Raw genomic sequence first — 144179 nt, forward strand, 5'->3', positions numbered from 1 at the left:
CCAGCTGATCCTCTCCCTCACCAGCGACCCAGACGCCGCCAGAGCCAGCCTACACGAAGGGATGAAAGACGTCGCCGAATGGATGAAGAACAGCCGCCTGAAACTGAACTCAGACAAGACGGAGGTCCTCATCCTGGAATCATCACCCTCCGCCTGGGACGACTCCTGGTGGCCCCCCGCCCTGGGAGCCACCCCCAAGCCAACGGACCACGCACGCAACCTAGGCTTCATCCTGGCCTCCTCCCTCTCGATGACCAGACAAGTCAAAGCCATCTCGTCTTCATGCTTCAACACCCTGCGCATGCTTCGAAAGATCTTACGGTGGATCCCCACCGAGTCCAGGAAGACTGTCACCCAGGCCCTCGTCACCAGTCGGCTGGACTACGGGAACGCCCTCTACGCCGGCACCGCCGCCAAACTCCAGAAGAAACTCCAACGGATCCAGAACGCCTCAGCACGACTCATCCTGGACATCCCGACACAGCTACATCTCCGGACACCTGAGACCTGCACTGGCTCCCCGTCAACAAAAGAATCACGTTCCGACTCCTCACCCACGCACACAAGGCCCTCCACGACCTGGGCCCCAAGTTCAACAGCCGCCTCACCTTCCACAAGCCCACCCGCCAGCTCCGCTCCGCCAGCCTCGCTCTCGCCACCGTCCCCCGCATCCGCAGAGCCACCGCCGGAGGAAGATCCTTCTCCTACCTGGCAGCCAAGACATGGAACTCCCTCCCCATCCACCTCCGGACAACGCAAGACCATCTCGCCTTCAGGAAGCAACTCAAGACCTGGCTGTTCGAGCAGTAGCGTTCCCCCCCCCCCCCCCAGCGCCTTGAGACCCTCCGGGTGAGCAGTGCGCTATACAAATGCCTATGATTGATTGATAATACTGAAAATCCGACATTGAATTCACAGGTGCAGAAAGAGGTGAGTGGTCAACTGCAGCAACAGCGGCTGGTGGTTACTTCACAGAATAAGGTGCCAACACCACCTTTTCCGCAGAACAGAAACTCACAGAAGTATAGTAATGAATCGGGATTCTACAATGAAGAACAGGTAAATAAACCATCACACGCTTGCGCTGTTACGCAGTATTGGATGCAAAACGATGAGTGATTCAGAAGCAGGCTATTGACGGTGCCGAAGGGAGGAAGAAGAGTGCGTACTTGGCGCAACTCTAAAAGTAGACCAGACAGGACCATTTGTAGATGGGAAGGTTAACGATGAGAATATTACTTTCCTAGTGGATACTGGTGCTACTCAATCAACTGTTAGATCAGCTGGGGCAACTCTCCCTGCCTTGATCCCCCCGCCAGCCGCCGCCCCCCTCCCACATTTGGCGCGTGGGTCCCTTCTCCGTCTGCGAGACTTCGCACATAAGGGTCAGTTATCACTTCTTGATACCGCCTTCCCCCTGCACGAGTTCACCAGTCAGGGCCTTCTAACTTGCGGCCTTCTCAATGTCAGGTCATTACCAAAACATGCCAATGAAATCCAACTGCTCATTGACGCCCATCACCTGGACGCGCTATTTCTCACTGAGACCTGGACGCATGCAGATTGCAACGTCGACCTCGGTCTCGCGTGCCCTCAAGATTTTAAAATACTGCATCTCCCCAGGCCAAAGGGCCGTGGCGGGGGAGTGGGGGTCATCTTCCGAGCATCCTGGTCGATTGCCATCCTTGACATAGACCCGGTTGCCGGAACGGAACTCCTTGGCGTTTCGATTAACTGTCACCATGGAGACACCGTGACAGCTATTATCTGCTACCGCCCCCCTGGGGTTTTCAACGCCCAGCAGCAACAATCTTTAATCACTACTCTCACTAATCTGGCCACTTCCCACCACAAACTTATCATTTTAGGAGACTTTAATCTCTGGCCCAACGGCAGCCTGGATAATGCACTGCACAACTTAGTACTTTCCTGCGATGGAGTCGGCCTCTCACAATTGGTTAACAAACCCACCCACACTGCCGGGCACCAACTGGATTTAATTTTTGCCTCTCCCCAGTTGGTACACCTGGGTGACATCCTGCCCATGTGTTGGACCGACCACGCACTTATTAAATTTCACATCTTATGTGATAAAGCTAAAAGGCCCCCACGTAGCACTACTTCAGATTTTCTGTATAGAGATTGGAAAGCCCTTGACAAACTAAGAGCGGCGGGCACTGTATTCAATGTTGAAGACAGTTTCTCCCCCACCAACTCGGTTGAGAACAACTTCAAAGCCTTCTGTCTAGCAATCACCTCCACCGTAGACTCTCTTGCCTCCCAGAAGAAAGGCAAAGCAAAAAGCAGAGCTCCTGCCCCCTGGTTTAACGACTCTCTGAAATCCCTTAAACTAGCCTGCAGACAATCAGAGCGGAAATGGAGACAAGGCTACTCCGATTCGAATAAAGTAATCTGGAAAAACCATCTCCAAGCATATAAAACTGCCATTAATCAGAGCAAAGCCAACTATTTCTGCACTACAATCAGCAATGCCCCCAACAGTTCTAAAAGCATTTTTCAGATTCTCAAAAACCTTACCCACCCTGATTGTGCCATAACATCTACCCTTCCTACACAAGCCCTCTGCGATAACCTTGCACTTTTTTTTAAAAACAAAATCGACACCATTATTCTTAATCTGAACTCCTCCCCTCCCCTAGGTGGTCTCATTACACCTAGAGCCTGTACTAGTGATCCTGTTTCGGTGCACTCTGATTTTCCTCTTATGGAAAAGCTGCGGGAGTTTCCCCCCATCCCAGAACCTGAATTTGAAAGGCTGGCGCTTGGGATCACCTCCGGATCCCCTCTTGACCCGGTGCCTCCAAAAGTCTGGAAGAGTTTTGGTTCTGACCTCTTTGTCACCCTCTGCAGGATCTGCAATCAATCCTTACACTGCGGGCTTGTGCCATCCTCCTGGAAGGAGGCCCTCATCACCACACTGTTAAAAAAAACGTCCTTGAACCCCGACTGTTTGTCCAATTACCGGCCTATATCCCTCCTGCCTTTTCCAGCAAAAATTGTAGAGCGCTGGGTTAGCACCTGTCTCTCCATTCATCTGGAGAAAAATCAGATTCTGGACGATTTTCAGTTTGGCTTTCGTCCTGCTCACGGGACTGAAACAGCTGTCCTGACAGCTCTGGAGGACCTTCGTATGCGGGCAGACAGGGGCCAGGCAGTAGCCTTGATCCTGTTGGACCTGTCTGCCGCTTTCGATACGGTCAACCATGGGGTCCTGTTGGAGCGACTCCGGACGGCTGGGGTAGACGGCACTGCCCTACTTTGGTTCCACTCCTTCCTACGGGACAGGAGACAGGCGTGGTCTCTCCCCCTTATCAATCTATCTTCTCTTCTGTCCCCCACGGGGTGCCCCAGGGCTCCTCCATCAGCCCCATTCTCTTTAACGTGTACCTTAGACCTCTGATCACGTTGATAAAGGCACACAGGTTAAAAACAATCAACTATGCGGATGACACCCAGCTCATTCTCTCTTGGGAGGGAGAAGACTCTACCCCCCTTGCAGCCTTTCACGACTGCTTAAGGGAGACGGCTGGGTGGCTACACAATAACTCGCTGCAATTTAATTCCTCCAAAACGGAGGTTTTGTATTGTGCAGGAAGTCGCATTCCTCGGCAATTCCCCTGCGACTTTTGGCCCCCGGAAACAGCAGATAAACCTCGGCCAGTTACATCGGTTCGCAACCTTGGGGCCACACTGAATGATAACATGAACACTGAAACCCAAGTTGCTAAAACGGTGGGAATGTGCACAGCTCTCCTGCGCTCCCTGCGCAAAGTTATGCCATTGCTACCCGCACAAGCTCGGGAGCAGATAGTCAGGTGCACCATCCTCAGTCGCCTGGACTATTGCAACGCGCTGTTACTTGAGTCCCCAGTTGTCCTGCTTGACCGACTTCAAAGAGTTCAGTCGGCCGCAGCCAAATTAGTTCTGGGTTGGACTAGGAGATCTTCAGCCTCAGCGGCCCTAGCTGAACTACACTGGCTCCCGCTTAAACTACGTGTGGCCTTCAAGTCCCTCTGCCTTGTTTTTAAAGCGCTCCATGGAGCTGGACCTAAACCTCTGCAGGCCATGTTCACATGGTATACCCCTTCCAGAGCTCTACGCTCAGCCTCAGCCCGTCTGGTGACTGTTCCTAAATATAGCAAAGTCAGGACGGGGGGCAGATCTTTCAGAGTCGCAGCGGCTAAACTGTGGAACAGTCTGCCTCCTGATATCCGTCAAATCTCACAGCTCCTCCCTTTCAGGAAACGCATCAAGACGTGGTTATTCCCTTAGAAACAACCCCTTCTTCCTGCTCCTCGCTATCTGTTCCCCTGAGTTAAGAGTATTCACCAGCGCCAGGAAACCTGCAAGGTGTCAGCCGCGCTTTATAAATGTTTAAAATAAATAAAATAAATAATGTTAAGAATCTTCCTCTCTCGGATGAATCAATCCAAGTAGTTGGTGTATCCAACAGACAGTTAAAAACATCTTACAGAACCAGTAAAAGTTAGTATAGGGACATTTTCCGAAATGCACCGCTTTGTGGTGTGTGACACCAGTCCTGTAAATTTGCTAGGAAGGGACCTCTTGTGCAAAATTAATTGCACTATATTTTGTACTCCAGATGGGATAGCTTTTGAAACACCAGATGAGGATGTATTGTATAAAATGACCATAGCTAACGGAGAATGTGAGAGTATCGGAACATATGCAGTATTCAATCCAGATGAACTGCCTAAAGAATTGAAACAATCTGTAAAAGCAGAGGTTTGGGATTTCACTGGAGAAGATGTAGGGCTGATGAGAAACGTAGACCCAGTAACAATAACTGTAAAAGAAGGAATAAGTTATCCAAATATTCCTCAGTATAAATTGACACCTGAAATAATTGAAGGAGTAACTCCAATAATTGAGAAAATGATCAAGCAAGGAATTCTAAGAGTAATAATGAGCAGCCCATGTAACTCACCCATAATGGGCCTGAAAAAGCCAAATGGGAAATTCAGAATAGTGCAAGATTTGAGAAAAGTGAACAAAATTGTGGTACCATGTAGTCCCATCGTACCAAATCCATCAGTGATTTTGTATCAGATTCTCCATGATGCAGAATGGTATACAGTAATTGATTTGTGCCATGCGTTCTTTTCTATTCCATTGCATCACGACAGTCAGCAAATTTTTGCATTTCGGTTTGGAGACCGTATTTAGGCATGGTGCCGAATCCCACAGGGGCATACAGAAAGCCCCTCAATATTTAATCAATTGTTGAAAAAGTCATTGGAAAATTTGCAAATGCCAGAAAATTCAGTACTAGTTCAATATATCGACGACCTTGTGGCGTCAAAAACACGTGAAGCTTGTGAAGTAGACACTATAGCCTTACTAAATCATTTGGCAGATGGAGGACTAAAAGTGTCACCAGCCAAATTGCAGTTTTGCAAGAAGGAAGTACAGTATTTGGGACACAATATTGAAAGGATTGAGGAAAATGACAATAGACAGAATCAGAATCATAAAAGGTATGAGAGCCCCCATGACCCAAAGAGGTGAGAATGTTTCTGGGAATGGTAGGGTACTGCCGCCAGTGGATCAGCAAATTTTCGCTGATTGCAAAACCTCTGGTAGGGCTGACAAGAAGTGATGTAAAAGACCCCTGGAACTGAACAAGGAAGAATTGGCAGCATTCAAACGATTGAAAGATGGATTGTGCGAAGCCCCAGCATTGGGTATGCCCGATTATGAAAAAGAGTTTGAGTTGTATTGCAGTGAGAGAAATGGATGCACACTTTGTGTTGATTCAGAAGCATGGAAGATTGAGAAGACAGATTGCATATTATTCATCAATGCTTGACCCAGTAGCTGTAGGCTTACCTGGCTGTTTGAAAGCAGTAGCTGCAACATGTCGAAGTTTGGAGCAGAGTGAAGGAATTGTGATGGGATATCCTTTGAAAGTGTTTGTACCACATGATGTGGCGATTCTTTTAACAAGGAGTCGTACTCAGTATATGACACAGTCGACTTACTAAGTATGAAAAGGTTATCCTAGGTGCAACTAATGTGAGCCTTGCTAGGTGTGTGAATGTGAATCCTGCAACTTTGTTGCCTGATGCTGAGAATGTGGAAGTCCGAGATGAAGCAGATCATGATTGTTTGTATGTACTTGAGTATTGCACAAAACCACAACCAGACAAAGATGTACCTTTGCCAGAAAATGATTTTTGTGATGTTAGTTTATGGGTCATGTTTAAGAACCGAAGAAGGAGTGCTAAGAGCAGCATATGCGGTGTGCACGGTTGCAGCAGTGTTGGAAGCATCTTACCTAAAAGGGTAAAATCTGCACAAATAGCAGAATTAGCGGCTCTGACTCGAGCATGTAAAATAGGGAAAAGTGTGAGAGTGACTGTGATAACTGACAGCCAGTATGGCTTCGGAGTTGTCCACGATTTTGGCCAACTGTGGCTACAAAGAGGTTTCCTGACCTCAAGTGGAACTCCTATAAAGAATGCTGAAGTGGTTGGAAAGTTACTTGAGGCGATACAGCTGCCTAGACAATTGGCTGTGGTGAAATGTGCTGCCCATAATCAAGGTAGTGATTACGTTACTGTTGGCAACAGATATGCCAATGATATGGCACAATATTGTGCCCGAAATCAGAATTCAGTCAATCGGGAAAAGGAAAAAGAAATGACTTCTTGTTCCTTAATGTTTACTAACGTTGTAGGGACATGGGAAGAAGTGAGAATTGCAGGAGGAAGCAGGAGAGGAAGAGACAAGGCAGTGGGTAAAAGCAGGATGTGCACCAAGAGAGAAGGACCACGTGTGGGTCTATCAAGATGGAAGACCAGTCATGCCCGATAGCATGAGGTCTACCATGGCACGGATGTATCATGGCCAGGGACACATAGGGAGAGATGCTATGATCAGGTCATTTAAGCAGACCTGGTATAATGTAAATGTGTTTGTACTTTTATAGCGCACTGCCACCCCCAACGAGGGTATCCTGGCACTTTTACTCATACCGCTGTGGAACGCTTCCTGGCCAATCCCTGTGAAATGTCCACTCCTGGGCACCCCCATGGTGAAGACAGGCATCCCAGCGCTGCTGGGGCTGTTGTGGAGATTAAGCAAGCTATTGCCCAGAGTTGCAGCGTGGGACCCATGATTAGAATAGGCACCGAGGCGAGAATTAACAGGTCCGAGGAAACTGAATCCAAGACCCGCCGAGGCGGGGGATTGAACTCTGGTCCCAGGCCAGAACTCTGCATCAGGGTCTGCCGCTCTAACCATTGAGCCACACTTCCACAAAGTTCAGACTTGTAGCAGAAAGTCTATGTCAAAGATGTCTAATTTGTCAGCAATACAATCCTGGGAGAAAGACAGTGGTGAGTCTAGGAACAATAGGCCGAGCAGGAGGGCCTTTTACCAGAATGCAAGTGGATTTCATTGAAATGCCTCCTTGTAACAGACCGAGGTATGTTCTGGTTATAGTTTGCCTATTTTACCGGTGGGTGGAAGCATTCCCAACAAGAAGAAATGATGGATTGACAGTAGCAAAGCAGCTTTCGAGAGAATTCATCCCCAGGTTCGGGTTCCCAGTGACCCTTGAATCAGACAGAGGAGGGCATTTCCATAATGAGATTGTAAAATTGATTAGTGAAGCATTGAATGTACAACAGAAACTACATTGTGCCTACCGACCAGAGGCTTCTGGTGTGGTTGAGCAAATGAATGGTACAATCAAAAACAGAATTGGGAAAATGTGTTTAGCCACAGGAATGAAATGGCCTGATGTCTTGCCTCTAGTATTGATGACGATCCGTACAACCCCAGACAGAACTACAAGGTTAAGTCCTCTTGAAATAATCGTGGTACGTGCGATGAGGCATGTTTTTATTCCAGTCAACAAGCTGATGACTTTCTGATGACATGGTATTGGAGTACTGTAAAGGCCTGGCTGACGCAGTTCATTCTGTTTCATCAGGTTGGAGCGGATGCCACCACCCTTGAAAAGAAGCCAGCCCATGATCTGAGCCCAGGAGATTGGGTAAGGATAAAATGTCCACAGAAGAAGAAACTGTTTGGTTCCCAGGTGGGGAAAACCAAGACAAGTCATTCTGACCACGACAACAGCTGTGAAGTGTGCTGGATTGAAAAACTGGATCCATGCCAGCCATACTTTAAGGATACCAAATCCAGTGGACAGCCAAGAGAAAGAGTATTATGACGAATCAGAGTCCAGTACTAAATCAGATAACGAAGAACCAAAAACACGAGAAAATCCTGTAAGGGGGGAAAAGGAACCAAATCAGATATTGGTCCCCAGAAGTATCTGAGGAAAAGATTACAGATTTCTGACAGTTCAGATTCTGAAGACGAGCAAAGAAAGAAAGGTCCCAGAAAAGAACCCAAAAAGAAAGAAGGAGTAAAAAGAATTCAAGGGAAAGAAGTCCCAGATGAAAGACAGAGAAATTCCACCTGAAATTATAGAACTAAGTGAAGGGACAGGTACAGAGAGAGGGACAGATTGCGGAAGACCCCCGAGGAGGTATAGGGAACTGCAACATCCAGCTAGGTGAAGGGACAAGTAGCCAGCAGGAAGATTGCGTGTCGGAGGGACAGAAGTAGGGAAACCAGAACACGTGGTGGAAAAAGAGACTACTGGAAAGGAAAAGCAAGGTGGGACAGAGTCAGAAGAGAGGGAGAACGAAGTACCTGAAGGTCGAGTTCTAAGAAAGAGCTTGGAGAAATGAAAAGAATGTCAGAGAAAGTAAATTGAAGAGAACTGTTAAACCCGAAGTTTGGCCGAACAAAATAAAGAGACTGAGATATTGGTTGACTCGAGTGAAATCACCAAGAGCTGAACAGGTGAATGAAGTCTCAAGTCAGGAGAAATCAAAGGAAGAAGAACCAATTGTAACCAAAGAGTCCGGAAGAACAAGAAAACCTAACCAAAAGTATAAGTCACCGGAATGGACGTATGTAGCCCTGCCGGAAGACACTCAAGAGGCAGACAGTCAATGAAATCCAGAAGGAGACTTTATTGAAAGTGGTTAAAGGGGAAGGAGAATCAGAAATCCTGAGAGTTCTCTTGTCCGACATTGGAGAAGAAGAAACGAAAGTTCAGGAAATTCTGTATCCTGATTGGGAGAAGGAGGCAAAGGACGATGAAATGCCAAACTGAATAAAACAAAGAAGTTGATGTGGAAACAGTAAAATCAATGAAAAGTAGAAACTAGTAGAACCACGTAGAAGCTTAGAAGTCTTGGGTTAGAAACTAGTCGTGAAGTAGAAGAGGCCAAGTCAAAAGACAGTCCATTTTGGTAAAAATGGCTAACATAGAAAGTAGTAAAGGTAAATGTAACTACATGAAAAGATGGTGTAAAACATGTTGCTGTTGTACAGGATTATTAATGCTTTTATGGAGCATATTAGCTCTTGTGATCTCATTTAAAGTCACAATAGATACAATAGAAGGACATGGTGAAAACAAAACTAACATAGGTAAAATTTCAAAGGTATCTCAGACTGTAGAAGCCAACATTCATTTGCATAAAGACAGGTCTATTAATGGTTTTCCTAATAATGTTTTTTCAAAGTTATTGTATGAATATGTGAAGACTATGGATGTAAGGGACTGCTACGTATGCATGCAGTTACCTGCTTCTGTGGCAGAGGGAGTGACTTATCACCTTCCAGCAACTTATGGAATAACATGTAGTGTAATAGCTAGTTTGTTTTATCAGACAGGGAATTTAGAATATTATTTTTCAGATGTAGATAACATTTTTGCATTAGTACTTGCTAATAATAAATTAAATAAGGTAAAACCTGCCAAGGTATTAGGTGAATTTTTCTTTGAGACTAGTGAACTAACATTAGAAGCTATATTTAAAAATAATTTGACTTGTAGTCTGCAGAAAGAGAAGACATTTTTAGATATGGTGGAAGAAAGAAGACATACAATGCATAGAAAGGCCTCTGAAGGAAGAGTTGAGAAAACAACTTGGGATATAGAAATGGAAAAACATCTGATGAAGGGAGAGTCAACTCCGACAATAGCTTTAGATAGGCCTCAGAAAGGGAAATTTTGCATAAGAAGGAATCAGACTGCATATGACAATTATTTACTAGGTAATAGTGAGTGCCATGATACATATCGAATCATGGGTGGATGGGGATTCAAAGGTGGAAGAGATCCAGTATTTCCTGGACTATATTTTATCTGTGGGAACAGGGCATATTATCGTTTGCCAGACCATTGGTATGGCAGGTTACGTAGGCCTGGTATTTCCAAAGATCTTTCACATGGACAGAGAAAATTGTGTACACAGCTTAAATAATCATAGTGCGTAGAAGGAGAGAATCTTGGGCAGAAATTGTAGGTGACATCTTTGGAACATTGATACCAGCAGTGGGAATATCTGAATGCAAACAAAATAAGAAAATTATTATACAGTAGTGGATCGCTTGTCAACAAACACCGCTGGTGGATTTTTATTGGTTAATACTGAAATGGTTGCTATGGTAATGCAAAATCGACTTGCCCTTGATATATTATTAGCAAAAGAGGGTGGAGTCTGTGGAATGCTGAAAGTTCAACATTGTTACACTTACATTCCAGAAGAAAGTAAAGACCTGAAAGTTTACATTAGAAATATTACTGAATTGCATGATAAAATTGTACCACTGGAGGTTGATAATGTATGGACAAGAATGGGAAAGAATATAGCTGCTATTAAGAATGTTAGTTAAAATAGGCAGTACAATTCTAGGTAAAATTTTGTTTCCATTAACATGTGTGATTTTTGCACTGTTAATTCTAAAATTAGGGTGTAAGTGTTGTACAAATAAGAAAACAAAAGATGATAAAAAGAGGAAAATTGAAAAAGGTCAAGATATAGAAATGGAAGAGATAACATTAGATGAGTGGAAAGAGTATGTATAAAAAAGGCAAAAAGAGAAGATAAAGAAGAAACTGAATTCTAAACTATGAGTAAGAAGTCATTTCGAAATTTCCATAAAAAGGGTAAAAACTTTGGGTGTTATGTGGTGATAATATCACCAAAGTGGGGATTGCTGGAGTGCGGTTTTTCTTAAAAATGTATACCCCCTCCATTCTATAAGGTTTGAATTAAAAAGAAGAACGGATTAATATTAATTGTACTAATAGTTTGCTGTGGATGACTGACCAATATTATTAATATAAGAAATACACGTGGGAACTGCTTTTGCATGGCCTAATTAAAGTTTGTACGCATATTAATGATAGATATTTAGAATCAGCATGATATATGTTGCTTTTGTGATGTATTTGTAGTTCGTGCCTTATAAAATAAGTTTTATTTGCATTAAGTGATGCTTATTGCTAGATACATACACGCACATAAAGGGTTTAGTGAGGGAATAACATTTTAATAGTCATTTCTATGTATTAATTACGTTTTGTGTTTCCTTTGCTTAAGTTGGCCTTTTCGGAGTGGCCACAAAATGGCTGCCATCCCTATTTGACAGACTGACGCTATGATGAAATCTCTGGGTGAAGTGCGCATGCGTTGCTACAGGCAACAGTGGCCTTTGAACGACCCTAACCCGACTGTGGCACCCAAGGACGCACCGGGCTGAGAGCCAGATGCCCTGAATGGACAATTATAGATACAATTTATCAGTCAATATATGAACTATACCTAAAGAAACATCTTGCGCTTGGGAATCAAGAAGGATGATTGAGTTTCCACCAATCAAAAGTGTTTAAAACATATGTTTGTAACATTTTGTCGGTGAATTTACTATAAAAGATGTAGAATAGAGAGGGTAAAAAACTCCAATCATTTGATTGTCGACTCGATTTCCTGACGTTATGCTGACGGAGAGGACGGTGACACTGCAGGACAGCTGTTATCCAGAAACTCTGACGGACTGATCAGATGCCCAATTACCAAACGAACTGATTAATCGCTTATAGGCAAAGAGACAAAAGATCTGAATTTGACTTAGAGGACGACATTTAGCCAGAATAGGTAAATATGATAACAAGAAATGAAATGAGTAATGATTTTTCTATGCAATTAATCTAGATAAAAAGTTCTTTATTAATTATAAGAATTGTGTCGGGTTGTTATTTGAGAAATGTATTGATGTAAAGTGTTTAGAGATTTAGGTGTTACTTCACTCAACAACTAGCTGATCCATGGCCTATCCATGGGAGGAATACTAGGATAATGTTTGGAGTCCTGGTGAGGTAGGAAAGAATAGGTGAACTTATCGCTCATTAGGGATTTGTGCATTTCCTCTCATTACAGCGTATGGAGTGAAAATCACCTCTTTAGCATCATAGATCAATAGGGAATGAATGTTGGTGTTATGGGCCCCACCAGTGAATGGAATGAATGAATGCGTTTGTAAAGATCTATGGTCTGTAACGGAGAGAGGGATTTAGTATTCCACGCTGCAACAGTGGTCATGTGGGGGAGTGGCTTTGGAGCGATGAGGTGCCATGGTGGAGGGTGATAGGGAGGGAGTATGAGGGGGAGGTCATGATGGGAAGTGGCTACGGAGAGATGAAGGGCAGTGTTGGAGGATGGCAATGAGGGAATCCGAGGAGGAGGTCATGAGGGGAGGTGCTTTGGAGCGATGAGGGGCACTGGTGTCATGGCTTTCGTTTAGTAATAGGGACTTGCTTAATCTTGAACGCTTTGAGCTGTACTGCAGTGAGAGGAATGGATGTGCACTCTCTGTATTAATACAGAAACATGGAAAGTTGAGAAGACCAATTGCATATTTTTCAGCTATGCTAGACCCTGTAGCTGTAGCGTTGCCAGGTTGTTTGAAAGCAGTAGCTGCTACTTGTAAGAGTCTGGAACAGAGTGAGGGAATTGTGATGGGATATCCTGTGCGAGTGTTTGTACCTCATGATGTGGCAATCCTTTTAACAAGGAGTTGCACTCAGTTCAATGCATATAGTCGGCTGACTAAGTATGAGAAGGTCATATTAGGTGCAACAAATGTGAGCCTTGTGAGAGGTCTGAACGTGAATCCTTCAACGCTATTGCCTGATGCTGAGAATGTTGAAGTCAGGGACGAAGTGGATCAGGATTGTTTGGATGTATTGGATTTCTGTACCAAACCACGTCCTGATATAAAAGATGTACCTTTGCCAGAAAGTGACTTTGTGATGTTTGTGGACGGATCATGTTTGAGAACAGACGAAGGAATGCTAAGTGCAGCAGATGCAGTATGCACACTTGCAGCAGTAATGGAAGCATCTTACCTGAAGGGAGTAAAATCAGACGAGGTTGCTGAACTTGTAGCCTTAACTAGAGCATGCAAGATCGGAAAGAATGTGAGAGTGACTGTGATAACCGATAGTCAGTATGGTTTTGGTGTTGTGCATGATTTTGTCTGGATATGGCTGCAGAGAAGATTTGACTTCAAGTGGAACTCCTATAAAGAATGCTGAAGTGGTCGGAAAGTTGCTTGAGGCAATACAGCTGCCTAAGCAATTGGCTATTGTAAAGTGTACTGCTCATGTGCAAACTGCTGATTATATCGCGGTCGGAAACAAATATGCCAATGATATGGCCCAATATTGTGCTCGAAACCAGAACTCTATTAACAGGGCTAAAGAGAGGGAAATTAATTCTTGCCCCGTACTGTTTACTAACACTGTGGATACCTTGGAAGAAGTGAGGCAATTGCAGGAAGAAGCAGGAGATGAGGAAATGAGACAGTGGGTAAAAGCAGGATGTGCACCAAGGGAAACCGATCATGTGTGGGTTTATTGAGACGGAAGACCAGTCATGCCTGATAGCATGGTGTCTGCCATGGCATGGATGTATCATGGACAGGGACACATAGGGAGGGACGCGATGATTCGGTCCTTCAAGCAAACGTGGTACAATGCAAAATTTAGACTTGTAGCCGAGAGCCTTTGTCAAAGATGCCTTATATGTCAGCAGTTCAATCCTGGAAGGAAAACAGTAGTAAGTCTAGGAACGATAGGTCGAGAAGGAGGGCCTTTCACCAGAATGCAGATTGATTTCATTGAGATGCCGCTCTAATAGGTTGAGGTATGTTCTAGTAATGGTCTGCTTGTTTTCTAGATTGGTAGAAGCATATCCCACGAGAAGAAGTGATGGAATTACAGTAGCAAAACTACTTTTGAGGGAATTCATCCCTAGATTCGGGTTCCCAGTCACAATTGAATCAGATAGAGGAAAGCATTTCCATAATGAGATCATGAAGTTGATTTGTGAAGCATTGAATGTACAACAGAAACTACATTGTGCCCATCGCCCAGAGGCTTCTAGTGTGGTGGAACAAATGAATGGCACCATTAAAAACCGATTGGGATAAATGTGTTTAGCTACAGGTTTGAAATGGCCTGATGTCTTGCCTCTAGTACTCATGACTATTAGATCTATTCCACATAGGAACACAGGTTTGAGTCTACATGAAATTATCATGGGAAGAGCAATGCGCCATGTATTCATACCAGTCAACAAGCTGTTGCCTATAACTGATGACTTGGTGTTGGATTACTGTAAGGGACTCGCTGACGCAGTTCATTCTGTTTCATCAGGTTGGATCAGATGCCACCACCCTTGAAAAGAAGCAAGCTCATGATCTGAGCCCAGGAGACTGGGTGAGAATCAAAGTACACAGAAGAATGAACTGTCTGGTCCCACGTTGTGGAAAACCACGACAAGTGATTTTGACTACAACAACAGCTGTGAAGTGTGCTGGGATCAAGAACTGGATCCATGCTAGTCACACATTGAGAATCCCAAATCCAGTGGATAACAAAGAACGAGTATTATTTAGAGTCAGAAAGTAGTTCTGAATCAGATGCTGAAGATGTAAGAACAAGAGAAAATCTTGAAAGGGGGGAGACAGAGTCAAACTTGACATTTGCCCCAGAAGGAGATTGCAGATTTCTGATACCAGCTCAGACTCCGACTGAACAGATACCGGTATGCTCCGGAAAAGAGAAAAGCAGTGAAGAGACAATCAGAGAAGTTCTTGATAAAGAAATTCCTGATAAAAAAAACAGAGAAATTCCACCTGAAATACCAAAAATAGATGAACAGGTGCCAGATACAGAAAGTGAGGGAAAGATTCTTGTGGAAGACCCGAGGAGTTGTAGGGAATTCCAACATCCAGTTAGAAGAAGGGACAGTTAGTCAGCAGGAAGATATTGTGCAAGAAACACGAGGGACAGAAGTAGGGAAAATAAAAGAAGTGGTGGAAAGAAGAACAGCTGAAAACAAAAAGCAAGTTGAAACAGAATCGGAGGAAAGTGATGAGGAAGTACCAGAGGTCGAGTCCTGAGAAAAAGAACATGGAGAGCTGAAAAGAACGATAAAGGAAATAAATCAAAAAGACTAGCACAAGATGAAATCTGGCCTAACAAGATAAAGAGATTAAGATCGACTGACACAAGTGAATTCCCTAAGAGCAGAGCAGGTGAATGAAGTATCAAGTAAAGAAAAATCGAAAAATGAGAAAATAACTACAGCAGACAAAAACAAAACAAGAAAGCCCAACCAGAAGTATAAGTCACAGAATGATCGTTTGTGGCCCTGCCTGAAATAAAAGAGGCGGATAGCCAAGAAAATCCAGAGGTGACTGTACCGGAAGTGGTTGAGGAAGACGAAGAATCGGAAATTCTGAGTTATCTTGTCCGATATTGGAGAAGAGACGGATGTTCAGGAAGTTCTGTATCAAGATTATGAGAGAAAAGTGAAAGACTATCAAATGCTAACAAAACGAAAGTGCTGCTAAGGGAAAGAAAATAGAATACAGGAAAATACATAACTGATAGAACCAAGTAGGTGCTTAGAGCCTTGGGTTAGACAAAACTAGTTGTGAAGTAGAAGAGGCCAAGTCAAAAGACACTGATCATTTTGCAAAAATGGCAAACACAAAGTAGAAAAGCTAAATGTGTATTTCTAAAACTATGGTTTAAAATGTGTTGATGTACAGGATTACTAATGATTCTATGGAGTGTGTTAGCATTACTGATTTCATTTAAAGTTACAATAGACAATAGAAGGACATAGTGAGAATAAAACTAATCGAGAAGATTCAGAGAGTATATCCGACTAGAATAGATAGAAACTATCTACATAATGACATGTCTATATATGATTTCTCTAACTGTGTTCTCGAAACTTTTGAATGAATATGTAAAGACAATGGACGTAAGGGACCTACCATCACCTCCCATTAACATATGGAATAACATGTAGTGCAATAGCTAGTCTGTTTTACCAAATAGGGAAATTAGAATATTATTTCAGATGTAGATAACATATTTTCACAAGTATCTGCGATTAACAAATTAAATAAAGTAAAGCCTGCAAAGGTGTCAGGTGAATTCTTCTTAGAAACTAAGGAACTAACAGAATATATATTTAGAAATAATTTGACTTGTAGTTTAAAGAAAGAAGAAAAGACGTTCTTGGATATGGTTGAAGAAAGGAGATTGAAAATGCAAAAGAATGCATCTGAGAGAAAAGAGGAAAAGACAGTATGGGATGTTGAAATGGAAAAACACTTGAAGGGAGAAGCTAGTCCAACTATGGCTTTAGATTGGCCTCAGAAAGGAAAATTATGTATTAGAAGTAATCAAACTGCATATGATAATTACTTTGTAGGTAACAGTGAATGCCATGATACATACCGAATCATGGGTGGATGGGGATTTAAAGGAGGAAATGATCCAGTTTTTCCTGGGTTATATTTTATCTGTGGGAACAAGGCATATTATCGGTTGCCAGACCATTGGTATGGCACATGTTATGTAGGTCTGGTTTTTCCAAAGATATTCCACATGGGAAGAGGAGAAGATGGTGTACATAAGTTAGGTAGTCTATTAGCTCGTAGGAAGAGAGAATCTTGGTCAGAAATTGTAGGAGACATTTTGGGAGCATTGATACCAGCAGTGGGAATATCTCTGAATGCACACAAAATTAGAAAACTATCAACAGTAGTGGATCGCTTGTCAACAAGCACCGCTGGAGGATTTTTATTAGTAAATACTGAAGTGGTTGCCATGCGTGCTATGGTAATGCAAAATAGACTTGCCCTTGATATATTATTGGCAAAAGAGGGTGAAGTCTGTGGAATGCTGAAAGTTCAACATTGTTGTACTTACATTCCCGACGAAAGTAAAGATCTGAAAATCTACATTAAAAATATAACTGAATTGCATGAGGAAATTACACCACTGGAGGTTGAAAGTGTTTAGGAAAAGATTGGGAAGAAACTTTCTTCTATTAAAGATTTCCGGTTACACTTAGGTGGTACCTTTAGAGGTAGGATCTTATTTCCATTAACATGTGTGATTTTTATAGTATTAATTTTAAGATTAGGATGCTTGTGTCATAAAAGAAAGAAAATACAGAAAAAGTTAAAAAGAGAAAATTTGAAAAGAAGACAGAATTTGAAGAAGTAGAATTAGAAGAAATGAAAGAATGTATAAAACAGCTAGAAGAGAAGAAATTGGGGAAACGGATGTAAACTAACACTTTGACAAATTATGTTTATATATTTCTAAAGCGCTTGAATGCCGAGGCGTCTTGGCGCTGAAAGGTGCTTTAGCAGGGGAAGGCGAAAGTATAGCGGCCTATGTCATTGCAAAGAGCCTGGTTTTTAAATGTTTTCTGAAACTCTGAAGATTGGGTTGGAGCCTCATAGATGGGGGCAGCTTATTCCAGAGTCTGGCTGCTGTAATTGTGCGGCCACCCCAGCCTTCTCTTTTAATCTTTGGTACTCTGACCAAGCCTTGAGTGGCTGATCTTGGGTCTCGCAAAGGAGCATATGATATAAAAAAAACTTTCAAGACCTTCAGCTGCTCCACCGTAGATTGCCTTATACACATATGTAAGTGCTTTGAAATCTATGCGTTGTTTTATGGGCAGCCAATGTAGGGAGCGTATCCCGTTCGAAGTGGATTGTCCTTTGTGTAGGCCCAGAATAAGCCTGGCAGCTGCATTTTGCAGGGACTGTAGCTTCAACAATTGAAACTTATTTATCCCTAAAAAAAGGGCATTAGAGTAATCTAGCTTGGAGAGAAAAAGAGCCACCATTACCGTTTTTGGGAGTTCCTGGGATGTGTAAGGAAAAAATTCTCTTAGCGTCTTCAGTAAAAAGAAACATTAAGACGTCAAGCTGTTTACTTGTGCAGCAAAATTAAGTTTGCTGTCAAAGAGGACCCCCAGGTTTCTGACTTTCTCTACAGGAGACGGGCATTCTCCCGCCTCTCTCGGCCACCATGCTTGATTCCACAACGGCAGGCCAGGTCCAAACTCCATCACCTCTGTTTTATCAGTGTTTATTTTTAGATAATTTTGACCCATCCAGGACATGATTTCCGAAAGGCATGCATGGAATCTGCATGCAACCGATTCAGGCTGATTGATAGTGGATATAATATGTTGAGAATCATCAGCGTACGACACTAATGTGAAACCATGTTTCCTGACGAGGTTAGCCAGAGGTGTGACGTAAAGATTGAAAAGAGTAGGGTAGAGGGCCGATCCCTGTGGCACTCCACAGGGGAGATGGAAGCGGTCAGATCTCATGCCCTCCAAGAATAGTCTGTGCTCTCTATTTTCCAAGAAGGAGGCTAATAGGGCCAAGGCGGTTCCTCCCACTCCCAGGTCCCTCAGCCGTTGTACCAGTACGGTGTGATTCACAGTGTCAAACGCTGCAGAGAAATCCAAAAGCACCAGGACCGCCCTCCCCCCGCCATCCACAATCTTGCAGATTTGTTCAGCAGTTTTAACAAGTGCAGATTCAGTTGAATGTCGTGGCCGAAAGCTGTGCTGGGAAGAGTCGAGCAAGCCGTGTATGTCTGGGTAAGCGGTAAGGGATGTGTTCAGATGTTTTTCTAAAACCTTGGCTGCAAATGGCAGTACTGCAAAGGGACGATAGTTGTTAGGATTGCAACAAAATTGATACAAAATTTTAATGGTGTGGTAATAAAAATCACCAAAGGGGGGATTGATGGAGCGGGTAGTACAACATTTTGTATACCTCCCCCATTCTACATGAAAATACCAATTATATAATCTTATTAATTATAATATTATTAAATGAGTTTGCATTAATATTAAACCAACATTACGAATATCCAAATTGCACGTGGGATTGCATATTGCACGACTAAAATAACCTTTATGACTACAATCCGTACGCATACTAACAGTAGTAAATAGAATACTGCATGAATATGTTGCTTTTGTAAGGTCTCTGTAATGTTGCTCGAGAAGAGGACCGAAAGGGTGAATATAATTGCTTTAAATGTTGCTATACGCTAGATAAATACAAACACAGAGGGATTAGTAAGGGGTTAACAATAGATTTATTATTTCTTTGCATTAATTACTCTTTTGTGTTTGTTTTGCTTAAGTTGGCGTTTGGGCCTAAATCCAAAATGGCAGCCGACGCGACACAAGTGGCCACTGTCCCACGAGGCATGGAGTGAAATGCGCAGAAGCGACAAAGTGTTCCAGACCCCGTCATGAACTGTGATCTCCGTGTACCCAAGCAAGGACACTGTGGGAAGACGGCCAAGACTGAAGATAATTGATTTTCAGTAAAACCGGAACAAACTGACTTTTCACTGACTTGATGACCTCACCCCTCGAACTATACTAATGTCCCAAATCCTAGCATCGGACGATCGCAACCAGCCAATCAGAACCGTGCTGAAATTACAAAATGTATCTTCTGGATTTGATTTTCTTATAAAAGTACATGGTAGAATAGTGAGGGTTAATCGAGCTCTCGACCGCTCCCAACATCGATTTCATAGACCACGCTACTCGTGACGTTACTTAGGCGACTGGCTGCATTTTCCTGAATCCTAGATGGTCCAGATGCTGCCCAATTATCGGATGATTGTGAACTTTTCCTAATTCTATGGGCACTGATAGATGCTTGCACGTCTCTGGTCTTTTGCCGATCTTTGAGACTGTCGCGTGCTGAGCAAAGAACTTTGATCTGCTTAGACGAATGATGACAGATTTGAGTATGCAGACCCAATGACCTAGAGAACTCCAGATAGCCAGATTAGGTGAATATGATGTTCTGCGATTTACTTGAAATTTGATCTAAACTTTCTAAATGCGAACTTAAACTCTTCAAGAAATTTTAGATAAACAGATATTGATTAACAAGAAATGAGTTTGTGGTTTATTAAGAAAGGTAGATCTAAATCTTGAAATGTGTTTTAGCTGGTTCTAATTAAATCACCATCAACCAATCCAACTATTTGGTCCATTGACCACGTGGGAGGAGTGCCTCGATGTTTAGGATTCAGATCTGTAGGCGAAAAGGGTGTTGATGTACATTTTGTAAAATAACTTTTCTTTCCCTATAGGTTATAAGGTGTTCCCCTCATGTCGAGCTCATGTAGACCGGTGAATGTGTAAGTGTTGATGTTATGGGCCCCACCAATGTCTGCATGTGTGAATGAGTTAGTGCGACGTCGGGTCTGTAACGCAGGGAGGATAACGGTACAGGTTTGCTTTCCCCGTTACCAGGGGGTTTTTTTTGCACTCCATCACATGCTCAAACATGTAAATGCACTAAAACTAGCAAAAATGGAAAACATCAAGAGCTTATTTCAAAAGATCATTGGCTGTATAGGGTTAATCACCGAGCACATAAATCAGAAAGAATTGCAAACAGGAACATTCTCCCAAAATGATGACCTTGCTTTTATCCTGAACTAGATTTTCAGTAAAAAATGTGTAATTATCTTGTGTGACATTATTAAGAACTCAATAGTTCAACCAAATATCACAAATTGAAGCCACTTCCTTTGCCACTCTTTTATGTGTTGGTGCATTATCATAAAACAGACTTCCACCCTTGATTGGGCACAGATGTCATGCTTTAATGGATTCATTGTTTTAGCGTGGAATAATCTTACATAGTAATAGTATCTCTGAAGAGCAGGAAAACAAAAGGCCTCATTTAGAGTTTAGTGTGCAGGATAATTCGTCTGAAATGTGGCGGATGTCATGTATGTCGTACTGTTTCATTATAGCCCGGGCCACTGGAATATGTGCGGAATCCTGATTTTTGTGAATATTTATCATTTGTGCGTTGCTAAGTGTTTTGATTTGTATTGATCCTATTAAATCTGTTTACAGCACACTTCAGAGTTACAAAAAAAATGTTTTATTTTTGCTTTACTAACTGCTGAACGAATACAGTTCATTTAAAAGGTATTTACATTTAGCTGTGTGTTGCAAAAATACGCAGCCACGACCCGTGCAGGTGAGCGCGGTGGGGCTATGGGGTGGAAGTGACAGACGACGGAATAGGTCAAATTAAATAAATAAAACCACTTACCTTGCGATCACCGCATCGCCGAGTTGTTTGTAAGTAGTTTTATTCATTTATTTTACCTATTCTGTCATTTGTCACTTCCACCCCCCCTGCCACTGCCCCACTTCCACCGCGCTTACCTGCACGGGCCACCACTGCAAATATGACATCCTACTGCCTTTCCTGTCAAACTCTGTCCACTCGACCAAGATTGTCACCTAATTCACTTTAAAAACTTCCCTCACTTCACAGTCTGAGAAAGAAAAGTAAATACCAGTCCATAGGTTAAAAGAATAAGCAGCAATTTGTCAAAAGACCTGGCTGACATTTGGCCTCCTCCTTTGAAAATCCCCTAAATGTGACAAGATCAGCACCAAATCTTTAAGCATCTTTATTTATTGCTCGGACTTTAGCAGCCCACCAAAAATGGGCTCATGACCCAGTGTTTGGGAAACGCTTCAGTAGAGAATTGGTGCAACCTTTCCATCGTTAATCGTTTGTTTCACCGAGTGATCTCAATGTATGCAGCAGTCATGCACAAGTCAACGGTTCACACACTAAATGAACACAAGAATAAGCTGCACCTAGAACAGCACAGGTTTGTCCTGACGAAGGAACAGCTGCCTGGTCCGGGAGTGCCTGCAGCAGCTACTCATCCAAAGTCCTTTCTATGTCACTTGTAGGGGAATCCAAAGGTTAGCCTCCCAAACTACAAGCCATAGGCCCTGCTCACCGTCAGGTCCCAGTAAAGGAGCGGCCAGGGTCCTTAACTGGAGATGGGCGGACGCATGGTATCTGCCAACACGTGGCAGGTGAGTTGTCCCCTGCATGAAGAGGGCATCGATATCACTGACACTTTAAGTATGAGGACGAGTCATGCGACAATGTTTAGCGGATATCCTACTTCACTAAACTCAAATAAAGGCTTCACGTCCTCGAGAGTGCAAGGTTTGGTCCCTACCTCCTCCTGATGAGGCCTCTGTGCCCTGATCATTGCCAGGCTTTCTTGGCAGTGTGTTAGGAGCGATGTCCCCGCCAGCAGGGACATTTTACGGATCTGGGGGGCCCTGGGACAATTGTATTTAGGAGGTTCTGTTCACGTTTCAGCTCTTTCATGCCCTCTTTGGCCAGGGCACTGGCAGTGCACAAGCACATTCGTCCAAATTCTGAATGCGTTTACATCTAATATTCAGGGATAGCGATGTGCGTTTTCAATATTGTTACACAGCAGCAGCTCGAGAATATTACTGCAAATAATCTCCATGACACCCTCCCATTTCACCTATGGAAGGTCCTGTTTCCTTCAAAAAACAAACTTTTTCATGAATATTACACGAAACATGAAAACATTCCTTTACAAAATGTCTGTAATAAAGTCACACACATCAACTACATTAAAATAAATTAACGCTAACGGTATTCAAAACAATAGGTTTAGGAATTATTCCAGGTCACCAGGGCAAGACTGCGGATCACAGCTGGCTCTTTGAGGGGGCGGGCCTGAAAGGAGGGGGCATCCACCAGAGCCACTGTGCCCAGGCATTTCAACGCCTCTGCCTGCCAGGGATGCAGAGGTAGTGACAGAAGTGTCCCACCCTCTTCATCTGGTTTCTGGTCACTATCAGAAGTTGGAATTTACCAACAAACCATATGAGATGTTTTCCAGTATCAATATTGTCTACGAAATTAACTTGTTTCATGAGTTATTTCCCAGATTCAAGATTCAGCCTGACGTCAGGGGATAATTCATCCCAGCAGACCTAGAAGAGACAGCGATCTATGGCAAAGCCAAAGGTTGATGGACTCTCCACTCTTACCCCGTCCATTCCATGGGACACCCAGCCACTATTGCTAGATACTCCAGTGCGGCCCTAAGAGGCACAAGGGCTTCGGGCACCACCCTGCTTCACTCCAGCCAGTGGAGACCGGAAGGACTGTTGTCACGCCGGGACACTGGCACCACGCTGAACATGGACTTTCAACACTTTTGTGATTTTCCTCCTTCTCCTGTGTCCTCATTACCTTCAAGGAACTCCTTGAGCTTGTTTATAAGAGGGTACGGGCCCTCATTGCAGAAAGTCCCCGCAAAGTAATCCTGGTCGATGGTACACACCATGCCGCCTCCAAATCCTTGCTCCCTCACAAACTGGACCTGAAAATACATAGAGAAAAGTTGTGAAAAGACCCATCCATTTATTTTGTTGTATTCTTAAATCGGTGCGTGTTCAAAGTTACATAACCAGGCAGAGTTAAACCTCAAATCTAATATGGCCAGGGTAGGAATTGGCAATTGGGCCATATTTTTTTTTTAATGAAAAATGTGCGCTTCCTAGCTGATAGTGATCTAGGCAACTGCCTAGAATTGCCTTGCACCGGCCCTATAATTTTTTTCATTTACTCGTTTTTTTTGTATTACTGTGTAGTATGAAAGGGCAATCAATATTAACATAGTATCAAAACACAGTAAGGAAAGCAGAATACTTTCTTTGCACCAGTGACGGAACAATTCTGTATTGATGACAGGCTCATTTTGCACCTGCATTTCCATTGTCTGACCTGTCTAAAGTGACATTTGAGTAGACCAATGAGCGCAAGAATGACATTTACATAGGTGGCTCCTCCATTTGAGAAGAAGAGAGTTGACTAACAATCCCCAGAGTTCAAAAATAAAATGGTAAAGTTAATTTAGTACCTTTTTATTTTTTCTGCAACCTGTCGTGAAATAAGTATCAGGACAGGGTAGTGCCAGCACTGCAGATTGGCAGCAGCAGAGAGCTATGCGCTTTAAAAAGTGCACGTTTCTTTGGCCGGCCGTCTTGTGCTGGCCAGCCAGACATGCGCATTTTAAAGGTCTCTAACCTAGCGGTCTTAGACAGCTGGGTTAGAGAAAGCGCAGGCCACCATTGCTCTTAGGTGCGCTTACTCTATCCAATCCTGGTGTTGCGTTCAGGTTGTGAAAGAAACCCTGGGATTGGGCAGTGTAGTTTCCTGCATCAGGAGCTTCCTGAAGACACCCGAGGGAGGAGGTGGTCACGCTGCGAAGAAAGAAAGGTACTTTTATTTAGTTTGTTTTTTGTTGTTGTTTTGCCCCCCGGATGCCAATTGCCACAGCATTTGCTAAAAATACACTTTTGCAGTAGTTGGCCAGTGCAAACGGGGGTTCAAAAAATTGTTCAGTCACAGGTCTACTACAGGGAGGCAAGTTTGTAGTGCAGTATGTGACACACGGTGTCCTGTGCCTACTCATGGGAAATTGCTGCTCATGTTAGGCTACATCTGTACTTCCGGACCAAAACTACCTAATGGATTTTTTTAGCAACTCCACATTTATGTGTGCAACGTGTTTTTATAATTGTTAATCTGAGGTTTGCTTCTCAATCGATATTTTGGGCAGTTTGCATCCCGATTAGACGAAGGGTCTATAGTGCTATTAGTAGCATCAACATTGCTAGGGAGCGTGCAAAGTTAGTCACATTCAGGAAGTTTATTTATTTTTAAAGTGTTTAAAAATGTTCTAACTTTGATTACTTCATTTAGTTTGTGAGAAATAGAAAAAAATCATGTACAAAATAGCTAATATAATTGCATTTATATAGCCCTGAAGAGGCATCGGAGGCCTTTTTTTTGATACAGTATTCAAACCAGCGCCCATCAGCTTGTATCTGCATCATGGTTCGGGGCAGATGTATGAACGCATTTACTAGTCGTAAACGTACATTTCAGGGTACAAAATCGAGACATTTAGTGAAGATAGCCAAAGCATTGTGGGCGTCAAGAGCAAGAAACATCTTTTGGAGCAGAATATCTTCCGAATCAGATGGATGAGATGGCAGACTGGTATTTATAGATCCTTTATGTTAGATTTGAGGGCCTCTAGTTAGCAGAGGTAGGTACCTTTGTCCAAGTAGGAGCCCTTGCGTCTAGACAGGGTAAGGGGGCACAGTCCTAAAATAACCCCTGCTCACCCCCTTGGTAGCTTGGCACAAGCAGACAGGTTTATCTCAGAGGCACTGTGTAAAGCATTTGTGAACACATACAGTAACCAAGTGACAACACTACAGATGGACACCACACAAGTTGTAGTTTAAAAATAAGTATTCTTTATATAGACTTTATCACAAGATCACAAAACGAATAAAAAATTCACAATATTGTACTTACAATGGTAGAAATAGCTTAATTTTCTTTAGATGTTAAAATGCGACTGAGTTCAATGTACCTTAAGATGCGTAACGCTATACAACTAAAGTGTTGTAGGGAAGGTGATGCGTCGGTTCCTTACACGCAACGGTGATGCATCAGGTCCCTACTGCTGCGTAGGGGATGCGTCGGTTCTTCTCTGCGAGGGGAGGTGATGCGTCGGTTTCTTACTGCGATGAAGATCAGGTGCAATGAAACAAAGATGGCGTCTTTTCTTGATGTGACATGATGCGAGCTGCGACAGGCCCTGCGACACGCTTCCCGGTGATGCGGCGGCATCAGATGCGAAGTCGATCCTCTTCTCCAGCGATGCGAGTTGCTTCGACAACGATGCGAGCCGCAACAGGCCCTGCGAAAATGCTTCCCAGTGATGCAGCGGCATCAGATGCGACGTCAATCCTCTTCTCCGGCGAGGCGCTTCGGGGACCCTGCGATGACTCAACGGTTCTTCTGGTTCGCGACAGGCCCTACGACACGCTTCCTGGTGACTCAGCGGCATCTGCTGTGACCTCGAGTGAAATGTCCAACTAACTATAACGTCCCTGATACATATGCTTTTTTTCAGTGAATATAAAAAAAATATAATATATATTATATATATATTCACTGAAAAAACCATAGGTTTCAGGGGTGTTATAGTTAGCTGGACTTTTCACTTGTACAAAACCATTGAAATTCCCCCGTTATAGTTAGTTCAGCTAACTATAACTCGCGCGCCCGCAATCCACTGCTGATGACGTCACATATTACATCACTCATGACATGGTCAGTGACATCACTCATGACATCACTGATGACATCTCAAATGACATCACTGATGACATCATCCAGTGAATGTGTGTTTTTCTGAAAATTAAATATGTTTTATATATGTATATCTCAAGGTCGATGGAAGAATAAATGGGTATATAAGTGTCTAAATGGATGATTTGTTTTTGAAAAATTGATTGTGTAACTGACTAAGTGTATCATAGTGAATATATGGCTTAGTGAGTAATGTTTAAATATGTAAATATCTGTATCAGTCTCTCACTTTGTGTATAAGTGGCTGCATGGGTTGGTGAGTAGCTACATGGGTGTCTATATAGGTTATTAGTTGTTTTTTTGAGTATCAGTCTGAGTGTCTGCATGGTTCGGTGGGGGGTATTACGTAGAGCATAGGTGCATGAATGAGTGACTCACTGTTTGTATGTGTTGAACACAGCATGTGTGCAGGACTGTATGGGTGGATGAGTGTGTGTATGGGTGTGTTAGTGAGTGAACGACTGTCTCAATAGTGTCTTTATGAGTAACTACATATGTTTTAAACTAGTATATGTGACTATTGGTGTATATATGTGAGTATATGTGAGAGTGAGAGATTGAAAGAGTTCCTGTATGAATAAGTATGTGTTTCTATAAGTGATTGTTTAAAAGACTAAGTATGTGTAAGTTTCCGTAGAAGTAAGTGTGGTGGTGTGTGTATAACTGTATATGCAAGTAAATGTATGTTTGATTCTTTATTAGCATGAGTGACTATGTGTGTGAGTAACTATGGATGAGTGGCATTGTGTAACAGGATGTATAGGTGTATGAGTACATATGATGAGTGAGTACATGTATGAGTGACTGTATAGGACTGTTGGTGAATGAGTGGATGTGTATGTGGATCTTAGAATTACTGAAGAGGTTGTTGTAACTGGTATTGGTATGTCCATTGTTTTGAAAATTTGAGTCTCTATTTTTGAATGTGTGTATCAAAGGTTATATTAGGGTGAGAGGAGGTCTGCCACTCTATCACAAGGATGTTGTCATCAGTGATGTTATGAGTGATGTCATTTGAGATGTCATCAGTGATGTCATGAGTGATGTAACTGACCATGTCATGAGTGATGTAATATGTGACATCATCAGCAGTGCATTGCGGGCGCGCGAGTTATAGTTAGCTGAACTAACTATAACGGGGGAATTTCAATGGTTTTGTACAAGTGAAAAGTCCAGCTAACTATAACACCCCTGAAACTTATGGTTTTTTCTGTGAATTTGAGGTTTTTTAAATGCTAATTCCTAACTATAATGTGCCTGAAACCTATGGTTTTTTCTGTGAATTTCAAAGGTTTAAATGCTAATTTCTAACTATGCCTACAGAGATAGGACATGTGAAGAAAGAAGAAAAAATGCACAGAAAGAAACAAAAGAAGTGCAGAAAGAAGCAACAGAAGTCCTCAAATACGAAGATAAGTGCAGGAAGAAGGATAACGTGCAGAAAGAACAAAAAGAAGAGCAGAAAGAAGCCTTGTTGCAAAATCATCCTGTACCCTCAACTTTTTCAGACGGATACTGGTGGTAACTGAGTCTGACTAACCAGTCCTAGAGCCAGTGCTATGTTAAAAGACACTTAGAATACAGTGAAAACACCTACATACACTAGGGAACATTATGCGTTGGGGTCCCCCTGTGATTAGCATGACCTCCTCTGTAAGCCCCTAGTATATAATAGGGCATAGGGATTAAAACTACCTCTTAGAACAGGCCACAGGGCGTTTTTGCACACGTTAACTCAGGTCCCGTCCCCTCCCTTCACCACTGTGTAAACACACCCTGTGTCCATTTTTAGTTGGGAGATTAAGTTCATTGGAATCCTGAGGGTCCCTAGGTTCCAACTAGCCCACTAGGTACCTCCAGTAAGTGCCACAGAGCTGCGTTGCAGAGAGGTGTAAAAAGTGGCACGGCCTGGACCACCTCCTTGCAATGCAGCTCAGTGGCGCTTACTGGAAGCACTTGGTGGGCTAGTTAGCCCCCAGGGGCCCTCAGTATTGAAGGGAAATTATATCCCCAATTTAAAACGTGCCATAGTGCGTGTTTGCACACGTCACCTCAGGCCCCGTCCCCTCCCTTCACCACTGTGTAAACGCGCCCTGTGGCTGTTCTAAGTTGAGAGATTAAATCCCCTTGAATCCTAAGGGTCCCTAGGGTCAAACTAGACCACTAGGTACCTCCAGTAAGCGCCACAGAGCTGCGTTGCAGAGAGGTGTAAAAAGGGGCTTGGCCTCAGAACACCTGTCTGCAGCGCAGCTCCCTGGCGCATACTGGAGATGCCTGTTGGGGGCGCGTTTGCAGAGTGCTGCACGGAGGGGGCATGGCCTCCGGCACGATGCCAGTCTTATTTATTTTAATTTTTTAAGAAGGGGGCTGTGTGGTTCTTATTCTAATTTATTGGCCCTGATGACCCCATCCCCCAGGGCCTGTCTCCTAATTATATTTTTTTGACCCCAATCCCCAGAGCCGGCCACTGTTTTTTATTATTTTTAAAAAATATATATTTATAGACACCTAGGACATGCTGGACAAACCGTACGTACCTATCACCATGACGATTTGTGTGATATTCATTAAAAGGCGACTATGCATGCAATGAATCCACGTGGATTGTATTTACACCACTAGTGAAGCTCTGACATGTCTGATGCCCTACCGTGCCTAATCCCGGTAGACACCCTTGTCGTTTATTTATACAAACATGGGTAGCTATTGACGGGCACATTTAATACACATGCACACCAAGCCATTCAAAGGGGATTCGACAAAAATTCGACCAAAACTATGTAAGAAACCCCCCTCACGGTTAATAAAACACACATCCACTGCCGGATGTGTACTACTTTTTATTTTACTCTGGAAAGGGGACGAACATCACTTGAGAGTCACAGAGCGCTCCTGACAGAGCCCAATGCTGTGTTACACCCACCATTGCCTACCGAGTGCCACACACACCTGTGTTGTATTCCACTAGCTAGTGCATATGCTATGACACTCTCTAGCCCATGTGCACTGTAACACCACCCCGTGAATATGTCATGCCACACTTGTCTTCGCACGGGTTATATTGCCCCATCTAACGTGCCTTCCTCGATGCCTATGTTATAACGCACAGTGCTATGCCATACATATTACAATCTGGGATCCATATCTTTGTCACAGTGCATATGCAACGTTACACTCCCCAGCACATATTTTATATTACGACTTTAGAGACTAGTTAGGTTAAACAACACTGCCCTGTGCATATTACACTCCAAGGCGCATATCGCATAGCACGCGCTAGTGCCTGTGCTATCTCGCGCTCTCCAATGAATCTGTCATTCCGCACAATGTATTGCATATTATATTTCATGCCCGGTTCATCATATCACACTTTTTGGTGCATAGTTTATACCATACACTATATCTAGTTTTCATTTTCAATCGTGCTCTCAGGACTATGTTCTATGTAACACTGTTCACCTACCCTTTTCACAGGCATTACATTTTGCGATAGGGGGTGGAGGGTCAGGGGGTGTTTCTGCCAAGTGAGCCCGGAGTCAGTCACAAACGTCCTCTTCTTCCTGAATAAAAGTGAGATTATGCTGCATACTTGTTCATATTTTAAGTAGTTCGCACAGACACAATGTTTTAAAAACAATAAAGTTCCTAATACCCGCCTTCTCTGAACAGTTAGCTTGCTGCCCCATCCCCCTCCTCCCTATCCTCTGTTGTGTGAATCCATGGACTAGCCTCCTCCCTCCTGCCATGCATGGTCTGATGTGCTGCCATTGCCCTCAATTTAGTATGATGTACCAGTCCACTCCTCCTGCCCTCCATTGCCCAATTCTATGCCCCATCATTGACCTCCTGCTTAAACTCTGTGCTTAGCTTGCTGCCCCTATTCTCCTTCCCCCTGCCCTCCGATGTCTTTGTGCATGCCCCTGCTCCATCCTTTTTGCCCACCATGTTCCATGGACCTGCCACTCCTATCTACTCTGAGTGTTCTGTTGAGCTGCCACTCCCCTCCCACCTGCCTAGCATTGTCAGACGACTGTAACCTGTCCCTGCCACCTCCACCCTGCCTGTCCACATGCCATGCCCCTATCCTCTTCCTCCTGTCCTACATGGTCCATTGTACTGCCACACCCTTCTGCCCTCCCTGGTCTGTTGTGCTGCAACTGCTCCTCCTGCCTGCCCCATGTGGTCTGTTGTGAGGTCCCTTCCCCTGAACTTTCTGGTCTGTGCACAGGTCCTGACCCTCCCTTCTATCCTCCATCGCCCTTTGTGCATGCCCCTGCACCCTCCTTCTTGCCCATCATAGCCATTGTGCTGCCACTAACCCTCCCACTTGCCATGCATGGTCTTCTGTGCTGACATGGCCTCTCCCACCTTCCCTGTGTGGTCAGTTAGCTGCCCCTGACCCCCTCCCCTCCATGGTTTGTGTGTATGCCATCACAGTCTCACTGTTGCTCTCCATGGTGTGTCTTGCTTCTAGTGCCCATCCTGCCTGACCTCCATGGCTATCTTGCTGCTCCTGCCCTGCCCCCTTGCCCCCAGCCCTCTGTTTACATGTGCAGACCCCTACTCCCTCCCTCCTGGCTTGGCTGTTCCATTGTAATGCCCCTGATCCGTCCCTCCTGCCCTTTATGGTCTGTTATGCTGCAGCTTTCTCTCCTGTCTGTCCATTATGGTCAGCTAGCTACCATTGCCTCTTGCCCCTCTGTTCTCTGTTGTCCATGTGCATGGTCCTGTCCCCTCCCTCTTGCTTTCTATGGATTGTTGTGCTGCACTCCCGTCCTTCATGCCCTGTGTGGGGTATTGTGCTGCTGCAAACCCTAATGCCTGCCCTGCAGGGTCAGTTTGGTGCACCTCTCCATGTCCCTCCTGTCCTCTGTTATCCAAGTCCATGTCCCTATCCCATTTCCTTCCATGATCCAATGTAACATACTTGCGAACATTTTGAACTTGGTAAGAGGGAGATTTTGAAAAACAACTGGGGTATTGATTTTCCCCTTTGAGTTACATTGAAAAAGAGGATATTGTAGACCGGAGACAGATCAAATAAAGCCCATTTGAGCTTAAAAACATTGGACGTTTCCTGGCTGAAACGGGTCTGTTGGCATGTATGGTTGTATGACCACTGCCTCTTCCTTCTGCCCACAATGGTCTATAACATTGCCACAGCCTTGAAGGAGGGTAGATTTTGTATCACAGGGGGCCCCTGGCCCGTTCTGTCCACACCTGAAGTATGAGACCCTTGTCCTTGCCCTGCCAGCTGCATTTGTAGGCCGTATTAAATTGACCAGCGGGTCCTGTGTTGCTATATAATTATCCTGAGACATCCTTACCACTCAGCCAGCATAAAACCCCTGTGTAGGCCCTTCTGTTCAATATGTAGGCCTCTTTGTTAAATTGACCATAGCTCTGCAATTTTAGTGTATAGCAGTCTGAAGGCAGGTCTGCGAGGCCTTCTGCTCCAAACTAGTAGCCCCCACCCTACCAGAGTGCTCCGTGCTCGGTATCAAAGTTCAACATCCCCCTGAAGCGGTCGACATACAGTAGGCTGCATCCTGGACTGGTACTTGCTTCCTGGGCAGGTTTCCCGCTTTTACGGAAGTGGCAACCGCAGAGCGTCAAGTTAGGAGAACTGAGGAGATTTTATACATGAATATATTGAATTCCCGTACAATACCCATTATTTTCTGCTTGCTCTATGGAACTTACGATAAGCGATTGACCTGAGAGACTGACCTTTTCACCCAGTCCATTGTCGGCATTAAGTGGGTAAATGACGAAATGTCTGGAAAATCTGCAGACGAAGCTTTTGGGTAGCATACGTAGGTAGATGTAGCGTGCAAAGTAGCCCACAAAATGATATAAAAAGGGAGCATCCACAGATATCGACGGACTACCTCGCCGTCTGTATGTAGGTTAACAGGCTGTGCAGGTTTTCCCCAAGAGCTGGGAGCTCTTGTCTTCCTTTGCTTAAAATGTCTTGCTCTGCTTTGCTTGAAGTATCTTATTCTATTTTACCTATATGAAATGTCATGTTATGTTTAACCATTGTTCTCTTTACTTTTGCATTTAAAAGATTTTGTATTGTATTTGCAGGAATGCTTGCTCTAAGAGTAAACGTGAGTGTTCCTAGGTAACATTTTCCTTGGTGTAACTGGTTTCTCATGATGCATTTATAGATGTGTTTTCTCTCTCTCCGTCAGTACATTAATTGATACAGAGAATATCATGACAGCTGTATGATTATCTGGATTCTGTATTTTGTACTTTGTCTCTATTCTGCGGTTTCTTTGAAGTTGCATCTTCTCATTAAACTGCCATTGTATTCTGCCTCCAATTCCATGTCTCATATGTCTGTTTTCTTCATTTTTGGAGCAAGCGTTCCGAGGCACCCCGGCTCAAATTAAGGTGCCCCTTTTGTCCCCGACTCACTCTCCTGCTCAGTTCTGTGGTGGCTCCCGGGGCTCTGGGGACCGCCCCTAGCTTCCTTGACCCGTAATAGATCTTCCCTCCAACAGCCTCTCTTGCAAGTCCTGTATTGTTGGTTTGTTGCCCCTGCCCCCCTTTCCACTGCCCTCCATAGTCTTGTGCTTCCACTGCCCTTCCTGCCTGCTCAGTGTGGTTAAATTGTTGCCTTTGCACCCTCCTACCTGCCTTCAATTTTCAGAGTCCGTGCCCCTGGCCTCTGCCTCTCAACAGTATCCTAATGAACAACTAGATTGCTAACATTCTATATTTATTACAAAAGTGTGGAACGCCTGACATCATCTTGATGTAATCAAAACTAATACCTAGAGCATTTCCTTTAGAAATTACATATATGAGAGGGTCTTATTGGCATCAAAATTATGGTTAGTGCTCTAAAAGACTAAAATAAGGACATATTTTCTGAGTTTTCTAATAGCGACAAAGCACTTTTAAATTATTTGTTATCTATGTTTTTTTATCCAGTTGACCACTTGATTAAATGTTGCACTTAGGGGAGAGGATGTGGTGTTACTTCCAGAACTGCAGACTTTGCAACTGGGGAACCAGGTTGAAGTTTCTGCTTCAGCTCGACATTCTGTGATTCTGGTCAAATCACTTAGTCTCCCCATGTCTACAACCAAAATGAATTTGTTCTTGTGTGATGTAACCAATGCTCATGTAAAGCACTCCAATACCTGACAAGTCTGCACTATATAACACTGCAAAAACACAAAATAATAAGTGTTTTGCACACTTCTGTCATTGGGCTATATTTGGGCTACATCTGGGTGATTTTGGGCTACATTTGGGCTCTTTTGTCTCCGGTGGCCATCTTGGGAGATTTATTTGTTATGAAGTTTCCTAATTTCCTCATTTACTGCACTCTCCTCAGTAGGAAATACTTTCAGTTTTTTACTTTGATTCCATCAAGAAGGCATTCAGATGTGTCACACATTTGCCATAAATTCAGAATGTTAGCACTCTTTTTGCTCATTGGATCACTGTAGTAAAGCTACTGCTCACCAGGGAAAACTGCTGCTGGTATTGAAAGTGCATGTTTCAGTCTGCATGTCAGAATTTTTTAATGACATAGAAGAGGATTTGAGAAGTCACTCAAAATGTGCCCTAATTTTTTTCTGCAGCACTAATCATACTTTTTATGGAAAAATGAACCCCCTCATTTTGTTCTTTTAAATTAAATGTTTTAAGAGTTACCAATTTAATCCAAGCAAGATGGCTTCAGGTGTGCCATACGTTTATCATACGTAGGACTGTTAGAACTCTAGTAGTTCTTTGGGACACTCTGGGAAGCTGCAGTAGAACACAAAGGAATCAACTGACAGTCTCTGCCCTTGTTGGATGTACATGTTTTACTGAGAATGTCAGACTTCATTCTCACATGACTGAGAAAGATAATGTGAATTTACAGAAAATAAGCTCTCAGTTTAGCTTATAGTTAACCTTCCAAACCTCTGTGGTAAAAGCATGAGAAAATATTTTTCTCTCAATCATGATATCCCAGCAGAAGGCTTTTTCACATGGTGAAATCACCTTAGAACATACCACAATTCCTAAAATGAGTATGGTACCATCAACAAATGATTTATAATGTAACTAAAGTCTTAAAACCTTCTATTAACTGCAATGCTTTTTAATGAGGTGCCATCATGTATATTGGTCCCAAGATGGCTGCCAACACTTCTTGGATGAAGTGCTGACAGCCAATCAGATCTCAGGATGAGGTGTGGTTAGGCTCCGCCCACATATATATGCTTTTAAATGCTATTTTCTCAGGAAATACTGAACAGATTTACACCAGACCTGCAAAAGGCACTTCCTTGACCTTATGGCTACCTCTCTGCCAAATTTCAAGTAATTCTGTTCAGCCGTTCGGGCTGTAGCTGTGTCTAAAGGTCCTATGGAAAAATGCATGGGGAAAACGCGTTTCGGGACCCCCCTTTTTTCTCGGCCCCTGCTTGACGAATCACCCCGAGACTTTCAGGGTATGAGCTGAACGGAGCGCCCCATTAGTTTTGAAAATTTCGCGAGGATTAGTCAACCGGCGCCAAAGTTATTCAAAATAGAATTTTGAGATTTCCTATGGAAACTAGGTTGTAACTATAACTATCTACTGGCGACCGCCAGTAGATAATATATATATATTATCTACTGGCGGTCGCCAGTAGATAGTTATAGTTAGGACCGAGTTTCCATAGGAAATCTGAAAATTCTATTTTGAATAACTTTGGCGCCGGTTGACTAATCCTCGCGAAATTTTCAAAACTAATGGAGCGATCCGCTCAGCTCCTACCCTGAAAGTCTCGGGGTGATTCGTCAAGCGGGGGCTGAGAAAAAAGGGGGGTCCCAAAACACGTTTTCCCCATGCATTTTCCCATAGGACCTTTAGCCGAAGGTACAGCCTGAACGGCTGAACAGAATTACTTGAAATTTGGCAGAGAGGTAGTCCTCAGGTCAGGCATGTGCCTTTTGCATATATGGTGTCAATCTGTTCAGTAGTTCCTGAGAAAATTGCAGTTAAAAGTACATAAATATCTATAAGCGCGCACCTTGAGCGCACGGTGCGCGCACCCTAACGTGCGCAAGCGCAAATCTGATTGGTGGTTACATGTCAGTCAACGTTCGAAATCAGGAAGTGTCGGCCGCCATTTTCTGTGTTGCAGTGAAAAAGAAAGGTGGAGAATGTGAAAAGGGGGCAGGGTAGAGAGTTCCTGACCCCCTAGCCTTTGTCAGGGGGTCCCTGACGGACCCCGAAGGATGAAAAAAACATTTCATTTTTTTTTCAAAAAATTGCGGGGTGCACGTACCGTGCGTGCACGGTGAAAAACCTTAAAAAAAAAAAAACATTTTAAACGAGCCATTCCATATTACAGGATATAGTCAAACTATAACTATATACATAGGTAGTTTATTGTAAAATAAATATATAAAAAATATAATACATACATAACTTAGCATTTTATAAACCTTACAAATTCACTTAAAAACCATAGGTTTCACACATGTTATAGTTAGCTGGACATTTCACTCTTAAAAAACCATTGAAATTCCCCCGTTCTAGTTAGTTCAGGTAACTATAACTCGAGCGACCGCCACTCTATCACAAGGATGATGTCATCAGTGATGTCATGAGTGATGCCACTGACCATGTCATGAGTGATGTAATATGTGACGTCATGAGCAGTGGATTGCGGGCGCGCGAGTTATACAACTTTAGGCCTATTTCCAGGCTCCAGTTTCTTGACAAAATCGCGGAAAAAATCATGAATACCCAACTTAGCAATTTTCTGGAGGCAGGTCGGGCACTGGATCCTACTCAATATGGCTTTCGAGCAGGACACAGCACCGAAACGGCTCTCCTTAAATCGACGGAAGAGATCAGAGCCACCCTTGATCATGGAGGAAAAGCGGCACTGATCATGTTGGATCTATCAGCGGCCTTTGATACGGTCCATCATGGGTTGCTGATGGACCGATTAAAGGAAATTGGAGTCCGAGGCATGGCCTGGAACCTGATCAACTCCTTCTTGAAAGATAGAGTACAAACGGTTACTCTAGGCGACTTCTCTGCCAAATCCTTCTCCTTCCCCTGTGGGGTCCCGCAGGGCTCCTCCATCAGTCCAACACTCTTTAACGTTTATGTCAAACAGCTAGCCCCTCAGGTAGAATCCTTTGGGTTCCATCTTACCTCCTATGCCGATGATACCCAGATTGTGGTGCTCTGCTTCCGGGAAGACAACAGAACATCTGCTCTGGATTCAATGACTGTATGACAGAGGTTGGCAAGTGGATGGTTTAAAACTGACTCAAGTTGAACTCCAGTAAAACAGAGGTCGTTCTTTTTGGGAATGATCTTAACTTTTGGACTCCAGAATGGTGGCCAGATTCTTTAGGACAACTCCCGCCACCTAGCCGGAAATTTAAAAACCTAGGGATAATGCTAGATAACCAGCTATCCTACAAAGATCAAGTTAATGCGGTGGTGTCTGCCACCTCATTTACTTTAAAGTCCTGCAAAAAAATTCTACCCCTACTTCCCAAAGAGAGTTTAAGAACAGTGGTATCCGCTCTTGCCCTCTCAAAACTGGACTACTGCAATAGCCTTTACCTAAATATTCGGGAAGGGCTATTTGAATAAGCTCCAGTTACTTCAAAATGCAGCCGCTCGACTCATCTCTGGGATTCCAAAGTACGCTGCCATCTCACCTGAAATCAAAAAGTTACACTGGCTTCCAGTAAAAAAACGTATTTTGTTTAAAGCCATGTGCATTGTGCACAGGTCACTTCAGGGTGAGGGACCCTCATACCTGCAAGCACATTCGCTGGTACACACCCAGAAGAATATTACGCTCTGCTGAGGCCAAACTGGCAACAACCGTACTAGCAAAAAAAACGAATTGGGTGGCCGGAGCTTTTTGGTTGGAGCTACTAAGGCCTGGAACGCGTTACCATGACACCTTAGAGGCACTTCTAACCATCTCAGTTTCAGGAGGGCACTAAAAACATGGCTATTTGCGCACTAATAGGCATCTACGACAACCTACTCAGCTGAAGGAGGTCCATACCCTAGCGCCAGGACACCCACGGGTAACAGATAAGCTTTATAAGTTTTATAACATATCTAGGGCCGCGGATCCTTCCGAGCACGAGCTTTATGCTAATTGGCTGTCAACACTCCAAACCAGAAAGTGTTGGCAGACATCTTGTGCCTCGGTGGAACCTAGGCACAAGAAAACAGAAAAAGTAATGCGCAAAATGCAAAAGGGGGCAGGGTAGAAACACGGTGAGATTTGCGCAACCAGCACGAATTTAGGCCGCAATTAAAAAATTTTTTTTAAAAACCTTAATATTTAGCTCCAGGGTGGACCAAATCCCAGAGGCAATATTTGTATTGGGATGGGGGGCCACCACCCCCGGGGCTTTTCAAACATAATTGCGGGAGGGGGGGCTCACTGCCCCCCCGCAGTCCCGGGGACCGCCACTCCCGGGGGAGTCTTAGTTTAATGTTGGGGGGGCCTCCAAGGCCCCCCAAGCCACGGGGACCACCACCCCCGGGGCTCTACTTAATTGTTATTGCAGGGGGGCACAGTGCCATCCCCCGGGGCTTTAAATTTAAAAAAAAAAAAAAAAAAGAGTGTGGGTAGCTCAAGCCGCCCCACACACCCCGGCACCCACCACCTCCCCGGGTCTCTAAATATTAAAATTGGGGGGTCCATGACGGAAACCACTACCACCCGGGGCTTTGTAAATTGTGGGAGGGGTGCCATGCGGCCCCCTTCCTCGAGCCTGGTCATGGCCCTGGGGGACCACCGTTCCCCAGGGCCGGCTCCTGCAGTGTCCCGGGGTGCCCACCCAGGGACCCTCAGGATTGAGAAGGAATTAATTCTCCAACTTAAAACGCGCCACAGGGCGTGTTTGCAGACATGTCACCTCAGGCCACGCCCCCTTCCTTCACCATTGTGCAAACGCAACCCCTGGCGAGTTGTAAGTTGGGGAATTAATTCCCCTTCAATACTGAAGGTCCCTGAGAGCCAACAGGTATCTCCAGCATGCGCCAGGGAGCTGTGTTGCAGACAAGTGTTGAGGCCATGCCCCTTTATACACCTCTGCAACGCAGCTCTGTGGCGCTTACTGGAGGTACCTACTGGGCTAGTTGGACCCTAGGGACCCTCATGATTCAAGAGGACTTAATCTCCCAACTTAAAACGGCCACAGAGCGTGTTTGCACAGTGGTGAAGGGAGGGGACGGGCCCGGAGGGGGCGTGTGCCAACTTGCCCTGTGGCGCTTTTTAAGAGGTGTGTTTTAATCCCCCTGCCCCATTATATACTAGGGGCTTACAGAGGAGGTCATGCTAATCACAGGGGGACCCCAACGCATAGTGTTCCCTAGTGTATGTAGGTGTTTTCACTGTATTCTAAGTGTCTTTTAACATAGCACTGGCTCTAGGACTGGTTAGTCAGACTCAGTTACCACCAGTATCCGTCTGAAAAAGTTGAGGGTACAGGATGATTTTGCAACAAGGCTTCTTTCTGCTCTTTGGTTTGTTCTTTCTGCAGGTTTTCCTTCTTCCTGCACCTTTTTGTCTTTGAGGACTTCTGTTGCTGCTTCCTGCATTTCTTTTTTTTCTTTGTGCGTTTTTTCTTCTTTCTTCACATGTCCATCTCTGTAGACATTTAGAAATTAGCATTTAAAAAACCTTAGAAATTCACTGAAAAAACCATAGGTTTCAGGGGCGTTATAGTTAGCTGAACATTACACTCGTACAAACCCATTGAAATTCCCCCGTTATAGTTCAGCTAACTACAACTCGCGCACCCGCAATGCACTGCTGACGACATCACATATTATATCACTCATGACATGGTCAGTGACATCACTGATGACATCATCCTTGTGATCGAGTGGCAGACCGCCTCTCACCCTAATACAACCTTTGATACACACATTCAAAAATAGAAACTAAAATTTTCAAAACAATGGACATACCAATACCAGTTACAACAACCTATTCAGTAATTCTAAGATCCACATACACATCCACTCATTCACCAACAGTCCTATACATGTACTCACGCATCATATGTACTCCTACACCTATACATCCTGTTACACACCGCCACTCATCCATAGATTTACTCACACACAGTCACTCGTACTAATCCATTTACTTGCATATACAGTTATACAAACACCACCACACTTGCTTACACATAGTCTTTTAAACAATCACTTATAGAAACACATACTTATTCATACAGGAACTCTTCCAATCTCTCACTCACATATACACACTTATATACACCAATAGTCACATACTAATTTAAAACATATGTAGTTACTCATAAAGACACTATTGAGACAGTCATTCACCCACCAACACACCCATACACACACTCATCCACCCATACAGTCCTGCACACATGCTGTCTTCCACACATTCAAACAGTGAGTCTCATTCATGCATCTATGCACTACGTAATACCCCCCACCAAACCATACAGACAATCACACCAATACTCAAAAAACCAACTAATAACCTATATAGACACTCATGTAGCTACTCACTAACCCATGCAGCCACTTAAACCCAAAGTGAGAGACTGATACAGCTATTTACATATTTAAACATTACTCACTAACCCATGTATTCACTAAGATACACTTAATCAGTCAGTTATACAATACATTTTTCATTAACAAAATCATCCATTTAGACAACCATTTATTCTTCCATCGACCTTGAATTATACATATATAAAACATATGTAATTTTCAGAAAAACACACATTCACTAGATGTCATCAGTGATGTCATGAGTGATGCAATATGTGATATCAGCAGTACATTGCGGGTGCGCAAGTTATAGTTCGCTGAAAAACCATAGGTTTCAAGGCTGTTATAGTTAGCTGGACATTTCACTTGTACAAAACCATTGAAATTCGTCCGTTATAGTTAGTTGTACTCACTATAACTCGCGCGCCCGCAATCCACTGCTGATGAGGTCACATTACATCATTCATGACATAGTCAGTGACATCACTGATGACATCCTAAATGACATCACTGATGACATCATCCAGTGAATGTGGTTTGGTTCTTAAGTTAAATATGTATGATATATATAGCAATCTGCATTGAAAAATGAGTGGATATATAAATATCTGGATGAAGGATTTAGTAGCAGTGTGATGGACTAGTCACTATCCAATATATTTAGTGAGACACTATAAAATAGTCAGGTAAACAAACTGAGTATCTGTATCACTTTGTCAGTTGTTGTGTAAACTGATGTGCCAGTTGGTTACTAGCTATGTGAAAGTCTATATTAGTAATGATTAGTTAACTGAGTATTTGTATGGGAGAGTGAATGTGTGTGTGGTTCGGTGGGGGTGTGTGACTGCCGAAAGATGTGTGAATAGTTGATTCAGTAGGTATACGAGGTTAAGACTACATGTTATAACAGTTGTTTGGGTGAGTGAATATCTTTATGGGTGTGCGGATGAGCAAATATCTCTTAATGGTCCATGTCCAACAAACTAGAAAAATAAAAGGCAGTGTATGTGACAGTTGTTGTATATAAATAAGTATATATAAGACTCAGTGATTGTATGGGTGACTGTATGGATAACCGTATACTTGTAATAGTGATTTTATAATACACTAAGTATGAGTTACTATCTATATGAATAGATGAAGTGGTGTTTGTATAAGTGTGTAGCTGAGTAAATGTAAGTAGGATTCGTTGTTTGCATAAATTAGTAGGATGACTGCGTAAGTGAATAGGATGTGTGCTGGTGTGTAATGTCGATATAGGTGTACAAGTATATTTGATAGTGTTATCATTGACAGCATGTATGAGTGAATCTATAGGTAAGTGATTAGATGTGCGTGTAGATCTAGGAATCACTGAGTGGGTTTTTAGAAACTTGTATTGGTGTGTCAATGGATTCAAATATGGTACTCTGTATTTTACAGTGAGTGATGAAAGGTTATACTAGTGTATGATGAGGTGTATGATTGTCATGTGGATGATATCAGTGAAGTAGCCATAAAAACTATAGGGGACCTTTTCTGGGTAAAAGGGATTATAGGGAAAATCAAACCTCTAACCAAACCCAAAGGCAGACACGACTGGTATTCTGCATCATGCAGAAAGGCCAAGACATGTCTAATTGAGGCAGTTAAAGGGAAGTCCCCCTTATCAATTCAAATAGCTAGAAGGGAATATAAAAAGGTCTTGTGGTTGGCCAAAAGGGAGTGGGAAGATGCCTACTGGTTAACCCTTAAAGAAGCCAGCCTGAAAAAAGACTCTATATTTTTGGGACACTATAAGGGCACGTAATAGACCAGACAGTGATCTGCTAACCTGTAACATCTCAAGCCAGGTGTGGGAGGACCACTTCTCCAAACTCTACTCCTGCCATGACGGCTCCAATGGGAGAGGGTCTGCTATATCCCTGCCTACCACAAACTATGCACTCTGCCCCACTGACTTTGATTTTACGCTAAAGGAAGTGGAATACGCAATAAGCTCTATCATTCCACAAAAAGCGGCCGGACCTGATGGGATTCCCGGGGACCTGCTAAAATCCGATAGCACCAAATGGGGCAAATTGATCCACTCCCTTCTTGTTGCCATCTGTAGGGGTGCCCCTATTCCCTCATCGTGGAAAGGGGCGGAGGTGGTCCCCATCCATAAGAAAGGTTCGAGGGATGACCCATCTAACTATAGGTCAATCAGCTTGTTAGATACCAGCCAAAAAGTTGTCGGCAAAGTCCTGTTACTTAGAATCCTAAATTGGGTAGAAGAAAATAAAATCCTTTCCGACTTCCAGGCAGGTTTTAGAGTGGGTACTGGAACGATTGAGCAGGCATTCAGGCTCATGATGGTATATTGGAAGGTTGTGGTTATAGGCAAGGGCAGTCTTTATCTCGCGTTTATCGATTTAAAGACTGCCTTTGACCTTGTACCTAGGGACCCATTATGGAAAGTACTTGCTGACATGGGGCTGCCACATTATCTACTATCCCTATTAGTCAGACTACACCAGGACAGCTTTGCCCAGGTCAGGTGGGGCCCTGGAGGGGAGAAAACGGGCAGTATTATTTATTTATTTTATTTATTTCATTTCTAAAGCGCTACAGCTACCCAACAAAGGGTTTCCCGGCGCTGATTCCGTGCATTGAGAAAATCAGGATTTTTAGATCCTGAAACAGCCAGGTTTTTAAGGCTTTCCTGAATTTCAGGTGATTCGTTTCCTGCCTAAGAATCAATGGAAGAGTATTCCAGAGGGAGGGTCCCAGGTATGAAAAAGATTTGCCGCCCATTCTCGCCAGCCTGATTTTAGGGATCACAAATTGGTTGGCTGTAGCTGAACGAAGGGTGCGGGATGGACGGTAGGGCTGAATAAGGTTTTGAAGATATTTGGGTGCCTTGTTGATTGAGATCCTATGCATAAGACATAAGGATTTAAATTTTACCCGATTCTCGATTTTCAGCCAGTGCAATTCGCGGATATACTCGGTGGTAGGTGTGGAGATGGGAATTTTCCACAGCAATCTTGCGGCGGCATTTTGCACTGTCTGTAGTCGTCGGGTTATGGCCTTGTTGGCCCCTAGATAAAGCACGTTGGCGTAATCGAGCCTGGAGGTTATCAAAGCATTGATGACCGATTTTTGGGTGTTTTTGGGAAACATCCAACAGATTTTCTTCAGCCACTTTAGAATCGCAAAGCAAGTGGATGATGTCTTAGTAGCTTGCTGATTAAGACTTAATGATTCATCAATGATGACTCCGAGATTGCGTGCTGATTTGACTGGGACCGGGGGTGTGCCCATCACATCAGGCCAGTGCTGGGGTCCCCAGAGTTCTTTGTTTTTGCCCAAAACAAGTAACTCTGTTTTCTCGCCATTAAGTTTGAGAAAAAATTCTCATCCAGTCTGCGATGTTAGTGAGGCCGATTTTTAATGACGAGATGTTATTTGGATCCGAAGATGATAGAGAGAAAATAAGCTGGGAATCATCAGCATACGAGAACATGAGTAGGCCAGACTATCATTTTGGCCAATGGACTCATGTAAACATTGAAAAGCAGTGGGCTCAATATAGAGCCCTGCGGCACTCCATGTTTAAGGGTCATAGTGTCAGAGCATGCTGATTGGGAGAAAACCTGGAAGGTGCGTTGTTCTAGCAGTGATTTAATCCAGTTGTAGGCGGCGCCCCTGATACCGGTGGCGTAGAGGGTTTGCTCAAGTACAGCATGTGACAGTATCAAATGCTGCACTGAGATCCAGTAACAGCAAGGCAACCGTTTCTCCGCGGTCCAACAGTAGACGGATATTCTCAGTTACGCCCAACAGAGTAGTTTCCGTAGAGAATCCTGTGCGGAATCCTGACTGATGAAGAGGTAGAAGATCATGGGTGGTAATGAAATCAGTGAGGACTGTGAACATGTTTTTCCAATATCTTTGCAAAGGTAGGTAGCAAAGAGATAGGCCTAAAGTTGGATGGCAAGTTGGGGTCAGTTCCAGCTTTTTTCAGTAGAGGGTGGATCATTGCATGTTTCCATTCCTTTGGAACGATTTCTTCCTGTAGCGATTTATTAAGAAGGTTGGAAATAGTCCCTAGGGTTTTATCATTTAATTTTTTCAGGATAGAACACGGTAATGGATCGTTTGGTGAGCCAGATTTGATGGAATTCAAAAGTTTTCGAACCAAGTCTAAATCAAGCAACGGCCATTTATCTAAAATGGCTGGTGGTGTTACATCAAGTGGGGATATATAGGAGGACATCTCTGTTTTCATGGGAGTGATGGGGACTGAAGTGTTGATTTCAGGGCCAATATTAATAGAAGGAGGGGTTGCTCTGGACTCGGCAATTTCCTTTGTAGTTTGTTCTATACCCTGATAGATTTTGTCGACTTTTTCTACAAAAAAAGTTGCAAGGGCATCACATTGTAATTTGTTTAAATCTGGAGGAGATTGTAATGTAAGGGAACCAGCTAGTTCTCTTACAGTTTTAAAAAGTGTTTTGGACTGACATAGGGCTTCAGTGATTTTCGTGCAGGCATGTTCAGCTTTGGTTTTGGCACAGAGCCTCTGATAATTTGAGAGTTTATGTTTATAGGCCAATTTGGACTCAGGGCAATAGGATTTCCTCCAATGACGTTCTGCAGTTTTGCATATACTTTTTTCTTGTTTCAAGGTCTGTGAACCATGGAGCAGGGGGACGGTGGGAATTTTGTTTTAATATAGTTTTAGGCAAAGTGGAGTCGATGGCTTCTAGGAGCCAAGTTTGGACTGATGTAGAAAACTCTTGTGCTGTTGATTTTGTACAAGGGAGATGGCCCTCGAGAAAGAAGTTAAGTTTTTCTAGATCGAGTTTTTTCCATTTCCTGATTAATTGTATAGGAATTGGTGTTCTCATCCCATTATATAGTTTTTTACAAGAAGGGAAAATTTAATCAGGAAGTGGTCAGACCAAGGCACAGGAATGGCCGTGGGTTTCAATATATCGTTTAGGTTGGAGAGGATAGGATCCAACAAATGACCGGCTCTATGTGTAGGGCCAGAGTTCTTTAAGGTCAGGTTGAGGGATGCAAGATCCGTTTTGAAATCATTCACTATTGGGCAATCATCTTTCTCCAAGTGTAAATTCATGTCTCCTAGAATAGTGAAGTTAGCCATTTTCATAATTAGGGGTCCAAGAAGTTCTACAAGATGAGATATCCATTTCGAGGCAGATCCCGGTGGCCTATAAATGAGTGCTCCCGAGAAAGTAAAGTTCGGTGTGAGTGAAAGTTTATAAATTGCGCCTTCACAGCCCTCACATGGGAGTTTAGTAAATTCGCAATTATAGCGTTTTTAAAAAATGATTGCTATTCCTCCTCCTGGTGGTATTTCTCGGTCAAGTCTAACAATTGCATAAGTTTCAGGGAGTGCCATAGCTAAGTCTGGTCCAGAGCTGTCTTGAAGCCATGTTTCAGTTAAAAAAACTGAATCTGGAACCTCGTCCAAGAGTAAATTGAAGACTTCAGTTCTATGCTTAGGTAGTGAGCGACAGTTAATGCTAAGAAATAGAAACTGTTCTGAAGGCATCTTGTTATTGTTTATAGGGTTTCTAACCTGTAAGGCTTTAATTTGTACATGGTTGGTGAATAAATGACAGCATTGGCATGTAGTTTTCTGTAAATAAGGATCTATTGTCCTGCAAGCAGGATGTCGAGAGGGTCGAAGGGCTAGTAAACATTCCGAAGAGTAATTTAGGCGTAAGTGGCTGATCGTGTCACTTTGTGCCTCAGTTATAGGGGGGCATGTAACTAAATCCTTGATACCTGAATGGAGAGGTGCCATGGTGCGTGGCGCGTCCGAGGCGCGGACGGCCTGACTCTGGCGTGACTCCGGCGCTGGCGAGGCGCGTCCACTACACGCGTCCGCTAACGCGGAGGATATCCGTATCCTTTTGTAGTAAAGGCTAGAGCGCTCAACCAGCTCCGCCTCCCACAAAGATGTCTGCCGTGAGGGAGCGCTACTGCCCTTCTGCTCGGTAAAACAGCCCTAAAATCGGCTATTACTGGCGGCAAGTGCGCGGGGAGTAATTAGCAGGGGTGGGGTAAGTGCTAGAGTAATTCCAAAGTGATTTACGCAATTTGTGATTTTATAAAAATATCGGCGTCTAAAATATGCAGCTCGTGTTGTAATGCAAAGCGTTTGTAGTCAGCGACAATTGCACACACAGCGAAAGTCATACAATAGGCACAACAGTTAAAATTCTACCTCCCGGCTCAAGCCTCAGGAGGGGTCCAAGATTATAGCAGGTAGCACCAGTGTCAGCGCAAAGAATCCGGTCGAGAGAGGAGTCCGCCAGGGATGTGTTCTGGCTCCCACCCTTTTCTCTCTCTACATCAATGGGGTGGTTGAGCATCTCCTCAAACATCCATCTGACGAGCCATCCCTGGCTGGCGAACGCATACCGACCCTCCTCTTCGCGGATGATACGCTTTTAATCTCCAAAACCCCAATGGGACTCCAGAGACTTTTGGACAATTTCCAATCATTTTGTACCAAACGAGGTCTGGTAATAAATACTAACAAAACGAAGTACCTTGTCCTCAATCCACCGAAACATGTGCGTTCCCCCACCCTAAACGCTGAGCTTCTGGAAAGAGTAAAGGTCTTTGATTACCTTGGGATACGCCTTTCGGATAAAATGGACTGGACGCCACACCTAGATAAAATGCTGTTGAGCCACAAAAGGATTACAGGTGCCCTATTAAGAGAGCAACGTTCCAGCACAACAAGGCCTATAGGAACAGTCCTTGAGATTTACACAGCTAAAGGAGTTAGCTCTGCCCTTTATGGGGCGGAACTCTGGGGCTTTTCGTCCACTGACGCTCTGCAGAGATCTGAGAACAAATTCTGCAGAGAAATAATGTCCCTTCCACAAGGCACCCCGACACTTCCTTTATTCATGGACCTTGGCTGTACCCAGATTGGCGAAATCGCGAAATTTCGCCCTTTATTATTATGGGCCCGTATTTGGCGGGTAGAAGAACTAAGCGGATATGCCAGAGGCCTCAAGGAAATCATGTCATCACCAAGCTGGTATAAAATCAAATGGCTAAAAGACATGAAAAACTTATTAATTAAGTTGGGCCAACTTGAATCATGGCTAAGTAGAACTTCACCCCCAAAGCAAACACTTAAAAAGCTTTATTGGGACTGGATTTGTTCTCAAAGAAACTCTAGCACCTCCCTGGGCAGGCTAACAGAGGACTTTGAGGTTCAAAGACTGCCCCAGGCGGGAACTGTACCTGGATGCAATTGGAAAACCCTTTGATAGGGCCTTGTATTTTAGATTTAGAATGGGAACCTTACCACTTAACACCTTTACTAAAAGATGGAAATCCTGTATGGAAATGTCTGAGCTATGCCCATCGTGTCTTGTTAAACCGGAAACATTAGCACATTTTATGTTTGTGTGCGGCGAATATGCTACTCCAAGGAGGGTCTGGCTCAAAAACCTATGCCGTCAGCTGGGGACTAGGAGTCATGATGTGGCAATCAGGATACTTATTTCGGACAGTACCGTACCCTATGCTTGCGCCCTAGCCAAGTTTCTATCCTGGGCTTGGGCTATCCGGGCCAAAAAGCTAAAACAATCCGTTTAATTCTTTGTTAGAAAAATTTCTTATACTGAAAATGCTGCCATAATTGTTTAACCTCTAAAATTTAATCAACTAGTTGGCTAGTTTAACTGAACAAATATTTTTTGAAACTATTGCCCTTCCTAGATGTTGGAACAGAGATATAAAATCTTTTTAAATTTATTACTGTTGTTCTTAACTGTAACTTTTTATACACTGAGCTGCTTTTATGATAATGACTTTTTATCGAAATAAAGCTTTGACTTTGATATCAGTGATGTCACTGAATGTCATGAATGATGTAATATGTGACATCAGCAGTGGATTGCGGGTGCGCGAGTTATAGTGAGTACAACGAATTATAACAGAGGAATTTCAATGGTTTTGTACGAGTGAAATGTCCAGCTAACTAGAACAGCCCTGAAACCTATGGTTTTTTCACTGAATTTCGAAAGTTTATAAATGTAAGTTATATGTATTTTTTTAGACTGATTTTTACAGTTTAACTGTTTATTTTTACATATTTTATTTTTTAAATTACATTATATATTTTTAATATAAATGGAAATAAAAATGTTTTTTTAAATATTGAAACTGAAATATTGTTTTTTTGTTGAATGTATAAGTGCAGAACTATAAGTGTGTTGGTTAGTTAGGATACTGCATGCATAGTGGATAGGGGTTTGAGGCAGTCCATGTGCTAATGCCTCGCTCGCTGCACGAGTACTAGGATACTGACTGAACGATTAGAATACTGCAAGGAGAGTGCCTGGGTGAATTTATAAGTGTTAGAATTACTTTTTAGAATCAGTACTGGGCTGAAAGATGCAGCACTGAGGTCTCTCCTGATAACAGGTGAGTAAATCGGAAATTGTAGTGCGGCTGATTTTAGATGAATATTTTAAAGTTTCAAAACTGCACACTTAGAAAAATTTCCAAGTGAAACCAGTCAATGTTAGCCTGTGGAAGGAAATTCAAGTTACTGGTAAGTACGGTTAGAATTACTTTTCAGGATCAGTACTGGGCTCAAAGATGCAGCACTGAGGTCTCTCCATGTTAACGGGAGTACTATTAAACAGGAACAGGGTTGGGAGCACACCGCTTCACCTCCCAGCAAGGTTCCCCCTGGCATTGTGGTAAATGCAGTTTCAGTTACTTGCTTCAAGAGTGTTCGAGTGTTTCGCCACAGTTGGCGCAGATAGTGCTGATCTCTAGACCTGTGTTTCTGGTTCTTTAACAGTCATCAGTAGAGATTACAGTATTTCAAATGTGGGGTTTGCCGAGTAGGCTGCCAACATCTCTCAGGTCAGGTACCTCTAACAGGCAAGCGGGTGCTTCATCTACGAGCTCGTCAGCTCAATGGCTCACGGGAGTACTGTTTAACAGTAACAGGGGTGGGAGGCAATGATATCCTATGGAAGGAAATTCAAGTTACTTGGAAGTACGCTTAGAATTACTTTTCAGGGTCAGTGCTGGGCTAAAAGATGCAGCACTGGGTTCTCTCCTGATAACAGGTGAGTAAATCGGAATTCGTATTTCGACTGATTTTATTCGGTCCAGTAAATATAGAGCCACTTTCCTACACCATCCCCTCCCTTCACCACTGTGCAAACACGCCCTGTGGCGCTTTTTAAGTTGGGGAAAAAATTCCCCTTCAATCTTGGAGGGTCCGTAGAGTCCAACTAGCCCACTACGTACATCCAGTAAGAGCCACAGAGCTGCGTAGCAGAGAGATGTAGAAAGGTGCACGGCCTGCACCACCTCTCTGCAACGCAGCGCAGTGGCACTTCCTGGGAGCACCTGGTGGGCTACTTGGCCCCCAGGGTCCCTCAGGATGGAAGAGGAATTTTTTACCCCCAACTTAAAACGCACCACAGGGTGTGTTTGCACACGTCACCTCAAGCCCCGTCCCCTCCCTTCACCAGTGTGTAAACGCGCCCATGGCGCATTTTAAGTTGGGAGATTAAGTCCCCTTGAATCCTGAAGGTCTCTAGGGTCCAACTAGCCCACTAGGTAACTCCAGTAAGCGCCACAGATCTGCGTTGCGGAGAGGTGTAAAAAAAGGGGCGCGGTCTCTGAACACCTCTGCAACGCAGCTCCCTGGCGCATACTGGAGGTACCTGGTGGGCTAGTTGGCCCCCAGGGACCCTCAAGATTGAAAGGGAATTAATGCCTCAACTTAAAACGTGCCACAGGGTGCGTTTGCACAATGGTGAAGGAAGGGGGCGGGGCCTGAGGTGACATGTCTGCAAACATGCCCTGTGGTGCGTTTTAAGTTGGTGAATTAATTCCTCTTTAATCCTGATGTCCCCTGGGGACCAACTAGCCCACCAGGTACCTCCAGTATGTGCCAGGGAGTGGCATTGCAGAGAGGAATTCAGAGGCCACGCCCCTTTTTATAACTCTGCAACGCAGCTCCGTGACGCTTACTGGAGGTACCTGGTGGGCTAGTTGGCTCCCAGGAGACCTCAGGATTTAAGGGGAATTAATTCCCCAACTTAAAATGCACCACAGGGCGTGTTTGCACACATCACCTCAGGCCCTGCCCCCTACCTTCACCACTGTGCAAACGCGCCCCATATGGAAAAGCAATCTGCTTTGCTTCATTGAAGAGAGAGCAGGTTTCCCTGCTCTCGCTTCAATGAAGCAAAACAGTTTGCAATGACAGGGCGGGAGCCTCGAGGCTGCCGCCCTGTCGTTGCAAACTACAGTGTCCCGGGGGTGGGCACCGCAGGACACTGGAGGGTGGCGGTCACCAGGGCCATCATTGGCTCGGGGGGGGCCGTAAAAGACCCCCTATTTTAAATATTTAGTGCCCCAGGGAGGTGGCGGTCCCCTGGGCGTGTGGGGGGGGGCTCGAGCCCCCCATACAGATATTTTATTTATTAAGCGAGCCCCGGGGGGTGGCGGTCCCTGGGGCTGCGGGGGGGGCGTGAGCCCCCCACAAATATGCAAATAAAGCCCAGGGGTGGCCTTTGAGCCCCCCCACCCATTTTTTGCAAAGCCCCAGGGGTGGCAGTCCCCGGGGCTGGGGGGCCCCTCTGGGGCCCCCATTGCTATAACATATTGCCTCTGGGACTTGGCCCCCTGGGGGCTAATTGTAAATGATGCGCAGGAGCCTGCGCTTCGTTTTTTTTTCCCCGGAAGCGGGATGCGTGGATCCTAAGCGCATTCCGCGATTTGGGGCCTTGGGGGTCCTTGTGGGACCCCCTGAGCAGGCCTAGGGGGTCAGGGTGTTTCTACCCTGGCCCGGTTTTGCGTTTCAGTTTTTTTGTGCTTTCTTGTGCCTTGGTTCTACAAGATGGCTGACAACACTTCCAGATTTAGAGTGTTGACAGCAATTAGCATAAAGCTCGTGCTCTGGTGGATCCGCGGCCCTAGATACATCTATCTTTTTACTTTTGAATATCTCAGGAACTACTGAACGGATTTACACCATTTAGGCAAAAGGCACGAGTCTGAACTGAGGACTACCTCTTTGCCAAATTTGGTGCAATTCCGTTCAGCAGTTCGGGCTGTAGCTGCGTCAACAGGTCCTATGGGAAAATGCGTTTTGGGACCCCCCTTTTTTCTCAGCCCCCGCTTGACGAATCACTGAAATTTTCAGGATAGGAGCGGACCGGAGCTGGCCAAAGGTTTGGAAAATTTCGCGAAGATTCGTCAACCGGCACCAAAGTTATTCCCAATAGAATGATGAAGATTTCCTATGGAAAATAGGTCCTAACTATAACTATCTACTGCCGACCGCCAGTGTATGTATATATATATATATATATATATATATATATATATATATATATATATATATATATATATATATATATATATATATATATATTTTTTTTTTTTAAATTATATAGCCCAACTCTGCTTTATGGACTGTGTAGGCTTCTTTATTCAAATAAGCAAAGCAATACCTGATGGGGACCTTGATGTAAGTACAGCGCGGTCGTGCAGACCCTGATGTGATGTGACTGGAATGAGAGGAGTATTCGCTGGCTAAAATGCTTTCCTCTTTGTTTACTCCTCTTTGTTTTCATACACATACAGAATATAACTACAGGTTTGTCACGGATCCGTGGACCTATGGAGAACTATGAAGTGTTACTACATGTATGTCTTGTGCACCATGCGCATGGTGTGATGTGTGAATATTTGAGCACTAGGGCAACGTCCTCTGTGAAACTCAAAATTGTTCACTTCAGTATGGAACATAGCACCTATCGGATGATCGTGCCATTATATTGGATCTTTCACGTGCTGGATACGGCAAGGTGCTTAAAGATAATGGCAAGTATTACCCGTAGAGGATATGGAGTTTCAATTTTATGCTGGATAAACGGCACACAAGATTTTTCCCAGTGTCCTGGGACAATCATCGCTAAACTTCTTTATTGTTTCAGAACCAACGCAATTAGAACACCAAGTAGGTGACAACAAATCTTTGGCATGTATGGCATTGTGACAGGAATGTACTCTGCACAAATCACAAATATTAAAGGAGTGGTTTCAGGGAGTGAACGGTTAGGTCTTGACGAAAGCCACAGGGACGGGTGGCAGAAACATTTACCAGCTTTTAGGAGGAAGTTAGGAATATTATAGCCCTAAGAACTTCCCACTCCTACTTTCCCATTTTAATCATATCGACCGAAGCATTTATTGAAATCACAGTAGCCATCAGCCAGATATTTTTAACACTTATAACCCCCTACTCCTATTTTCTTACATATTCGATATCAGTCTGTTCTCCTGTGTAACCCAGAGCTGGCAGCAGGCCCCGTTCCTCAGCAGAACGGGAAGAAACCAAATGATGAACCATGCTACCAAGGGGTAACCCTGGTGGGTGAGGGTTCTACATATTTAAAATAAGCATTTGTTGCTTATTTGGATAAAGAAGCCTACACGATCCATATAGCAGAGTTGGGCTCTCTAATTTTTGCATAGCGAGTGTGAGGAGAATGACCCGCCGCTCTATTCTACCTCTTCTTTCCCTCTTATTTGTAGTATAATATAGGAATTCACAATTAGACAATGTTTTCAGCTGGAGACCAGAACCGGTAGCTATAACTACGGTTGCGTTTCTTCAGGATTGGTCAGGTGGAACTCGTTATGCTTTACCGCCATTCACAATGATTTCTAGATGTCTGACTCCGATACGCCATCAGCTGGTGTGAATAGTAGTGGTCTCCCCACTTTGTAGAAGTTACCCATGTTATTCAATCTTGTTGGGGGTATCAGTAGATTATCCAATTATGCTCCCAACTTGTCTGCACATTCTGAAGAACCCGCAGGCTCAGATCCTTAGTTTAGCCATATGAGGCAATCTACAGCTAAAAGTACTCAATCTTTGAGGCCACACAGACTTACTAGGAATTTCAAAAGATGCTTCAGGGTACATCAAAGCATCTTGGGCCCGGGATAAACTTAAATCATATAGGTCAGCATGGGATCCTGTTCCTTGTGCTTGGAAAAGGGTATGGATTCCATTTCAGTGGATGTGATTAGCAATCTAAAGGTCTTGGCTTCCTTAGCAGTGGTTAAGTGCAATAGAACCATTATTGGATACAGGTCAGCTATTTCCGTAGGGTATGAAAAGGTGGAGAGAAAGCATGTACGTGAACATCCTTTAGTATGTAGATTGAAGAAAGGGATTAGATAGTTAGTCCTTCACAAGCCCAGGTATGCTTCTACGTGGGATGTGAATAAAGTGTTACATTCATTTGAGTCATGGATAGATAATGAAAGTTTACAATTTAAACTTCTGTTTGATAATTAGCAATGCTATTATGTCTGGTGTAATTCAGAAGAGTTTTAGATGCTAGAGCTTTGGATACTGATAGAATGAGTTTTTCTCCAGGTCGTGTTCAGTTTAATGTTATGTGCCGTAAGAAACTGATCTACATACATATATACACTATCCACGTTTCTAATCTCATCCACAACTGTGTGTAGTAAGATGCCTTAAGAGGGTTTGTGGCAGTAACTAAAGACCTGAGGACAGAAGCTCCTCAATTATTGATAACCTTGCGTAAGCCCTCTTCTCTTCCACCACACTAAGTAGGTGGGTTAAACACATCATTAGCTGAAATAGATAAAAATTATTTTGGTGCCCATTCGACTAGAAAAGCAATGGCTTCTAAAGCCTTTTGGGTAGGTACCAGTCTGGAAGATATCCTGAAAGCTTCAGGTTGATCTTGGGTTTCAACATTTATGGCTTTCTATTGCAAGCTGATCGAACATGCAGCAACAACTGTAGTCATTATGTGTTAAAAATGTATAATACCAGCCTCCTCTCTTGTAATAAAATTGTATTGCAGATTCTCCTACTCAGGGGCCGATTCAGATCCGGGTCGGAAGGGCACCGAACGCGAGCAGTACGCGTGATTTCCGCCTGACTCGTACAGCTGTACGAGCGAGCAAGTACGATGCGAGCTACATGAAATTCACCGACCGAGTCATTTCTGGGTCCGAACTGCTTTGTACGTCTCGGTTGTAAGCTAACCGTGGCGTTCAATGGATGCGATTCACGACCGAGCCAGTATGATGCACGCGTCGGACAGCCTGTGCGAGCCGGAGTGTCTGGCTCGCAAATCGTCCGGGTGGTTGCCTTTGGGGGTCCGCATCCGACCCAGTCACCCACACCCCTACGACTCGGACACAGGAATGTACGGTGCAGATGGTACCGACGCGTACTCACTGTAGGGGGCGCACTTGTCCGCGACGTACTCAGTCAGTCAATGGGAGCCCATGTACGCGTCGTACGACCGGCTCCCATTGACTTCTATGGGAGTCCGACAGCATCCGGCCGCATCGTACTCGCTCGAACTGCAGGACTCCGGTTCGGTCGGAAAACACTCCAGATCCTGGTCGGAGTGCTTTCCGACCCCGATCGCAATCGGCCCCTCAGTTGTGAAGGAGAGCCCTGATTTTCTTAAAGCTAAGGAGGTGAGGCTATGCTACCTCTATTATTTTTCTTTGTTATCTGGTACACCACCATCAAATCAAACTTCAGGCTGACCAACCAAGCTTGGCAGTGTCTTTGGACGCCACTAAGTGGACCACAAATGGAATCGGAGAAAGGATTGGACGACGTTGTTTGTTTATGTTTTAGACTTCAATTATTTTTGTTTCTTCGAAAGATCAGATTTGAACTTCTTTGCATCAAGAAAAGGAGGTGGACCCAGTGGTTAATAGCCTTTATATAGACTGAGCATTTTTGGTCCTTTTTTATATTTATGGCTTTGAAAACTGAAATGCATTATGGTATATGTAGTGGTTTCAAAAGCTGTAAATAAAGAATATATGACGTTACAATGCATACATTTACAATGCATGCATTTACAGTGCAGTTTTTACATCGCAACATCCTTTACAACACATTTTTACATTGCATGCCATTACATCGCATTTTCAGAAACTACCTTTACAACGCATTCCATTACATCGCATTATACCTTTACAACACTACACATTACAATGCATGATAATTACATCACATTTAAGGTAAGTGTTGGATAGTATAGGGGTAATAATTACTATTGTAACACCAGTGAGTGCAATAGTAGGGTAAGTGTTAAATAGTGTAAGGGTACTATGTGTTGTATTGGTATGCATTATAATGACTTGCGATGTAATGCCTGCATTGTAATGACATGCGTTGCATTGACATGCGATGTAATGACTGCTATGTTGTAATGACTGCGTTGGTTTCCCGTAAATAAATAGTAAGAAAGTAGACTGCATACTAAATCGCCTCCTTGTCTATAATAAAATCAGGATTCTTCTTCACAACTGGCAAGGAGACTCTGCAATACTTTTGCATTTGTTAAAACTGGATGTGGTGCATATAGCAGGAGGAGCATGAGGGCCTAGCTTTGGAGATCTAAACTCAGCAGTTGATGATAACCGATGGTTGTGCTGTGTAGTAGAGGACCAGCTAGAGGAGCTGTGGCAAAGAGACTGTGTGAAGGATGAGGGATATGTTGATGGATTAGGGGGGGGGATGAGATGGAGCAGAGATGGTGGGAGTGTTCTGTTTATTAAGGGTGCTGTCAGATGGTGGGGTCTTGCAGTGTGGTTTTTTGTGATGGAAGAGAGTGAAGTAGTGAATTTCGGGTCTACTTTTTGTTGACAAATTCTCAAACATGAAAATGTTTGGATGGAAAAAGCTCAAGAAAAGTAGTCTTTTAAAAGCGAAATTTACTTACTAGAGAAGTTCTGTGAAGTTCCAAAAAGTTCTCAATTACACCTAATGACACTACTCTAGAAATACCTAAGAACGACGATTAGCTGACAAATAGTATTTATGCTATTTGGTGCATTAAAACATAAAAAAATAAAAAATAAAGATTTAAATGATTTAGGTAAATACAAAACCAATTAGTAAATTAGAAAATTTGTAAAGATACAGCAAATTCTATTGGGACATGAATATCAACTGCATGGTGTACAGGTGTGCTCCCCTGCAACGAGAGACCGACTGCAAGTATCTGGTATACTAACTTTTGATGTTGTACCTCCAGTAATACTACCCTACTGCATGTGGAGCGGCCCACGACTAGGACCTGGTCTTGTTCTGTAACTGGGAGGAAAGAACGAAGCGTGTCCTAAGTGTTCTTACATTGACAGACACAGGATTACTGTGACTGTTATGGGTTTAGCATATAGTGGGGTGGTGGCAGCTTAACTTATTTTGAGCATCCATAATGTGACCAGGCCTTCCTATCGGAGTCACTGGAGTGGAAATATACTGGCCTACTTGTTTAAAGTTCTACTTTTATGTGCGTACGCAGTGTCTTGCTCTAAAATCCTGAGTGCATGTTATCGGTGTTTGATATATGTAGCATGCGCGGTACACGCATTGCATGTGTGAATGAACGAGAGTAATGGGGGCCTTTGGAATGCATTTAGGCTACTCATGACCTGGATTTTCACAATATGGAGGTGATATTGTGTTTTAAGAGAAGAATTGTATTGCACACATTTCTGAAGCTGAAGGGAGGAGACCTAGACACTAAAGTGAGGGAAGCAAAGACAGGGCTCTTGATATTCAATGAGGCCTTTTGCTTAGCAAGGAAAGGCTGATTAGCCTTCCTGAACACTGCCACTTGGCGGATGGATGGAGTGAGGGATGGGACTGCTGACTACTGAAAACATTAGGTGAATGAATAAAAATCTTAGAGTGCAGCTGATATTCAGAAAAGGCGGTATTGGCACTAGTCGAGGCAGAAAAGCACAGATGGGGCAATACGATCAATATACTAAGGGAAGTTAAAGAACCACATTTTAAGATTTGTTTTCTGAAAGTGCATTCTTAAGTGGAGATCAAATGAGTTCCATAGAGAATATGAAAAGAAGACAGAGGATCTGCCTCCTATTATTGACCTTTTGTGCTTGTGTACAGGTTACCAGTTAAGTTTTGAGCACAAGGCATAAGGCTGAAGTTTGGGCAGTTTGAAGCCATCGACTCAGATGGCATCCTAGAAGACCCAAATTAATAAAATTGCGATAATTCAGCTATGCAGTGATTAAGGTATGAACTACTCTTTTACAAATAGTAATGTCCAGGAAAGTAAGAACTTTCATAAGGTCACTCAGTAGTGATACGCATGTTGCAGAGACACATGAAAACGGACAAGCAAAAGAATAGTTTTGATCGGATGGGATCCCAAGTTATTTAATCATGAATGGGGAACAGCAGGTTAGACAAGGTCTGAAGACATTTATTAGACCCGAGAGGTGCCAAATCACAATACCTCAGCTGTTTGGAGCACCCTCTCGCTGTGAAGCTACCTGTGGCCAAAGAACCCTGCTATTCTCCGCTGACACCGCTAACCCCGCTGGTCGAGTCCCTCCCGCCGCCGCAGTTTCCAGCTCCTCGCGGCCGCAGTGGGGAGGGACGCTGGAACTACAACTCCCAGCATTCCCAGGGGCGGAAGTGACATCGAGCAGCGCGTCTGGAGGAGCATAAATTAAAGCATAGCCCCGGTGGAGTGGGCATACCTCTGCTGTTTGGAGCACCCTCTCGCTGTGAAGCTACCTGTGGCCAAAGAACCCTGCTATTCTCCGCTGACACCGCTAACCCCGCTGGTCGAGTCCCTCCCGCCGCCGCAGTTTCCAGCTCCTCGCGGCCGCAGTGGGGAGGGACGCTGGAACTACAACTCCCAGCATTCCCAGGGGCGGAAGTGACATCGTCGAGCAGCGCGTCTGGAGGCGCATAAATTAAAGCATAGCCCCAGCTCCGCGGGACGCCGGGCGAAGCCCGGGCAAAGGGCGGGCCCTCTGTGGCCCTCAGTGACCGAGGTAGGCCGGGCTGGGCCCGGTCCCTTATTTCTCATTTGTATACATTGTAATTACTTGTCTGCATTCGTGCCCACTTGAGTAGAAGGGTAACTTGATGCAAGTACTGTGATAGCTATACTGCACCCTGGTCCTACCTGCTTTGCCAGGGACTGACTCAATTCCAGACTTTTATACGTTTTATATTGCTACATTTCTTTTTTATTACTGTGGAAAATGTCTAAAACTTTACGATCAGGAAGGGTAGTGGGAGAAAAACCTGCCCGGAAATTAACTACCATCCGCACAAGAAACAAGTCAGTAAACAACCCACCTTTGAAAGGACAATGTCAGTTATCTGAACTCTGGGATCTATCTGGTATAAAAAAACCTAAATGTGCGACTCTACATAATCCAGATACTAAAGCCCTGGAAGTACACGTACCAACTACCTCTGTGCCCCGATCTCCCCAGGTCCAGCAGGGGGCCCCCCAAACTATGGTAGGAGGGTCTCCCTTTCGGGACCCTACAGACGGGAAGCTGACGATTATAAGTGAGCCAGTGCACATACCATCGATCCCTCAGTTACCCATGAATGACAGGCCGGGGGATGACCTGTCTGCACTATCCATTGATTTGGAACTATGGGGACGCTACGTAAGCCCTGCTAAAGTGGAATCTCTGGAGCAATTTAAAGTTCAGGGGGGAGCCACCCCATCAGGGTTAATGCTGTATAGTAGCACCCCGTCGCTAAATAGACATGAAATATCTGACTTGCTAAACTCCTCCAAGAGCCCCGACCTCAATCTCCTGGATAATATTTGCACTGCGGAAGCACGAGAAAAGCCGATCTCTGAGTCCATGATCGCGCTGGAACAACTCCTTGCTTCAATTTTGCTGCTTCTAGGGAAATTTGTAGGCAGCTCGGACTGTATCCTTGAATCAGTTACCCAGATCTTAAAGTTATTGCTGCAGAAAGTGCCGGATGCGAGTAAGGCCTCTCCCCCTAAGCCTGAACAATCTGTATCTGAGGGGAAATTCAAAGCCATTAGAAGCGAACTAGTTAGGAAAAATGAAGAGTCTTCTATGGTCCCTCATAAGGAGATGCCTCATACTGCAGCCTCTAACTGTATCAAGAATATAGTCCTGGAGATAGAGGAGGAGGATAAAGTCTTGCCAGGCCCCAAAACGGTTCAGGAATTATTTCCTATCTTTGTCCCGGATGGCGGAAAAGACCTCCTGGCCGACAAATCTGAGGTCAATGAAGAAAAGAGAAAATATGGTAAACAAAAAAGTACCAAAGCCAGTAAGAGGAAACCAATTCGAAAGTATAGAAAGAAGAAGCAACGGAGGATCATTTTCCAAAAATGCACAGAGACAAGGGAGAATGAAATAAGGAATGGGGAATCCTTATCTACTTCCTTAAAAGTGGACATGGATGTGAACTTAACCACTTCAACCTCAGTGGAGGAGGAAAATGAACAAGGCAGCCTGCCTTCCCAGGAAGATTTACCACAAATTGGGGGCCCTCTCCCAGGCTCTCCTTCTCGGAGTGCACTTGGAGGACCAATTTCTTATCCATCCGGGATTTTAAACCCTTTGGCCCCCCCCTTTGTGGTAACAATTGACTCTGAAAATTCTCGCCCTCCGGCCCGGCCTGTAAGTACGTCAAAGGCCCCTGTGGATGTGCGTGTACTAGATTTTGTTCCATTATTTGATACTGACCTCTTATTAAATAGAGCCTGGCTTCTCAAGCGTTTCAGTGAGGTTGAATGTCTCTACCACATTCAGTCCAGAGACATTGAACTGGTGACTCTGTTGGGTGGAAGTCGGGTTTTGAGTATTCGGGTGAAATTTTATTCCCCCATCATAACAAATTTGATACTAGAACAGGCTGAAAATTTTCAACGCCTAGGTATTGATATTCTACCTATCTCTACCCCAGGCAAGCCAAACTCTTTCGATAAGCAGGGGTTGAGGGGTGGTGAGCAAAACGGGGTAACCTCTCCTCTGAGAGACCTGAAAATTTGGGTTTCCAGGGGAAAACGCTCAGTATCGCACGTGAAGCCTCTCCCACTAGCTGAGAATTCCACACTCAATGATGACAATAACCGGTGGAATTGGCTCCATAGTGCATTATCAACAAAAAATAAGGATAACCCCAAATTGTTCCACCATCTTTAACCCAGCCTTAAACATAATCTCCTGGAACGCGGCCGGATTCCATAGCAGCCCGGAGAAAATGACCTTTTTATCCACTCTGGAGGCTGAAATATTGTGCATCCAGGAAACATGGTGCATAGATAGGTTAACGCCTTTAAAAGATTTTTATGTTTTGGAAGTTCCGGCTGCGCCCTCCAAGAAAGGGCATGCTAGGGGGGGGGCTCGCCTGTTTACTGTCAAATAAGTTTCAATGGAGATTTTCCCATTATATTGACTCCAGTAGACTTTTCCACACAATAACATTAGAAAATATGTTCCATGACAATGTAAAATACCCCATGGTAATTTTCAATGTGTATATTCCGCCTGAGGAATGTTTTAATGATAAATTGCAGCGGGTTCTCCAGTATATGGATAAGATAAAAAATTCACCTCCTTTTCCTGTAATCTTGCTTATCGGTGATTTGAATTGTAAAGTTTCAAACGCTAGTCTAAAACTCTTCAGGGATAAAGCTAAGGAGGAAGCACATTGCATCCCCCAGACGCTCTTCCCTGAAAACTTAAGGACAAATAAAAGGGGGAAGATCTTGTTAAAAGAACTAGCGATCGGGGATGGTATTATCTTAAATGGAAGATTTCCATCTGACGTCCCCGCAAATTATACCCACAAATCCCCCTTTGGGTCATCAATTTTGGACTATGCTATCGCCAGCTACAGTCTGTTTCCCCAGATTCTTGACTTAAAGATCACACCCACGACACTGAGCGACCACAGTATATTGTTACTATCAATTTCGTTAAATTCTATGAATACGGCATCCTGGTCGCTAAATGGCAGGGAGGCTACCTTCCACTCGACATCTGGAAGATGCTTCTGGAATAATGCTGCCACTAATGGGGTGCAGGAGTTACTGACCGATACCCTTAGGGAAATAGAAGAGTGGAACGGAAATGAAATAGTTTGTTTTGAGGAATTCATGGTAAAGATTCTATTGAATGCTAAAAAAACTGTCCCCCCTAGGAAAAAAGGAGAGGTAGTTCCTCTGACTCTCCGTAATCTGAATAGGGAATTAAACAAACTAATCCGTGCACAGTACGTTGAAAGGGTACCGGAACGTGGGAAAGATATCGCTAGGTTAAAAAGAAAGAAGCAGACTCAAGCTAAAAATTAAAAGGGACAGGGAGGATGAAGTATGGATTAAATTAAGGGAATCTGCTGCTTATGGCAACATTAAAGATTTTTGGGCAATAATCGGGAAAGGATGTGGTACACGCCACTCCCTTACTCCCATGGCTATACCAGAAGATCTATGGTCCTCTCATATCCGAGAATTATATGCAGGGAACGGGACCACAGGTGTGGATAACTTCATGTACGCTGCCCCTGATGACTCGGTCCTCTTTCCCTCTGAGAAGGAAATTGAGTTGGCTATAAAAAATATGCGATCCTCTGGGGCCATGGGACCGGATGAGCTTCCGATGACGGTCCTAAAACAAGACCCTTTAACCTGGAGTAAAATCTTGTACCCCCTGTTTAGGGCATGCCATCTTTCCAAACGTGTCCCTGCATCGTGGAGAGGAAGCATTCTGGTCCCTATCTTTAAAAAGGGAGCAAGGGACAGCCCCAGTAACTATCGCATGATTGCGCTCCTCGACTCCATCGGAAAGGTCTTTGCGAAATGCCTCCTGAGATCTCTTTCTGATTGGGTCGAGGAGCGCAACATCTTGCCGTTGGAACAGACTGGCTTCCGAAGGGAACATGGCACTCTGGACAACCTGACTGCCCTTCAGGTTATTACTGATAAATATGTCCAGGTGAGAGGGGGTGTTGTATACGCCGCCTTCATTGATTTCTCCACAGCGTTCGATAAAGTAGATCGGGGAACGCTGTGGAGAAAATTGGCGACGCTGGGTGCCCCTACTCCCCTGCTGGAATTGGTGCGGGCTCTGCACACTGAGACCTGGTGCAGGGTCTTAATGGGGGGCGAAAGGGGGCTGTCGGCCAAAATACCATCTCAGAATGGCCTTAAACAGGGCTGCTTATTGGCGCCCCTGTTGTTTTCCCTATACACAACTGACCTCCCTGCTGCTGTGTCCCATAGTGAGGGGATCGCACCGTTGATAGGAGGGGTGCCAATAGCCTGTCTGATGTATGCCGATGATGTGTTATTGCTTGACTTAACTCCCGTGGGTCTGGCAAATCGGCTTCAGGCTCTTCAGAACTTTGCTGGGGAGCATCATATGAAGATCAATATTAATAAAAGTAAAGTGATGTGTATTGCTGGTAGGAAGAAATGCCGCTCGACAAATTTTGGTTGGGCTATTGGAGGGCTTAGATTGGAGGTCGTAACTTGTTATACCTTTTTAGGGAAAATATTCTCGGCCAATATGAGCGAGAATCTTCATATAGAGCATTGCTCTCGCAAAGCTCTTGCCCATGGCAATGGGTTAAAGTCCCTATACCTGGCAACGGGGAAAAGACATTTTTCTAGCCTTCTAGAAGTATTTAGAGCTAAAATCCCCGCAACCATCTTGTATGGTATAGAAATAATAGAGATAAAATATTGGGACTTTTGCCACAAGACTGAGGGAAAACTCCTAAGATCCCTCTCGACTCTTAACAATGCCTGTCCACTGGCTGCCTGCAGGCTGGATTTCGGACTCAGGAGTGCCTGGGTTCAGGGGCTGTGCACCTTAATAAGGTGGGTAGCCAGCTTAGCTAGAGCGAGAGAAGGAACCCTGCGAGTTTTACTCAAAAATGAACTTTTGGGCAATTTTAAGGAGTTCTCTAAACTTGTTAGTAATTTTAGAGGGGCTGTGAAAATCCTTAGACTAGATGAAAGCGCTCTTTTCTCCTACTCTCCCACGCAGTTAAAGCAGGTCCTTAAGGAGGCTTCGTGGGAGTATTGTTTTCTATCCGACAAAAAAACAGTTGGAGATAAAAGGAATGTGGAGCCGCTGATCTCCTCCTATAGGTTGAAACAGCCCCAACCGTATGCCCTGTGGAACTTGCCACATGGGATACGTAGGTTTTGGTTTTTATTACGTTATGACTTAATCCCTCTTAACGTGTTGCTGTCCAAATGGCATGGCACTTCACCGTTGTGCAATCTATGTAAATGAAATAACCAGGACTGTATGCATGTACTTTTGATTTGTCCTACGTTACGTAGCTTGCGCAAGCGATGGCTTAAAGTAATCTGTCTACGCCTCAGCATTGTCACTTTACAAGATTTTCTTCATGCACTTTATTGCCCACCAAATGAAATGTTCTGTGCTTATGTTTAACTTTTTTAAAGGATTTTTAGCTATTTATTAAATTTTCTGGAAGATTGTGCCGGCCCGGCCTTGTGGGACTGATTGCTTGCAGTGTACCTATTACGGTTCGAATACTATGTTTTTATAATTCTTGTACTTTTGATGACTGTGTTGCTTTGTCTATACATGTTTATGTGGCCCTCTTTGAGAGCCAAAACATAATAAATAAATTTGAATTTGAATACCTCAGTGTTTTCACGATTACGTTTGAGAAACGTCATTCATTGTGACATGACATGCATGCCCTGAAGTTCATCTGTGGCAGTAAGAGTCTGATATCTTATCAACTGAGTGTCATCAACATATGATAATATGCTAAATCCCTAATATTGGACTAACTCAGCAAGAGGTGATGTGTAAACATTGAACAATGTGGAGATTGGCGGGGATTCCAGAGGAACTCCATAGGGAAGAGGACAGGAAGTAGGTTTAAAAGGTGTAAGAGAAACTAATTGTGATCTGTTGGTTAAGTAGGAACGGAGCCATTTCTAGGGGTGGGTGGTGAACTCCACTCCGCTTGGAGCGTGGAGCTTGGCAAAAAACTCCACAAACTCATCCATGTGGTTCAATGCCTTATCCCCTCTAATGCTTCATACTCCCTCTAGTGCATCTCCAGCCAGCTTCAGTCTGATGTTTGCATGAGTGACGGAGGTAGAGTCTGAATAAACCTCACCCAACATGCGAGGTCACCGGCAGCAGATGGTGCTCTACACCTCACTCCCACACTCTTTGGTTCCTGCTAGTTCTTGAACTCAATGCAGTCCAGTCACCCGACATCTCCACCGGAAGTGTCTTTCATCCTGTATGTTGGTGTCTCACCGGAAATGCAGAAGTCCTTTTTCTGCCTTTGCGTTATTCAGTCTGGAGAATGACAGTGCATGCTCATATTGACTTTTATCCCCTGCTGCAAGTTTTAGGTGGGGCCAATAGGCTGCTAGTGTCCACCTTTCACATTTCAACTTGCTAAAGGATGCTTGTCCACAATGAGAACCATTGCTGCTTCGCATATGGGGGGGGGTGACTTCTCAATAAAGGTAAATGAGCATTTTTACACACAGGCACTGTATTCTTTATTAAACCGGTTTCAGCAAGTGTTTGAAAGTGGTTTACCCAAACCCGTGCTCTCGAGGCTGACAAGCTGCCATAGATGGTCGCTAGGAGATGCAGCCGTCTGGTTGGAGCAGGAGACAAAGGGAGGTGCCTTCGAGAGAGCAGCTGCCCACTTCCTCTGCCTCCGGCCACTCGCCGCTGCCCCCGTTCTGCAGCCAGCTCCAGTCCAGTAACAAATATTGCAAGCTGTGGCTTTGGGGGGCTCACCTGTGAACTGGGGAGCTCACAAGTAACTCAGTGAGGTTGCAGGTGACTGGCAGTACCTTAGACCAGATTAGGAGGACAGAGTGTACACAGTAGAGTGTGGAGAATCTCCTGTGGCAGGACAGGAGTTGCTGCAGAAGATCATCCGGTGACGAAGGATGGTCGGAGAAATTTGAGCCACGTGTGGATACGGTCCTTTTACTGTAGCTGGTACGTGGAAAAGGAGTCAGGGTGGGATTCCTGGAAATGAGTCTGGCAGGGGGGATGGAGTGAAGCCTGTGACTGTGTACTCCAGGGATGGGGCGGGGTAAGAGTAGCATGAGAACAGCCAATATTGTGCATTTCCAATCCCGCAATTAGGCCTATCCGCAATCAGAGGGTCACGACGAGCGTGCACGGCAGACATTCTGCTGCTTGAGGAACTACACGGAATCCCACTGAGTTTTTAGTTAACTAAGAGGAATTCCGAAGAGTAAAACTTTGTGAGTTCCGCCCACACTTAGGCATTTCATGGCAGTTTCCCACGCCCCGCTTTTTAATAGAGGTTTTCAGAGGATGGCATGCGAGACATTACTGAATGCTGCCTATAGGTCCAAGAATATATAAGTGCATCTGAGCTGCTCTGGTCTAGGGTGGATTGAAGCATTTGAGACTGCAAGCAGGGTGGTGTAAGTGCTGCATTCAGATCTAAAACCAGATTGGATGCCATGCAGTGGGGAATGTGACTCTAGATACCAAGACAGGTACTTTTTGGCCGTTTTTTCAAGGATTTTCAGTGGCAAAGGTAGAAGGGAGATGGACCAGAAATTGCTTAAACACTTGGGTGGGCGGTCAGGGGTTTTGAGCATCAGAACTACTGAAGACTTTACACCTAGCCAGCACAGTAGCTGTGGTGAAGTAGTCATTGATAATATTAGTGAGAGAGGCATCAATTTCAGGGTTTCAGCAATAAGATGGTGAATGTGTGGGGTACAATGTTAAAGGAGACACCGACTTACTTTAGTTAAGCCCTGCTAGGGTTTCCTTTACCAGCATGGATTCAAACTAAGAAATGGATGAAACTCGTATTCCCGTTTCTCCTCCCCACCCCTACCTCTTTGTTCCCCTTCTACTTGACTGCCATCGGGTGGTCGGATATGGAAGTGCCCCTGCTGTGGCCCGACGCCCATCTCATGTTTTCTTGCCTCACTTTCGTTTTAAGTTGTTATTTATGTTAAAAGGGTGTATCCTGATTTCCTTTATGTGCAGTTTGATCTTCTGTAGGGCGCGGAGGCCCGGTGGGCCAGTCATTGTGTTTACACTGTTTGAACTTTTACCTACTAGCAGCCGGCCCAGGTGGTTGTAGGCCCGTGCTTGTAACCTTCTTTCTGCACAATAAAAATTTTTCAAAAAAAAAAAGAAATGGATGAAACAACTAAGGACATGAATGAATCTTCCATTAATGAAATGGAATGCAACACTGTGCTGGAAAATGGGTGGAGATGTTGGCAATGTTGTCCTGAAAAAAAAGGTACTAACTCCTCACAAAGTTTGGGAGAGGGTGCCACTTTTGACCCAGGTTGAGGGGTTGGGCAAATACTTAACCAAAGAGAGCATCTCCGTTCTATCCTTGGAATAAGTATGGACAGCAATAGTAATTTCAAATTGTTGCCCTTCTTTGGAGGTTCATCATAATTCTACCTCCATTTGCGTTCTGTTTTGAGGTCCCTTTTGGAGATGGCCCCCACCTGGCGGTTCAGGACAAACTGGTCTAATGAGGAGGGGGATCGGTACTGATTTCCTAAGGCGGGCCTTTGTCTATAATGGAATGTGGGCAAAAAACAATGAACAGGAGTGCAGCCTTTGTTTAGAGTGGCGCAGTGACACGAGAAAAAAAACACATAGCAGCCAGGAACAAAACAGGAAGTAAGCAACTGACTTGGATAAAGGAAGTTAGCAGGGCACAGCCACAGAATATGAGTAGGCAAGGCATTGACCCCAACGATTAAGACCGGAAGATCCACGAACAGAAAAAAACAGAGGAAGCCACCGGATTACAATGCCCTCGCTCGAAAAAGCGCTGCCAATAAGGCCGCAAATAGACAAAGAGGCCGGAAAAATGGACACGGATCCACAGAAACTGAGGCTGGACGGCGAGACCCTAAAATGGAATATGAAAAAATAGAGAGCTTAAACCCAGAGGCTCTCAATTATAGAAATAGCACCTCGGTAGGACCGATAATGGAAAATCCTACGGCCCATGATCTCGGTGATGGAGAAGTTAGCCCAACAGAGAAAACGCAATAGATACCTCAATTGGTACATAGACATGAGAACAACCAAGGAAACTAAGGGCAGGAATTAGCAATTAACCACAACAAAGATCAATCAGGAGAACATGGCACCACTAGAAACCCCAGCTCAAAACACCAGAATGGGAAATATGACCCAATACGTAAACCTTGTATATAAATAAAAGATTAAAAGAAACAAATTACAGCCGACAACAAGAATGAGGATCCAATGTTACAAAGAGAGCAATGCCATCAACTTCCGAAACAGCAAATACTTTTAATTCCGGAATAGGACTCAAAAGGGCCACAAGACATGCTGAATAGGGGGAACATATTGAAATTAACAGCTAACATTCCAGCCTTAAAATATTTGAACTCAAACTTATTGGCAGCAGAATTTATAGCAAAAGGAAAGGTATAGAACAAACGCTGACTACATGGCAGACAGAAGAAGACGCCCAGCACATCATGAATTCCAATCTGCAATTCGAAGCTTGGGGAATTCAACTGACAAGGCCGACTATACCACGCTATCCTGGCCCTTTGACTGTAAAACTAACCACAACAAGAGTTATGGACAAAGTCAAAGAGCAAACAACCAGCATAAATACAGTCCTTAAAGTAGCTAAAGGCAGCAACCTTCCATCCTCGCAGAGGAGAGAACTGCAGAGCGACCAGACAATTGAAAATGATCCAGTCCAGGACAGATGGAGCTGGCTGCCAGGAGCGCTAAGTTCAGATAAGGGCCACTGAGCATTGAAAAAGACATCAGTCAAGCAAGACTTGGGAAATATACAGCTGCTCTCATGGAACATTGCTGTCAACCTAATATCTGGGAAAAATGTGAAATAGCGCTTCAGGAGACATGGGCACTGGAAGATTTTCCCCCGGCAAATTACATACATTACACAGTCCCTGCAACAAAAACCAAAATTTATGGACGGCCAAAAGGGGAACTGGCAGTATATACATCCACAGCACTAAATATTGAACGGAACAGATTGTCTCTTCAGGTCCAAATATCCAATTGATAAAGCTTACCTCTGGGACCGTCGGCAGAACAAAAACTGTCCTGTTGATCAATACATATGCACATCCGCTAGCAAGGGAAAAAAAACAGCCCACAATGCCCAGTTGATCACCAGAATTACTGATAAAAGGAGTACATACCCCTCATGGGACATGATACCGACATGAGATTTTAATTCTAACTTTATATATACCCCGGATGAAGATATGAAGTTAGTAGCTGACAATATATACTGGAATGTTCCACAGCAATATCAGCTAAGGAGATCTACACCAGACCCCGAAGGGTAAATGCCCTAGAGTTTCTTGGTCTGAGTGTAATTAACGGTAGAACAGAAAATTTCCCACCAAAACACACATTCCACGGGGGAAGACACAATCAAGACTGGATTATACAGTCATCTCAGTTGCACGGATGCCATTTCTCTCTCGCTTTTCCTTAGAGTATACAACCAGGAGTGACCATTCGTACCAGCACATGCATTTCAGGCTAAAAATCGCCAAACATCAAGCAAACACGATAATAGAAGGAAGCATCCATACAATGGACCTAAAACGCCTTAAATGGTCAAATGAAACAATAGATACACTGCAGACTAAATTAAAGATAACGGCTAGCGAACTTGAGGCCCCGAACAAAATCCAATCCTGGGTAAAATTCACCTCGGATCTCAAATTAATGCCGAGCAGACAGCATCAGACTAAAAATAAAAAAAAACAAAAAATGAAATTAATCAAAAATCACCGGTTGGGTGAGAGCCTTGAAATGCGAACACAAAAAAGCTATTAGGAGGCTAAAAACAACTTTCCACGACCAAGTATCCTGGGACAATGTACGTCAGCTGAGGAAAACTTGCTATGGGAAGAACAAAGAACTAGCAACAACAAATTTTGGGCTGAATTGTTTTGCAGTGCTGAGAAAACCAACTCAAACACATTTTGGGAAATCATAAATTATATAGGCCGGTGAACACGCCATCATCAAATATTCAAGAACATGAGTGGGCTAAATCTCTAACCACAAAGTTTACAGAAATCGTAATTCATGACATGCTAGAAGTGAACACCCGGGGACAGCCTGAGGAAAGAAATACATCTGAAATTATAATACAATGGGTCAGTGACACAAACAACTCAGGGGAGGTCAGCACGCATCATAAGAGAAAAATAGGTCTCCGGAGCCAAGTCAACGGAGGCAAAAACCAAACCACAGGGGAAAAATGGCACCAGTTCCCCAAATGTAAAGACAAGCCAGCCCTCCATGCTAGCTGATGAGTAATACGCATAATTAAGAAAGGTAGAGGAGACGGCGCTCCAGGAGCTAATGGAATTCCACAAGCCATTTTTAAGAATGATCCATCTTTCTGGAGCAAGCATTTATTCAAGTTATACAAAGAAATAGAGATCCTAAACTGTATTCCACCGAATTGGCAAGGCTCGATACTGACACCCATTTTTAAAAGGAGAAAATAGAACGAATCCATCCAATTACAGGCTAATCACCCTCGTGGATGTAGAAGCCAAATACCACGCCACACTCATTTTGGAAGACCTGAAGGAATGGTCAGATAACCTCAATATTATTCCAGTTAATCAGACAGGCTTCAGGCAAGGTATAGGTATGATATCGACCATCTTAGCTCTATCTCCAATAGCAAACAAATGCAAGCAGAGGAAACAACATCTTTACCTCTGCTTCATAGACCTAAAGGCAGCATTCAACAGTGTAGACCGTCGGAAAAATCTGCGAGCCTGGAACATACCCGAAAGGTTACTATACGGAATACTGTAGGAAGAAACAAGGACCCCCTGAACAGCAAATAGTTCAATTCCTAGGACAGGGTAATATTAGTATAGTGAAGTAAACTCCTAAGCAATCCACATATAATAAGCGAACATCTATCGTATTCAGTTATAGGGAAACGAAAAAGGAATTTTAACATCAAATCATTATAGGTGTTATGATTTTTATTCTTTTATATTGTACATTTGATAAAAAAGAAGACATACATATCACATACAATTTTAGTAAAAGTAGAGATGGATAAACAATGATAAAAACCCATACAACAAAAATATAAAATAAGTGGCAGCTTGTTTTGATTAATCGACGCGTGATAGAAATGGAAATTCTTGACTTAAGTGCATCAAGATTGATTTATCTGAAACCTTGTTCTGTTCTTATAAGGCTGAAAATGGCCTCCGGCGTATCACGTACAGAAAGGAGAACAGGATCCTGTTCTCCTTTCTGTACGTGATACGCCGGAGGCCATTTTCAGCCTTATAAGAACAGAACAAGGTTTCAGATAAATCAATCTTGAAATACAACAACAGCACAATAACAGTGTTTATCTTTACGGCGATGCACTTAAGTCAAGAATTTCCATTTCTATCACGTACAACTTAGCCTCCTGAAGCATACAAACACGTTGATTAGTGCTCTGTTTGGACCAGCGTTTTCCTTTAATCCAGAAAGGATAGAAAATAATTTTTTACTATGTCGCAACAAAATAAAATCGCGCTTTAGAAGAACCAGTGATTCATAAAAATACTTGTGGCTACTCCTGATGAAGGCGTTGTGAACGCCGAAACGCGCGTCGATTAATCACACCTCTCATACGCTGACGATGTGGTGATTAGGAGTCTAACAAAGATCGGTCTTAAAAGAGTTTTAAATGAAATGTCAGATTATACATCTCAGAGAACAATCTAGAAATAAATACATCAAAAACCAAAACAATGGTCATTGGCAGTCACCGGAGAAGCAAGCAGAACATCTGGCTTCATGGCAACCAATTAGAGGAAGTAAAAAACTATAAATACTTGGGATTTTATATAGACAATTTACAAAATCAGAGAAAAAAAAAAAAGTACATGGCTCAGAGAACCAGCGCTCTCACATTCGCCTTCAGTCAACGGGCAAAAAGGTTGAATGGTCCATCATATAAACCACTGCTGTCAGTGATGGCGGCGCAAATCCTTCCTACGTTAACATACGCCAGTGCTGCTTTCATGGCAAAGACAGAGCTTTTTAACCAACTAATAGTTTCTACCTATAAAAAGGTTTTTTCATCTACAACGGTCAGCTTCTACGGCACAGGTTCGTCTTGAATTCGGCCTAACAAATGAAACTATAGGGAGAATGTATACCACAGTAAAGCTTTGGTATCGGTTAAAACCGATTGCGGCCACATCACCAATTAATAAAGCCCTTTGGACCGAAGTAGATGACAGAAATCACCTTATAATCGATTCCTATACAAATCTTTGTCAATAACTTGTACAAATGACTTATAGAACAAAAACCTGCCATATCAGTCCTTCAAACAAGCAATAAATAAAGCAGCAAAAATTCACTCATTACAAATCGATAAAAATATCTTCAGGTTAAGATGAGCACGCTTGGACGGTGATTAATTACAAGTCACTTGCACCAGCCCCGTACTTGAACATGACATTCTCAATTTATTTGAAAAAACAATTTATGGCAATACGCTTCGGAAAATCAACAGTGGATCAGCCTACCTGGGTACACATAGGGCCAAAATCATTTTGACTCTGCGGCTATCACAAAGGAGACTTTATTCATGTAATCTGCATATGCAACAAACTCTACAATGCACGAGCCACCTTATTCAGACACATTTTTAATGTTAGAGGCATCAGGACCTGTAGAGCCGCAATAATCGTGTGTCTAAATCCATCGGACCCACAACTGAACTGTAAATTGACCAAATTCCTTAAAGTTTTTGACCAGGCCCATAAAATGGACTATAAAAAAAAAGCACCATCGAAGGTAGTAACGTCTTAAAAAATTTAAAAAAAAGTTTAACAGAGCTGGAACTCCGGCAGTGAAAAAATGGACAATATTTTGGCAAATAATTTTTAACAATGATATTTTATGAGTTTCTTATTGATATAAAGTTGACTTATCGTTTTTCCTCTTTTAATGTTTTTTTGTTTTTATATGTCCTTTATATTGTTAAGGTTTTAATTAACCAAACAATAAAAACTTACTTACGAGTGGCACAGTGGAGGAAAAAGGATGGACTGAAAGGAGCCCAAGGGCTCGCTAGTGCCTGAGATTAGTTCAAGCATTTCATCCACCATCTGGTTGTTTATTGCAGTTGATGCCCTGAGTGTGACAGCTGTGCCTAGAAATGGGTCCTGTGCGCACTGTGCCATAGGACTCTTGCTACACCCAACATGATGAGCCTTAACACAGGCGAAATCAGTCTGAGGTTGCTTGCTTTCCCTTCTGGAGTGGGCTTCATCTAGCTGTTTGGGACAGATTGTTCTCATGAGGATTCGGGTCAGCACCAATTTGCATGAGGTGGGCCATTGTCTAGAGTGCATGGTAGGCATGAAATGATGGACTGGAATGTGCCCGAGTGATCACTAGTGGCTGAGATTAATTCCAGCATCCCATTCCTCACCTTGTTCTAATTTTTTACAATGACATTGAGCTGTATTCTCTATTTCGGAGCACCAGCGTGCTAAGCGCGTTTTATGTTGGGAACAGACTTTTGATAGGAGAAGGTGAATCCAGTACTGAGGTAATCCACCCAATGAAGTTGTCTACATCAGAGATCTTATAGCTAGGTTTGCGAGGGTGTTCTATAAGGCTCTCATGGGTTTCTCTGTCATCTTGGCCCCAACAAGCAATAAGACCTAGAAAGATTGCAACCATCTTTCTTGGAGAAAGCTACAGAGGAAGGGATTGCATAATGGTCAGTCCCGGAAAAAGGGATCCTTGGTAACTGAAATTCATGAGGTTAGAAAATGGGATTAGGACTCTGCCCTGCAGCACACGTGAAGAGCAGAATGCGCTAAGAAAGACTGAGCATGGCTCAGCCTTCTAACATCGTATGAGTGATGAGGGCTAGCAATATGAAATTTTAAGTCCCTTAAAATGGAAAAATTGAAGATGTTCATTATATGGGGAGCAATTTTATCTATTAATGAGGTGATTAATTCACCTGGGTGCTGGTAAATAAGAGCCCCCAGAAAAAGACAATATGGGACTAAGGCATAGTACAGAGACGATCATTTCAATGCCCTCCACTGCAGCAGTTTGACAGGTAGCAGTGTAAGTTCTGCTTGATAGATGGATCATCCGTTCACCTTTAGGGATAGCCAGAGTAACATCAAGAGGTGAGGAATCCCAGTGGCAAGTCTCTAAAGAATATGGCATCAGGCTGAGGGTCACATGAAGTCTAAAATACCGGCACGATGCCTGGGCAGGGGTATATCATGAAAACACTGGACTATTGCTGGCCTAGATGACAAGAGGTCTCATATTGATGACAGACTGACAATATAGCTGCTAAAATAATTGAACAGTTCTCTATTCACAACCAGGGTGCTGCATGCTTTGGACATGTTGAGGTTACAATAGAGTGAGCAGGGTGTAAAACTCAGTTTCCCTACAGATTTCTAAGATGAAACAAACCCCTAGCAGCAACATTTCAGGTTCAAATGCTAGAACTGCAAACAAAGTAGACATACATGAACACATACCTTACCCTGTGTCCAGAGTTTGCCCAAGTGGGTAATATTTTCCAAGACCTCAATGAGGTAGCAGAAGAGACTCAGACTAACAAAAATACCAGTACGTAATCCATGTGTTACAAGACCTAGAGTGAGGTGGAACACTCACCTTGTACTGGTAGATCAGCACATTGTCATAGCTCTGGTTGCCCTTGTAGGCGTAGAGGACCTTTTGGACATTTTCCCAGTTGTCAGTTGCATTTTCCAGAAAGGGGCAGATCTACCAAAAGAGTAAACAATCAATTAATCTGAAAATAAGACCATGAGGGAGGCCCTGCAGCATTAATATGGATTCCCATCAGCCACATTTCTTGATATCCCCAGTTTATTAAAACTAGATATTGTATTGTAATTGCATTTATACCCCCGATATGATGCCAGTCTTCATCTTTGAAAGCTTTTCAGTATATCAGCAAACCACTCCAGGAACTTAGCAATGCAGGCTTATTCTTCACCAGACATAATTACCTTATATGAGCTGGGAGTCTGCAAAACAAGCATCAAGTATGAAACTTGTCTCAGTCGTGATGCTTCATGGATTTTATTCAAACTTCTGAGGAGGAAGTCCTATATTTTTGAAGAAGTGTCACATTTTGGCTCAAACCCCTAAAAGTCACAATGGTAGACTCGTAGCGCAGGAAGGTCTATACATATGGGGCACCATTCCAAAATGCCAATAAAGGATCTATGTTATAAACATCAGAAGGTTTTTGTGAGCTTTCTTTTTCAAACTGATAATGCAAGGGTTGGAGTGACACTGCCTTTGATTATTGTACCCAGTGGGAGATCCTTTTTTTCTCAAGAATGGCCAGAGTGAAATCAGGAATGGGGGAAAAGATAGTGTGGTCCAGGCCGTACATAGGACCTCTCCCCGGGACCCTTCAAGGGGTGCTTAGGTGTCTTCACAGCCGGAAAAAGCAGCTGACAATAGCCTGGGACATGGGACAACAATGTAATGCATACAGTACAACCCTTCCACAACTTGTGTGATAGCTGCTAACTGCGGATTCCGTGGCACACACAACACTACCTGTAGAGTTAAAACACAACTGAAAATAATGCATTTCCACCTTGATGCCTGAAGCAAAGCACAAATCTGTCTCACTTTTGACACCACAAGTTCTATTAATAGCAGTACAATGCAATTCCTGGAATCGGCTCGATGGGAAACTTGAAAAAAAGTAAATGGGACCATGTGGAAATCCTACTTTCAGAAAAAGTCACAAATTTTGTATCAAAAGCCTTACACCTTGCTATGATAGGCTCTTGGTCAATGACATCAAAGGCGTACTCAGCACAATTTAGGATTTCCAATAATGGATCAATGTATGAACCATTTGATTCAGACACACAGGGTAAATTCAGGATAATGATGATAAAATTTGTGATTTGTTTTAGCAAAAGACCAGTTATAATGGGGTCATACATTGCATAGCAGATGCCGGCCACACCTTTGCTGAAGAAGATATACGCATGAGTATGGTCAGTATTGGTAAATGCGTGGTCTGCCGAGGCAAGGCCTTCTGTCCCTTGGGATGTTGGTGAGATTGGTGCCTTTTAATACATCAATTTGTAAAGGCCATGATCAGTTGGATATAAATTGGATGACGTTGGAGAGGTCAATGAAGGTTGCATACATTAGCTTTAAAGTTTTGACAATCTTGCATGTCCAGAACCCATTTAACAATACTAGTCCCAGCTGCAGCCTGTGCATGTAAGTGCAGTAGGGCTGTGGGGATTTCAACAGATGACAATTATTTATTTAATATTTCCTCATGGTCATCTGTCGAATTCCCCTCCAAACCGGCCCCACCGCCTCACTACTCTTACCTGCATGGGCCGCTCCCGACTAGTCCTAAATAGGCCTAAAATAAAACTAGTTACTGTTCGTTAACTGTACTCCAAATATAACCTCACAAAAATACTTCAATAATATATTTAACTGCAGAATCCTCAAGCTACTACCCTTGGTGGGAGGATGGCATTAAATGACAGTACAACTATTCTGCATTTTCCTTCTTTAAGTTATTGAAGCAATTCTGTGAACAAAGGCATCTCGTCCGCTTCTAATTGTGCTCTATTCTAAAGTGAAAAGCACTGATAAAGGACATGGCATATGCATCATTGTAGGCAATGCCCATCTTTACTGCACATTGATTTAGAAGTGTTTCTCGCTGGTTGGAGAAATGTGGATAATATTCACCCATTTACTCCATCATTACTTACACAAAAAATGGAATCAGCGAAATAAAAACATTAGCAGCAACGAACTAGTATTGGCAAAGCCAATAGGTTTTGCCTATGCGAGGTCTATTGGCTTTGGCACTGTTTACTTCGACATGTGTCACAGCAGCCGGGGCTGCTGTACAAAATGGCTTAAAGTAAAGAAAAACAAAGCGCTATGACATGGCCACGGTTGGTCTAATCATATTGCTTTTCTTTCTGTCCTTTAAGCCATGTTACACAGCAGGCTGAGCTTTGATTGCGATGAATACAAGATATGGCTTTGGAGGTGAATCCAGAGAGAAGACTATAGAAAGGGAAGACACTTTTATTCTTTAACCTAGGAAAACCTGCACAGTTTGACAACCAACTGGAAGGAGAAAGGATTGTTTGAACTTGGGCCTTAGTAGCATCTTGTTTACATCATGTGCTACATCTTGAAACACACCATTGGTTCCAATCTACATGACAATCTTAGCCGAAAGCGGACATATTTGAGTAATCTAAAGAAATCTACAAATTGTGAAAATGGCAGTAACAGATCCTCCATTTTCCATGTATGGTGTTCTGCAAATGTAACCTATGAATATTGTCACAATAGCATATTGTTCCTACCTTGTTTAAAAGCTCTGGTTTGCCCATTGGAATGAAGATGATAATCTCTTATGTTTCCAGGGAGAGGGATTCATATTTGTTCTGTCTGGTCTTCTGTTTTGTTATTCTTATTTTTCTTGGTGACCTAGATGCTGTTGAGACCTTTTGGTTGGAGGTGTTTGAATATGGTTGAGTGGGAGAGACTGATTGATGGGGTAGTGGCAATTCTTATACCGGTGGATTCATCACAATGGAGTTGAATAGCGTTGGCCATAGCTGTATTTGCTACAAGGAGTTCCTTTGGTGAGAGTCACTTGTACCTTCAACCAATGTTTGGTGTTGAAGACAGGTGGTTTAATAACTGTCTTTGATTGTGAAAGCTTCAAATCATACGCTCAAAAAATGAGAATCCGGAAGCACTGTAAAAGACTGAAAGGGAATATCTTCCTACAGCAGATCAAGATTGATTTGTATAGCAACTTGCTTGTGGACTAAAGCGTTTTTAATCGTATAGACGATCTGTAACAAGCAATGGGTCTTTTTGTGCATCTTATTTCTCCTGAATTGATTAGCGCTGCCATAAATTGCATAAGCACTTAATACACAAGAATGTGGTTATGTTTCATGGTGGTTTCTTTGGTGATTTGCTCCCCCCTTAACGCGACAATTCTGCGACAGCCAATCATTTTGTAACTATATTTAGGTTTATCCTTTTGGATTTAAACAAATATTTCCCCCAGGTCACATGCCTATCTTTCACAAACAAGAAGGGTTATAGGAAACAAAAAAAAATCCTTGTGGAAAACTTAGTTCATATGAAATAACAGTACAATGTTTATGTGCGTTCTTGGATAGCCTTACCTCTAAACCTTTAACCCTCATCCCAGTGATCTAGCCAATGACAAGAGGCCGGTTAATGATATTCTTATTCTACACTGTATGTGACCAATACTGAGGGAAAGCCAGTTGTGGAAAAAGTACATGCCTGGGTGTGTCGGGCAGCTGTGTCTCAGCCATCTGGGCACCGAAACCTGCGGCACCTTGCATGGTCCTTTGGTTTACGGGCCTCAGAGAATGCTGTAAGAAGCCCACATTTGCCTAAGAGTCTCACTCACCTTGTACTCCTGGCTGCTGTTCCTTGCTCCTCCAGCTCCAAAATGGCAGTCAAATTATCCCACAGATGGCTGTTTTTCCCTTGGTTTCTTCCGAATTGTCTCAGTTCATTCTGTTTCCTGGTTTGTGGTGTTTGATGTAACTGGCTTCCGTCTGGTTGGAGAATTGGTCCCAACAAAGCTGTGTTACTTTGCTTTTACCTCACTCTCTTCAATTGCTGATCCTGGATCTTTGCTCCAAACCAATTTCCCATTTGAATTCCTGGTTTCTGGTTTACTCAGTTCTTTGAAATCTTCATCCAGCAATGAAGTTATCTACTACTTTGAATTTTTCCTCCTACAAAGTAGGAAGCCCCTCAGGGGCACTCGCCTACCACATATTCTAGTGTGTGGTGACATTGTGGCTTTCGGAAACAATCGCTCTGACATCGGACAAAAGACCCAGACCCTGATTGCAGTCGAGAATCCAGCCCTCAACGGGGAGATGTTGGTTGAACAGAGACTGTGTAAAGTGCAATTTAATCAGGATGAAATGGCATAAGAGAGTTTGAAAGCAAAGGGCCAGTTAGCAACAATTTTGAAAAAAAAAATAGTCTCAGTAACGGAACAAGTAGCTCTTTTTAAATATCTTTCCTTCAGGTTTACCTCTTTGTATTGTGAAGGGGAACGTGCACTCCTAAAATAAAATAATTCATCCACCACAAACAGTTTATGTTTGGCAAACTGACAAAAGGCAGCATGAGACTGGCTGTGTCTAATAGAGGTGGCAAAACAGTTTGGAACACCTTTAGCAACTGTCTTTTTGATACGCTTGACATAGTCTTGTGGTTGTTCATTAGCAGGGGTTATACAGACATTTTATTCTGTTGAGGATTTTATTTTATTGGAATGCCGGTGTATAATGTCCCTGAAGTAAAGGTTAAAGTTAATGGATTTCACTTGAGTAGGTTCAAGTAACATCAAGGTACCAGGCAGGAATACCCACTTTCGCCATGGCTCTTACGGTTAGTGCTTGACCCTCTCCTGAAACAATGAGATAATCTGTCGACATTCACTGGGCCGCGATTGATAAAGGCAAGTATTGATTAGCAGCATATGCAGACAATGTGATTTGTTTCTCAATCACATTTGGATCACAAGTTTCATAATTTTTTAATATTACACAGGAAGAATCTAAAATTTTGGACTGCTTTTTAACCCAAAAATAAACCAGAAATGAAAGCTTTAAATGCTGACTGTAGCAGGGATATTGTAAATTCATTTAGTTTAAAGAGGCAACAAGAGGGCTATAGATACGTGTATCTTACATTTGACAACTTAAAAAACGAACATGTGAATATATTGAGAAAGGAAACCAAACAAAATCATGGAACTGGAAATGTGTTCGTCCTCTCAGAACATAACATGATGGGGTATGCTAGAAAGGGGGAATATTATCTTGATGCTTATTGGTTAAATCAAACATTCCTAAAGTGACATTGCAAATTTCTTCTCCGATAAGATACAGTATAAAAAGACTGCCACTTTACCACCTGTCAGGAAAGGTCCTCTGCCTCGATTATCACCAACAAGGTACTGTCAAACTAGAGGACGATCCTGCATGCCAGAGAGGCTGCCGCCGTATCTGGCTTTCTACTGAAAGCTAATGCTGAACTCCCCCCAGGCTTGTCAGATCCTTATCTGGAAACAGGGACATATGCCACATTTGAAAGACTTCTATAGCAGTGAAAAACTCCAGATGAAAAGGGACCTCACTGAGAAATTTGCATTGACCGGACACAACACGTATAGACTCACAGGCACTACATTGGGTGGCGAGGAATCCTGTTCGTAGAGCATTGCAAAGGGGAAGAATCTCAGATTGAATCCCAGTACACCAACAACATCAGACACAAAGGCATATCATGGCTCAATCATTACATTTTGAATAGAACTCCCCTTATAAAAACCTTCATACGCGACACAATGGGAGAGGAAATTGGATATGAACATTCATGAGGAGACCTGGAAGACTATATAGCAGAAGGCCTTGAAACCCTCAACATGTTTATGTTATAAAGAGAATGCTTACAAAATGCTGACAATGTTATCGTACTCCCATGCAACTACATAAGATGTTTGGCAGCTTAAAACTGTGCTGGAAGGGGTGCAGTAATAGGGTCACTGTCTTACACACATGGTGGACATGCTCACTGATCTGGGTCTTCTGGGACAAAGTCCTACTCATGATACGAGATAAATGTCTCCTTGCCCCAAAACCCACTTATTCTCCTGGCGGACACTGGGGAATACAGACTATCCTACGATGAACTCACTGGGGAAATTGTTTCTCCACCTCCTCTTGGCTGCACGCTTGAGCAGCTGTCGAAACAACAAAATTCACCTTCGCTCAATATGGGGTAGGGGAAGATATGGTCAATCGATGCCATGGAGAGACTTACAGCAATAATCCGTGATAGGGTTGCATAATTTGAAAACATGTGGCCCGTCAGCACATACTTAAAAAGAGTACAAAGAACTGGTGGCATACACATGACAATGTCCAAGACTCTACAAGCTTCAGACGTGTGTGAAATGTCCTCCTCCGGAGCCGAAAGCCAGTCACCACCAGCAGCGAACTCAGACTAAATATTCTCAAGGTGAATGGTAATCCATAAAATGACCAAATTGAGACAAATCTTATGGACCTGAGCGTACGACGAATACTGCTATGTCCACTTGTATCCCGTTTTTCCCAATTGTGCTCTCCAGTTTTAGGTTTAATAATGTACATCGTAAAGGGACTGTGATATCAAAATGTGTGTCCACAGCCCCAATAAAATTCAAAATAAAGTTGTAAAGAAAAAAATAGCTGATACCGAGCCCAGGAGGAGTTGATGCCGATACTCAATGAGTGTTTGCCCTTTTCAGGAAATACGACCTCCCCGACTGATAATTACAGAGGTATGCAGTTAACCCTGGGCATAGTGTGCGTAGCAGGACTACGCGGAGGGCATTTAAAAAAAAAACTAAAAACCACTTACCTGTTTACCGCGGCATCCCCGGGCTGCCCTCCTCCTCATCCTCACCATACGGGTACTGTTTGAGAAAACTGCACAGGCACGTGCACCCGCGCATGTGCATTTCTCGTACCCGTATGGCGAGGAAGAGGAGGAGGGCAGCCCGGGGACGCCGCGGTAAACAGGCAAGTGTTTTTTAGTCTTTTAAATGACTGGTAATCTTAATAGGGGGGGTGGAGGTGGGCGGTGGGCCAACTCCAATCTGCTGTGGAGTGTGAGGAGATTTGCCTACTCGGCTTTCAACCGCGGAACGCAAAGTAGGCCAATATCTGCACACTCCGCGGGCAGAGCGGAGTTCTTCGCCCACGGTTATATGCAGTATGCCCATTATTTTTAAGAAAATCTAGCTGCAAACTATTTTACATTCTATGCTCTCCTAGCATGGTGCATAGAAGTAGGTTTTAGGTTGTTACGTATTCTGGATAACATTTTAACCATAGTTTGTTTTCAATCACCACAGTGTCCCGAGATACCGGTTTAGGGACTGGTAGTAACCCAAAAGCATTGACGCAACTTCAACTGTGTATTGGGTGAGGTTCTGCGGGGCTGTAAAAACCGGTGTTTCCCATTCCAGTATGGTACATTGAGCCAAGTTCACTTGTGTCACTCATAGGTGTGAAATCAAGCCTTGTAGAGCTAAGCCAGAGACTTAGTTTATGCAACATGACCTGCCCATCAGACCTCTGCGAGACTCAGCCCCCAGTCCCACTATGTTCAGCATGTCCTATTCCAAGTGATCTTTGAAGACTGTCTTTCCTTAGTAGCCAAATCTATGACTTCCAGCTACCTCAAATTTAACTCATATAAAAGAGCTTATTCTTTACAGACGGGCATCCTTGATGTGGCCTCTTGCCTGGAGTCCAAAAGAGCCTGGCCATCATCCAAAACCATCCTACATCCAAAGATCTGGGCACCAGGACTGATGCCAATCTCTTTTGTCCCACATACCACCTCCCAATCTGCCACCTGTTTCTCTCTTAAGGAATCCCTTCAACATTTATTTGAGTATATCCCTTTCACTGCTTGCAAAAGAGTGGTAAATACTTTAATACCCTAATTACTATGGTACGTTCCTCTTGCTGGGCAGTTCTAAATATTCGATACAGCACCATCAAGTTGTACAGAATTCTGCAGCTTGATTAATCCTTAACATTCCTAAATGGCAGCCTACTTTACTAAAAGTCCTTCACTAGCATCCAATTATCAGGATAATCCAATGTAAGTATTTTTTTTTTTTACTGTAGGGCAGTTCAGGACAAAGGCCCCAAATATCTTCTGGATCCGTTTTCCTGGTATGCACTGCCAGAGCCTCGGGGATTATCTAGATTTAGATGTCTTACCTTTCCTTGACTCCACAGATCCCATGATGGCGGTCGTTCCTTCGCTTTTGGTGCTGCCAAACTCTGGAACTCCTTGCCATTGCACATTCGCTCTGTTACATCTGAACATTTTTTCAGCCACAAATCAAAACCTGCCTCTGTTACTCATAGCTACTCTTGTTCTTACTCTGCTTAATCACCGACTGATCTTCAGCACTGGGATGCCCAGGTTGGAGCAGCTATGTCATCCATCCATCCATCCATTCATTCCAAATTCAGGTAGCAAATAACACTTTGGTGTTAAAAATTTGTAAGGGATGCTCACCACAAAATAGGTTAGGATGCTTGGCACCTTGGTATATTCACCAAGGGAGCCTGGGCCAATGATCTGAACTCCCGGATGTGTGTCATTGCCAGGGATGATGAATGACCATCCATATCTTGGAAATCCCATCAGTAGCTTCAATGCTGGTGCACCCTTCTCCTTCCAGTAATTCATAGCATACTCCTGGAGACACAATCACAGCAATATGGTCAAGAGTGAGAGAGAGTGTTATGGAACACATCAAAGTTTGCTGCACAATGTGCTTACATCCTATATTTAGCAAAGCCCAGGTCTTAAAGTTGACACAAATGACACAGTGGCTTTAACAGTTCACAAAGAACAGCCATTACTGCTACAGTCATTAATGCATTACTCAATAATGGCAACTGACTGTTCCTATCGCCTTAGGTAAATGTTTTGTTTTCATAACAGATTTGATGTCAATTAGAGTCTGGTGGACAAACCAGGTCAGAGTTATGGTCCCTGCTCCCCTTCTGGAAGACTGGTCACCAGATTTAGAAAACCTCAGCTGCCTTCTGGGAACGCGTGTTTCTGCAGTGACGCTACTGTGGTGTCACCACTGAAAGCACTGATCATTTGCTGTATGGACACCATCTTTGATATGCCAGCTCAGAGACGTACATTGGTTTTCAAAAGCACACTTCCAAAAGTTTATTATTTAAAGTCAAAAAAATGCAAAGCTGGCCCTGATGCAGAGTTGTCTCCCAGCGCATGGGGGTCATTTCTGTTGCTTGCTGTTCAGGACTTCAGGCTTTCCCGGGCGATACCGACCCAAAACAATTTACTGCACATGGACCGCCCTAAAGAGGCGGTGGTCCTGACCTACATTAACCAACTGCACTATTGTGGGGGGGCCGTTAGTCTAAGGTTTCAGGCCACAAAGCCAGCTGAGGTTGCACCTGCTTAAATAAGGCACCTTTAGAATGACAGACAAACCATGAGTTTGGCGGATAAGGCATCTGCTGATTGTCGACAGATTCCCCATATCCACCATACTCAACTCCATCCTTTTCAACATGTCAAGAAATATAGAAGAGATGGGGGGGGGGGGGGGGGGGGGGGGGGGAGTGCTCTTACGCAATTGTAGTAGGCATAGCCTCCCCAGTCGTTGCTGCCTTTCTTCAGAGGACTGTTGAAGCCTGTGGTATTGTCCCAGGGTCCATGGAAGTCAAAGGTCATTATGCTGATGAAATCTAGAAGCCTTACAAAAAAAAAAAAAAAAAATACACAACAATTACTAAGTACCTAAAGTTATTCGTGTCGAGAGGTTTGAGACACACCTGGATATACAGACATTAGAAAATCAATATGTCAGAATTATCCACACTGTAAAAACTCGTGCAGCACTACAGCTAGCAGTGTCTTCACAAATGAATTCCAGAACAAAAGGAGCTCAAGTTAACAAAGGGTTGTAGGTGCTACACACTCCGGGTAAACCCAGTCCTATTTCCACCATTACCCAAATACTTGGAGGAAGAATCTTCTTACAAACCAGCCAAGAAACCTAGGATTAATGCTTTAGGTGACAACTTGATACTGAATAAACAACTAGATATGGTGAGCAAAACCTGCAATTACTAATTTAAACTCTAAATGCTGCCTGTCCTCCTTCCCTTTCCGATTTGGAGTAGTTATATTTAATTGCATTATCTGGTCCCAAAATTATATACCACCCGCTAGTGACCATTGCCTTCTTAACCAAGCTGCTACTGGAGAGTCAAATACACCAAGGAAGTCGCGTCAGGTGTTTGTACCAGTCACCAAATAACCAATTCCCTGGATCCAACCCTGAAGTCTATACCTGCATTCTCTCCTCCCTGTCACCAAAACACCAACACTCGAGGCCACGATGGAAGTGGGCTGTGGAATCCATTGTCAATTCATTTGTGTCTCAGCCCACCCCATACACGTGGCAGAGTCACCAAAGAGGAGCTCTGACAAAATGATCCGGAAGTTTAGTTATGCTGATGTCTGTATAAACACCATTAGGTAGAGATTTCACCGGAAGTAAGACACTGGCAGCATGCACATGTTGGAAAGTTCCCAAAAGTGGCAAGTGTTAAAACTGCCTGGCCTCATGTTTCCTAGTGCTGTAGAACCCAAGGCACGGAGACATCAGCAATACATGGCAGTGCCCATCACAGAGCGGTCGCCAATCACTGCCTAGGACTGGAGATAAGCGCCATCACTCAGAGGAGATGGCACACCGCCTCAAAAAACTTACAAGCTCCATGTGCCACACGAAGGCCACAGACACCAATAACTTTTCATTGTCATAATTTAAAAGGAAATTTCCCAAACTAGGTACCGGGTGCTATTACTCCACCAAGATTAATCAGCCTCCATAAGCCAACTCTATGGCCATCGCCCCTACTGTGGGGTTACTCCAATCCACCCTACGGAAGGTGCCAACAAGAGGTCTTTGGCACACAAGGTAAAAAAGGTGAAAAGTCAGACGAGTCCATCCTTCAGATGGAACGTGAGAGTATGGAGATCAAACCCAACCCACTGGTTTGCACTTCAGAGAGACCCTCAGTGAAAGCCTCTGTGTGCATGAAATGTCTTCCTAAAGTGAAAGGTTGCATCAGTTTCCTTTTGACGGTAGCCGTCCGCTCCATTTGGGGTACTTACTCTCCAATTTTTTTAATTTCGTATCCGGTGTCAATGGCTTCTTTGGCACCAGACACAGCCGCAGTGACAAGCAGTCTGGGGCGGCTTGTCTCTTCGCCTTCAAAAGCTTCAAGCAGTTCCTGGTGAAAAATACAGACAAGAGTCACAATTGTTATGCATTCCAGTAACCTGCAAAGGATATTTGTCTGCAACAGTACGTCACCATGAACAATACACTAACTTAGGGGACCTGGGTCAATGTGAAACCTTCTCACCGCTTCACTTGTTCACCTACAATGTCACTCCTCCCTTACCATCTTCCTGTTCCATGAGCTGTTCCGAGGGGCTTATTTACTAGCCCACTGCGCCGCCAGTGCGTCACATTTATTGATGCACTGGCAGCACAATGGCCTTCCCAATATTTACACGGCCATGTAAAGTCACCCTGCATGACTTTTCATGGCTTTGTAAAAAAAATTCCCTTTCACACATAACTGCGTGAAAGGGTCGTTCCACCGGTGTTGCTGTGAGTGTTCCCCCGACAGGAATAAATTAAGAGAACAATGAATAAGGACCCAATCAGTGCTTATTTGTAAAGACTTGTCCAGCCGGACAGTGGTCATGGATTTTACTGATATAGTAATGAAGCAAAAAAATAGCAAAAAAATACACAAAGTGGGACACAAGCCTGTGTCCCGTACAACTAACAAGAAAAAGTACAAAGAAAACAAAGGTTCAGGCAAAAAACGTTTGTTACAATTGGCAGAAATAGAAAAAATTAACCAACAAACATTACATGGGACACCCTTATGTAGCGAACATATTACTAAAAACATATAGGGTGTGTACAGCAGGACTCGTCTTTTAATGCCACAGATTGTCTCCTTGCCTGTAGTCACCTTAGTAACCGGGAGTAGAAACAGCACCTGGGACATCTCTCGGTCTTGATCGCACTCTCTCTGCCAGCAGTTCTGTGTTGCCTTGTGGGGTGTCTCTCGCTTCCATTAACTCAGCCCTCATACACCTTGAAGTGAGACTCCCATCACACCCCGGGCTCTCAGGACGAGGGCGAGAGTTGCATCCATGGGCCACCTATCTGTACGCCCTGCTATCATGTCCACTGCTGTCCGAACTTTCACTATCTGCCATCTATAAACAGCACACTCACCTCAGGAGTGCAATCATTCTCACTGCGGCACAAGGATTACTGTTTGCTCATAAGTTTAAAGAGCTCTCTCTCAGAAAAGTGCATGCAAGACGATGGCTATCCTGGCTCTGTGAATCCATTTTTAGAGCTGCTTTCAGGGTTTGTGAATCTTTGTGTGTCCGTCTGCTATAGACACAGTCAGATGTTTGGGAATTTGGCCCAGTGTGAGGAGCAGGGGCCAAATGGATGCAGTGAGAGGGGTCCAAGGATACATGGAGAAATTGTGAATTGCAGGGGATAGAGGGTCGGTGGAGAGACAGTTTGAGGAGTAAGACACAACCACAGCTGCATGGGTAGACCGTATGAGTGGCTTGCATGGAATAGAAATATAGGGTGAGGCAATGGGCATCAATGGTCCTTGTGAGAAGCTGAGGCTATACATAGGCGAGGGAGGCTCTTGGACACAGCGAGCAGGGCTAGAAGGAACATGGGCAGTATGTGATGAATTAGCCAATATGACAGCACAGAGAGTTGAACGTGTGCCAATCACTGGCTCTGTCCCAGCTCTACTATCCTTTCGAAGGTATGGGCATATTCTCCAATCTCAATAGGATGAGGACAACCCCCTGCTATCTAAAATGGCTTCCAATGACAAGTACATCAGATTTTAGCCATTTACTTCCCCTGTGACAGGTTTTAGGAATGGCCTCAGCTGCTCCCTACAGGTAGGGCAGTCTGCATAGATTTCAACGTTCTACATGTTCTCTGACCTGAACCAGGACGGTGAAGCGCTGCTTGTCCTCTGGAGGGCTCCCTCTGTCCGCATTCCCTGGGTACGGCCAATACAGGTGCAGTCCGTCAAATCCATACAAACGCAGCCAGTCAATCACCGACTCAATTAATATTTTACGGTTCGCCGCAGAGGCAGACATAGCTGTGAATCCACAAAACTGATCACAGGTGCTCTTGCTACATGGACATATTTTATACCCTGGATCGTCAACTGCAATCACTGTGGTAATCAGTATTGACATTTCTAACTTTGTGACTTTACTCATCAATTTCAACTTCAATGAAAGCTTGAAACCTCATTAAATATTAGGACTATAATCCCCAGCTTCAGTCTACCACTTGAACAGAAGTACAATCACAAATTTCAGTAATCATCTACAACTTCACTTTATACGTCCCCTTTCAGCCCTGAGTTTAGACCCATGCCCATCTCTAATCTCACTGAATATTCCCTTCTCTAACTTCATGGAACATCTGCTCAGACTTCACTGTCTCCTTCATATTCTTACTCACTATCTCCTCCCAACTCTACTCTTTGTTGGTTTGTCAATGTAGATCACTGACCACACTCGCATCCCAAAGTAGAACATTCTGATTCTAAAAGCAGCTCTTACTTTCCCGTGCCAAAGGTCCATCCTCCAATCGCCAACAGAGTGAGAAGTTCGGAATTTCTATGGAGCAAAAAACTATTATTTAGAATGATGACAGTCTGTGCAAAATCTCACCCAAGAAGTTTAACAATATCACCTCCAGAGACACTTGTAAGGACGTTCTAGTTAGGCTCAGATTCCACTCGTACAAAACCATTTTAATTCACCAGTTATAGTTACCGGAGCTAACTATAACTCACGCTCCCGCAATGCACTGCTAATAACCTCACATATTACATCACTCATGACATGGTCAGTAACATCATTCATTACATCACAAATGACATCACGGATGACATCCTCCACTGAGTGTGTTTCACAAACGCTTTTGAAACGTATAGATATATACTAAGCTAAATTACTATTTTTCGTGTACTACTGAGCAACACCATTTCTAACACATGTCAACTGAATGGCCGTTCCTTTAAAATGGTTTGTGTGAGTGAAATCTGAGCCTGTAACCTGTGTTTTTTTCAGTGAATAAATATCAAGGTAGAGAGTATATCATTGGGTTCCTCTATCCTTAAATGATATCGGTCTCCCCATAGTGGATACGTTATATAATATTCTCTAACTGGATTAACTATAACTTTCTTGGGGAGGGAACTGCTGGTTTTAAGAGATTTACAAGTGTAAGGACCTAAGCTCTGCCTCCAATATAGAGTGTATTAAGGAGATGCTAGAGTGGCTAGTGAATCAATTGCCAAAAGAGTACCAATAGAAATGGAATTTATAAGTATTTTATTTACTCTTCACAGACCTTATCAAGGGGAACTTAATACATTAAGAAATACTGACAATGATGAACTTGGAGATTAAAATCGTTATAAGGTGAGACTTATGGAATTAAATAACGAAAAATATTTAAAGAAAACTAGTTGGAAGTCCTTACTAAAGTTCAAATAATGGTAATATTTTTTCACAAATTTAAAATTCTTTTTGTGTAAGTACAAGTGCTAACTTTAGAAGATGAAAAAAGAAAAGCAAAATCAAGAGACTATAAAAAGGTAAATGAGCTTTATTTTTTATTTGCTTAAATAAATAGATAAATGGATGTATAGGTATGGTAAAAGAAAAAAGGTGTTAGGCTAACTGCTTGTGGACAAGGAAGATATGTGCTCAATTGATTACTGAAGCTAAGCAGGGTCAGGCCTAGTTAGTACCTGGATGGGAGACCGCCTGGGAATACCAGTAGTAGTATGGTTTCTGTATCCCCTAAAGGAGAAGGTATAGAGAACATGGAGGCAAATATAATTTGTAATTGGATAGATTTCTCATCAGTGTGTTAAATAAATTTACTACGCTGAATTTCAAGTTGTATTTTGTTTAGATTCCAAATGTAATGTTCTATGTTTGTAAACAGCCCTGAAGAAGCGCAGTGGAGCGTGAAACACGTGTTGGCTTTGTACAGACTGCGGCTATATTTTGACTGCTTAAGAAAAAACAAATTAAACCAAAAAGAAATGAACTAAGAAGATTTGATTTTTATTGATGTCTAATGTGTGTGTATATCTCCGTGATGGTTTTTGATATACTAATATAAAGAATACTGGTGAGGACCAGGCTTTATTTATGCAGTGCTGGTAGTCCATAAACCAAGGCATACGCGTTTCAGCAGTAAATCGCTTTCATCAGTGCCAATTTCAATTTCACGGGCTCCATCGGGGCCAGCACACAGAACAGCTGCTGTAATGTATATAAAATTCACAGAAAAACCATAGGCTTCAGGGCTGTTATAGTTAGCTGACATTTCACTCGTACAAAACCATTGAAATTCCTCTGTTATAGTTAGTTGTACTCATTATAACTTGCGTGCCCGCAATCCACTGCAGATGATGTCACGTATTGCATCATTCATGACATGGTCAGTGACATCAATGATGACATCTCAAATGACATCACTGATGACATCATCCACGTGACTATCAAAGTACTTGTAAAGCGCACTTCTTACCCGTGAGGGTCTCAAGGCACTGAGGGGTGGGTGTCCGCTACTGCTCCAAGAGCCAGGTCTTGAGGAGTCTTCTGAAGGTGAGTAGGTCTTGGGTCTGCCGTAGGTGGGTCGGGAGGGTGTTCCAGGTCTTGTCGGCGAGATAGGAGAAATATCTGCCGCCGAAGGTAGTTTGTTGGATGCGGGGGACAGTGGCGAGGGCGAGGCTGGCGGAGCGGAGCTGGCAGGTGGGTGGGTGGGTGTGTAGAAGCTGAGTCTGCTGTTCAGGTAGGCTGGTCTGGCGTTGTGGAGTGCTTTGTGTGCGTAGGTGAGGAGCTTGAAGGTGATCCTCTTGTCGACGGGGAGCCAGTGTAGGTCTCAGGTGGGGGGTGATGTGGCGGGGGACGTTGAGGGTCAGTCGGGCGGAGGAGTTTTAGATGCGTTGTAGTCGACGCAGGTGTTTGGCTGGGATTCCTGCATAGAGTGCGTTGCCGTAGTCCAGCCTGCTGCTAACAAGGGCCTGTGTCACTGTTCTTGTTTTGGTTGGGATCCACTTGTAGATCCTGCGGATCATGCGGAGAGTGTTGTAGCAGGAGGAGGAGGAGGAGATGGCGCTGACCTGCTTCGACATGGAGAGGGAGGAATCGAGGACGAATCGTAGGTTGCGTGCGTGGTCGGTGGGTGTCGGTGCTGTTCCCAGTGTGGTCGGCCACCAGGAGTCGCTCCAGGCTGAGGGGGTGGGTCAGAGGATGAGGACCTCCATCTTGTCAGAGTACAGCTTCAGACGGCGACGGCCTTCATTCCCTCGTGGAGGTTGGTTTTGGCGGTGTGCGGGTCCTTGGTGAGGGAGAGGATGAGCTGGGTGTCGTCGGCGTAGGAGATGTTGAGGTCGTGTTGATGAGCCATGTGTGCGAGGGTGGCCATGTAGACGTTGAACAGCGTCGGGCTGAGGGATGAGCCCTGGGGGACGCCGCAGATGTCGGTGGCTTCGGATCAGAAGGGTGGGAGGTGGACGCCCTGGGTTCTGCTGGAGAGGAAGGACGTGGTCCAGTCGAGGGCCTTCTCTTGGATTCCAGCTTCTTGGAGGCGTGTCTTTAGAGTGCGGTGGCAGACCATGTTGAAGGCTGCTGACAGGTCCAGGAGGATGAGGGCTGATGTTTCGCCGTTGTCTGGTTGGTGCCTGATGTAGTCAGTGGTGGCGATGAGGTCTGTCTCGGTGCTGTGGTTTTGTCTGAATCCGGACTGGGAGGGGTCTAAGATGTGCTGATCTTCGAGGTGGCAGGCCAGTTGTATGTTGACTATTTTTTCAATGACCTTCGCTGGGAACGGGAGTAGGGAGATGGGCCGGAAGTTCTGGAGGTCCGCCTTGGGCTTCTTGAGGAGGGTGCCGATTTCAGCATGCTTCCAGCTTTCCGGGAATTTCACTTTTTCAAAGGAGGTGTTGATGACCTTTTGTAGTTGGGGTGCAATGGCTGCGTTTGCTTTGTTGAATACGTGGTGTGGGCACGGGTCCGACGGAGATCCTGAGTGGATGGAGTTCATGACCTTGCGTGTCTCGCTGTCGTTGGCCCAGGAGGTCAGGCAGGTGGTGTGGGTGGTGTTCGCAGGGGGGGGGGGGTTCTGGCGTAGTCGGGGCGGTCGTGGTATTGAAGCTGTTGTGGATGTCAGCGATCTTGCAGTGGAAGAAGGTGGCCAGTGAGTCGCACAGTTCTTGTGAGGGCGGGATGTCATTGGTGTTGGCGCTGGGGTTGGAGAGTTCCTTCACAATGCTGAAGAGCTGCGTTGTTCTCCAGGTGGTCTTTGAAGGAAAACCTCTTGGCTAATCTGATGAGGTGGTGATGTCTGCGGGTGGCGTCCTTGTGGGCTGTGTGGCTGTCCGGTGTGCGTTTGTGGAGCCATTTCTTCTCCAGGTTCCGGCATGCGCGTTTGGAGGTCTGGAGCTCGTCGGTGAACCAGGTGGCTTTCTTGCTGGTGTGACTGTTGGAGGGTTTCTTGAGCGGTGAGAGGGTGTTGGTGCAGTCGTTGATCCACTTTGAGGTTGCAGGCGGCGGCGTCAGGGTGGGTGGGTTCTGGGCGAGGGTGGTGGTCAGCTGGTCTTCGGTGACTTTGCTCCAGCAGCGGTGGGGCAGCAGTTGGGTGCAGTGGTGCATGGTTGATTTCTTGAAGGTGAAATGGATGCAGCGGTGGTCGGTCCAGTGGAGCTCGGTGGTGTGGTGGTAGGCGACGTGGGTGCTCGTGGAGAAGATGCGGTCCAGTGTGTGTCCAGCAGCATGGGTGGGTGCAGTGACTAGTTGTCTGAGGCTGGTGATCAGGGTGGCGGAGTTGGCGGCGTCCTTCGAGGTGGAAGTTCAGGTCCCCGAGGAGGATGTAATCCATGGAGGCCAGTGTGTGGGTGCTGGCGAGGTCAGCGATGGAGTGGCTTAACTGTGCCCATAGTGCGGGGGGTCTGTAGATGAGTGTTCCTCTGAGGGTGGTGTTGGGAGTCGGTGTGGATCAGGTGTTCGGAGGTGTTGAGGGTGTCGTCCACATTGGTGGAGACCTTGAGGGTGGATTTGTGGACGATGGCTATTCCTCCTCCGATTCCGTTGACGCGATCCCTGCGGGTGATCTTGTAGCCGTCCGGGATGGCTATGGCGATGTCAGGCGCCGAGGAGTCGTTCCACTAGGTCTCGGTCAGGAAGGCAATGTCTGGGGTGGAGGTGTCGAGCAGGTCCCAGAGCGCGACGGCGTGTTTGCATGCAGAGCGGGTGTTGGGGAGTATGCAGCGAAGGTGGTTGGGTCCGGCCCTGGGAGGTTTGGTGGCTCGGTCACAGGTGAAGCTGCAGGTGTGGCAGGAGAAAGGTCCGTGGGTGCGTTTCAGGGCGGCCTGGAAGCAGCGGTGGTCTCGGGCGGCATTGAGAGCGTGGAGGGTGCTGGCGTCGTAGCGGAGTCTGGTGGCGTGGCGGTTGCGGGGACCAGGGGTTCTGGTGCTGGGCACGGTCCGAGCGTAGACGGGCTTGCCTCTGGCGCAACTCCGGTGCGCCAGCGGCGCAGCCACCATTTAAGGCGAGGTGGGAGGGAGGAGCAGCTGGGACGCAGGAGCAGGGCGGCAAGTGGGATACAGAAGGCAAAAAGGGGGCGGGCCACAGGGGAGCAGCGGCGGGAGCGGGGACAACGGCGAGGGGTACAGAAGGCAAAGGGGCGATACTGTAAAAACAGGGGGCACAAAAGGAACAGTTAAAGGGCAATGTTACAGTACAAATACCACAAAAACCACAAGTATGGCAGAGACAACGAACCAGCAGAGCTGCTCAGCGCAGCACAGGAGTGGCGAACTCATGAGGCAGGAGGCAGCAGGGGGAAGGCACGGGCACAGCTGGTGGAGCCGTGCGGCATGGGGAGCGACCTGGCCTGCAGGCAGGGTCAGGGGTCGCTCTCACGACCGCGCAGCAGCCGCCATTTAAGGCGAGGTGGGAGGGAGGAGCAGCTGGGAGGCAGGAGCGGGGCGGCGAGTGTGATACAGAAGGCAAAAAGGGGGCGGGCCGCAGGGGAGCAGCAGCGGGGACAACGGCGAGGGGTACAGAAGGCAAAGGGGCGATACTGTAAAAACAGGGGGCACAAAAGGAACAGTTAAAGGGCAATGTTACAGTACAAATACCACAAAAACCACAAGTATGGCAGAGACAACGAACCAGCAGAGCTGCTCAGCACAGCAGCGGCGAACTCACAAGGCAAGAGGCAGCAGGGAGGGGAAGGCACGGGCACAACTGGTGGAGCTGTGTGGCGTGGGGAGCGACCTGGCCTGCAGGCAGGGTCAGGGGGTCGCCCGATACACCTCATAATACACCTCATCATACACTAGTATAACCTTTCATCACTCACTGTAAAATACAGAGTACCATATTTTAATCCATTGACACAGTTTCTAAAAACCCACTCAGTGATTCCTAGATCTACACACACATCTAATCACTTAACTATAGATTTACTCATACATGCGGTCAATGATCAATAGAATAATATCAAATATACTTATACACCTATATCGACATACACCAGCACACATCCTATTCACTTATGCAGTCATCCTACTCACTTATGCAAACAATGGATCATACTTACATTTAGTCAGCTACACACTTATGCAAACACCACTTCATTTATTCATAGAGATAGTGACTCATACTTAGTGTGTTATAAAATCACTATTACAAGTATACAGTTATCCATACAGTCACCCATACAATCTGAGGCTTATGTATACTTATTTATAAACAACGGTCACATACACTGCCTTTTATTTTTCTAGTTTGTTGGACATGTACCATTGAGAAAAATATTTGCTCATCACCACACCCATAAAGATATTCACTCACCCAAACAACTGTTATAACATGCTGTCTTAACCTCATATTCCTACTGAATCAACTATTCACACATCTTTGGGCAGTCACACACACACCCCACCGAACCACACACATTCACTCTCCCATACAAATACACAGTTAACTAATCAATAACTAATATAGTCTTTCACGTAGCTAGTAACATACTGGTACAGCAGTTTACACAACAACTGACAAAGTGATAGATATTCACACAGTTTACTCACTATCCAATATATTTATTGAGACACTATAAATTAGTCAAGTAAACAGTCAATCACACTGCTACTAAATCCTCCATCCAGATATTTATATATCCACTCATTCTTCAATGCAGATTGATATATATATATAAACTACATATTTAAATAACGAACCAAGACACATTCACTGGATGAGGTCATCAGTGATGTCACTGACCAGGTCATGAATGATTTAATATGCGACATCAGCAGCAGCGGATTGCGGGTGCGCCAGTTCTAGTTAGCAGAACTAACTATAACGGAGGAATTTCAATGGTTTTATACGAGTGAAATGTCCAGCTAACTATAACAGCCCTGAAACCTATGGTGAGTGTCTGAATGGATGATTTAGTAGGTGCGTGACTGACTGTATATGTGAGTGATTAAACTTGTCTTACTGAATGCATGGGTTAGGGAGTAAAATGTGTAAAGGTCTATATCAGTCTGTCAGTTGCTGTGTAAGCGGCTGCATGGGTTGGTGAGTAGCTACATGAGTGTCTATATGGGTTATTGATTGGTTGTCTGAGTATCTGTATGGGTGCCTGGGTGGTGTGGGGTTTGTGACTGTGCATAGATGTGTGAGTGAGTGATTCACTGGGTGTAGGAGTTCAAGACTGCATCTGGGACAGGGTGTGTGTGTGTGTGTGTGTGTGTGTGTGTGTGTGTGTGTGTGTGTGTGTGTGTGTGTGTGTGTGTGTGTGTGTGTGTGTGTGTGTGTGTGTGTGTGTGTGTGTGTGTGTGTGTGTGTGTGTGTGTGTGTGTGTGTGTGTGTGTGTGTGTGTGTGTGTGTGTGTGTGTGTGTGTGTGTGTGTGTGTGTGTGTGTGTGTGTGTGTGTGTGTGTGTGTGTGTGTGTGCGCGCGCGCGCGCGCATGGCTGTCTCAGTGGTACATGTGTGAGTAACTACATATGTGAAAGGCAGTATGTGAGTGTTGGAGTATATAAATGACTATGTGAGAATGAGTGATTGGGAGGGTGGCTGTATGGATGAGTGTGTGCGTGTATCAGTGATTGTACAAGAGAGTAAGTATGTGTTAGTATCTGTATGAATAAGTGAGGTGGTGTGTGTATAACTGTATAGGTGAGTACATGGGAGTGTGATTGATTCTTTGCATGACTGACTAGCTGTGTGAGTAACTCCATGGATGAGTGGCGGTGTGGGAGGGTCTGTTTAGGCGAATGAGTGCATATGTTAGTACTGTATTGATGCGTGACTGCATGTATGAGTGACTGTAGGGTGAATGGGTGGACGTGTGTGTAGACCTAGGATTCAGTGAGTGGTAACTGGTATTGGTATGTCTATAGTTTTGACCATAGTAGTCTGTATTTTAGAGTGGGTGTATAAAAGATTATATTAGGGTGTGAGGAGATGCATCAGATATTCACTTGGATGATATCAGTGATGTCACTGACCAGGTCATGAATGATGTAATATGCGACATCATCAGCAGTGCATTGCGGGGGCGCGAGTTATAGTTAGCTCAACTAACTATAATGGTCGAATTTCTCTGGTTTTGTTCGAGTGAACTGTCCAAGTAACTATAACATCCCTGAAAACTGTGGTTGTTTTCAGTGAATATATATATTTGCATTAGAACTAAGGTTACTGTGCTGTCCCATTACCAGATGGATGTTTGACAAATTATTAGGCAGAATGAATCTCTGATACAAGACATGGGTAATTTCATTAAGGTATTTTTATAGATAAACATAGCCGTAGCAAATTTCTTGTTGTTTGGGACACGTTAAAAGCTGCTGTTGGGGGCTATATTATCTATACTAAAATATAAAATAGATTTAGAACATACTGCCTCATTAATATTTTCCAATCACTCTTCAGAGATGCAAAAAAGTTAAATACATATTATAAGTTTAGAGCTTAATAAAGACTATGGAGGGATGGCCTTACCCTAACATCAGACTTTATTATTTTACTGCCCTTGCGATTATGGCAAATTGTTGGAATACTAAAGATCTATAATTAATTCCATGTTTCTTTATCAGTTGAATTATTTCCCAGCAATCATAAATGGCAAATTGTTGGAATACTAAAGATCTATAATTAATTCCATGTTTCTTGATCAGTTGAATTATTTCCCAGCAATCATAAAAATGTTGAGATGCCCCCAAAACGGCATAAGGCAAATCACATGCTCGAGTAGGGGATGTAAGGAGGCACGTTTGCAGTAAGAAAATAGGGTTAAATGCAGAATTACTCATTTTGCATAATTCAGCACAATCTTGTGGAACATTTAATTAATGTACTACAAGGAATTACACAATCTACACCCACCCCCACTTTTTTATACTAAATTGTTATTTTACACTCATAAGCTCCTAAATAAGATATGTTCAAGCACATTACATGTGTTTTCAGATGTTCAAATTATATAATCAGTGGATAGTGGCACAGTCCAGATGTGTCAAAAAAGTGGTTCTCTTTTGGAATAAAATGTATTAATTTATAAGTTTTAGAGCAACACTAGATTACCCAGGGAGAAGAATTTATGTATAGATATGTCAATTGCATATTCACTGATTATACAGCGCTGGAAATTTGCAAAGCTCTGAAAACTTGGTTTATGGATGAGCTTTTTTTCCTTCACTGTTCGAGATTACATGTGAACTTTGATATATGAAATTTGAATTTAACCTGCTTTTATTAGCAAATCGGCAACTGAAATTTATCCAATAGCCTACCCAATATAAAATAGGATTAAAGTACTAATAGACCCAACCAGTAATAACTATTAATGGTGCCAACATATAGGGAGCTTAAAATTGCGAACTTTTGTCCGAGGCCATGAAGGACAATAATGATGATTTTTGGAAGTACTGAGTATCAAAGGTCATCAACGGTCTAAGATATTTATAAGCCTTAATCTGTAACAAATTTCCTTAGTCCGTGCCCGCAACTGTAATGAACAAAAATGTTCCGTGCAACGTGTTTGTTTTCGTAATGTCTTCAGATTTTCACAAATACTGGGAAGAGATTTAAAAAAAGGCAAATTAACCATGGCTGCTGCTGCTTAGCGGGGGAAGCGGGCGGGAGGAGAGACATAAAAAAAAAAAAAAAAAAAGAAATGCACTTACCTGCAGACCGGCCATTGCCTCTCGGTCCTCTTCCTTCGTTCGATGCAGAAAGCAAGAAGCACACAGACTCCCATAGCCGATCACAACGCTGCGATCACCAGCATGACAGCAGCGTCGTGACTGGTCAGAGCGCTGTGGTTCAGCACTCATACAGCGAGTGGGAGCCTACGCATGTTCTCCACCCTGGCTGTGCAATACAGTCGGGTGGAGAACATGCTAATTGCGCATGACAATTTGGCCGGCCCAAGGCAACTGGCCAAACAGTCATGTGCATTTAGAGTGCCAACCACTCCGCCCTCAACCCTGCTCTGGCCAACACAACCCGCCCCGAAGCCAATACGGAATAAACTGATAATAATATTGAGTTATCATTTTATTTGTCCTTTTTGTACTGCTCACAGAAAAGTGGGGCAATTCTCTTCCTTATCAGAGGAGCCGCTGCTGCAAATTAACCCAATATTAGCTGTTTTCAGGGTTTTGGTGCTCGTTTAATATTTTAGTATTCCCAAACACTAAGAGAAAATCAGAAAGTCTGACCAAGCAGAGCGCTGCCTTGGATGTAGACGGGACTCGGTGATGAAGCATGCCACCAATCGTAGGTGAGGGCTTCATGTTAGAAAAATAATCAGTTTCTCTTATGAACGGACCCCCTCCACTGCCATCTTTTCCCCTTTTTTAAGTTGTCTATGGCCTGTTGCAATATAATGTAAAAGCACCACAATATTGACTTGATCCTCTCAGCTTTGCCCCAAGACCTTGGATTGCTGCTGTTGCCCCACAGCTCCCATGCCCAATAATGAGGGTGTTTTTTTCTCCTTTGCTGTGAGTGCCGGGCAGCTTGCAGCTGTTCCATTGTCCTGTTCAGTTACAAACACTAGGGCCGCTGTCCAGGTCTTTCTTCATCTGCAGCATACGAGGACAGCTGGGACAGCTGCCACCGCAGCCGCCTCTAAAGTGCAGCAGCTCTCCTGCTCCATCTTTTCCCTCCATATATTGAGGGTGAAGGAGGGCTACGGAGAACTGGCAGCTGCTGCCCCATTGTTGACAACTGTACTCTCTTGTACAATTTCTCAGGTGATGTTCATGAACATCAGGTTATTTAATGTGGCGTTTTATCCTCATTAAAATAACATTCTACAACAAGGGTTCCCTTTGTTACTGGTGTAGCATGTTTATTTTTTTAGGGAGAAACAACTCATTAGTGTTTTTTTTCCTTTGAATTGCTAACATCATGATTTTAGTTATCAGATGAATAGAATCCCTCTGAACATATTCCACAGGCAACCACATGCTACGATGTTCATAAACATTGTGAAAATTCAACTAATCAGAATGCTGCTTTTTAATTTTTCGAATTTCAGATGTTTGCATACATTAAAGAATATTTTCAGATCATGTCCATGCACTAAGGCCACTTTTATTTTTATTGTATATGACCAAACCCTCCAAAAGTAACAAATTAAACCAATCACACATTGCCTGCCTAATTTAGTGTACCTTGATTGTGGCTTTTTTCCCTTGGCTAAAATTGCCTTTCGAAATTTCTACCTTTATACAGAAAACTGCTTCTTTTGCACCTGGACTTTGCACTGTGAGTTTCCAAAGTTTGGTGTTTGTCTATGGAGGGCATTAATATTGCAAAGAACGGGTTTTTCTAAGGAGCCTTGTGTCAACCTTAACTACAAAGGTAGAAATGCATTTAAATATAAATAATAATTACTGACTTCTCCTTGAGGGCGTTAACCTGCTGGTAGAGCTCTGGGTCATTCTCTTCACAAGTGGTGATCTTGTGGTTCTCCATGCAGGCAAAAGCGTAGCTGAAGTGTGTACACAGCATTGGCTCCACATCTGCTGGCCAGTATGTCGCTGGTGCTTCTCTGTACTGCGACCAGTTGGTGAAGTAGCAGGCCAATTTGTAGGCTGAGCCTAGGAAGAGAGAACAGAGGATGATGTGGGTGGTTGCAGAGGATGCTAAAGGCTTTTGTGGGTCCACCTACAATGGAATCCATACCTCTAGAAAAGGTATGCCAAAGTTCAGCACTTTATTGGCCCTGCGGACAACCTTGAATACACCGGGTGAGGCTCAGTCTGATCATACCAGGCCTCATCTGGCACCCGTCATAGTCCTCTAGCCCACAGCAATTATAAAATGGTCCCAAGGCTGCCAAGCAGTGAGCAGCTACCAACCACCAAACGCTTTAAAAAACAAATACATTTTAAGAGTAACAGTGGGACTTTGTGTACTTCGAGCAAGCCACACTCTGCGCACAGACCCTCTACCTCATCGGATAAGCTTCTTAAAATACATGTCTCCACATGCATGATGAAAAGTGTTACGCTTCCAACCCCGCACCCTGCCTGTTCAAGGAGTGTGGAAGATGGCGTCAGTGGAGCAGACCACCACATCTGCTTAGCTGGCCAGTACGCTAAAGGCCTGCCCTGGGTCTTGGTGGAGCTGGCGGGCTTTGAGCACCTCAGCAGTGAGGTTTACATGGGAAAGTTTGTATGGTAAATACTTGGGATGGTGGAAATAGGCCTGGTGATTGTACATCACAAATTGACATTGTGTAAACAGGCACAGCCACAGTGTTGCATAAAGGAAAATGTTCAAGCTGCCATGGCAACATGTGTTCGCCCTATGGGAGAGCGTAGAGCAGGGCATGGCAATGTGTGCCTTACATATAGGACAAGGTGGATGTTGACTTAGCAATCTGTGCTACACACTTGGCAGCATTGAAACAGGAATAGCAATGTGAGCTTCACATATAGCATAGTAACCAACCTGTGGCGGCAACGTTCGAAATCCAGAATAGCATTTGGAAAATGTAAAGGCAATTGTGCTTTCAAACCTGCAATGTGAAATCGCGCATGCCAAGGCGTTCTGTAGGAGCAGCACATTGTGGGAATTGATTTTGCAATAGATGCTGTATGGACTGTACAGGAGGAAATGGGCAGGGCCTTGTGCACTTTACACATGTGGCAATGTGAGTGCTATCATGGCTGTGTGCTATGTGTAATGTGGGATTGAAAAACAATTGCAATGTGCCCCATGCGTACTGTAGAAACAGGTGTGGGATTTTTTTGTGCATTTATATAATTGTGTATTTTTAGCAGAGTAAAATGCGGATCCACACTTGAATTTACATGTATACTCATTTGATGCCATTACCTTTGAAACAAATTCACTAGGACATATATAAGGGCATATTAAAGGGTTTATGCCAACGAGGTCTCGGGCTTCAACTACATCTTGTTCAAACGGGATGTCTCCCTTCACTGTTTATTATTTCTGCAGCACATGATGATGGTGATGACGATGAAGCACATTTACAAAGCACTCAGATGCTCCTAGGAGTGTCCCTGCGCTAATTCAAGAGCACGCCAAATTACAGTGTTTTCAATTCCTTCCTGAAAGCAGGTTCAGCAGCTTCCTGTCTCAGATGCATCGGAAGACAGTTCCATGCAGATGGCCCTAACAAGGAAAAGGAGCTCCTGCAAATCGTTGAGTCGCACACTCGGCACTCTGGCCAAAGCCAGATGTGAAGACCAGAGGCTCCTCGCAGGATTGTAGAAAAGAATATGGGAAGCCAGATAGCCTGGACCAATATTGAGGAGAGCACGAAAAATCAGCACCAAGGTTTTGAGCAGAATTCCTTCATACTGGGAGCCAGTGCAGAGAGGAAAGTTGACTCCAGATCCTCGCTCTCTTTGGTGGGTTCGGTAGGAGGCGCGCAGCAGCGTTTTGCATCACTTGCAGTCTATGGATAGCATATTTTGGCGGGCCAAGATACAAGGCATTAGCATAATCCAGCAAAGTTGTTTTCTTTCCATTCACATTGTGCTTGCTGTTCTTGAAGAAAACTTTCTAGCATGGGCTCAGTAATGTAATCATTCAAGGTCTCTCCTGCTAGCTCACTGTACTGTATTCATTCACTGTAGTTCACTTTGTTTGTATATAGTTGGTCTGTATATTTTGTATATAGTTCTAATTGTTATAAAATCAAAAATGTACATGGTTAATGCCAGACAATTAATGGCAGCCATAAAAAGTCTGGAGCATGTTCACAGACATTTTAAAAATACACAGGTGCTTGCTGGACAAGTTGCATGCTTCTGTAAGGATGTCCTGAACTTTCTCAGGCTCTCCATGGGCATCATTTAGAGGTCACCAGGTGTCACAGCCGCTACCCGTGGATTGCCTCTTGCTACCCCTGGCACTGCTTTTGCGACCCCTGGCCTCAGATGTGGCAAAATCAGGGCCTGGAACACAGGGGCAGCTCATCCATACTGGACACTGGTTGGAGCTCCACTTCCTGGTTTCTGTCAATTTGTTTTATTATACAAATAGTTAATAATATTCCCTATTGGTGTAATAAAAATGGAGTACATTAGCTGAAATAGGACCCTATCTGGAAGCTATGGTAAGTATAAAATGCTGTTAAATGTAGGATGTATGCATGCTCGCATGTGAGTGTGCGCTTACATGCACAAGTGTGTGTGAATGTTTTAGTATGTGTAAGCATGCGTATGTGAGTCAAAGTAAAGGTCAAACGGTATGCATGGTCACTTCCATTACCCCTGCCATTTTGGTGAATTGACATCCATGATACTGTCTAGTTTATCAAAGGAAAGTGCTGCAAATATGACAGGCATGCAGATAGGATGCCTCTGTAGTGTTAAACAGGAGACCAAAGACATGACTAGCAGTCAGTCAAAGGGTAAATGGGAGACTGAACGCTGCAGGATGCGTTTCACACTGCGTGGAGTGAAGAGATGCTTACCGTTCACTCATGATGGCTTTTATTGCGAACAGTGGGAGGGAGGGCTATAGAGATCTGCTGCAAGTTTCTTTTCCTTTCTGATTCAGAGCAGTTAATTTGTTTTCCTGCAACTGAAAACTGTCGGTCTGTTCCGCGGTTCAAGCTCCCACCAGTGGCTGCTCCTCCACTATAACATAAGAGGATCGCCCCCTGCTGCGAGCAAGCTGGGGGGAAAGATAAAATGATGAAAGATTCACTTTATCATCATTTTATTTTCCCCCCCGTTTCCCTCTAGAGCCAGTCAAGTCTAGGTAGGGTGAGACTTGGCTGTTGTCACAGCCAGGAGGAGAAGATTTGTACACACTGCAAGTGCGCATGATGGTTTGGCCAGCTGTCTTAGGTCGGCCAAACCGTCATGGTACTTAGGTTTCGCCAACCCAGCTGTGTTGCACAGCCGGGTTGGAGAAATAACTCCCAGGTACTGACTAAGCAGCAAACAAAGCCCCTCAGACCAATCCTGGCGCTACTCATGCTATTGAGAGCAGCACTGGCAGTGGGGTAACAAAGGCCCCTGCAACCACAGTGGTGCGGGGGGGCCCACTCTGCACAGTACCCTGGCTGGAGAGCTGAGTACGGCCGGAGGGGCCCCCCTCCATGTACTTTGCAGAGGGGGTCCTCAAGTTTTGTAATACCACTGAGCGCCAGGATTCGCTAGGGAACCTGTGCTGGTGTCCGATACCATCAGTAGAGAAGAGGAGCACAGAGGCAGCCGGTAGCATTGGAACAGGTATTTTTTTTGTATTATTATTATTATTTCCCTAATTCCCTGTCCCGTCCACCCCTCCCCCGCACCACCCACTTGAGTTTTGCATCGGCCGCCACTGGTTCCCACCTGGCCTCTTCACCTGCACAGCAACATGCAGTGTGACGTTCCAAGTGACCAAAAACACCTTGATGCTAAAGTTGTGTCAAGATGAACCACTCAACCTACATGGACAGCAGCACTAAAGCTCAGGATAGGCAGTCACAAATCTGTGCTCTGGCCGAGTTCAGGATCTTCACCTCAGGCACAAGACAACTGGGATGGTGCTGGTCACAAAAGTACTCAAAGTATGTGGGACGCCATCACTGCAGCTACTTTCCGTGGGCATGTACATGCTTTTAATTTAAAATAGCACTTTTGAAGCTCAAAGGAGTGGCAGCAAACAGTGTGGCTATTAGTTCACATGTTGCTTGAATAAGTTTAAGGTAACAGGAGAAGGGCAAAAAGAAATATCACCTGCTTAAGGAGTCAGGATCGGCCTCAAGCGCTGCCGAATGAATAAAAAAAAAAAGACAATACTACCTGGCACTGAAAGGAACCCATTTGTGCATGGATTAATTAATTGTGAAGGGGCAGAATGACTGAAGGGCTCCCTCCCAGTGTTACATGCTGTAAATTCGAGTGGGTGGAAGAAAGATGTTAAAAAAGCCACAATAGACCAATGAATGAAGAGCTGGCAGAAGCCCCTATTAGTAAGTTTGTTATATATATTTTTTTTGTAAAATCAAAAAGGTCTTTGCAAGACAAGTATACGGCAACAACTGCTTACTGTTTCATCTTCTAAACAGAGATTTATGTTCAGGTAAGTATACCCCGAAAACAAGAAGGGTGAATACTAAAAGAGCGGGCAAGCTCTCCACAATAGTAAAATATATACTAATCCCATCTTGGTTTGAAGGGCAAAAATAGAAAGGATATCACTCACTGAGAAGAAATAACGCGCAGTGTGAATCACCAAATAAACATAAAAATGAAACGAGCACCGCACGTGTAGGGAAATGCCGTTAATAACGTACGACATAGGCAGCGGGTTACAAGGTATTCTTTCCTTGCAACCCGGGAACTTCAAACCACGGCCGCGTCTTACTCCGGGTTACAATGTAGCCTTTCGCGCAACCCGGGAACTTCAAACGCGGCAGCGTCTTGCACTGAAAACAAAGGTGTGGCCACGGGTAAAAAAATATTTTTTTAAAAAGTAATCTCCCGTGGGACTCCAGAACTCGGGCTTGAGTAGAAGGTAAGGCGGGCAGCCAGAAAGGAAGCTGACTAGGTAGCTGGAGGGCAGGGTCGAAATCAGCAAAAGGAATGAAACTCAGGAGAGCGCCGAGTCAGAGAGCGGCATTCACTCAAGGATTCAGAATGCAAGGGGCAGGGAGCCAGGATCACAAAACTGAAAGCCAAGCAACAGCTCTTCGGTGCATCAAGGTATTTAAAGGAAGGGAGTGTCTACAAACTCCACCTCCATTAAGGTAGCAAGGGACCTGCTGTAAAGTGTAAACTGTTACAAGGCAAGCACTCAGTCCTCTCTACAACCCCATGGGACTATGCAGGTGACCTGATGTCTAACAGTTCTCCCACCCAAAGGTCTATTCACCGGTCGAGGTTTTGTAGGGTGCAGGGCATGAAATCTACGAACTAAGACTGGAGCATGTACATTTTCAGCGGGTTCCCATGACCTGTCTTCTGGACCGTATCCTACCCAATCGATCAGATATTGGAGCTTGCCCCTATATCTACGGGAATCAAGTATTCTTTTAACTTCGTATTCTGTTTCACCACCCACTAGAACAGGGGGAGAGGGTTCCTCAGGATTCTGTGAGGGTTTATACTCCTTTAGTAAGGAAACATGGAACACTGGATGAATGCGCATCTCTTCGGGTAACTAAAGTCTCTGTGAAACGGGAGTGATTAACTTGGTTACTGTAAAAAGTCCAATGTAACTGGGTTGTAGCTTACGAGGTCCCTCCAGTCTTAAGTTTTTGGTAGATAACCAGACCTTGTCACCCACTTTATACTCTGGAGCAGGGCGGCGGTGTTTATCGGATTGTAACTTCATCGCGTCTTGGGCCTTCTGTAATTCAGTTTTGGCGGCTTTTCAGTTGTCTAAAATGGGAGTGTGATGTTTATGGACGGCAGGGATGTTGTTTAACTGGACAGGCACAGGGAAAGGAAGGAATCTAGGGTGGTGTGCGTGGGTTAAAAAAAAAAAAAAAAGGAGAAACACCAGTGGAGGAATGGATGGTATTGTATGCAAATTCTGCTAAAAGGTAAGGCCTGTACCCAGTCAGCATCAATGGTCGATAAGCACCGTAGGAATTGTTCCAGGGTTCTGGTTGGTCCTTTCGGTTTGTCCGTCTGTCTGTGGATGGTATGCCGTGGACTATCTATGATCTATTCCCAGGGAGACAACCCCTGCCAGAAACGGGAAATGAATTGGGCCTCTCGATCGGTTATTATCACAAAGGGAATGCCATGTAATCAAATGATCTGTTCTGTAAACACCTGTGCCAACTCCTTAGATGAAGGCAGTTTCTTCAATGGGAGGAAGTGAGCCATCTTTGTAAACAGATCTACCGCTACTAATATAGTGATGTAACCTTGTGCTCTTGGTAAGTCTTTGATGAAATCCATACTGACTGAAAGCCAGGGGACTGGAGGAATATCTATAGGTTGAAGCAACCCTGTAGGGGCGGCATGCAAAGACTTTTGTCTAGCACAAACAGGACATACCGAGACATAGGACAAAATATCTTTATTCATGCCCCTCCACCAAAACCATCGTTGACAGAGTAGCACTGTCTTTTCTCCACCAGGGTGAGCTGCTAGGGAGGTGTTGACAACACCATTTAATTATCTGTTGTTGCAGTTCTACACGAGGTACATAAATCTTGTTGTCATTAAGATATAACCCGTCTTTGATAGTGTGTAGTCGGTCCTTCAACCAGTCAAGAGGTGATATGTCAGAAAAGGCGTTCATTAATCGTGTTAAGAAGGGAGAAGTTTGATTCCCCATATCGCCTACTCCTACAATATTATGACTAGGAATGAGAGGAGGATGCTCAGTTAACTCCATCTTCATTCCCGATCCCAACCTGGACAATGCATCAGCCTTCCCTTGTCGAGATCCTGGGCAATAGGTTAGAACAAAGTCGTATTCACTGAAGAACAGGACCCCATCTCATTTGCCTCGGAGGAATGCCTTAAAAAAACTGCAGATTGCGATGGTCAGTGTAGATGGTAACCGTGTGTGGGGACCCCAAAAGATAATGACTCCATTCCTGGAAAGCAAGTTTTATAGCTAATAACTCACGCTCGCCAATGGTATAATTTTGTTCGGCAGGAAGAAGGGTCTTTGAAAAATAAGCTATGGGGTGTAAACAACCAGTTGCTGGATTACGCTGAGATAAGACCCCTCTCACCGCATATTGAGAGGCGTCTGCTTCAACGTAGTATGGCTGAGTATTGTCTGCACGACGAAGGATGGGTGCGGTGGTCAATCTGTTCTTGAGCTGAGAGAAGGCTTGCTCAGCTTCAGCAGACCAGACAAAAGCAACCCACTTGCGGAGGAGCTGTGTGATGGGAGCAATTAGGTCTGAAAAGTGATCAATAAAGCGTCTGTAAAAATTTGCAAACCCGATAAAGGATTGGACCTCTTTTACATTGTTGGGACTAGGCCACTTGAGTAATGCATCTATCTTCTTTGGGTCCATATGTATGCCTTCCAGTGAGATAACAAAACCCAAGAATTCCACTCGATTAGTGTGGAAAGTGCTTTTGTCCAGTTTAGCGAATAATCGATTATCCATCAGTTTCTGCAATACCTGTTTTACGTGCCCCACATGTTCTTGTTCGGTATTTGAGAAAATCTGAATATTTTCTATGTAGACGATCACAAATAGGTCAAGATATTTACGCAAGATAAACAAATCCAATTGGCCGCACACTGCTAGTCTTACCAGCAAGTTGCCCCAAGGAACTATGGTCCATGTAGTGGCGACGGCGAGTACGCCTGTGCCACAGTGTTAGAAGAAAGTAAATATAGTAGTTGCCTCTCGTCAGCAGGGAGCAGGTAAGTGTAAAGGGGTGCCGCGTGGACTGCCAAAAATTAAAAACAGGTAGAGTACCATGAGTGGTACGTTACCTGTTAATACGTTTTTGGCAGTCTACGTGTCCAGGGATGGCTAATGCGACACATACTTTTTTACACACACTGTGGCATAGGCGTACTCACCGTCGCCACTACATTGAGAGAAGATCTTTTAAGTCATCATTTAATCCTCGATAAAACAAAGAAGTCCTTTTCTCTTCAGGCCAGTGTGTCTCTACTATTAGGCGGTTGAATTCAGTAATATAAGTAAGAAGATCCTTGGACCCTTGTTTTAAGGTTAACAGCTCACTATCGCTGGCCTTTACATAGGTATGTCTGGCAAACAAACTTTTTAACATTTCTTTAAACAGGGTGAAATCATACAAAAGGGGGTCATTACTTTTAATTAAGGGGACCACCCAACTGGCAGCGTTACCCCCTAAATACGAGATTACAAAAGCCACTTTGGTCGCATCATCTGGAAAAGCAGAAGCCGTGCACAGAAAATGTAACTGGCACTGATTTAGAAAGACACTAAACTTCGCACTATCCCCATAGAACCTTTCGGGTACTGCTAAAGGAACTGGGTTGTGTGTATGCACGGACACTTGAATGGCTTGTGGATTTATAGAACTCGTGGTAGTGGTTTCTATAGGTGAAGTAGGAACTGTAAAACGGGCGGGTTGTATGTATGTATGTTTGTTCCTTTGCATGGTCTCTCCTGCCAGTATACTAGCTGTGTGTAGGTGTCATTCTAACTCGGAATGTAGTTGTTGGTTTTCTGCTCTAAGTCTCCCTACTTCCCGTTGGAGATCTATGAGAGCCGCTGCTAACTCTTCTACAGTGGGACTCTGGAGGGAGTTCTCCAGTAAGGCACTAGTCCCTTCTGTATTCATCGTCACTCGGGTGGAGTTAATTCGTGGGCCTGGCTTTCTGTTGCCGATGCCACTAACCGGTGGTGTATTTCCAAACTCAATCCACGGGAGCGACAAGAATATCCCCACACTTCTACAGCCAGTGTATGAGTGAGAAGATTCAATGCACTCACCCCTCAGAATGACTATCGGAGGTGTGGGATCAGAAGCCAGGACAATACACTTTACATCCCCCAGCTGCTTCCATCTAATAGACCAGAGATGAGGAAAACCTACAGGTGAAACTAGAAAGATATCATTAAGAGACTCCCTCCCTCCCCATATAACATTAGACAACAAGAGTAGACTCATGGCTGGCCTTGCAACAGACACACTGTCCCTTACCGATTGGACACATCCAGGTGCAATGAAACTGCCAACGATCAGCAGTGCAGGTAGTGTAATATCCAAGACAGGTAGACTGCAACAACTGCTTAGGGAAATTACATAACATGCAGGCTACAAAACTCCGTTTCATCTTCTAAACATAGATTTATGTTCAGGTAAGTACACCCCGAAAACAAGAAAGTGGAATACTAAAAGAGCGGGCAAGCTCTCCACAATAGTAAGATGTATACTAATCCGATCTTGGTTTTAAGGGCAAAAATAGAAAGGATATCACTCACTGAGCGGAAATAACACGCAGTGTGAATCACCAAATACACAAAAATGAAACACTGCACGTGTAGGGAAATGCCGTCAGTTAAACAGAAAAATAAACGTGCACCGCGCATGCAGAAAAATGCCGTTAATAACGTATGACATAGGCAGCGGGTTACAAGGTATTCTTTCCTTGCAACCCAGGAACTTCAAACGCGGCAGTGTCTTGCACTGAAAACAAAGGTGCGGCCGCGGGTAAAAAAAAAAAAAAAAAAAAAAAAAAAGGTATCGCCTGCGGGTCTCCAGAACTCGGGTTTGAGTAGACGGTAAAGCAGGCAGCCAGAAAGGAAGCTGACTAGGTAGCGGGAGGGCAGGGTCAAAATCAGCAAAAGGAATGAAACTCAGGAGAGCGCCAAGTCAGAGAGCGGCAATCACTCAAGGATTCAGAATGCAAGGGGCGGGGAGCCAGGATCACGGAACCAAAAGCCAAGCAACGGCTCTTCGGTGCATCAAGGTATTTAAAGGAAGGGAGTGTCTACAAACTCCACCTCCATTAAGGTAGCAAGGGACCTGCTCTAAAGTGTATACTGGTACAAGGCAAGCACTCAGTCCTCTACAACCCCAAGGGGCTATGCAGGTGGCCTGATGTATAACACTAAGCTTCCACCTCCCTGCAAGACATCTGTGACCCTCCTCGCTCACCCTCGCACACCCCCCACATCCATCACAGCTGCAATGGTGGCTGCTCCCTCTCCTACATCGCTGCCAAGACCTAGAATAACCTGCCACTCCACCTCCGAACAGTACCCTCCCTGGTGTACTTCAGAAAGAAACTCAAGACCTGGCTCTTCGATGGAGACACAGCTCCCCAAGCGTACAGGTACCCTTAGGGGTGACAGTGCTGCACTTTACAAATACTGATTGAAGATACATAGGTACTGCGAAACAGAAATGTCACATGCATGCTGCAAACTTGACAGCTATACTTACTAAAGTTATATATACACAAAACTCAGACTTGTATCTTTATTTTATTTAGATTTTCGCATATAGCAGAAAAAAAAAAAAAACACCACTGGCAATTCAATAGCACATGAACCGTGTATAATAAACAAATTCGAAGAAGCATTCCATTTCATGAAATGAGGTCTTGAACACATTCAATGAAAATACAATTCCTGATAACTACCGCCCAATATCCACTATTCCTACTCTAGCAAGACTAATGGAGAAGTGCATCCACTCCCAACTATGCAACCATATAGCCCAATTCCAACTCATTGACCAGTTCCAATCAGGCTTCAGGCATAAACAGCACAGAAACGGCCATGACCCACATCGTCGATGACGCACTCCGAATACTAGATCAAAACGAAACCTGCCTCCTAATCCTGCTAGACCTTTCATCAGCCTTTGAAACGGTCAAACATCAGTCTTCTGGACCTACTTGAAGACAGAAGGAGCTTACCAGGAGCGGTCCTAAAGTGGTTTGCCTCCTTCTTAGGCAACCAAGCTCAAAAAATCAAGATCAACCAATTGCTATGCTCGACCACACCCATCACCCTGGGAGTCACTCAAGGTTCCGTCTTATCCCCCACCCTCTTCATTCTATTCATGGAACCCTTAACTGAAATTCTGAAACTATCCAGTATCGATTACCACATGTACGCGGATGATACACAACTATACCTAAAAATATCATCGGCGGATGACATCCGACTACTCGACAACTTTACAAAAAACCCACATCTGGCTAACAAAAAAACACCTCAAACTCAATGCGCTCAAAACTGACTTTCTACTAATCTCCCCACCACAAGGACATGGTTACATAGTAAACTGGATGAAACATCCAACAGGCCTCAATTGCAACCCTCACATTATCAATTCCACAAGATCACTGGGAATAATACTAAACAAGAATCTCTTGACATGAGGGAACACATCAGCACAGCCACCAGAGGAGCCAACTTTCATATGAGCTTTCTCAGAAAACGAAAACCCAAACCCTTCCTCAACGACAACGACCTAAAAACAGCCATTCAATCTCTAGTTCTACCCAGAATAGACTATGGGAATACAACCTTATGTGGCTTGCCGAGATCCAGTCTGGCTCCTTTAAGAGCCTTACTAAACGCGGCTGCAAGACTCGTCACTGGCTCCAGAAAGAATAACCACATCACCCCGGTTCTAAAGGAACTGAATTGTCTCCCTTACGAGGCAAGAGCACAGCTAAAGATTGCATGCATGACGCATAAAGCCCTGCACCTCAACACACCAAAGTATCAAGTCAATAAACTCGAATTATCAGGCAATAGCAGAACTCTGAGAAGCACCAACACCCTGCTATTGAAACCACAAAAATTTAGGAAAAAGAAAACCTACACACCACTTTCTCTGGCCTAGCACCCAGGATATGGAACGCCCTGCCCCAAGCAATCAGAATGAACCCCTCCACCACCTCATTCAAAAATGAAGTCAAATGACTTATGAATAAAACTCTCTCCTGATCCCAGCCCTGGTGCAAGTGGATACCAACCAGAAGCTGCTCATCTACCAAGAGCTGTGTTGGTCTCTAATCGAGAATGACTAACACAACCATGACCTTCCACAAGAGCTAACAACATATACAATTTCTTCTTAGATAATCATTTATATGTGACTAGCGTGCAACTTCTCTTTTGACTAACTTTTGTAAAAGCGCTTTGATGCCCTCGTCAGGTCTAGTCTGCACTGTATAAAACCTTATAAATAAAAATAAATACATAATGTAGACATTTGTGGCCATATCGATTTAGTCCCAACTTCGTGGCCTTTGTATACAATATGTTAACATTCTCCTCTCTGCTTTCCTCCCTCATCAACAACTTGACAAGGGCTGAAACTCTAATGTGCTGAAACAAGCCCAGACGCACAACCAGACGCGTGGGGAGCCCCAGCTTTAGCAGTTACAGCCGGGGAGCCGCTAAAATGTGAATTAATGATCGACCTTTTCTATATGCAGACAAAAGGTTATATTATACAACATGGTTGAGCAGTGTGAGCCGAAGCTGCCGAATGAGGCAAGTACAGTGAAGGATCTGGTCAGAAGAACAATGAATAACAAGCATTTGCAATGCAATAGGTCTCCCATTTACGCGAGTTTAAGCTATTGGCATTGTAAATGACAATGCCTTTTATTTATGTTTTACAAACCAAAATATAAATAAAAGGCATTGTCACATACAATGCCAAAGGCGCAAACTCGCGTAAATGCGAGACCTATTGCATTGCAAATGCTTGTTTTGTTTACACAAGGGCCCACACTGCCTTGCTACAACAAAGTCATCTTTAGTACTGTTTAGATGGGGTATATCAGTAAATCTGATTTTACCAGGCGTTGGAAATTATTCACCAACATAACTAGGTACGAGCAAACTAAACCAGAAACTATGCGCCATGCCACAAAAGAGAGAACAGAGTTAAGCAAACTTGAAGCACAAAAGCTGGAAAAACAACTCCACAAAATCAAGCAAGCAGATAAACCGCACGCATGCACTCACGATCTTAAAGAAAGAAAAAATCATCCGCAGCACTGAGAATTAAAACTAGTTCTTTTATCGGCAAACAAAGACCCACCAAACAAATGAACTGACGAGTCCACATCCACTTCCTTTCAAATGAATTACCAGTCCCGCCCGATCACCATCCGTTCCACAGAACGAACCCCAATTCGTCGCAGGTGTTCCTTAATGGAGACAGACTGTAACATCGAGTTTTAAAGAGAAAGCGTCATATCCAGGCAAAATCTGGGTCGGAGCAGGTGGTCACAGCAGGGACAGACTAGGCGATAGCGTGGTTAGCCTTTCACCTTGTTGATTTTAGTGTATGGCTTGGAGGACTGCATGGATGACCGTCTTGGCGTCCAGAGCTGAGAAACTGTCAGTCTCAGAAGAACTAATTCCACCTTGTCCCAAGTATGTGGGGGCTTATTTACAAGCCCTTTGAGTCACTTTTGCGTCACTTTCCCCATGTTAAAAATGACGCAAAGTGGCGCAAGGGCCTTGTAAATAAGCCCCGTCGGTTTGCCGTACCGAGAGTTCTTTAAACCGCATGATGCATTTTGGGAGTTGTAGTCTCGGGTCGCTTCGGTTGAGCCAATAGTGCTTTATTTCACAACTTTTTTTGAAAAAGCAAATGACAGGGCAGGATTCACGGTGGATTGGAATCGTCCCGTCGCCATTCCCGATCATGTTTGCTCATAACCACTTTCTAGACAACAGACTAATTCGGCCTCCTTGGATAATCCACTGGGCACTGCAGCAGCCCCGCTACTGGTGGAGAGGAATCCTGCCTAGCACCCCAAAACTTGAGAGCCCCTACTTTCTCGTATAGAGCAGCGGTATGAGTAACTACGCCCACTGTCGACCAGATGGCCCTCGAGGTGCCAGGCGTCGCTCCTCCACCTCAATCAACCTGATGGTGTTGTCTCTTTAATCTGATGGTTTCCTCTCTGAGCTCGAGCACCTTGGGAAGACCGACGAGAACCAGCAAGATGGCGCGAGTAACAAGCACTGCCCGCGTGCTCTACAGGCTGAGGTCCTTCGAAAGGTGCCCGTCCTCAGCCCAGGCGTTTCGCGCCGACCTGGCCAGCGCTGGCTTCTTTTACGTGGGGCTAGAGGACCGTATCCAGTCCTTCTCCTGTGGGGGCATTCTAAACTGCAGGATTTTTCGGGGAAGTGCCATGCAGGAGCACCGGACGTATATTCTGTACTGGCACGTTGTCGTGGGCAGGGAAGTGGGTGACATACTTAAGAAAGAAGTGCTTAATGTGTGCCGGTGGTTTCCGGTGCTAAGCACCAGCACTCATTTTAAAGGCACTGTACTACAGCTGAGCTTTCTCTTCATGTCGTGTCATGGTCCCTCAGGGAATCCCATATAGACGTCCTCGGAGTCTCAGACCAATGTGCACTGTAACATGCTATGACAACAGATGCACTGTACTTACGCCTTGTCGGACTACGAAGTTATGTGAGACACTAAGAGTGAGAGCTAATGAACACGTTTGATTAATGTCAGGGATGCTAATCCCAGAAATGCACAGGGACACTATTATGGCATTAATAAATAGCCTTGGCAAATGGTCGTATGAGCCTTAAAGTACCCAGGTTCGTATGAGCCTTAATATACAGGGGCAGATTTACAAGCCCCTTGCGCCACTTTTGTGTCACTTTTCCAATGTTAAAAGTGACGCAACAGTGGCGCAAGGGGCTTGTAAATCAGTACGTGCCTGACACTAATGCACTCCAATGCAGGGAGCAATTAACATCATTGTTTCCAAGTTGCAGGTCACGCCCCGCACCATCGCGTGAGACTTCAGCCGTAGAGATCATGCCCCGAGTAACGCACCTGTGAATAATACCGCAATTATGGCTCTCAGTGCAGAGACTCCCGGCTGAACCAAGGTAGGAAGTGTGCTTCGGTTCTCATCTTGGTTTCGGTAGAGATGATTAGAACTGCATGACTACTAGACTAGTGGTGCATGTCCCGCAAGAGTTGGCAGTATTGACAAGCAACGCCTTTGAGCAGCGCGAGCCAAAATACTCCTCGATTCTTTTTAAGAGCACGGGTGGTGACAGAACGTTTTTGATTATCGCGTTGGAATGAAAACCTTCAGTGAATGCACAAGCATTGGACACTGAGATGTAAACCTGGGGCTATAGTGAGTGCGTATTATACCTTCGACAATTCCCACTTCACTGAATCAGAAAGTGCCATAGCTGTGCCTCTAACTGTGTAATGTTGCTTGCCAAAACAGTAGATAGAAGTCAGGTAAATGTCTCTTCAGGGCACGTGATAAATAACGGGTCTGAGTACAAGATACATGCTTGTTTGTTACTTACACTTTTAATCCCTACAGGTAAGGTCAGGGAACAAGTCCTAAAACAAGCCCTACAGGCGTGTACAGAGGGAAGCGAGTTGAGACACGTCTCGCAGCGTCGATGAGAGACTCACCTTGAGACACGCCATGATGGTTTCTGGTCAGAGGTAGGCCGCACGCGCGCCTCGCGCTTTAAGTTTAAAAAAAAAAAAAAAACCACAGCAACATCGTAGAAACACTGAGCATCTCGCCGCCCAGCGCCCTGCAATCAGTCTAACTGATGAGGCCCAGCTGCATTCATTCCCGGGGACGGAGAAAGGCGACCAATCACAGAGGAGGGCGGGAGAGAGATGGCTGCACCCACACCTGCCCCGTCCAAGCACCTATCAATGTATGTGGCCTTTGTTTTCCAGGAGGAGGGATCTGCATATGTAAATCATGCATAATGTGCATTTGAACAATTAACTCTTTTCTCCACAGGAAAATAGCTTCGTCCGTTGAGAAAATGTTTCCTCTACTCTCTCATTTTAGTCTGGAGGTTATGTTCAATGCGCTCAAGTTTCCGCAGGTACATGAGTGAGTAGCGAGCTCAGCCATTCTAGTGGTTTCCTTTGCAACCTGGTACTTGTAGTCAAGGATTTATAACAATCATAAGGACTACAAGTGCCAGAATGCAATTTTTTTTAAAAAACATGGCTTGTATGAGCTACTTACACATTCAAAACGTGAGATCTATGTCTAACCCTAAAAAAAATCTTCCGTCTGCACTTGAAGTGTAGTTGTATCCATGCTGTGTAACTACCTGCAAAATGCCCCTTCAAAGCCCGCAAACGTGCGAGATGGTGCATTTCACTACATTTTGCAAGGCTACATCCCTTTCCGTAGTATGTCCCTTTCTATCCTTAGACAGTAAAATTACAATACTGAACAATTGACCATCAAGGCATTTCATCTTAATTTGTTTTTCTATTTCTGCATGTGAAAATATGTTTCCCCTGGAGAAACTCCTTCCCCAGTGCGATCACCAGTTTTGGAATATATCTGAGCGCTTTTTGCCTGAAAAAAATACTCCAAAGTTCGCCAGCTCCAGTTGCGAGTGTTCGGTCAGATCAGGTAGTTTACTTTGAATTCTGGGATTTGAAGTCCATTTGATCCTATTATAAAATTATGACTACAAGACCTAGAATGCAAAGAAAAACTTGAACGGGTTGAGCTGCTCAGGCATGGACATGGAACCTTGAGTGCTTCACTCCTCTTATCTTTGGCCGCAATCTACTTCAAATGGTGTGCGGTGTGGGACAGTGCATAAAATGTTTGTGAACACCTACGTACTTGGCAAGAAATGCGCTCTCCCTTTACCTGTGAGTATTTGTGCTCCCTATAAAAGTGTACCGTCTTGTAATAAATACTACTTGGTAGTAAATTGTGCCATCCAACTTGATGTATGCCTTTTCTTCTGCATAGTGCCAACAAAAGCCTTGATTTACTATGGTGGCTCTGGTGCTCGCAGTTGAAAGCTGTGCACATGGCCGGTTGCATCGAACAACTTCCCAATAAAAATTCGATTTTGTGCCTCAAAATTGATGTGTGTGCAACACCAAATTGATTTGCATTGCATAGCACCAACGCTCTCATAATGAATTCAACATGCTCGCGCAGGAGGGGGCCTGCACGATTCAGTTGTGGGAGCGAGCGGCTGGCGCCGCGATAATTGATAACATATGGCGCCAGCCGCTCGCTCCCGCAAGTGAAATCGCCACACGTGCACGCGTTGCCATTGAAGGCAATGGAACGCGTGCACGTTTTTGGCCGCAAAGCTGTGCCGATGACTAATGGCCTCTCCTATGCAACGCATGCGTGCTGCGTAGGCAAGACCTAATGAACGTGTCCCCTTGTAACGCAACTGGCGCTATGTAAAGCGCTCTGACACCCGATTCGGGTCACGTTTGTGCTATATAAAACTTAAAAAAAAAAAAAAAAAAAGCACTCTGACCTGTGGGATGTTTAGGGCCTACCTTAGGGGTGACTTGTATGTACTAAAAATGAAGGTTTAGGTCTGCCAATAGGATCATTTTGCGAGGTCAAAATGACAGTTTAAAACTACCCACAAGCTGCAAGAGCAGGCCTGAGACATTTTTATCGGCCATTTCAGTGGGTGGCACAGCAAGGGCTGCAGGCCCAAGTGTAGCATTTAATTTACAGGCCCTGGGCCCATGTTGTAGCACTTTTCTTTAGACTTACAAGTAAATTAAATGGGCCAATTAAGGGTAAGCCAATTGTATCATGTTTTAGGGAGAGAGCACAAGCACGTTAGCACTAGTTAGCAGGGGTAAAGTGCATAGAGTCCTAATACCAGCAAAAATGAATTCAGAAAACAGGAGGTGTGAAGGCAAAAATCTTTGGGGATGACCCTGCAGAGAGGGCCAGGTCAAACACATGGCACAGAAGCACACTGCCTCGAGGCACTTCAGAGGAATGACAAAGAAGGTGATACTTGGTGCACATAGAGAAAGAAAGCACAGTTGTCGGAGTTGCTAGATGGAGCAACTTAAGGGGCGGGGGGGATTGAACTGATGGCACTTTGAACAGACTATTGGGACTTATGGTGAATAAGGGAACGGTGCAGTGGAGGGAAATGGGAGCTGTAGAGGAAGGGGTGGTCTGAGGGCATCAAGCAATACAAACAGGTACTTTAAAGTAGTGCTACATGTGTGGCTTGGAAAAGGGGCATTTGGGGCAAAAAGGAAGAACACTCCAGGGGTAAATAATGCTGGGGGGTACTTTGAGTGGGCCATTGAGATACAGGGCATGAAATTGTGACTGCAACATTGGGGCGACAATTGAAGCTGTCAGTTACTAAGGAACAGCACTTTGGGGTTCACTGGGGGATTCATAGGAAGGGAAGGGGTGTGCCACTGATGTGTGCTGCTGTGGAGGCGATGTATGAGGAGGGCAATTCATGGCGGACATCTTGGGATGCTTATAGCTGTGGACAGAGTGTCTGGTGGGACTTAAATGGAACTATACAAACAGACCCAGGGGCTAAAAGAGGCAATTGGGACTTTTGGGTCCCAAAAGGAGTGGCACATTGTAAGTTACTGTGAGACACAGACGAGCAACCTGAGGGTACTATGAAGTGAAATTTGGGGACGGGGCTATTTGGGGGGTGTGGAGAAGGCACTTGGGCCTGGGGCAGTTATAGAGGGCCAAAGGTAATTGGGGAACTAAAGGAGACACGGGGAGAAATGAGATGGTAAGTATGCGGGCACTGAGAGGTGCTACTAGGTACTGACGGGAGCATCAGACACACAGAGGGACAATAATCAGGGGCACTCGGAGGAGGTGGTTGTTGCTCGGGTGCAAAGCATCTGGTAGGAGGCAGTCTGTCAAAATCAAGGGTAGTCTGCCTCCGAAGTTCCAAATCTACTGATGATTTTCTGCTATAAAAGCAATTTTAATTGTCCGTGTTGTCTTTAAGATGGTTTGATGTGACTCTGAAATGTGGCACATGCTTCAAATACGTCTTTTTTGGCAACAACTGTTTTGAAAAGCTGCGTTGCGTCGGTGGCTGTAATTGCTGCAACCCTTCACAGGGCGACACGGGATGCCCAGCCTGCACTCCAAGGGCAAAACCCAAGCTACAGATGCAAATAGCCTGGGCATAAGGGCTGGTGATCCAGTCCAGTCCTCTCACTCCTGGGGAGGAACAGATGCCACTGGGACAGCCTATGGGGCACTAAACGAACAGCAAGACCACAACCTAGAGACCAGATCAACTGAGCAAGGAGTTCAAAGACGGAGGCGAGAGTGCTGAGGATTCAAAATGGAGACCAACAGATGGGGAATGGAAGGTGAAGTTCAGAGCGGGAAAAAAGGGGAAAGACGTAAGTGGAGAAAAAGGAAGCAAGGGCTGTAGAAGAGCCAAATGGAGAAAAAAGAGGAACACGGGCTGAATGGGAAGAAAGGGTGGGAGAAAAGGTGAGTGGAGGAAACTGAGAAAGACTGAGGGGAAAAAAGGGAGAGAAACTGAAGGAAGGAGAAGGTCCGAGGGAGAAGAATTAAGGGGGAAAGGAATATTTTTGGGGGATGGTGAAGGGATTAAAAGGGCTTGGAGAAAGAAGTTGGAAGTACATCTGGGAGTCTTGGCCTTGAGTGAGGCAGGAGGGTACAGAGGGAGTATCACATTGGGTATTAAGGAAGGGAAACAGAGGTGAGTGAGCGTCGGGGGAGGAGGGGGTGGCAGGGGTGGACTCAGGTATGGCACAGATGCGGCAAATGGTGGGGCTCAGTTCCTGGGACAATTGGGGTGGGCATAGAGGTAACATTGCATTGGGGAACGGGGGCACTGTAGGGCACAGCGGCGAAACATTTGAGGCAAAATGGGAAGACGTGCCTGAGGGAAATGGCAGTGGGGTGCATTAGAGCTGGGTGTCACTGAGACTGACGGTAGATGGAACTTTTCATTGGGGTAATTGGGGGGGAGGGGGGGGGGGGAGTGCTTGGTCGGCGGTACCCTTTAAAGTCTTTGGAAAACATTCTGCATTTTGTTCTAATGGTTCCAAGGCAGACAAGGTCCTCCATGTGATAATACTTTGTTTTTAATATTGATCGTACTGTTCGTTGCACTGTAAATGACAGGTGTTCCTGTTTCCCAGTTTAATGGAACTCAATCTAGCACCCTCGAAAGGATGAAAGGCTGAATTGGCCTTGATGGAATTCGAATGTGTGACCTGCAGATCACTGCATGTTTAAGCAGCAGGTATCAAGTCATCCTAAGAGCTGAGGCAGCACTGAGAGGCCTTCGTGGCCTTCCACAGGCAGTGCCCCATCCGCCCACACTCACTCCCGTGTGAGTTAACCCTCTGAAAGGAACTCAGGCCTTCGTGGCCTTCCACAGGCAGTGCCCCCATCCGCCTACACTCACTCCCCTCTCATCTGTGAGAGTTAACCCTCTGAAAGGAACTCAGGCCTTCATGGCTTCCACAGGCAGTGCCCCCATCCGCCCACACTCACTCACTCTCATCTGTGTTAGTTAACCCTCTGAAAGTAACTCAGGCCTTCATGGCCTTCCACAGGCAGTGCCCCATCCGCCCACACTCACTCCCGTGTGAGTTAACCCTCTGAAAGGAACTCAGGCCTTCGTGGCCTTCCACAGGCAGTGCCCCATCCGCCTACACTCACTACCCTCTCATCTGTGTGAGCTAACCCTCTGAAAGGAACTCGGGCCTTCGTGACCTTCCACAGGCAGTGACCCCATCTGCCTACACTCACTCCCCTCTCATCTGTGTTAGTTAACCCTCTGAAAGGAACTCAGGCCTTTGTGGCCTTCCACAGGCAGTGCCCTCATCCGCTCACACTCACTCCCCTCTCATCTGTGTGAGTTAACCCTCTGAAAGGAACTCAGGCTTTGTGGCCTTCCAAAGGCAGTGCCCCCATCTGCCCACACTCACTCCCATGTGAGTTAACCCTCTGAATGGAACTCAGGCCTTTGTGGCCTTCCACAGGCAGTGCCCCCATCCGCCTACACTAACCCCCTCTCATCTCTGTGAGCTATACACAATCACTTTAACCCTGAGATCACACACCAGACCCCGCCATCCCAGCCCTCTGAAAACACTCACCTCGCCCAACCATCCCCCTGCTTGGACACGCCAGACCAATTTATTTTTAGCCGACACACTCTTATTTCACTTAAAGACTCTTCTAACCCATCCTTATGCATCATCACATCACTGAGCATGGGCGTACGCAGACATTTTTCCAGGGGGGAGCTAACCTGGCAAATGAAGGGGCGTGGCTAAAATGGCAGACAATCCGGATCGGGTAATGCTCAGGCCAAGTTGAGAAAAACAAGCATTGGCATAGCCAATAGGTCTCGCCTTTGGAACCTTATAAGTATTTAGTTCTGCAGCAGGTCCCAAAGGCGAGACCGATTGGCTGGAAATGAAAGGTTTACTACCAGGAATAACAGGAAGGTAGAAAGTTAGGCTGGTTAGAAAGGTAAGGCAGGTTAGAGGCAGGCATGGTGGTGAGGGGAGAACCAGATGCATGCTACGAGAGAGCTGTGAGGGAAAATCGGAAGAGGCACTGAAAGGTGGGTTGTGTAAAGACCGTAGTGAGGAAAACAGAAGGGTAGCGCGGGGTGAAGGGTAGACACAGAAGTGAGGTGTAGAAGAAAAAGATTCAGGAGCAGAGACAGCGAGGGAGAGGTGTGTCAGAGACAGGTAGAGATAGCGGAGGAAGAGGGAATAATAAAGACTGAGGTAGACAGGTGAGGTAGAGGGGTGCGTTGATATAAAGGAAGTGCAGAGATGTGTCAGAGATGTTACTGCAAAGGAAAAGTAGAGGTATTGAGAAAGGAGTAAGGTACTAAAAGAAGTAAGGGGGTGAACAGAGGTAGAACGAGTGGAAGGGGAGAGAACACGTAGAGGATGAATAGCAGGGTAAAGTGAGTGATCAAGCAGTGAGCGCGAGGTTTGGGGTATGTTGTGGCAGTGAGCGCGGGCAGGGCCGGCTTTATCGCTTGTGGCACCCAGTGCGACAATGTTTGTCGGCGCCCCCAATGAACCCATTTTGCAACATTAGGATAATGAAAAACTGGGGTGAAATCACAAGGCTCTAGCCTATACTCTGCAGGTTGCATGCATCTTTGATAAAAGTTACTTGCTCACTGTTTCACATTAGGATTTTAACTCGTAATGAGTTAGCAACAATATGGAATCTCTGACAAAAGTGTAACCCACTGACCTATTTACATTACACGCACTATGTGAGCTGCATGTTCTTTGCAGCAAGCATAGTAACCCTCTGTGCTACTTTACGATGAGTAGAAACTTCCATTACAAAAAACTTCGATCTCTCCCGCTCTTTCTAAGAAGTGCATTAATCACTGCAGTCATTTAGACATTTTTATTGGTGGCTGAAAATTTCCGGAGTCCAGGAAAGCAGCAGGTACTTTTAAAATCATCATATTAGCACCCCCTACACGAAGTCAGCACCCGGTGCAGTGGCACCGGTCGCACCGCCCTAGAGCCGTTCCTGAGCTCGGGGATTGGGGTACAGGGGGATATGAGGCAATGAGCGCAGGGAGTGGGGTGCAGGGGGATATGTTGGGTCAGTGAGCGCGAGATGTGGGGTACAGAGGGATATGAGGCAGTGAGCGAGGGGAGTGGGGTACAGGGGGATATGAGGCAGTGAAACACAGGGTCGGGACGTCCTGCCAGACATGATAGGGTGCATACTGGCAGATAGATATGTTATTGACACGAGTCTGTACGTTTTAGTGGGATCTGAAATCCGGGCTATGCTGCAATCTCAGTTTTTGACTTGGGAGGATAATGCATCTACTCCCCCCAGAACTTTATTCAGAAGACCCCTTGCTCTCAGGCTACACAGTGTTAAAAGGAGGTCTTGGTGTCCAGACTGAACCACTCGTGCTTGTGGCGCAGCTCAAACTGGCCATTGTCATCCTGTTTGTGATAATCACCCACAGACAGAATCACGCGGGGCTGCGAGAAGGAGTGCGAGGCGCCCCACCAGGGAGTTGAGGCCTCTGGCAGGGAACACCTCTGCTCCCTGCAGGGCCCGGAATTACGAACAAATGAAATCCGTAAAAGCATGAGCGCTGCAGGGGGGTCAAGGAGGGGCACTCCAAGGGGGGGCAAGCGCCCCTCCTTGCCCCCCCCCCCCCTTTGCGGACGCCCATGTCACTGAGGGCCTGACAGCCATGCCCCACAGACCCTTCCTACCGACAGACCTCGCGTCTACGGTCTACCGCCAGGGCCTCTAGGAAGTGCCCTTCTCTGTGACCCTCTTCCTCCCCAGCCCCGTCTTACCACCGACAAGGCCATCTGTGACCGCACCACCACACACAGACCTCGGCAGGGACACACAGACCTTTGTTGACCATCAGCAAACCACACTTCCCTCGTCACCTGCACTGACTGACAAGCTGCCCACCCCCACCTCCTCAAAAAGAGAGAGAATCGAAGCAATCGTGATCTTCATGGTCAGTCCTCTCACCCCAGCCTCCCAAATGACAAGCCGCCACTCCCATTATTGCCTGTCCCTTATAGGTTTCACGACTTTCAGCTGCTATGGGGCAGAAGAGACGGGGACGCCAGTTCATGGCTGATACTGCCGCAGGGTGCGCGCTCATTACCTGGTCCTCCACAGACCCGTCTTGCACCCACAGCCAGCAAAAGCCAAAACCACAGCAACATCGTAGAAACACTGAGCATCTCGCCGCCCAGCGCCCTGCAATCAGTCTAACTGATGAGGCCCAGCTGCACATGGTCAGTGACTGGCTACCGCCCTCCCCCTATGACCACACCACCCCCGGACAAAGCACCCAGACGTGGTATCTTTGGAAGGCGGGGGGTCGCGAAACCCCCCGGCCGTATTTATTAAGTACAAAAACAATAAATTTCAAATTTGCATGATAAACGGTTATACAAAATTCAGCAGGACATTAGATACATAATTGTCAACAGGTGTGAGTGTCTATCCTTAACAAAGACTCTAATACAAATTGTTTCCTAACCGAATCTAACATCCTCCTCTGCAATTTTGTATACTAACATTTCTGGGCCATATGGCAAGGTCGCTAACCGGTGTCAGGTCCTACTAGCTGCGCCTCCCCTACAGATGTGCGCATGCGCAGCCGGGCCCGGTAATTACCCGGTCCACGCCGTGAACTTCATTTACCCACTAAAGGAGGGCCCTTACTCTGCGCCATCCGGTGACGTCATGAGTATGCGCGCGCGGGGTGGCTACCAGCCTAAGGAAAGCGTGACTCCCCAACCCGCGCCCCTTTGAAGCACCAGTTACCTTGCCCCTGAAGTTCTAGGAGGGGCCAATGGCCCCTCCCCCTGGGCGGGCACCTCCGTAGGATGATGCCCGCCCCCTCAGACCTTCAAATAGTTGCTCACCGGTCATGACCTTACCGCATGCCCCTCATACCTAATAAATACGACGACCTAAGGGAGAAAATTCTAAAGGACAACTACACTGACTAAAAACACAGGTCATGTATAACATCATACGGCTACTAGGGAAAGAAAAGACCTAAACACGACTGCAACAGTTTACACATAATCCAAAATCAATCGCTACCTTGGGAGATAAAGGCCTACAAAAGCATAGTCAAAAACATAACTGCACAATACCATATTGATCACTACAATGGGAGAAAAAATCCTAACAGAACAACCTCATCAGAAACTAACATTTCATGACAATTACCCGCGCCCAAATGCCCGCTAGTTGGGCTAACAACACATCAACCACGTACTCCAGGGATGGTGGGTGGGGAAAAGTTATCTGCCCCGAGCGCCGGGGCACGACCTATGTGGGGGAGCGTCCAGGGAACAAGGGGGTCACCTGGGCGCTCCCCACCGCTTTATCCCCCCCCCAGTGGCCCGCCCCTCTCCCTTCCGACCCGGATGTCGATTAACGACATCCGGGTCATCCAGGCAGCCAATCGGCGGTAGGGCGCGCCCCCTAGTGACGCGCCCCACCACCGAGTAGTCCGGGGGGAGGTCGCCGCACAGCCATGCAGGCGGGGGGGCCAAAAGCCCCCCCTTTCCACATGGTCAGTGACTGGCTACCGCCCTCCCCCTATGACCACACCACCCCCGGACAAAGCACCCAGACGTGGTATCTTTGGAAGGCGGGGGGTCGCGAAACCCCCCGGCCGTATTTATTAAGTACAAAAACAATAAATTTCAAATTTGCATGATAAACGGTTATACAAAATTCAGCAGGACATTAGATACATAATTGTCAACAGGTGTGAGTGTCTATCCTTAACAAAGACTCTAATACAAATTGTTTCCTAACCGAATCTAACATCCTCCTCTGCAATTTTGTATACTAACATTTCTGGGCCATATGGCAAGGTCGCTAACCGGTGTCAGGTCCTACTAGCTGCGCCTCCCCTACAGATGTGCGCATGCGCAGCCGGGCCCGGTAATTACCCGGTCCACGCCGTGAACTTCATTTACCCACTAAAGGAGGGCCCTTACTCTGCGCCATCCGGTGACGTCATGAGTATGCGCGCGCGGGGTGGCTACCAGCCTAAGGAAAGCGTGACTCCCCAACCCGCGCCCCTTTGAAGCACCAGTTACCTTGCCCCTGAAGTTCTAGGAGGGGCCAATGGCCCCTCCCCCTGGGCGGGCACCTCCGTAGGATGATGCCCGCCCCCTCAGACCTTCAAATAGTTGCTCACCGGTCATGACCTTACCGCCACGGGCCAGCATTGTTAACCGACGATCTGGCCTCCCCCTCTACCCAGACATAAACCAGGAGCGCGCCTATTTTTTAAAAACCCCTCCAACCAGGCCCAGACATTATTAGACCACAGGACATTAGCTGCCTCGGTCAAGTGCACCCCGTCCCTCAAGTAAAAATGCTCGCCCCAGATACACCCATGTGGAATCGTCTGCAACTGGGGGGTCCGAAATAATTTGTCCAACTGTGTGTTGACCCTCCGTACCGAGTGATTCAACGCCCTGACCGAGACCCCCCCTCGCCACTGCCACCGAGGAATAAGTTGCGACCAAACTACTGTGGAACCCGGGCAAGCCCTGGCCACCCACCCCGCAGTGGAAATGATCTCCTCAATGAGCACGCGCCTCCCCAATTTTGCCAAATCATTCTCCCCCAGGTGAAGTATCACCACTGACGGGGGGGGCCGCTGCTGAGCTAAGATTCCCTGGAAGAAACTCCGAAACTGGCTAAGGCATAAACCCCCCCTCCCGAAGAATGAGATATCCAACCCCTTTTGCGCTGCGCTCATCCTACGGTCTCCTGAAAGAAAAACATGTTCCGCGCGCCTAACATAAGAATGGCCCATAATCCAAGTCACCAGCTTCTTGTGTCCTCCGTGCTGTGCCGATGTCGATCGTTGTCGCCCGTTGACGAGTTCCTCCCCTGCGTGACAGGTTTGAGAAACTGTAAACAAAAGAAACATACAGGGCGTGAGCACCATCATGTCACAACATGTCAATTCGTACATAACTCTTGTAACGTTCAGACGACCATCTTCCCAGTGTCTTCACATTCTCCACTGAGAGACCCCTCGCCACTGCCTCCGTTGCTGCCCCAATCCTAAATGAATGGGTGCCAAATTCCTTTGGATCGAACCCTGCCAGACTGACCGTTAGCTCCAAAACTCGCTTAAACTGGTACCTAGTCAATGGTGTACCATCGGCGTGACACAGCAGTGTGTCCCCCGCCGTGCACTCCCGCTGCCTACAGAAAGCCTCCACGTGAGCAACCGGGCAGCAGGGGTTGGCCCGCGCCCGATGGAGCACTATGGTGTGACCCCGAGAGTCCTGATCGGTTTTTGATTTCTGAATTGTTATTCGCATAACGTCTTCCTTGATCTCAACCCCGGCCCACTGTAGTCCCCCCACTTTATCAGTTTTTGACCCAGCAACTAACTCCCCAACCCTCAAAGCCCCATAAAAGGCCAGGGCAAATGCCGCCTTGAACAAGATAACCTCCCACTGTGAGCTACAAACCGTGTGCAGTGCCCCCAATAAAGCCGTCAGCCGTGCCAATCCAATGGGCCTTCTCTTATCGCCCCGGTAACCCTGTACACGGCGCCAACCCCTCAATGCCTTGCGCACCAGAAATGTGTTAGTGGGATCCCGCATACCCCTACTCTGCGCAAAGAAGGAGATTGCCGCCCTATGTCTGTTCGCAGTCGCGACTGAGCGCCCTTCCTTGTGCATTGATTCTAGGTACGCTGCGAAGCTGTCCTCCTGCGCCCACCTAGCCTCCCATTCCCGCCCCAAGAAAGCCCGATAAGACAAAAACGCCCCTTCGTAAGCTGTCTTGGTCCTGGGGGCTAAGCTAGCGACCACGAGGTCCTGTAATCTGGGGCACCAATCTGCCAGAGTACTGCCGGGAATTGCGCCGGCTGGGGATCTGCCGCCGGAAGGTGTTCCCTGAAAACCTGCATTTTAAAGCGAGAAAGGGAGTCAGCTGCATTATTGAGGACGCCAGGGACATGCTTGGCTCTGAAAATTACATTCCATTTTAAGCATTGCAACACAATCTCCTTCAGTAAGCGGAGTATGAATGGACAGCGTGCCCCCTGCTGATTTATGCATTCCACCACCGTCATGTTATCCGACCAGAACACCACGGATTGGTTGCGCAAGTGTTCCGGCCAGACCATCAACGCTACCCATATCGGAAAAAGCTCCAGAAAGCCAATATTGGTAGTCAGACCCTGTGTCCTCCATTCCGCTGGCCACCGCTGGGCGACCCACCTGGTACCCAAAATGGCGCCGAAGCCGGTACTCCCAGCAGCGTCCGTCCATAGGCCCAATTCCGCCGATGTGGCGGGAGGACCCGGCCACTCTACCCTGCCATTAAAATCCTCCAGAAATGCCATCCAAATGAGCATATCCTGGCGAACCTCAGATGACAACCTCGTGTGGTGGTGTTTCTCCCGTAGTCCTCTCATTGCTTGGGCAATAGAGCGTGAAAAAGGGCGTGCCATTGGGATGACCCGAAGCGCAAAATTCAATTGCCCCACCACCTCCTGTAGTTGCTGCAATGTAACCTTGTCTTTGCGTAGGCAGTGACGCAGGGCTGCCCTAAAGCTAGATACCTTGGCCATGGGTAACCTGAAGCATCCTTCCACTGAATCAATTTCGATACCAAGGAATTCCAAACAGGTGGACGGGCCAACCGTCTTCCCCGGCGCTAGCGGGACCCCAAAAGCCCGCATGAGCACACAAAATTCCTGCAACGCCCAAGCACACTCCTGAGATCCCGCCGCACCCAAGAAAAGGAAATCGTCCAGATAATGCATCACCTGCCGATGGCCCGTCACCTCCCTCATGACCCATTCCAAAAATGAACTAAACGCCTCAAAGTACGCACATGAGATAGAACAGCCCATGGGCATACATTTGTCCATATAAAACTTGCCATCGAAAGTGAAACCTAAAAGATGATGGTCCAGAGGATGAACAGGGAGGAGGCGAAAGGCAGATTCTATGTCTGATTTAGCCATCAATGCCCCTGGCCCCAGCGCCCGCAATAAATCCACTGCCTGGTCGAATGATGCGTACTTAACGCTACAAATTCCCTCCTCAATCGCATCATTCAGTGACGCCCCTCTCGGAGCCGACAGGTTGTGGATCAATCTGAACTCACCTTTCTCTTTTTTGGGCACCACCCCTAGTGGAGAACACACAAAATCGGTGACAGGCACCTCCTGGAAAGGGCCAGCTATTCTACCCAGGGCCAGTTCCTTGCTAATCTTAGCAGCCACCACTGCGGGGTTATGTTGCACCGACAGTTGGTTCCTGCAATGCGTGTTACCTGTGTAGCCCCCCGCCGGGATCCTAAAACCGTGGGAAAAACCTTCTTGCAGTAGAGTGGCCGCTGTGTGATTCGGGTACCTATTCAACCATGGGATCATTGCCAAAACATCTATAGGGGTTACGATCTCCCGAATATCGGCCCTACACTGGCTTCCCCCTCCCCCTCTGGCTGTGGTTGCCCTGCTTGGACCTGCAAGATGACTCGGGGTGGGAGGGATGACCGCAGATCGAACATGCATGTCTGAATTTACAGGTGCCCGGGGCCCTCGTGCAGGTCCGCTTATTAAAGTCCCAACACACCCCTTTTCGCTCAAACCCCCCCCCCCCCTACCCCTACCCGGGACCTCACTCCCCTGAGCCGCCAGAAAGGGGTGCTGAGGTCTGGTGAAGTACCCCCTGCCCGCAGTGGCAGACTGTAGTGGGGCAGAGCTCCCAGAGAACTGCCTATGCCATGACACAGAGTCCACCTTATCCCATGCCAATGACGCGTCAAATTCCCGAGCTTTCCTGAAATTGACATCATACTCCTTCCAGGCATCCCCCGGGTACTGCTCGCTCCACCCCACGATTCTACTCTGGTAGCAAGCCAATGCCGCCTGCACATTAGGAGGCCGCTCGGCCATGATGGTCGTGAACACTGCAAAAGCCCTAACCCAGTTGAGCAAAGATTCCTCAACCCTAAACCTAGCACACTGTGCCCTCCACTCACTTGGAAGCATCCACTCCTTTAGTGTCTTTGCCTGGTCCATCTCCCTGTGATCCAGTAGTAATGAAAAAATGTAAACATATTTCCCCGCCCAAATGCATTCCTTCGTTGCCTGGGACACATGTTGTGCCAAATTCTCAGACCTAGAGGGCAATGACCCATCGCCCAAGAGGGGCAGTGCCACCTCCTTACCCTTTTCCTGCGCCGCGACCGGTTGACCACCATCTGCCGTTGGTTGGGCGGGGCTGGAACCTGTAAGTGAAGAAGAAGGGGGAACCGCAGCTCTATCCGCTGCCGCCGCTGCTTTAATCTTTTCAACCAACTGTGCTGCTTCCGCTGCATGATCTGATGAAGCTGGTAAAACCCCCCCCTTTTTTAGCCAAGGTAATAAAGCCGCTATCTGAGATGCCAATTCAGGCGGGACCGAGTCTGGGCTATCTGGTGGGACTACGGGCCCCCCGGGAGGCATAGCCGGTGGGGCTGGCCTGGCAGGCGATGGAGAGACCGGTACCGGCAGACCCGGCACTGGGATCGGTAGTATGGGCGGGGTGGTAAGCCCCCCAGGAGGTGGCGGCAGCGGCATGGCAGGAGCCAATGTAACGGGTGTCGGGACAGGTACCAAAGGTACTGAATCAGAACCCACGGGTGTGATTGAAACCGGTACCACTGGGGCTGGGGCACTGCGCCTTCGCTTCTTAGCCTTGGATGACTTGGGCGGGCTAACAAAATCCCCCCTGGACAAGGGTGCCTTCCGCTGCCGCGCGGGCCTGCCTACAGACGCTGGGGGGTCAGTAAACCTTTCATTCAAGCGCGCTTCCAATTCATCCACTTTACTCAATCTCTTATTGATGCTATTCATCTCCTGCATCATGGCCTGCAACATGGCCTCCTTCCTGGACCCACCTTCGCTACCCACTGGCCCCGCCATGACTTGGGTGCACCGACCTACACTAATACCTTAATACAGGTGTCAGTACGCTTATTACCTTCACTAGATGGAGGATCTACAGGGGGCTGTAAGCACCATGCAACCGTAACCGCAACGCCCCGGCTTATCCGGTTTGTCAGGGGTGAGTAAACTCTAACGTAGACCCACCCGGCGGCTACCAGAAGCAATGAAATGCGAGCCCCCCGCTCTCCTCTTACCGATCGAATCCTGCGTACTCCCCGCCGGAAGTGAAGGTACCTGCGACCACCACCGCTGGCCACCACTCGGGGCTTACCACAAGAAATTGCCGGGATGCAGTAATAACACCTGAAATAGAAAATGTATTAAATCCCGGGAGTTATGCAAAGTTCCACACGTATGTACAAGCTTGAACCTTCTTTCACTGCCCAGTCCACTGGCCTTGGCTGTTGCCCCTATCCTACCAACCCGAGAACGTGTACTAGCCACCAGGCCAATGCAGGCGCCCTTATTATGCCCACCCTTTGAGCAGTTTCGAGCACAGCCTACTCCGTAGAGCTCCTTAAATGAAGCCTTGAAACCCCCTTGCGCGTGTTTCTGTCTCCCTCAGTCCCAGTAGTAAAGCTCCTAAAAATAAGCAGCTCCAACTTCCTTCAACTGCCCAGTCCACTGGCCTTGGCTGTTGCCCCTACCTTAGAAACCACCGATCGTTCTAATAATAAGGTGCACCAACAGTACTTTTAAGTCTTCTTCTGTAAAACAGATTTCACATTACTCAACAGCAGTTATTGTAAAGGCTCAGCTAACACGTTAGGGATTTGAACCTGTGACCTTAATCAAACACAGGATCCTTCACTGGACGCCTTACTCCCCTAATCCGCTAAACCCTGCCGAATGTCCGTTCCCTTCCCGCCGGAAAACGAGGAAAAAGGACCCAGGAGTGACGCCAGCAATATAACGCGGCACCAATCGAGAATGGGCGGCAAATCCGCACCCCACCCGCTCCCTCGCAGTACCTCTGTCGTGCACCGCTCGACCAAGCACGACGCACCGGACCGGACCTCGCTGATTCTCTCCGAGCCGGGACGATCCTCGGAAGGCTCCCGCACCGCAACTCTGCTCTAATTACACCACACCGCAGCGAAGGCACGAAGCAGCTTCTTTCGATCGACGGCAGCCCAGCGCCGACGGGTCGCGATCCGGCCGACCTGAAAAACAAAAGGAAAAGAGAAAAGTTATCTGCCCCGAGCGCCGGGGCACGACCTATGTGGGGGAGCGTCCAGGGAACAAGGGGGTCACCTGGGCGCTCCCCACCGCTTTATCCCCCCCCCAGTGGCCCGCCCCTCTCCCTTCCGACCCGGATGTCGATTAACGACATCCGGGTCATCCAGGCAGCCAATCGGCGGTAGGGCGCGCCCCCTAGTGACGCGCCCCACCACCGAGTAGTCCGGGGGGAGGTCGCCGCACAGCCATGCAGGCGGGGGGGCCAAAAGCCCCCCCTTTCCATTCATTCCCGGGGGACGGAGAAAGGCGACCAATCACAGAGGAGGGCGGGAGAGAGATGGCTGCACCCACACCTGCCCCGTCCAAGCACCTATCAATGTATGTGGCCTTCTTTGTTTTCCAGCAGGAGGGATCTGCATATGTAAATCATGCATAATGTGCATTTGAACAATTAACTCTTTTCTCCACAGGAAAATAGCTTCGTCCGTTGAGAAAATGTTTCCTCTACTCTCTCATTTTAGTCTGGAGATTATGTTCAATGCGCTCAAGTTTCCGCAGGTACATGAGTGAGTAGCGAGCTCAGCCATTCTAGTTGTTTCCTTTGCAACCTGGTACTTGTAGTCAAGGATTTATAACAATCATAAGGACTACAAGTGCCAGAATGCAATTTTTTTTTAAAAACATGGCTTGTATGAGCTACTTACACATTCAAAACGTGAGATCTATGTCTAACCCTAAAAAAAATCTTCCGTCTGCACTTGAAGTGTAGTTGTATCCATGCTGTGTAACTACCTGCAAAATGCCCCTTCAAAGCCCGCAAACGTGTGAGATGGTGCATTTCACTACATTTTGCAAGGCTACATCCCTTTCTATCCTTAGACAGTAAAATTACAATACTGAACAATTGACCATCAAGGCATTTCATTTTAATTTGTTTTTCTATTTCTGCATGTGAAAATATGTTTCCCCTGGAGAAACTCCTTCCCCAGTGCGATCACCAGTTTTGGAATATATCTGAGCGCTTTTTGCCTGAAAAAAATACTCCAAAGTTCGCCAGCTCCAGTTGCGAGTGTTCGGTCAGATCAGGTAGTTTACTTTGAATTCTGGGATTTGAAGTCCATTTGATCCTATTATAAAATTATGACTACAAGACCTAGAATGCAAAGAAAAACTTGAACGGGTTGAGCTGCTCAGGCATGGACATGGGAACCTTGAGTGCTTCACTCCTCTTATCTTTGGCCGCAATCTACTTCAAATGGTGTGCGGTGTGGGACAGTGCATAAAATGTTTGTGAACACCCACGTACTTGGCAAGAAATGCGCTCTCCCTTTACCTGTGAGTATTTGTGCTCCCTATAAAAGTGTACCGTCTTGTAATAAATACTACTTGGTAGTAAATTGTGCCATCCAACTTGATGTATGCCTTTTCTTCTGCATAGTGCCAACAAAAGCCTTGATTTACTATGGTGGCTCTGGTGCTCGCAGTTGAAAGCTGTGCACATGGCCGGTTGCATCGAACAACTTGGCAATAAAAATTGGATTTTGTACCTCAAAATTGACGTGTGTGCAACACCAAATTGATTTGCATTGCATAGCACCAACGCTCTCGTAATGAATTCAACATGCTCGCGCGGCAGGAGGGGGCCTGCACGATTCACTTGTGGGAGCGAGCGGCTGGCGCCGCGATAATTGATAACATATGGCGCCAGCCGCTCGCTCCCGCAAGTGAATCGCCACACGTGCACGCGTTGCCATTGAAGGCAATGGAACGCGTGCATGTTTTTGGCCGCAAAGCTGTGCCGATGACTAATGGCCTCTCCTATGCAACGCATGCGTGCTGCGTAGGCAAGACCTAATGAACGTGTCCCCTTGTAACGCAACTGGCGCTATATAAAGCGCTCTGACACCCGATTCGGGTCACGTTTGTGCTATATAAAACTGTTAAAAAAAAAAAAAAAGCACTCTGACCTGTGGGATGTTTAGGGCCTACCTTAGGGGTGACTTGTATGTACTAAAAATGAAGGTTTAGGCCTGCCAATAGGATCATTTTGCGAGGTCAAAATGACAGTTTAAAACTACCCACAAGCTGCAAGAGCAGGCCTGAGACATTTTTATCGGCCATTTCAGTGGGTGGCACAGCAAGGGCTGCAGGCCCAAGTGTAGCATTTAATTTACAGGCCCTGGGCCCATGTTGTAGCACTTTTCTTTAGACTTACAAGTAAATTAAATGGGCCAATTAAGGGTAAGCCAATTGTATCATGTTTTAGGGAGAGAGCACAAGCACGTTAGCACTAGTTAGCAGGGGTAAAGTGCATAGAGTCCTAATACCAGCAAAAATGAATTCAGAAAACAGGAGGTGTGAAGGCAAAAATCTTTGGGGATGACCCTGCAGAGAGGGCCAGGTCAAACACATGGCACAGAAGCACACTGCCTCGAGGCACTTCAGAGGAATGACAAAGAAGGTGATACTTGGTGCACATAGAGAAAGAAAGCACAGTTGTCGGAGTTGCTAGATGGAGCAACTTAAGGGGCGGGGGGGATTGAACTGATGGCACTTTGAACAGACTATTGGGACTTATGGTGAATAAGGGAACGGTGCAGTGGAGGGTAATGGGAGCTGTAGAGGAAGGGGTGGTCTGAGGGCATCAAGCAATACAAACAGGTACTTTAAAGTAGTGCTACATGTGTGGCTTGGAAAAGGGGCATTTGGGGCAAAAAGGAAGAACACTCCAGGGGTAAATAATGCTGGGGGGTACTTTGAGTGGGCCATTGAGATACAGGGCATGAAATTGTGACTGCAACATTGGGGCGACAATTGAAGCTGTCAGTTACTAAGGAACAGCACTTTGGGGTTCACTGGGGGATTCATAGGAAGGGAAGGGATGTGCCACTGATGTGTGCTGCTGTGGAGGTGATGTATGAGGAGGGCAATTCATGGCGGACATCTTGGGATGCTTATAGCTGTGGACAGAGTGTCTGGTGGGACTTAAATGGAACTATACAAACAGACCCAGGGGCTAAAAGAGGCAATTGGGACTTTTGGGTCCCAAAAGGAGTGGCACATTGTAAGTTACTGTGAGACACAGACGAGCAACCTGAGGGTACTATGAAGTGAAATTTGGGGACGGGGCTATTTGGGGGGTGTGGAGAAGGCACTTGGGCCTGGGGCAGTTATAGAGGGCCAAAGGTAATTGGGGAACTAAAGGAGACACGGGGAGAAATGAGATGGTAAGTATGCGGGCACTGAGAGGTGCTACTAGGTACTGACGGGAGCATCAGACACACAGAGGGACAATAATCAGGGGCACTCGGAGGAGGTGGTTGTTGCTCGGGTGCAAAGCATCTGGTAGCATCTGGTAGAAGGCAGTCTGTCAAAATCAAGGGTAGTCTGCCTCCGAAGTTCCAAATCTACCGATGATTTTCTGCTATAAAAGTAATTTTAATTGTCCGGGTTGTCTTTAAGATGGTTTGATGTGACTCTGAAATGTGGCACATGCTTCAAATACGTCTTTTTTGGCAACAACTGTTTTGAAAAGCTGCGTTGCGTCGGTGGCTGTAATTGCTGCAACCCTTCACAGAGCGCCACGGGATGCCCAGCCTGCACTCCAAGGGCAAAACCCAAGCTACAGATGCAAATAGCCTGGGCATAAGGGCTGGTGATCCAGTCCAGTCCTCTCACTCCTGGGGAGGAACAGATGATGCCACTGGGACAGCCTATGGGGCACTAAACGAACAGCAAGACCACAACCTAGAGACCAGATCAACTAAGCAAGGAGGTCAAAGACGGAGGCGAGAGTGCTGAGGATTCAAAATGGAGACAAACAGATGGGGAATGGAAGGCGAAGTTCAGAGGGGAAAAAAGGGGAAAGACGTAAGTGGAGAAAAAGGAAGCAAGGGCTGTAGAAGAGCCAAATGGAGAAAAAAGAGGAACACTGGCTGAATGGGAAGAAAGGGTGGGAGAAAAGGTGAGTGGAGGAAACTGAGAAAGACTGAGGGGAAAAAAGGGAGAGAAACTGAAGGAAGGAGAAGGTCCGAGGGAGAAGAATTAAGGGGGAAAGGAATATTTTTGGGGGATGGTGAAGGGATTAAAAGGGCTTGGGGAAAGAAGTTGGAAGTACGTCTGGGAGTCTTGGCCTTGAGTGAGGCAGGAGGGTACAGAGGGAGTATCACATTGGGTATTAAGGAAGGGAAACAGAGGTGAGTGAGCGTCGGGGGAGGAGGGGGTGGCAGGGGTGGACTCAGGTATGGCACAGAGATGCGGCAAATGGTGGGGCTCGGTTCCTGGGACAATTGGGGTGGGCATAGAAGTAACATTGCATTGGGGAACGGGGGCACTGTAGGGCACAGCTGCGAGGCATTTGAGGCAAAATGGGAAGTTCTGCCTGAGGGAAATGGCAGTGGGGTGCACTAGAGCTGGTGTCACTGGGACTGAAGGTAGATGGAACTTTTCATTGGGGTAATTGGGGGGAGTGCTTGGGCGGGGATACCCTTTAAAGTCTATGGAAAACATTATGCATTTTGTTCTAATGGTTCCAAGGCAGACAAGGTCCTCCTTGTGATAATACTTTGTTTTTAATATTGATCGTACTGTTCGTTGCACTGTAAATGACAGGTGTTCCTGTTTCCCAGTTTAATGGAACTCAATCTAGCACCCTCGAAAGGATGAAAGGCTGAATTGGCCTTGATGGAATTCGAATGTGTGACCTGCAGATCACTGCATGTTTAAGCAGCAGGTATCAAGTCATCCTAAGAGCTGAGGCAGCACTGAGAGGCCTTCGTGGCCTTCCACAGGCAGTGCCCCCATCCGACCACACTCACTCCCCTCTCATCTGTGTGAGCTAACCCTCTGAAAGGAACTCAGGCCTTCGTGGCCTTCCACAGGCAGTGCCCCCATTCGCCTACACTCACTCCCCTCTAATCTGTGTGAGTTAACCCTCTGAAAGGAACTCAGGCCTTCGTGGCCTTCCACAGGCAGTGCCCCCATCCGCCTACACTCACTCCCCTCTAATCTGTGTGAGTTAACCCTCTGAAAGTAACTCAGGCCTTCATGGCCTTCCACAGGCAGTGCCCCCATCCGACCACACTCACTCCCCTCTCATCTGTGTGAGTTAACCCTCTGAAAGGAACTCAGGCCTTCGTGGCCTTCCACAGGCAGTGCCCCCATCCGCCTACACTCACTCCCCTCTAATCTGTGTGAGTTAACCCTCTGAAAGGAATTCAGGCTTTCGTGGCCTTCTACAGGCAGTGCCCCCATCTGCCCACACTCACTCCCCTCTCATCTGTGTGAGTTAACCCTCTGAAAGGAACTCAGGCCTTCGTTGCCTTCCACAGGCAGTGCCCCCATCCGCCTACACTCACTCCCCTCTCATCTGTGAGAGTTAACCCTCTGAAAGGAACTCAGGCCTTCATGGCCTTCCAAAGCCAGTGCCCCCATCTGCCTACACTCACTCCCCTCTCATCTGTGAGAGTTAACCCTCTGAAAGGAACTCAGGCCTTCATGGCTTCCACAGGCAGTGCCCCCATCCGCCTACACTCACTCCCCTCTCATCTGTGAGAGTTAACCCTCTGAAAGGAACTCAGGCCTTCGTGGCCTTCCACAGGCAGAGCCCCCATCCGCCCACACTCACTCCCCTCTCATCTGTGTTAGTTAATCCTCTGAAAGTAACTCAGGTCTTCGTGGCCTTCCACAGGCAGTGCTCCCATCCGCCCACACTCACTGCTCTCTCATCTGTGTTAGTTAACCCTCTAAAAGGAACTCAGGCCTTCGTGGCCTTCCACAGGCAGTGCCCTCATCCGCCCACACTCACTCCCCTCTCATCTGTGTGAGTTAACCCTCTGAAAGGAACTCAGGCTTCGTGGCCTTCCACAGGCAGTGCCCCCATCCGCCTACACTCACTCCCCTCTCATCTGTGTTATTTAACCCTCTGAAAGGAACTCAGGCCTTCGTTGTCAAGAGGTGCTTCGGAACTCTGGCCTAACACCAAGACTCGTACCATAGTTAGCTTAATACACTCTAGCAGCAATCTACATCCCAATTAAGCCCAGGGCAGAAAGGCCAAATGAGATCAGTCTCAGGTGAACAAGAATCATGTGTCACCAAATGACTTTCTGGTTTGTAGAAAAATAGGCTAGCAGGCTTTGAAAAGTAATCACAGCAAGCATTGGCAAAGCCAATAGGCCTAACATGTTTATGTTTAGAATTGCTTCAGTATTGATTGTCTGGTTCCATGGGTGGTTGAGTGGGTGGGAGGGTTACGCGAGAACAAGTTAATGGTTGGATGAATGAGTGCATAGATAGATGAGTGATTCCATGGAGCTGCGTGGGTGCTTCCAACCTCATTACCCGTGCACAGGGGCCATGGCACTCTCTAGCATTTCATTACTGGCCACCCAGGTCACCTATTGTGGGTACATGACAGATTACTGCCACCATGGGAAGGTATCACAGACCCTTGGTTCGATGCATGTGTACCTGGTGGTGTGGAGCCACTGAAAACAGGTGTGCATAGTCGCCTGTGGTGGTGGTTTCACTTTGTGTGCCTCGCAGCACACCAGCTAAATGAAGTGCTATGTTTATCAGGTTGATTTCTGTCTCTCCAGTGACAGACTGCTTTGCCATGCTGGGTCCGCACCACCGAGGTGGACTCATAAAATTGCATTACTAATGATACGGGCATATGTTGGTATAGAGGAAAAGCTCAGTATGACATAACTGCTAGTCACAATGATGAATGTGGGCTGATCGGTACATACGTAAATGACATTTACAATAACCAATGACCGAGGGGATGCATATTTTGCATCCCCCCGCCCCCTGGTCTTGTGAGACAGGTAAAAACTGTCTCTATGCAGCCCTAAAAATCATGTGAAAAATTCCTGGCCTTCATAAAATAGTATTCAAATGTAATTCGCCGTACAGAAATGTGACGAAAGGTGTAAGTTTTCCCAGCAAACAAGATGGGAACGTATATCGAATACTACAAGTAGTTTTCTTGTGTGCATGCATAGAGAAAGTACCTTATGCACTTACCGATCTGCACCTGCAGCAAAAGGGCCAACCCTGCAACAGAAATATTGTGTCATGATGAATTATGTAGTAGCAGCAGACATCTGCACATGGAGATTCAAGATTCATGTTCCAGCAAAAGGCTGCCCCATCTTTTAAAGAGTCCGACTGGTGGCGCTTACACTACCCTCTACAAGGCTGCACCGGGTCATCTGTTGGTCACCTCCGTTTATACAATCGCTAGCACATATTGTCTAAGATAACAGTGAGATACTAAGGGAAAAGGGTATTGATTGCCTCATATTCATGCAGTGATAAAAAGTACAGCAATTAAAACTGATTAAGGGCATATTAATTAATCCAGGTTCAACTGCCACAAATATGTCATTTACGCACAATATTTGTGTTGCCTACAATCTGGATGTGTTGTACTTTACGGAAGGTTGTTACTCGAGTACTGTTCAGGTGACTGGTCCAGTATTTAATGGTTTATTGACAAATTGCCACCAAATTGTGATACACAGTAGAGACCAAAGAACGGGGGTGGGGTGGGCCGGAGGGGTCACTGTAATCTGCTCACAACACTTTAAAATCATGAAATAGATCATGACACTCGACCCTCTTTAGAACGCTTTATTGCCAGATTAAGAGGCAATTATATTGCCTCCTTTGAACTACATGTGGCATATCACCCTAACCCCAAGGACCCCAAATGTAAGTTAGATTTGTTTATACATTATTTTACCTGACCTTGACAAATGCTGGCATTAACCCAAAACACCTCAACAGATTGCGGACAGATCATATACTTTCAAAGTGAGAGCACTTCCGGTGTGGGGAACATGGCTTTGCGAGTTAAAGCAAATTAGCAAAGACAGGTCAGATTGTATGATCTGCAAATCAAAAACGACATCTGCCTATTAGGTAGAGAAGATGTCCTGTGACTGGAGTCGGGTAACGAAAGTCATTCAATTTATTCCAGAACTTCAGACAGACAATGAGCTGTCTTCCTGTTCCACTACATCTATTGCTTTTTGTGAATCTTTGGCACAAAGAGCTACTGAAACAAACTAGCAGAAGGTCTTAAGTCCAAAAATAACGAACAGAAAGCCGCTTGATGCTGCAAACAAAGTGAAAACCTCTTCAAATAGTCAATACATCACTGAGCCAGAAGTTTAAGAGTCCATCAGCCCACCCTTATTGGCGGAGCTTCGTCATCTGAGACTCTGAGGGGTCAAGGTCTGGGCCCACATTATCGAGCCAGCCGGCCCTGCTGGGTGCCCGACTCAATGATCCCAAGATGAAAAAATCTCCTGCCACAGTGTGTAATACAACTTTTGAAGACTCAAAAAAATATATAATATTGGCAGTGCTCTAACGTGAAAGTGCTATAAAAATGACTACGTGGTCAAAAAATATGTTTATTCGGGATTGACCAGGTGTCATATCTAAAAACCAAAATAGTCTTAAACAACTACGACTACTTCCTGACTTGGTCTCGTGAGGTCGACATGTTTCAGCCGATATGGTCGACTGACCCGGCTTTCTTCAGGACCTAAATTGATGGTAATCAAGGCTACTGCAGGATATATTCAGTAAAAATGGTGTAAAGAAACAAAGATTCTCTAAGATAATTATGATATTATCATAAAGTGAATGTGTGGCTACAGCCACCCTACCAGACTAGCAATCTCTTTGCTTGGGTACAAAAGCTTTTATCTTCTTTCCTAAAAGGAATAATGAGAATCAAACCATTAAAAAGGTCTCACCCACCAACGCATACAGCATCAACGACTTCTGTCCTCCAGTGCCCTTTTGTGCACTGTACTCGTTATAAATAACCCAAAACGTGGTTACAAATCAATAAAGTTTTGAAACATGGATTTAACTCACCCAGCTTTCTGTGGGAGGAAAGCCTCACCTCACCCGGCTGACTGCTCGGTGAAGGAGGCACCGCTCTGTTAAAAAGTAAGGACAAAGAAGAACAAGTTGCACACAGATACTCGTCCCTCTGCCTTCCCTACAATAAATTCAACATCCAACCAATAAACCCTTGACTTTAGAAAATATGCCCCTCAGGCGTGACAGGCCAGGTGTACCAGGCACATGATTCACTTACAAACCCATTCCATATGTAAATCCACATGCCACTCCCCAAAAGCAAGGACCATTATTTAAACAGCTCCATGCAATCAAATCAGGGGGATCTTTCTTCATATATTTTAAATTTTAAAAGGTGTCTATGTAGGACTTATGCCATCCGGTCCTGGAGAGAACACAACGCCACCCACTTCAAAGATTCACAACAGAATGGTCCGGTTGCCTTGTCTTCTCCCCAAATATCCCACAGTACGTTAAAGCCAGCCAAACTAGCCCACTAATGGCGAAAAACCTGGATATCCCTCTCCTTACCTGTCCGTCGGTACTTCGGGCCAGACTGCGAGCAGTCTGGGAGGTGACGGCAGGAAGGAGGGGAATCCTTAAATACCCGCTCCAATTGGTTCAGTTAGACGTTTGGACAACAGGTGTTAGTATTTGTCCTCTCTCCGGGCCCGCATTTCCGAACACGCATGCGCGGGAGTGGCGACACTCGCCTTCGCGCGCATGTGCAGTCCAGAATGTTTCCGAAAAGAGAGCGTCTCTCTCGTGCTTCAGCGCACGCTGAGTAACTAGCTTACTTTTGGCTGCCGGTATCGCCACATCCCAACTGAACACCAATACCGGGGATCAAATCTCCGGGCGTGTGACATTTATTAGCACTAGAGTGTGGGGCCGACAGCTCCCATACCTCTCCATGATTAAATGTACCGCTGTCCGTAAAAACAAACGCGTGGGGACACTAGTCTCTACGTGTGCGCTAAACTAGGACTGGTCAAAATGCTAACAGTGACCACTAAACAGCACCTGCATCATGTAGTAAAACACCAACGGCGCACTGCATCTGATTTATCGTGCACAGGACAGCCAAAGCAGATGGAATAGTAAATGGCTGCCGCCCCTCTCTACTTCATGGAAGTGATTTAAAACACAATCAATAAATTGATCAACACCTAAGTTATCGTGCACAGGACAGCCAAAGCAAGTAGGATGGTAGATGGCTGCCGCTCGTCTCTACTTCGTAGATGTAATTTACAGTACAATCAAAGAATTGATAGGCACTAAAACTGATCAGTCTAAATGCGACCCTCATACAGCAAATTTTGTAACAGCACAGCTATTCAATAGCTTATTTCATCACTCAGGCCTAATAAGATAAGGCACGTCTCGATGGATAAATTAAGGTGGAAGAACCAAGAGAGTGAAAATGATACAGGTCAGCAATAATGTCTAAATAAATGGGCTGACTCAATTCCTTGAGATCTACTTCTATCCTTTGGATATTTGTATCTCTGAGTTGTAATACGGAGATGTTGAATAGTGACCAACCTTAGCACTATTTGTCACATGAGTCTTATGAAAAAGGTGTTGATGGAGTTTGTAGACATAAATCGTACGAGGAGGAGATGGCAACCCCAATCCAATTCCTGTCTACGACACACATAATCTTAAAATCCCTACCCAGTGAGAACTGGGGTAAACGATACTATCAGTACTCCGTCAAGTTATACAGTGAGGTATAGAATGATATAGAGCTATCAGATGTTTCTACTATAGGGTCCTAATCAATGTAGTCCCCTGGAGGTTAGTACTGATCAAGGTCCTAGCTGTCATGGACAAACATTCTCATTAATAATGGAATCCTTGATAAAGTGCAGAGATGATGGTAAACTACACATATCAGATGATCATACAGTTCAAATGGAGGTCCATGGAATGTTGTCGTTCAGACCATGTGTGTCTGTTTTCATTTTGAAAATCCACCTTTGTTCTCTTGAGAACAGAAACCTAGAGGTGTCTGTTACATGTTGGGGAATCAGAGGTCGTTCGAGCATGATCCACCTCAGATCATCAGCTTTATGATGTTTAGCCAGAAAATGATCTGTGAGGAAAGTAGACTGTTTCTTACATCGAATCGTGCTCTTATGCTCCCTGATACGGAGCTTGATTTTGCGTGTAGTGTGCCCAATGTAGTGTAGAGAGCAAGGGCATGTAATCATGTATATCACGCACTCTGAGTTACAGTTAATATGGCTGTTTAGTATCCATAGGCGACTAGTACCTATATCAACTGATGTAGTCTTGGTTGTCTGAGGACAAACACTACAAGAGCCACAGGGGTAGTGACCTCGTACCGGGGGTAATGACCACAAAGTATTGACGGTACGTGTGGGCTGTGTTGGTGGTCGTGTGTGCACCAGGCTATTACGTAAACTAGGACCCTTTTTGAATGCAAATAAAGGAGATGGAATATTATCTGTGGCCACATTTAAAATGTGCCAATGTTTGCGTACCGTCTTTTGTAATCTGTTGGAAAGGGTACAAAAGGTGGTTACAAAAGTAAGCCTGTCGTTGGGGGTCCTCGGAGCGCTGTTATCCAACAGCGCATCCCGATTATTGTTGGATAGTCTCTTCCAAGCCTGACGCACTAATCGTTTGGGGTACTGACGTGACCGAAGTTGGAGTGCCAGTTCTCCAGCATGTTTATTGAAGAGATCCTTAGTGGAACAGTTCCTCCTGATACGCAGGAACTGGCCCACGGGGAGATTCTCTCTGAGGGCCCTCGGATGGTGACTGTCAAACGAAAGGAGAGAGTTTCTGGACATCGGTTTTTTGAAGAGTTCGCAGTGTAGTGTGTCCCCAACGGGGAAGATGGAGATGTCGAGAAAGGACAAACGCTGTCGATCAAACTCGATAGTGAACTTCAAAAAGGCATTTCACTGGTTGAGCCAAGTGTGAAAAGCCTGAATCTCTTGGCTCGTGCCACGCCAAACCACTAGTACATCATCTATGTACCTCTTCCACAGCACCAGATGTTTACGAAAAGAGCTACTGCCCAAGAAACGCTATCATCCTACATAAAAAAATACTTCTTAAATTACGAGATACTGACACAACATGATATGGCACTCCCCCCATCTTTTATATCTTTTCTATCGCTTGAAGCAGAAAAACGAATGTGACTGGCAAACTTGATACTATCTCTCAGACTCATCTTATTGACTCCTGGAGACTTTCGCACCCTGACACTCTTGATTATTCTTTTTTCTCATCTCCTCATGCAACTCTTTCTCGTCTAGACTATATCTTTCTTTCTAAGTCTTTCTCTCAAAATCTTCTTTCTTCCTCTATTGACCCCATAGTTATCTCTGACCATGCCCCTATTGTTACAGACCTTGACTTGCTCCCTCCACATCTGAAATCCTCTTGATGGCATTTTAACAACTCTCTTCTTACCGATGCTCTCTTCACTTCCTCCTTTCGCTCTTTCGCTAATGAATTCTTTGAAATTAACTGCAACTCTAACTCATCCCCTCATGTTATGTGGGACTTCTTTAAAGCCACAACTAGAGGTTTTATAATTGACTTTGTTTCAAAGAAAAAGAAACGCTTTCTTACTCAACGGACAACTACCTTAGCTCATTTCAAGCTATTAGAACATGAATTCTATACGTCTTCTAAAAATTCAATTTTACCAGAACTGATTCGAGCGAAAATTACTTTTAATAAAACCACTACTGATAATGCCTCTTCAATACTCCTTCGGAGTAGCGCTCCATTTTATGGTGGTCGTAATAAGGCAGAGAAACTTTTAGAAAACTATCTCAAAACACGCAAGGAACGCACTCTTATAGATTTTGTTTACTCTTCTAGTAATTCTCTTCTGCATAAAGATAAGGAGATACTTAACGAGTTTAAATTTTTTAATCAAAATCTTTATACGCCGGAATCCCCTCCCTCCCTCCCCTCCTCTCATCCAATCTTATCTTGATAAAATTCCTTCTCCCTCTACTTCTCATCTTAATTTTCTTGATCTTGATAAAGACCTCTCTCTTGATGAACTTTCCGTTGCTTTGAAAACTCTTACTAAAGGGAAAACTCCTGGTCCAGATGGATTTTTTGTTGAATTTTATCTGCATTTTTATGACTTACTACTCCCAAAACTTCTAACACTTTTTCACTCATTTTATTTAGCGGGTAAAACAGAAGGCACGTTCCAGAAGGCCACTATTTGCCTCATTCCTAAAGAAGGTCATGATCCGCACTTTTGTAAAAATTATCGGCCGATATCTCTTGTCAATGTTGACTATAAATTGTTCGCCAAATTGCTAGCTTTACGTTTAGATCCCCACATGCCTCACCTTATCAGTAAAGAACAATGTGGCTTTGTGAAAGGACGACTAACCTCTGACAACTCTTGTCTCTTTCTCAATGTTTTAAATAAAGTCCCCTCCCTATCTATATCTTTGGCTGCTATCTCTGTTGATGCAGAAAAAGCTTTTGATAGAGTAGATTGGTCCTTTTTGTTTGCGTCGCTTCAATGGCATGGTTTTGGTTCTAAATTCATATCTCTTATCTCCTTATTATATTCCGCACCTAAAGCCTCGGTCTTAGTAAATGGTAGTGTTTCACCTTACTTTCCTCTCCAGCGTGGTGTTCGTCAAGGTTGTCCTTTATCCCCTCTTCTTTTTGTTTTAGCTCTTGAACCTTTTTTGTCCTCTATCCGCAATAATGACTCCATTTCTGGTTTTCCTTATGGTGATTGTCAGTTGAAACTTTACGCATATGCAGACGATATCCTTCTTTTTATCTCAGATACTGACACTTCTATGCCTCCTTTACTACTTGAATTCGAATCCTTTTCCCAAGTCTCTGGTTACAAAATTAACTCAGATAAGACTGAAATTCTCCCCCTTACAAAATTCTGTTGTCCTCACTCTTTCCTCTCTACTGGGTTTACTTGGAATAGTTAAAAAATCAAATATTTAGGCATATGGTTTTCCAACTCCATTGCCTCCTCAATCAAATTGAACATGTCTGCTGTCTTACCTCGTATAAATAAGTTACTCTCTTCTTGGAATCCTCTTTTCCTTTCCTGGTGGGGTCGATTGGACTCGGTTAAAATGATGATAGCTCCAATTTTAATTTACATACTCTCTATGCTTCCTGTTCATATCCCTGCTGTTTACTTC

The 144179-nt window shown here is 45.1% G+C and overlaps 1 protein-coding gene across 3 annotated transcripts; it reads right to left on the bottom strand.

Annotated features, from left to right (window-relative positions):
• Positions 1 to 21616: 21616 nt before the first annotated feature.
• On the bottom strand, positions 21617 to 114175 carry LOC146862956 (acidic mammalian chitinase-like). 3 transcript variants are annotated; one of them, XM_085642328.1, is made up of 9 exons: positions 114056 to 114175; positions 98602 to 98803; positions 87215 to 87271; positions 86579 to 86742; positions 84683 to 84801; positions 83129 to 83252; positions 82031 to 82213; positions 73508 to 73618; positions 21617 to 23494 (listed from the first exon to the last, which is right to left on the bottom strand). In XM_085642328.1, exons 1-9 carry the CDS (start codon positions 114068 to 114070, stop codon positions 23321 to 23323), a joined length of 1149 nt encoding a protein of 382 aa, XP_085498454.1. In that variant the 5' UTR covers positions 114071 to 114175; the 3' UTR covers positions 21617 to 23320. The 3 variants fall into 3 exon arrangements, with proteins under 3 accessions (XP_085498454.1, XP_085498455.1, XP_085498456.1); XM_085642329.1 differs by having other exon boundaries at positions 21620 to 23494; positions 86579 to 86637; XM_085642330.1 differs by lacking the exons at positions 86579 to 86742; positions 98602 to 98803 and having other exon boundaries at positions 21621 to 23494; positions 114056 to 114100.
• Between the last annotated feature and the right edge of the window lie 30004 nt (positions 114176 to 144179).

This window comes from Triturus cristatus, chromosome 2_2 (assembly GCF_964204655.1).
Source record: "Triturus cristatus chromosome 2_2, aTriCri1.1, whole genome shotgun sequence".
Taxonomy (NCBI): Eukaryota; Metazoa; Chordata; class Amphibia; order Caudata; family Salamandridae; genus Triturus; species Triturus cristatus.

Coding starts and splice junctions, on each gene's coding strand:
- LOC146862956 (XM_085642328.1), bottom strand. Junction 86,743..87,214: donor TGGACCTTTGGCACGGGAAA/GTAAGAGCTGCT, acceptor GTGGATTCACAG/CTATGTCTGCCTCTGCGGCG. Junction 73,619..82,030: donor GCATCCTAACCTATTTTGTG/GTGAGCATCCCT, acceptor CTCTTTTGGTAG/ATCTGCCCCTTTCTGGAAAA.